The 110,616-nt window shown below is 45.9% G+C and overlaps 2 protein-coding genes across 8 annotated transcripts; one reads left to right on the forward strand and one right to left on the reverse strand.

The window, feature by feature from the left end:
• Nucleotides 1–5,933: 5,933 nt before the first annotated feature.
• On the forward strand, nt 5,934–69,574 carry CA12 (carbonic anhydrase 12). Of its 4 annotated transcripts, none has more exons than XM_010598030.3 (11): nt 5,934–6,150; nt 14,085–14,105; nt 46,333–46,512; nt 48,371–48,513; nt 51,709–51,804; nt 52,661–52,724; nt 53,247–53,404; nt 55,090–55,216; nt 65,942–65,968; nt 66,861–66,948; nt 67,735–69,574. In XM_010598030.3, exons 1-11 carry the CDS (start codon nt 6,066–6,068, stop codon nt 67,805–67,807), a joined length of 1,062 nt encoding a protein of 353 aa, XP_010596332.1. In that variant the 5' UTR covers nt 5,934–6,065; the 3' UTR covers nt 67,808–69,574. The 4 variants fall into 4 exon arrangements, with proteins under 4 accessions (XP_010596332.1, XP_023414084.1, XP_010596333.1 ...); XM_023558316.2 differs by having other exon boundaries at nt 67,732–69,573; XM_010598031.3 differs by lacking the exon at nt 65,942–65,968 and having other exon boundaries at nt 67,732–69,573.
• An 8,221-nt stretch (nt 69,575–77,795) lies between these two features.
• On the reverse strand, nt 77,796–106,269 carry APH1B (aph-1 homolog B, gamma-secretase subunit). 4 transcript variants are annotated; one of them, XM_064267436.1, is made up of 6 exons: nt 106,105–106,269; nt 104,257–104,427; nt 101,226–101,296; nt 100,096–100,218; nt 91,336–91,463; nt 77,796–83,596 (listed from the first exon to the last, which is right to left on the reverse strand). In XM_064267436.1, the coding sequence occupies exons 1-6, from the start codon at nt 106,215–106,217 to the stop codon at nt 83,564–83,566; spliced, it is 639 nt and encodes a 212-aa protein (XP_064123506.1). In that variant the 5' UTR covers nt 106,218–106,269; the 3' UTR covers nt 77,796–83,563. The 4 variants fall into 4 exon arrangements, with proteins under 4 accessions (XP_064123506.1, XP_064123504.1, XP_064123505.1 ...); XM_064267434.1 differs by lacking the exon at nt 77,796–83,596 and adding an exon at nt 83,789–87,244; XM_064267437.1 differs by lacking the exon at nt 77,796–83,596 and adding an exon at nt 87,251–91,058.
• Nucleotides 106,270–110,616: the final 4,347 nt, after the last annotated feature.

A 110,616-nucleotide genomic window follows, 5' to 3' on the forward strand; every position in this document is an offset into this window, starting at 1 on the left:
ATTCCAGCTGGCCAAGAAGCAGAAGAAACATACTACATGTGCCTAGAACCCTATGCCCAATGGCGGCCAATGTCGCCTGAAATGCAAGCAACTGGGGATTGCTTGCCAGTTTGCTTTGCAGACATCTGAAATGAGGGGGCAGTTCATAAATTCCTGCAACTGTAGAGAGTTAGAATGTCTAAGCAAGAGGAAATTACCAGCCTGTCCCAATGGTATGGGGCATCTCTGAGCTCAGCTCCAAAATTCTACTGATCAGGTATTTCCTGTGGTAAAGTGATCCCGAGGCTACTGCTTTAGAAACGTCATTACTTCAGTAGGAAGACTGATCTGTTGTGTCCAAAGTCACATTCTTGGAGAACCAATGTGCAGAATTGGGGTGGGGGAGGAGGAGTAAAGTGTTGTCTGGAAATCTTCACCCATTCTCCCCTGAAGGTTCATGGAAATTGGTGGGGTTGCTCAAACCAGGGCTGAAACTGTGGGGCAAAATTGCCTCTCCCCCTCTAGCTGATGAGACTCTTCTATAGTAGAGAGCTTCCATTTACATAGCGCTTACAATTTTCAAAGGAGCCCTGGTGGCACAGGACTGAAAGCACATGGCTGCTAGCCAAAAGGTCTGCAGTTGAAGCTCTCAGGGAGAAAGATGTGGCAGCCTGCTTCCGTAAAGATTACAGCCTTGGAAACCATATGGGCAGTTCTACTCTGCCCTGTAGGATCACTAAGAGTTGGAATCGATTCAGCAGCAATGAGTTTATTATTGCCACTGTGCTAAGCTCTTTACATGCCTACCTTATTATGTTTATTTCTCCCTACTGTCCTTTGAGGTGAACTTACTCTATGGCCCTCACCTCTTCAGCCAGGAGGAAACTGAGACTCAAAGCAGTGAGTTGACCAAGGTCACACAGGGAACAAGTGGTGGCGCTGAATTCCAACACCCAGGTTCTGTGACCCCCAAGCTCTTTCCTCTATAACTTCGCTTCTCTAACCCCGGGCGGAAGTGGTCAGATTTGCTGTTAAGACTTTCACTTTAGGTTGGCACCTGTGAGCTTGCTGGAACGTGGTCTGAGACTGCACTTTGGTTTAAAACGTAGGGGTGAGAGAGGACAGTGCTTCAGGCTGAGAACAAGAACAGGATCTGGACCAAACTCCTGAGGTTACAGGAGAGTGGATCCAACCAGTGGGTGCGTAAGGAGAGATGGATTGGGGAAACCTTAAGCTACTATAAAGAGTCCAATTACATCTCCCAAGCGACCTTGGTGTCAGCTAGCCTTGGTTTCAGAATAGTTAACCTGGAAAGGGGTAAAACGTATTAAATGGTGTCGGGGCCTGGGTTAGACTTGAGCATTCCTTGAAGGAATCCAGTTTTCACTTTCTTAGATTAAAAGCTGAGGCCAAACCTCCTTCCTTTCTTTTGTTTCAAGTCTACTCCTAGGAATAATATCTTATGTATGTCAAGACCTTTAAATTTTTTCAAAGCACTTGCACATATATAGCCTCACACTCCTGATCTTGTGGAGCTACTTAGGACTTCTTATTCTGATTTATAGATCAGGAAGCCAAGTCTCATATCAGGCAAGAGGCTTGCAAGAGGTCCCAGTAACAGTTACTGGCAGAGCTGTGAGGCCAGCATTCTTTCCTCAGAGTCACGCTGCCCTCCAGCTGATCCTGTCTGAAATGGAGCACAGAGCTAGGGGGGCACACAGGGTTCATGACTCCAAGCCACAGATGCAGAAGGCCAAGAAACCAATGTGAATGGAGCTACAAAACTGACGATATTTTCAAAGACCTGGACATTTGCATGGTACCAATGGGTTCACTCAAGTCTTGGCCTAGAGGTTCATTCAACCACTACCCAATTAAAGGACGCTCCTGGGCCTTTTCTGTCCCCTCCCCCTTCTCTCCTTCCTTCCTTCCTCCCTCCATTCCCTTCCTCTCTGCCTCCTTCTCTCCTTCTCTCTCTCCCATTTGCCCCCTCACCCTCTCTCTCTCTGCCTCTCTGCTTCCCTCCCCACCCCCTTTCCTTGGTCAAAGCAGAGCTCATTAATGTAACAAGGAACTACGTGGCTGGGCTCATATTCTCCTTCTCCTTTGCTGGAGAACTGTGGAATCAAAGCTCTGTGGTCTAAAGTCCCTCGTCTCACCTTTTGGTAGGTGCTCTATGCATTGATCGGAGTGCAGGGTCCTCAGTGCCCTCTGGGGAGAAGGGCAGACCGTGGCCCATGCTCAGCATTATTTGATGACCAGAATTGGCACACTGTGCCTCTGATCAACTAAAAAGCAATCACAGCACCTAGAAAACAGGAGAATCCACATCTCAGAGGGATCCAGAAATAAAACTCCCCCATTGGACAGCAGTGGAAAGTGCCTGCCTGGGCCTTGGTGATGGAGAGCTGTCTGAGTTGAGAATTCATTCTCGGCCACTCAACAGCCTCATGAACTTGGGTAAGACAAATCTGAGACTTCTCCAAGTCTCAGATTCCTCATCTGTAAAACGGTAATCGTTACACTTTCCCCACAAGGTTATTGTAAGGATGAAGTGTCAAGCACAGTGTCAGGCAAACAGAAGGTGCTCAATAAATATTAGCTCTCCTTCCAGCAGTCCTTTCTTTAGCTTCATGGTTCATTCCCACCTGAGTAACACTACTGAAGAGTTAATTCTTAACTTAAAAAAATGAAATTCTATATGCTCAAACCCTCATGTCTGAAAGGCCAACGATTAGCTTACGTCCAGGGCAAATCCCGCCAAATAACCCCAGCTTCGGGAAAGAAGGGCTTGGTATTAGCTGTGCATTCCAAAGGTTTTATGAAATCACAGAATCCAATCTTTTCACAGATCTTTGCTGGGGCCTGATGTCTTCTCTCACTACCCCAGCACCCTGAAGGTGGGTTCCTCCTGTTATACGTCGACCTTCCATTGCACCTATTGCAACTGTAATCACATAGTTATATATGAGATTATTTATGCCCTCTCCAAGAGCTGAGACTATGCCTAGCATAGTGCCTGGCACATAGAAGGTAAATGAAAGAATGAACCAAAAAGGTTCCACTTGCCTTACCTTATTCCAGCTGTAAAACAATTAAGCTAATGGCCCAGGGGCTGGGGTTACCACCCTTACTTTACCGATGAGGAGACTGAAGTTCTGAGAGGCTGCTCCATTGTTGAGGTTATCCAGTAAGTAAACAGTGAGGCAAGTCCTTCAGCCCAGACCTCTTGACACCTATCCCGCACTCTCCTCCACACTCCTCTGCCCTTTGACTCACCAGGCTCGCCCTCATGTCTATTCGGATGTGACATTTTAGAGGGGCACTGCTCCCTGGAGCCTTCTGTCTGGGTGTACCATTTGGTGGCCAGCTGTCACACTTCCAGTGCAGAAGGTCCACATTCCACCCTAACCTATTGAGTCATATGTAATGGACAGGTTGACAACAGTGACATCTGATGATGGCAAAGCAAGTCTTCACATGTTAATTCACAGAAGTCCCAGGAAGCCTCTGGCCAGGAAGGGTTCCCATAGTTGGGAACTTAACCTGGTTAGGTCTGTGCTGTTTGTTGGGGGCCTCTTGACATCCAGCTTAAGCATTGTTTTCTTGAGGTTTGGTCACTCCTTCCCTTTCTGTTTGCTTTTTTTTTTTTTTTACTCTGATCCCTTAAGAATGAAAAAAAAAACACTCAAGCACTTAGGGAAACTGGGTCTCAGTTTATATTCTCAATTCCCTTTTAATTGCCATCCATTCCTTATGAATTAACCAGGTCTCTGATCTAGACACGCAGGAAACATCGCAACCCTCTCCTTTCTCTCCACCAGACCCTGATCACAATCTAACCTTTCTGTTCTATTAAATCCACCCACCTTCCCCACCACCCCCTTCTCTTAACCTCCATATCTCTGGGGGTCCCTGGAGAATACTTAGAGGGGCATGCCCGAGGAGAAACTGAACTCAAGGTTTGGCCAGACTTCATGGGAAAACCCCTGGTATGCGAGTAACAAACTGTGTGAGTGGCCCTGTTTACTTCAACTAGTGGTGAGATTTGGGGCAAGTGATATCACCTCTCTGGGTTCAGCTTCTGCATCTGTGGGCTCACAGTGGATCTTACCCAAGCTCTGTTGTTCTTCTTGCACATTCCATTTCCTAAGCAGACTTCCCCAGATCTTATAAATCAGAGGACCAATGTCCTAAGAGGCTCACTGGTCTGGAGGAGCTCACTCATGGCCCTGGATCAGGAGCTGCCAGCAGAAAAGGCCATCCTGAAGCCTACTGTGGTCAGGACGTGTTTGTAACAAGATTGTCTCTGTAACTACTTCCTTAAGAAAGCTCAAAAGCACTTTATTAGCCCGAACAATAGTTGAGCTGACAGGGGCAGAACAGTGACACGCCTTCCACTGTGGGTGGCATCTGCTTCCTGGTGGCTCTCGGCAATTGGCCAAGTGGCTTCAGCAGCAGGCTGAGGCCAGCCCAAGAGTCCGCTTAGGCTGAGGGGTCAGGTAGATCTGGGAGAGGTGTGGGATGGTCTGGACACTGTGACCCAGAGAAAGAGGGTGTGATGGGCCAGGTCACAAAACCAGCGGTCATGTACCATGGCTGGGGTGGCCAACTGTCAGCCAACCACATGGTCTGAGCAATATTGTAGGGAGCAGGGTTACCAAAGCAAGAAGGACACAACTCAGCACAGTGAACAGTGCAGACACTCAGAGGCTCCAGGGAAACCAGAAGCACAAAGGACATTGGTGGTAGGAATGTCAAGTGGCAGTAACAGCATCAGGAAGATCTGGGGAGTACTGGGGGCAGCAACCCTGGTGAAACAGTGGTTAAGAGCTATGGCTACCAACCAAAAGGTCAGCAGTTTGAATCCACCAGGTGCTCCTGACTAAACACAAAGGGGACCAGAACCCCGTGTATATGACTAGACGTCTATGTGCACATATTAAAGGATAAGATATGAGGGGAAAAGAGGACAGAGGTGAGCAACGGTGACGATAATATGCACTGGAAACAGAACTCAGATCTGATCAAGATGCACAATGTCTAATGCAGTGCCTGCATGTGTTAGCTGTTCAATAAATGAATGTAAATCCCTTCTGCCACCCCAGAGAAGGGATCCCCTCGCCACCACCCCCAGGTTCCTAGTGACCACGGACGTCTATTGTCCACTAGAATTAGCCTTGTCTACTTATCTGTTGTTAAAAACCCATTGCCGGCCGTCAATTCTGACTCTAGAGAGAGACCCTATAGGACAGAGTAGAACTGCTCCATAGGGTTTCCAAGGAGCGGCTGGTGGATTCAAACTGCCCAGCTTTTGGTTAGCAGCTGAGCTCTTAACCACTGCACCACCAGGGTTCCATCTGTTATTAGTTATTTATTAGGTGAAATTCTAGTCGCTAAGTGTTTTTTTTTTTTTAAGTGAAGTTGTGCGCGTGCTCCCCCCCACCCCGCCCAGGGCTATTTATCTATTCTCAACTGATTTCTTTGTGTCTAAATTTCCTAGATAAGAACCTAATCAGGAAGCACCGAACGATCCGAAGGATCCGCAGAAATTCTGGATCTGAATGCAGCCACCGAATCCCTAAGGCGTGCCCAGTCCAGGCAGGCACTGCTCTTGGGCCCTGAAGGAGGCTCTTGTCCAAATGGCATTGCGCTCCAGCGGCTATTGAGTAGCGGCAGCGACGGAAAAAGCCGGGGAAAATCCCTAGAGGCTCCCCTCCGGATAGGGCTGAGGCGAGGGATCTCACCCAAGCCCTTCCGCTGCTCCCCCACGAGAACTGGGGACTGTCCCGCGGAGCGCTGAGACTCTGGCTACAACTCACCTTGGACTGGGGACGAGCCCTCGGGTAGGCAGGGCGTTCTTATCCCCGCAGGATGACATCATTTGTTTGGGGCTGAGCCGCTCCATAAAAGCAGCCAGCGGGGAGCCGGGAGCCCAAAGACAGGACGTGCTCGCCACGCCGCGGGGCTGCGCGCACGCGGTCCCGGTGCGCGCCCCGGCACTCTGAGTGCTGCGCGACCCCGGAGTTACCAGGAGCGGGAGCCGCGGGGCAGCGGGCCCTGGCTGGTGTCTGAGCTCTCCGAAGATGCCCCACTGCAGCCTGCACGCGGCTGCTGTCCTGCTGCTTGTCATCTTAAAGCAACAGCCTTCCAACCCAGCCCCAGTGAACGGTAAAGTTTCTGCCTCTTTCTTTGCTAACAGTCCGGAAGCCCAGCCACTCCTGGCCAGAAAGATTCCCTGCGGGACTCTTTAAAGACTAATTAAAATCATTACTAGGGAGCGGGGAAGAACATGCACAAGGTCAAATACCACGTTTTTAGAGAGGATGCTTCGTCTGCCTCTGGAACGCACGACCTAGTGCTGTTGGAGGAAGCAGACTGTCTTTCTAACGGTGTGTGGTTCTGGTTTGGTGTTAAAATTCGTTGTGTGTTCTCTGAGCACCCCCAGCTCAGGAGCTGGTGGCGGGAAAACCTGGTAACCAGAGAGGAGAAAAGGAACCCGGGTTTACAATCTTCTGCCCCAGCTCCACGTGCATTTGAGAGAGAACTGACTGGCATTCTGCTACCTGTGACCACCAGAAACGGCTTGCAGATCCCCCAGCGCCGAACCCCAGACAGGGATGGGTGCCTTTCTTTGGGGGGTGAGACTTTTTACCATTTTAAAAGTTTTACCTCCAAATCAGAGGAATGATGCGGCCCACCCTTAATCATTGTTTTCCTCCCGAAGGGCTCTACCTCTCTGAACGTGCGCTCGGGCACACACACACCCTTTAGTTCTCAGTGTAATTAGTGCTCTTAACCCCAACGGCTGGAGGCTGAGGGTGCTGAGTTGGGTGGGAGGATGGTGTGGGGTGTGGGTGGACCTGAACTGTGGGCTCAGGGCCAGGCAGGGCAGGGAGTTACAGTGAATGGCCAAGGGTCAGGCTAGTTAATCTTTTGGAACAAGAGAAGGATCCCAACCGTTTGCTTGTCTTTCCAACAGCTGGTCAAGCACATTTTGGGGGGGAGGGTAGATGGTGACTTTTGTGGAAACTTCCTGAGTAATGGTTGGTGGCTCTTGCAGCAGCCAGCAGCAAATTAACCAGTAAGCAAGATATCCCATGAGTGAATGAAATTGTGCACCACAGATTAGTAAATTAAGCCCGTGTGTACATTGCTTATTGTGTAATCCATCCCTGCGCCTTGCCCTTGACAGAGTTTGCCCTAAGTTGCAAGCCCTTTGTGAGGGCTCTGAAGCTCTAGCATTTGTAGATTGATTCCTGGACCCAGGTTGGGTTGAGACATTTATAGAGGGATCAAAAGCAATTGTAATGGCTGAAAATCGATTCTGCCTGGCTGGGCAGTGGTGGTAGGAAATTGGTCCTGGTCAGCTGCCTAAAGGCTCTGTGCCGTCTTTCTGGGAGGTCACCATGCCTGCGTGTGGAAGGGCAGGAGGAGGCAGGCAGCCCGGCTATGATTGGCTTTGAGATTGTTTTAATTAAATTCTAATCCACTGGCTGGCATGATGTGCTTGATATTATCTCCCTCAACTGGCTGAGGACAAACAGAACGTAGTGGGAGAAGAAAGGAGCTACATAAAAGTTGAAATTAATTTTTAAAACTGCAAACTCTGACATGTATTCATTCCCTTCTCCTCTAGACAACCAAACTGGGACCCTAGCATGACTAGAAATCACGTTCTTAGCTCCAGGCTGCCTCAGGACAAAAGAGAGAAGCAGCTGTTCTTTGGCCCCATGCTCCCTCTCACTCTGGAGCAGCCCCCCTCCTTTCTCTCTCCTCTGCCTAGTTTTCCCGCCTTCCCTTCCCTGCCCTCCCCCTCCCTCTCCCTTTTCCTCCTCCCCTGCCCTCAGTGCCCTCCACCTCCCTCCACCTTCTTCCTCCCGTGCCTCCTCTTCTCTCCCACTCCCTCTCTTCCCACCCCCTCCCTCCTCTCCCCTTTCTTTCCTCTTCCCCTCCTCCTTTGCACCCCTTCTCTCCTAATCCTTCAAACTGAGGAATGGGGAAAGCTTCTGGGGTGAATTGGTGGGGGTGGGGGCAGGAAATCCACTTTAACCTACACTGAATAGCCAGCCAGCCTACCCCTAGATTCTAAGAACACACTTTTTATTCTATTATTTCTTATGCCAGTTTCTTGGCTTTTTAACTGCCTCATAGGACAAAGTCAAAGCAAAAATCACTGGTGTACGGTGTCAGAATTAACCCAAGATTGGGTTGAAGCAGGTTAAACTGAGAAGTGGGCTGAAGTGTGGTCAGGCGACTGCCTGAGAAAAATGCCTGAGATGGGGGGGGAGCAGTGCATGAGGTGAGGTCAAGGGTCTTCTGGAATAAACTTTGAAATTCTTAGTTGCTGTGGCGGTTTGAGGCGTTTTAATGAATTCTGCAGAGCCAGCCCTGCCTGTACCTAGTGTGGGGATGATGGGTACTCAGGGAAGGTTCTAGCATCAGGACAGGAAGCAGCCAGGCCCTAAACCCCTGACCTGGATCTTTATAAATTCCACTTCCTCAGTGGACTCCCAGGGCATTCTCCCTCCCCAGTGTGAGCTGGGGCTGCAGGTTCTAACACGAATTGGGGCTTAGCCACCCAAGTCTCCCAGGTAGAGCTAATGACCTTGTATGGGAAGGGAGCAATTTCCCTCCTGTAGCCCCTGGGGAATTGGCCTGGTCGGCCTGGCCTGCCAGTTTAATCCTGTTGAGACTCCTGCCCCTACACTAGAGGCTGGAAACCAAGAGGTGCCATTTCTAAATGAAGCACGCACACCTGAAAGGCTTCCCAAGAGCCATTCTAAGCTGACGTCTTTACCAGATGAGACCTCCTGACTCAGAGCATCCTTACTTCATTTTACAGGGCTGTTTCTCCCCACCCTCCACCTCCTGAGCCCCTCCAGGCCTTTCTATTTATACCTGGAGCACCAGGTCTTAAAGACCTAGCAGCCTTGCTTCGAGAAAGGAGGACAAGAAAGCTTGCTCTGGTTGCTGCTGCTTTTCAAGGACAAATCCCCCAGTTTTGTGTCACCACCTGAGGTCTTACGGTCCCAGATGCTCACTAGGCAACATTTGTCCCTGAGCTTTATAGACTATTATGCTGATGCCTCATCTAGGACATCATGGTTGGTAAAGTAGAGGGTTAATGAAAGAAAGGAAGACGCTCAGTGAATTGGTGTCGATTGACAATGAGGGATTGACACAGTGGCTGCAACAATGGGCTCAAACAACAAGGATTGTGAGGATGGTGCAGGACCAGGCAGTGTTTCGTTCCATTGCACATAGGATCGCCAAGAGTTGGAACTTACTCCACGGCACCTAACAACAACAACATCTAGGATGACGGCTATAATAACGGGGAAAACCTCAGCTTGGAAAGCTTTGGAGAAGATAGCAGCAGAAGGATAGTGAAGCAGTGGATTGGTTTTGGGGTGGACAATTGAAACTTTGGGCCAGGGCAGAATGGCTCAGAAGGCAGAGATGGCTTGCTGGTAGCCTCCAGGATCACAGAGTGGCCTGTGCCTTCCAGGGAAGAAGTGAGGATGAATTGCTGCTACTTGTGAAATTTTACATACTGAGCTCCAAGTGCTCTGCTGGCTAAGTGGCAATTATCCGGTTTCACGTGTCTTGGAAAGCCACGATGATACTTCAGTAGTGAACCCCTCAAACAAAATGCGGACAGGAAATGTCGAGAAAAGAGATTTGACGTCTTGGGTAGCTAGGTTCCAAGGCATGCTTCCTTTGTTCCTTTTCACTATCGTTTGAGGAACAGGGCTGGTAGCGAACTTGGGGGTCACACAAAAGTTGGTTTATTTATGGTTCTAAATATCTTCACCCAGTTGTTATTTCAGAGGAGGTTAACCTTGGGACTGTTAATACCCTTGGAATGTCTAGCAGGTTTCAAGCGATCTGTGGACTTTCTGAAATTAATTATGCATGAAATTTTGTGTGTCTAGACTTATGGGAAGCCCTGGTGGTGTAGTGGTTAAGTGTTACTGCTGCTAACCAAAGGGTCGGCAGTTTGAATCCGCCAGGCACTCCTTGGAAACTCTATGGGGCAGTTCTACTCTCTCCTATAGGGTCGCTATAAGTCGGAATCGACTCGATGGCACTGGGTTTGGTTTGGGTTTGGGTTTATGCTTATGGACATTTTTAATGGGAAAAAGTCCACAGAACCAGCGACATTACTAAGGAGGTGTGGTGGGATGCAGGCTGTCAGAGGGGGTGACACCAGAATGACTGTCCATAAAATTTTTGTGAAGTGTTTCAGTGGAAATTTATTATTTTTTATTAAAAATTCCTGTAGTTAGTTATAACAGCAAAAAATTTCATAAGCCCAGCTCACACATACCAATATACCTACAAGGCTAAAACTGTGTGCTGATTTACTCTTTGAACCTTCTAACCTTCGTCAGAGCTGTCATTATTACCCAATTACAATGATTCTCGGAATCATGTGGTTTTCTCTGCACATGCGACAAGCCCGTGCTGTTGTTTTTGTTGCTGCCAGTATTTTTATGGTCGCTGATTTTGTGAAATTATTTGGTGTTTTAGCTACAAGAGTGTGTTAATTATCATGGGGGGGTGACACCATGAGTCACTACATTGGGTGACACCAAGACTGCTGACTGTACTGCCTAGAACTCATCAGATACTCCAAGGGAGCTGAACCACCCTCCGCCCCCCAGAGATTTAGAAGGAGGTTCGAAGATTCTCTGAGTTCACAGGAAGTAATGGTAAATGTGGAGAGGCTCTGCCCTGACCCTTGGCAGCCACGTGATCTTGGGCAGGTCACTGCACCCCAGTGGACTTCCATTTCCTCACCTATAAAACAAGGTGGTGAGGGTCAGGTGTGTGAAAAAGACCTAAGTCCTCCTCTTCCAGGGTGGGGTGTCAATAAATAATACCTAAGCCTAAAAATCAAGAAGGAGCAATATAAGCATGTTTTATAGCGATACGGAGATAATACCAAAAGAATCATTTAAAAAGGGTCAAAGTGTTTGCCCTTGGGAGTAGGCGAATAAGTAGATAGCGTCAGGGTACTGCTGGGGTATTTTTGTTTGTTTTCATAAAAAGCTTTATAGAATCATCTAACTCTTAAAACCATGCGCAGGTGTAAGTTTGATTAAACATACTAATTAAATTTTAAGATTAAAAACAAAATTAAGCTACTGGTCCCATCCTATCTGGAGCAAAGGAGAATGAAGAAATCCAAAGACACAAGGGAAAGATTAGTCTGAAAGACTCATGGACTGCTAGTACCATAGCCTTCGCCAGCCTGAGCCCAGAAGAACTAGATGGTGCCAGGCTACCACCACCGACTGTTCTATTACAATAGAGGGTCCCAGAAAGAGTGGGAGAAAAATATAGAACGAATTCAAACTCACAAAAAGAAGACCAGGCTTACTGGTCTGACAGAGACTGGAGAAACTCCGAGAGTTTTGCCCCCAGACACCCTTTTAACTCAGAACTGAAGCCACTCCTGAAGTTTACCCTTCAGCCAAAGATTAGACATACCTGTAAAACAAACAATAACATACGTGAAGAACGTGCTCCGAGGTTCAACGGTGTATATGAGACTAAATGGGCGCACCAGCCTAAAAGCAAAGATGAGAACGCAGGAAAGGACAGGAGGACAAATGAAAAAGGGAAACCCTGGGTGGAGAAGGGGAGAGTGTTGATACATCGTGGGGTTGGGAAAACAAATCTGTGTATTAATTATTTAATGAGATACTAATTTGCTCTGTAAACTCTCACATAAAGCACAATAAAACAAAAACAAGATTTTAAAACAAACAAAAACTCTCCCCTGAAGTCAACTTTGAACCAAATAGTAGTTTAGCCCAATTAGGAAAGAATGTCTGCATTAAGCATTATACTCTTTTAAAGAATTACCTGTGTGTGATCAAATTGACCACAGCAACTCGAAAGATAGATGAGAAGCTTAGGGGGGCAGTGAGTTTGTGTTGATGGTGAAATAGTGTGGAAAAGGTTGTCAAGAAAGATGGTGCAACTTGAAGAATGTAACCAACGTCATTTAGAATATGGTGAAGTTATGTTTTGTTGTATATAATTTCACCAAAAAGTAAGTAAAGTTACTTATTACATTAGAAAAATTAAGTAAAAACACAGAGGCAAAGAAATTAAACAGCACAACAACAGCAAAAGGAGGTTGCTGCAGTTGTTGTTGGGGTCCTTCCGACTCATCGTGACCCCATGTGATAAAGTAGAACTGCCCCATAGGGTTTTCTTGGCTGTAATCTTTATGGGGAAACCCTGGTGGCGTAGAGCTTTAAGTGCTACGGCTGCTAACCAAATGGTCGGCAGTTCAAATCCACTAGGCGCTCCTTGGAAACTCTATAGGGCAGTTCTACTCTGTCCTATAGTGTCGCTGTGAATCGGAATTGACTCAACAGCACTGGGTTTGGTTTTTTTTTTTTTGGTTTGTTTTAATCTTTATGGGAGCAGATTGCCAGGTCTTTCTCCTTCGGAGCTGCTATATGGGTTCACACCACCAACCTATCATTTAGCAGTTGAGCGCTTAACTGTTATGCCGCTCAAACCCAAACCAAACCTGTTGCTGTTGATTCCAACTCATAGTGACACTATAGGACTGAGTAGAAGAACTGCCCCATAGGATTTCCAAGGAGCAGCTGTTGGATTTGAACCGCTGGCCTTTTGGTTAGTAGCCGAGCTCTTAACTACTGTGCCACCAGGGCTCCTATTACACACTAAAAAAGCCATTGCTGTCGAGTCGATTCCGACTCATAGTGACCCTATAGGACAGAGTAGAACTGCCCCATACGGTTTCCAAGGAGCGCCACTAGGACCCCTTAAAAATGAGATTAAACCAGCTTGGGTGGGGATGGGGCCAAGGGGAGAGGGAAGCTCAGTCCTCTTTCAGCTTTTAAAAACTACCCTTGGCTTGAGTAGGGAATACCCAGTTGAGATGCGAGCAGATTGTTTCAGTCAGTCAGTTTTACTGCAGACCGATTCTCAAGAGAGAAAGGAGCTACACCTTTGCAAGCCAAGAACCACAGGGCTGTTGGGAGATAGCAGGAGAGAGGGGTTTAGGAGCTGAGTGGGCCCCTCCTTGGCAGTGTGCTTGGCAATACCCAGAAGAATAAGTCTCAATTCAGGGTCCCTTTTGGAGTTAGAAACAGGGGTGGGCAGGCTGCATAAGGAGAGTGCGGCTCTGAAATAACCTTTTAAATATACATTTTTGATGTAGGAACTAAGGACCTTTATGTATGGAGGAGATGGAAGGGGAGGTGACTTCCGTTGTATTCCTGGCAGAGTGTCTCCTACCCTCCTACCTTCCCTGGAATTCTCCCGGAAGAGAAAGGGAACATCCTCAAAGAAACACTTTCCTTTTGAGATTAGTTTTCTCCCTTTTGTGTATGGATGTGAGCTGTTCTTTAGGATACGTTGTCAAGTGGAAAACAGCAAGATGCAGAACAGTTTCCAGCAGGCTAACGTTTGTGTGAAAAGGGGGAAGAATAATATAAATACATATGTGTGTGTAATGGTACTGTGAGAGGGTTCACAATAAACTGATAAAATTAGTTGTCTGTAATGGGAAGCTTGGAGCCCTGGTGGCACAGTGGTTAAGAGCTTGGCTGCTAACCAAAAGGTCGGCAGTTCGAATCCACCAGCTGCTCCTTGGAAACCCTATGGTACAGTCCTACTCTGTCTTATAGGGTCGCTATGAGTAGGAATTGACTCGATGGCAGTAGGTTTGGTTTGGTTTTAATGGGAAGCAGGGAGACAGGGCGGGAGGAGGAGCTGTCACTGTGTACCCTTTGAGAGCTTCAGGGTTTTGAGCCCTGTAAATTTATTACCTATTCAGGCAACAAAGTCTTCTCTAAAATGTCTGGGAGGCTTCTATTCAATAAGACCCCTCCCTAACCCATCAGCCCTGCATGAATGTCACTGTCCTTGAGCTTCCCTCTGAAACACAGCTGCTCCAAGAAGCAGTTACACTGACATAGACTCAGAAAAGGTTTTAATTTCTGGACATCCACCTCCTTTTCAGTCTCACTCATTTCCAAAAGCATCTGTAGTGTTTTCTTTAATTTGTTCAAGTTCAGTTGTACTTACTTGCTTTGTTTTGTTCTTTGCAGGATCCAAGTGGACCTACGCTGGTAAGTAGAGATTTTCGGTACTTTCTGAGATGGCTGTGTTGAAAGAGAGCCACAAACGTCATGCTCTGTGGAGGTTATTTTGGGGAGGGTGGAGAAGAGTGGTTCTTGCATTGTGAAAAGAGTGTAGTCAGGCTTCTTTAAAGAGTGGGTCCTTGCAGGCTGTGGCCTCTTAGGAGCACAGGTTGCACCCAGCACTTTCTCCAAGCAGTAGAGCCTGGTCTGTGCACTTGAACTTGGGAGTCACAGTGTAAAGGCCTCCAGAGCCCTGCAAGAATTTCTAACACATCTGCCAGGTGAAGATGCCCAGGTACCCCCAGGTGCCCTTGAGCAGGAGGGGGCCTCTCTCCCTGCTAGTGCGTTTACCCTGCAATAAACAAAGAATAAAGGGCTTCTTTCTGAATGTTTGGCTCAGACCCCAGATTTTAAGCCGTCACTGTGCCTAGAATTAATTGTTGTTGCCCTGTTTTTGAGGGATTGATGGATTAAGTGGGGATGATCAGTCCTTCTCTTTAATGGAGAGAGAGGAGCATCAAGACTGCCATGGGGTTTCTGAGGGATTGGGTCAAGAATGATGTTAGCTGTCTCTGGTTTGGTGAGGTGGCAAGAAAACAGCTGGAAATCGACTTAGCTGGGGCAAGATAGGAAGTCAGTCTGTGTTTTAGGAAGAGTAAGGAACTCTGGTGGCGCAGCGGTTAATAAATTAGAAATTTGGTCGTTGGTTTGAACAGGAATGGGAGGCCAAGAGCCTGAGGCCCCTGGCAAGGGCTGGAATGTTACTGGTGTCTCTTTAGGGGCAGAGTCATGGAAGATACACAAGGTAGTTTATGATGATGAGCATGACGGTGGAACTAACTAAATTTGTTGCTCTGGAGGCATTTGCGGCAGACAGAGACGCTGCCTTGGGATTCATTGGCGGTGGCATGGTGACGACAGGGCTTCGATCCGGTTCGTTCTGGTTCGAACCCCAGCTGGGAATTTGCATTTCCACCCCAGATATACTGAATCTTGCTTTCCCCATCTGTAAGCTGAGGGAGGGATTGTCTAGATCATTCTTTTTTAACCTATAGCTTGTGGTCACCTATACTGGAATGGTTTCCAAAAATGCACATTTCTGTCCCTTACCCTGGACCTGGGGGAGGGAGGGAGCCTGAAAAACCTGTATTTTTAACTCACTCCCCAAATGATTCTTATGGATACCGTTAGAGATGATTTTCCAGACCTTTCTAGCCCACGAGTCAGAGGTAACTTGCCTTGTCTCTTTTACTGGCCTCCCAGGTACAGGGGAAATACAAATTAAGTCTCTTCAGGACTCCCTGTGTTGTGTATTGAATTGTGTACCCCCAAAATACGTGTTGTAAATCCTAACCTTGTTGCCTGTGGTTATAATCCTGTTTGGGAAAGGGTTGTCTTTGTTATGCTAATGAGGCAGGATTAGTGTAGGGTGTATTTTGAGTCAATCTCTTTTGAGATAGAAAAGAGATTTAACACAACCCGGAAGAGGGGTGCCAAGCCACATGAAGGGCACTCAGGAGCCAAGCCCAAAGAGACAAGGACCTTCCTCCAGAGCCGGCACAGAGAGAAAGCCTTCCCCTAGAGCCGGCACCCTGAGTTCAGACTTACAGCCTCCTGAACTGTGAGAAAACAGATTTCTGTTTGTTAAAGCCACCCATTTGTGGCATTTCTGTCATAGCAGCACTAGATAACTCAGACACCCTGCCTCTCTGTTAACGTCCCCCTGGGAAGAGCGAGATGATGGTTCTAGAGAGGAGAGAGACATTGTGTCAAGAAGGGGTGGGAGGAAATTCCTACTGCCTCATAGCCGTGTCATGGCATTCCCTGAGGGAGGGCTTCTCTGTTGAACCATATCGACCAGCCCAGAAGCACGTCTTCCCGGCCGCTGGCTCTGGCCAGGCCTGTGTCCCTCTGTCCAGCATGGTTAGAGCAGCTTTGCTGAGGAAGCACAGGGCAGAGGCTAGTGACGCCCACCATGCCTGGGGTGAGCACAAATGCGGATTTGGTTTTTCATTAATGAAATGATGTGGAGTCAGCCCTAAGTGACAACGAGAGTGGAAAAGGACAGCTAAGGGGCAAATAGGTCCCAGCAGGCAGCTGGCAGCTGGCACCTGTTCCCAGAGTCTCACATGTAGAGAGAAACCCCAACATAGTGCTGTGGGACAGGGGGGGATGGTTTCCAAATGGTGAGGGCTGCCCTGAATGGGGCAAATTCAATCAAATGCCACGTGCTGGTGTTCCCAGCTGCTGAACGCAGCTTCTTTGCACGTAGACACTGCTGACTCATCCTGCTCCAGGGCCGCCTGCTGTCCGGAGCACATGGTAGGACTTCTAGAAGTACGTGGAAAGGAATCTCTATCCCCCATCCATTCCCCACACTGAGTCACCAGGGGTGGATTATCCAATAGGCAAGGTGCTTACCGGATCATCTGGACTGAACAATTTCACATTTTGTCACCACATCAAAGACTCTGCTTCTAGGTATGGCTGGCATCTGTCTCTCCCAACCCCACAGCACCTTCCTACAGAATCAAAGCCTCTTTTCCAATTTACAGTTCCTGACAGGGGCAGAGAACCCAGTAATCAAGGTAAGCACGGGCTTACTTGTGCTTACTTACTAATCTGTAGTGAACAATTTCACATGAAAAACTTGTGGAATTGTTCACTACAGATTAGGAAGTAAGCACAAGTACACTCGTGCTTACCTTCCTTATTGGGTAATCCACTCCTGGATGGCTCCCTGGAGGAGGAGGACCATCTGAATGCCAAGATGGGGCCAGCCCTGCTCCATGCGGCCCCTCCTGCATGGCTGATGCATGAAGCAGCCGCTGGACGTCTGCTGGGCTTTAGAGCTGCTGTGAGGCTCCATCTCATGAGAGAGAGAGAGAGAGAATGGGGATGATGAAACACAGACTCCCTCACCCCCACCACTGGAAACCAGCCCCAAATCAATCCTGCTGAGCCCTGGCAGCTTTACCTTCTCAGAAATGAAAGGCAGCCGCATGTCAGGTTGTCATGTGAGCAAAGGATAAACTGCAGCCTGCTGAAACAAGTCTATGCTGTTAGAAGTCATAATAGTGGGTGCCCTTGGAGTGGTGGAGGCAACTGGAAAGAACCATGAGAGGGGTGCTGGTCAGGTTTTGTTCCTTGATGTGGGTGCTGTGTTCCGTTTGTGGAAATTCATCAAGCTGGTCACTTATGGTATGTACACTTTTCTGAATGTATATTATATTCAGTTAAAAAGCTTTGAAAATTCCAGCCGTCTGGAGAGTCATCTTACCTAAACAGTTTTTAAGGCAAAAAACAAACAGAAGCCGTGTGTTCAAAACAACAAAGCAACCAAAAAGAGTAACTTACTGGAACTAACAACTCAAGAATACCTCGTGTGAGCGGAAACTGGGCACGGTGTTCCATTCCGGACATCAGATGCAGGCTTGGTGCTCCTCTGGTGTGAGTTCAGAAATAAACCAGCATCACAGTTTGCTAGCGATCTGGGAGAAGTAAGGCAAACCTTCAAAGGACATGGACTGAGGGAGCTATGAAATCGGCACTGAGCCCCAGAGATGAGGTTTGGTCTTAGAGAAGCACAGGGTGAAGGAGCCCCACCTCTCTCCAAGTCCCAACCCTCGGGCATCCATGAGACCACCCCGGGAAAGGTGGTGGCTTGGCCAGGGTGCCAGGCAGCGGCTACAGCTTCTCCTCTGTGCCTGGGCAGCTCTCAGCTCTGGCTGGACTTGGTGTGACCCAGGACCCGGCCACTGCATTCCTCAAGCTGCCCCTTCCTCCACTGTCTTAAAGAATTTCCTCTGAGAATCAGGATGGGATCCTCCATCCTGGCAGACCTCATCCTCAGGCCCCCAGTTCTCCAGGCTCCCACCTCCTCCTACCTTCTATCTTGCACCTGCTGGACTATTACCAAAACAGAAAACCAAACCCACTGCCGTTGATTCGATTCTGACTCATGGCGACAGAGTGGAACTGCCCCGTTGGGTTTCCAAGGCTGTAAATCTTTACAGAAGCAGGCTGCCACATCTTTCTCCCTCAGAGCAGCTGGTGGGTACAAACCGCCGACCTTTCAGTTAGCACCTGAACACTTTAACAACTGCACCACCAGGGTTCCCATTGGAATATTAAGTTGCTATAAACAAACTTTTCCTAGGGCTCCAGACACCCTTCCCAAGCCCTTCCCAAGTACTCAGAACCAGAAATGAAACTCAGGGAAGGCGACTAGGAAGGAGAGCCCTTTACTGCTTTGCCTTAGCGGAGATGAAAGCACCGCATGGTCTCCGGAGCGGAAAGCAGTTGTGGTTAGAGCTGAAACAAAAAGCCACGCCGGCTGCCGGCATCTGTTCCGGCTCATGGCAACCCCACGTGTGCAGAGTACAACTGTGCTCCGTGCTCCGTTGTGTTTTCTTTCTTTTTGGACTCAGAGCCCCTTTACATTCTCTCTCTCTCTCTTTTTTTTTATTGTGCTTTAAGTGAAAGTTTACAGCTCAAGTTTATTTCTCAGTCAAAAATTTATACAATACTGTTTTGTGACATTAGTTGCCATCCCCACAATGTGACAACACACTCCCCCTTTCTACCCTGGGCTCCACAGGGCTTTCAATGACTGATTTTTTGGAAACGGATCACCAGGCCTTTCTTTCGCGGCACCTCTGGGTGGACTTGAACTGCCAACCTTTCAGTTAGCAGCTGAGTGCTTAACCATTTGCACCACCCAGTGACTTCTAATTAGAGCTAAAAGGAGAGCCTAAAACGGCAGGTAGGGAGCACAGGGAATTAAAACGCTGATTTAATTAAGGAGACTGTTGTCTTTACAGCAGATAGAGAGGCATAACCACCTCAAAAAACAGCAGTGACCTCTCCCTCTACTCCCAGCTGCCATCCTGAGGATAAATGAGAAGAGAGCTAGAAAAGGCCAGAACATGTTTGTCATAGCAGGGAACTAACCCCCTGTCCCTGGGCCCCGTGGATTTCACTAGAAGCTAGCAATCCAGTCCACTATTGTTTGTTAAATGTGCTCTGTAAGTCAACCCAAACCCGTTGCCATGGAGTCCATTTCAACTCATAATGATCCTAGAGGACAGGTAGAACTGCCCCACGGGGTTTCCAAGGGTATAATCTTTACTGGCGAGCGCTGGTGGCGCAGTGGTGGCACAGAGGTTATGCACTTGGCTGCTAACTGAAAAGCCAGTGGTTGGAATCCTCCAGCTGCACCGTTGGAGAAAGATGTGGCAGCCTGCTTCCGTAAAGATTTAAAGCCGTGGAAACCCTATGGGGGCAGTTCTCCTGTGTCCTAGAGGGTCATTATGAGTCAAAATCAATTCGTTGACAATGGGTTCGATTTTTTTTTTGGCAATCTTTACGGAAGCAAACTGACATATCTTTCTCCATTGGAGCGACTGGTGGGTTCCAACCACCAACCTTTTGTCTCGCAGCCGAGTGCTTAACCACTGCGCTACTGGGGCTTCTTCTCTGAGTCCAGGACCTCTCTAACTGAAGCTGTGACATCCAGGGTCTGTATGGATATGATGTGGTCTGCCCACTCGCAGTTATTTCTCATCTTTACTGTGCTACAGAGTTGGGATTTACGTGTGTCTTGGAGAATCTTGGCCTGTAGCAGCCCAAACCCCAAAAATCTGTATTTTAATGTTCACAGCTGACCTTACCAGCTGGGTAAAGAGTTTGCCACAAGGTAAGGAAGCTAGCTAGCATTATTTCTAAAGGCAGGTGTGGTGGGCTAGGAAAAAAAACCCGTTGCTATCGAGCCGATTCCAACTCACAGTGACCCTATGGATCATAGGAGAACTGCCCCAAGGAGTAACCAGTGGATTTGAACTGCTGACCTTCTGGTTAGCAGCCAAGCTCCTAGGGTGGGGAGTAAGAGGAAGCATGGGCGTGGGAGGAGGAAGTGGAAAGTGTACAGACTTTGCGATAAGGTAGGCCTCTGTGGGAATATCTTCAAGGCCGCTTTCTGGCTGTGCGGCCTTAGGAAAGTAACTTAGCCTCTCTGAGCCTCAGTTTCCTCAACTACAACATGGGAGTCATAGCATTGACCTCAGTGGTTCTCCAAGGGTGGTCCTGGACCAGAAGCATCAGCATCACCTGGGACTGCGGATGCCCTTCTCAAACCTCCCCAAACACTAAGGATTAATAGTGAAACACACGAAAGGAGACTGGGAAGAAACTCCTTTACCTGTTAGCCTTTCGTAGCAACGAAAATGCTGTGTGACCTTGTCAGAAATTCAGATTCTCAGGCCCCATCCCAGACCTTCTGAATCAGAAACGGGGGGTGGGGCCCAGCAGTCTGTGCTTTCACAAGGCCTCAAGGCTCTGGTGGTGCAATGGTTAAATGCTCAGCTGCTAACTGAAAGGTCGGGGGTTCAAACCCATTCAATGGCTCTGCAGAAGAAAGACCTGGGGATCCGCTTCCATAAGATTAAAACCTGTTGCCATCAAGTCAATTCCAACTCCTAGCAAGCCTATAGGACAGAGTAGAACTGCCCCGTAGGGATTCCAAGGATGTAATCTTTACAGAAGCAGGCTGCCACAGCTTTCTCCCACAGAGAGGCTGCTGGGTTCGAACTGCTGGCCTTTTGGTTAGCAGCTGAGTGCTTAGCCACTGCACCACCTTTCTATTACGATTACAGCCTAGAAAACGTTATGGAGCAGTTCTGCTGTGTCACATGGGGTCTCTATGAGTTGAAATTGACCTAATGGCACCTTTTTTAACAACTGGGTGATCCTGATGCTTACTCAAATTTGAAACCCACTGCTCTGCTTCATAGAGTTGTGGTGAGGATTAAATAAGGCAATGTATTCCTTTCAGGAAGTAGCTACCACTTACTTTTTGTACCTCTGGGTTTCATTGGGAAGCTGCTGTCCCACTGATAATACGTGCTGCCGGCAGGCAGGGAGGGCCCTGTATAACAGCACGAAAGAGAAAAAAAAAACAGGTGTGTGCTGCTAATTACCATTTTTACAGGGTATTGTAGGAGGTTGTGCTGAATCATTGAATTTTTGGCAGGAAAAGCATGACTGGAAAATTTTTATTTGGTACATATAGGTACCACTGGACTCCGAGGGTACGATTTGTGGAATGAGACAGAAAACAAAAACCGTATAACCTACCAAAAATTCAGACACGCTCAATGATTCAGCATGCCCTCTATTACTGAAAACACAGAGTATTCACAAAAAATTAAAAGGAAAAAATACTTGGGTCACAAAAGGGATATGGGAAGAGGCCCACACCGTGCCTGGCCCAGAGATAGCACCCTGTAAGGTTAATTGTCACTTTTCCCCCTTCAACGCAGCTTGATGAATTTATATATGCTTCCCCCCTCATTCTTTTCTGATGGAGAATAAATTAGCTGGTAAGGTAGGAAAATGCCCTGTGGTCTACAGGAGTAAACACACGTGACTGGTATTATTGTTGGAAAAGATCTGCTTCTTCAGGCTTTTCTGGATTGTCTGAATTTTTTCAACGAGGAGGGTATTTCCCCTTTACAAAGAAAGGCTTGGATGAAAAACAGGAGGGCTCCGAGCCCTACGGGCTCCTCAGGCTGGAATGTTCTTTCCAAGCTTTGTCCTCGGGACCAGGGTGAAGTCAGATCTTATCTCCCTGGTACCTTCCTGGCATTTGGGACCAGACACCTGGTTCCAAGGCCATGCCCACCTCAGCACTTGGCTCAGGTCTTCTGGAGAACCTTAGCTTCCACACCCAGCCCCTGAGGGCTGTGCTGCCTTCCTACCTGTGTCTCAGGGCTGAGCCTTAGGAAGCTTGGAGCTGGGCTCTGAGGGCTCTGAGCTACATCAACCTCACTCCATGCATTGACCCTCATCCACCCCAGGCAGAGAGTCAAGCCTTGAACTGCAGAAAGTGAGTGCTGGTGTTGGCGAGGGGTGTGTCCTGCCAGGTGCCCTGTGGCCTTGCTCTGCTCAAACTTGCCCCTTCTGCTTCCTGCTGGTCTCCAGCCCCAGGAATTCAGGTGAGGGCTGGGTACAGCGCCCCTCCAGGAGCCTGTCAAAGCCCTTGGCAGACCATCACAGCATGAGGATAGAGAGAAGCCTGTGGGCTTTCTCTTGATCCAGCTCAAAAGAAAACTTTAAAGCTAAAAGGCCAAATTCAGAGCAGACTTCTGAAGGCCGAGGAGGCAGCTCTAGGCAGGGACTGGAAAGGCAGGTTTTCCATGAGGAAGAGAACAAGTCAGAGAATGTTTCAGCCAGGGTTCCTGTCATGGATTGAATTGTCTCCCCACAAAATGTGTGTCAACTTGCCTAGGCCATGATTCCCAGTATTGTGTGGTTGTCCTCCATTTTGTGATCTGATTATCCTCCATTTTGTGATGTTTTGCAAATCCTCGCCTCTATGCCTGTGGTCATGGTCCCAGTTGGAAATGAACAGTCCATTGTGTTAATGAGGCAGGATTAGGTCATGTTAATAAGAATACAACACTCTTAGTCAGGTCACAGCCTTGATCTGATGTAAGGGGAGTTTTCCTGGTGTATGGCCTTTACCACCTTTTATCTTACAAGAGATAAAAGGAGAGAGAATGGAGCAGAGAGGAGAGGGACTTCACTACCACCAAGAAAGAAGAGCCAGGAGGTTCTTTGGACCTGGAGTCCCTGCCCTGAGAAACTCCTAGACCCAGGGAAAGATTGATAACAAAGACCTTCCACCAGAGCCGACTGAGAGAGAAAGCCTTTCCCTGGAGCTCGCTTCCTGAATTTGGACTTCTAGCCTCCTAAACTGTGAGAAATTAATTTTCTGCTGGTTAAAGCCACCCATTTGTAGTATTTCTGTTATAGCAGCACTAGATAACTAAGACGACTCTGGTTCAAATCTCTGCTGAGAATTTGCATTTCCATCCCCAGATATACTGAATCACAATCCACACTTTAACAAGATCCCCAGGTGATTTTTATGTATGATAAATCTTGAGAACCATTGCTCTACTAGTGGCTCTCAGAGCTGGTCCCTAACCAGCAGCATTAGCATCGCCTGGGAACTTGTTAGAAATGCAAATTCTCAGCAGGGGTTGGAACTGGAAAGAACTGATTCCAAGCCCTGATTTCAGCAGGATCCCACGGTCTCTGCAGAGGAATTTCCCTGGTTGAATACCATCTTCCTCTGCAGTGGCAGCCATGTGATGAAGGCAGCAGGCACCATGGTGGCTCACACCAGAGTCACAGAGACAGACTGTCCCAGAGACCACGTGTGTGTGTGCATGGGTGTGTATGTGTACACACATGTGTGCATGTGTGTGGCCAAGAAAGGGCCAGTGCCTGCTGTGAACAAATATCGTATTCCACTGACTCTAAGGAGCACATTTTCCCACGTTTTAACATCTCTGAATTCAAGATATATCTTATAATCAATGGCACCCTAGAAGCAATGAAATATTGTTGCTGTCCCATAAATACTGACTGAGAAGCACCATGTTAGGTGCTAGGAACACATAGAAAGGAGCTGAAATAATTAATTTCAACAATTAGGTAGTGAAAACAGTGGGAGAAGAAAGGTGTAAAAGCAGTGGTCCATATGTAGCTATCTTGTCCGACACATGCAGATGAATGGTGAAGAATCATACTAGATGTTGAACTATAATGTTTTCCATCTTTCAGTCAATTCACAGTTCTCATAGGCTTTTTGGTGGTATTGGGTCTATGTTAAAAGTATTTGTAAACAGTAATTCAGGCGCTATTTTTTTTTTCTCCAAATTACCGGTAGACAAATTGTTCCAATCATTTTTACGTAATTGTTCCAACTTGTTAACCACAAATGTCACAGTATTGAAAGAGCAACCACCCTTCATTTACTCAGAGTCTCTAGGTGCTATTTTTTTTACTTATAGAAGTATTCCTTTAAGGAGCAAGCTTCCCAGTCGCCTGACAAACATTTGACCTATGCCAAGCAGGAAGGAACAAATCCATGAATCCTGGCTGCCGCCTCCTGTGTTTGTAAAGGCTGACTCAGAACTGCCATAATTCTAAATAAAATGGTTCATTTGGCTTATCTTAATTTTTTTGTTTTGTTTGCTTTAACAGTTTTATTAAGATGTAACTCACATACCGTAAAATTCATCTTCTTAAAGTGTGCAATTCGGTGGTTTTTAGTACATTCAGAGTTGTGCAGACATCACCACCATCTAATTTCAGAATATTTCCACCAACCCAGAAAGAAACCTGGTACCCGTAAGCGGTCACTCTCCCTTCCCCCACCCCCCGAAGAACCTAGGCAGCCACTAATCTACTTTCTGTCTGGCCCCTCCTTGGACCTCTTGGTTGCTCATCTTCTGAGAACTGCTTGAGAAGCAGAGAAAGCAGAAAAGGTGACCGTGAAGGTTGTGAAACAAAGATGTTTGTAGCAAACCTAACGCAGTCATGCATTGACTGTTTCCCCTTTTGGCTTTGGCCACCAGGAAGCCGAGAGGCAAATTGGTGGCTCTAACTTGAGTAATGCCTTGTCTCACGGCCTGCAAATCTAAAGACTCCCCCTTGGTGCCCTTCCGAGCTTACGGATATTTTTCCTGGCCCGGAGCCAAAATGTTATAACAAATTCATTTCTGGGATTTATATCCAGAAGACACCTTGGAGAAGTGGTACCCTACGCTTTCACCACAGATGACCCTTTTATATCCGCCCCCGCCACCATGAATAATGTGGTTTAAAAGATCGATTTTAAGAAAGTAATATATTAATGAAATAGTTAATTTGTTTTTCCACTTATTATTAATCAAAACCAATCAAAGCTTTCCAATTAGCCTGAGATAATTGGTTCACAAATTGTATTTATTTCACAAATATTATATGCCAAATATTGTATTAACCAGCCAGCTGCTGTCGAGTCAATTCTGACTCATGATGACCCCATGTGTGTCAGAGTAGAATTGTACTCTGTGGGGTTTTCAATGGCTGATTTTTCAGAACTAGATTGCCAGCCCTTTCTTCTGAGGCATGTCTGGGTGGACTCGAACCTTCAACCTTTGGTTAGCAGCCGAGTGCATTAACCATGTGCACTAAGCAGGAACTCAAGTATTGTATTAGATACTAAGGAAATGATGTACAAAGCACCGTCCCTACCATTGTGGGACTTAGAATCTGGGGGGAGACATAAGTAAACAAGGCCTTACAATACAGAGAGATGAAGCACAGATGAGAATGTCCTAACCTAGCCTTTTGGGGGAAGGATTAGAGAAGGCTTCCTGGAGGAGGTGATGTTCAAGCTGAGGCCTGAAAGACACATAAGAGCTGACCAGGCAAAGGGGTAGGGGTGAACGGGCATCTGAGGCAAAGGGACAGCAAGTGCAATGGTCAGTTAGAAAGTTGGTGCCTTCTGGGGCTTCCCAAGGACCTTAATAAGGAGGGTGGGGGTCTGCGGAGATGGGCTGGGGCCCCCGTTCGAGGAGTTTGTGAGCCAGCTGAGGAATTAGGACCTCATTCTGGAAGCAGCAGGGAACTGCTGGAGAGTCCTAAGTAGAAAACTGAAGGGTCAAATGAGTATTTTAGATGGATCATCCTGGCTGCAGTGTGGAGAAAGGATTGAGTGTGAAAGACTGGATGAAGGGAGACCAGAGGGATCGAGGGTCGGGGGGCAGAGGGTGAGGGTCTGTACCAGGGGAGGGGCAACAGGGATGCTGACCCACTGGTAGAATTCAGCCAGAGGTGTAGACACCCAGCATTTTAACTGGCCTGGCCTGTGCAGCCTGACTGATGAGTGCCCCATCTCTGATGGGCTTTAACTAGCAAGCACGTGCTATGGAGAATGCCCACTCATAGAGACCCCATGTCTGTCAGAGTAGAACTGTGCCATGTAGGGTTTTCAATGGCTGATTTTTCTGAAGTAGATCACCAGGCCTTTCTTCAGAGGTGCCTCTGGGTAGACTTGAACCTCCAACCTTTTAGTTAGCAGCCAAGCATGTTAACAGTTTGCACCACCCAGGGACTCCTTGTTGGGCTTTACAGAGTATTATAATCTGCATTTAGACTACCATGACTGCCTAGGTAGGTCCCTGGGGTGGGGGGGGCAGGTGGGGGGACACTGATATAGCCAAGCCTCATCTTCTTTTACAAACGAGACCAGGAAAACTCAGAGATGTCAAGTGGCCCTAACAGACCATGGGAAGCCAAGCCAGGAGCAGACTTGGGTCTCCTGATTCCCACCTGAGGCCCTTCCGTGGTCACTGGGCAGGTTCTTATTTTATGCCAGGGGTTGAACACGCTAAACCAGACATGCATCAGTTCATTGTATAAAAGCCTTTGAGGAAATGCAGTGGTTTTTTTTTTTTTAAAGAAAATAATACAGATTTGTTAGAAACAAATGATGCCAAATTATTGGCTTCTTTCCTCTTATCAGGATAAAAGGCTTAGTGGTTAAAAAAAAAACACACAATAGACTTAATACCTGTTGACATAAATAAACATTTGATATGGTTTGTTGCGACACACTCGGTCTGGGGGAACTGTGGATCAAGGACCAATGTGGTTGCTAGGAAGAGAAGTCAACGGTATTCATGGCGTGAGGCTGGGAAAGATAGGGCAGGGGGGCTCTCGAGGGACAATCCTGCATTAATGCCCCCTTCGGACCTGGCAGGTGGGTGAGGGTGGACAGCTAGGGGAGTGCGGTGATTAGAACAGGAAAGAACAGCTTTGGAAAGGAGAGTGGAGGATAAAGGACAAAATAAATGAAGAAACATGCCAGAAAAGTATATCAAAGTGAATGGGACTGGCCTGCAGGAGCAGGAAGAAGTAATCTGGTGAACAAACAGCAGAAGACAAGAGCTCAGGCTGTAAAAGCTGATTGAAGGCGGAGGCTTGATGGGGGTGCCCAGACCTTCTGGTTGTCCAGAAAGGACACACACAGACGAAGACACACATACATATATGTGTGTGATCACACCTGCGTTCATACGTGTATCCACACCCGCACACGTTCATGTCTCCATTTCCTACAAAATCAACTCAAAAGTCTCTCAGCTGGTTTCTGAGTTACACAGATACGGGACTGATTATACTCCACTGCCTGGAGCTGTGCTTAAGTGAAGTTTTTTTTTTTTTTAAGGGCAATATATTTGTAGCAAAACATTTGCCATTTCAACCGTTTTTAAGTGTACACTTCAGCGACATTAATTACATTCACCGTGTTGTGCAATCATTACTGCCCTCCTTTTCCCAGTTTTTTCATCACCCCGAACAGGAACCCAGTAGATGACTGCGCATCTCACCCCACCCCACCCCCAGCCCTCGGTAACCACCAGTAAACTTTGATCTCTGTGTTGTTAGGTGCTGTTGAGTTGCTTCCGACTCATAGCGACCCCACGTACAACCTATTGTAGATCTTCCATGTAAGTGGCATCATACGGTATTTATCATTTTGTGCTTGACCTGTTTCACTCAGCGTAATGCCTGTAAGGTTCGTCCACGGCACAGCGTGTGTCAGAGCTTCATTCCTCTTTACGACTGAATAATTTACATTGTACGTATATAACGCACTTTGTTTATCCATGCATCTGTTGATGGACATGTGGGTCGTCCCCACCTTTCGACTGCAAAGAACACTGGTGTACACATTATCTGTTTGCGTCCCTACTTTCCGTCTTTTGGGTCTAGGTGAACTCTTAAAGAGATTCCTCTTTGCTTCCTGCGGGCAAGTCCCCTAGTCTCCCTGGCTCTCTGTGCCTCAGTTACCTCGTCTATTAAATGCGAGCCGGTAGCCCTGGGTCATGGGTCATTATGCAGATTGAATTAATTAATATATGCTCAGCATGTACAACAGGGGTCTGCAAACCCTGGCCCGTGGGCCAAGTCCTGTTTTGTAGATAAGATTTTATTGGGACACGGCTATACTCATTCTTTTGCATGTTCCACGTGGCTGCTTTCACCCTCTGACAGCAGAGTCGCGTAGTTTCCATAGAGACTGTATGGCCTGCAAAGCCTAAAATATTTACTATCTGGCCGTTTACAGGAAAAGTTTGCCCATGCTGATATGGAACGATGCCCTGCACATAGGAAGTGCTTATTAAATGTTATCTTAAAAAAAAAAAAATCATTGGGCCTTGTGGTTTAACAGAACTTAATTGGAGCTCTGGAATGACAAGGCAATTACAGCCTAAAAGGAAAATCTAAAACAGACGTATTTGTTATCCTCACTCACTGAGGGCATGGATGGTACCCTTTCCTGCCTGCCACCCTCAGACTGGCGTGAGATGGCCCCTCGCATGCAGGCACCAGCCTAACCATATTCTCCCAGCCTGAGGCCAGCCCATCCCCTTCCCTGCCCAGGTTGATTGACAGGAAGAACACCCTATTGCTTTAATAAAACTCTCCTCGGTGTGTTCTTGTCCCTCCTTCCACAAGGCCCCAAAGAGGCAGTCACTGGGCTACTAGTTCAAGGCTCTCAGCTTCAGCACTATTGGTATTTTGGGGCAGATAATTCTTTGTCCTGAGGGGCTGCCCTGTACGTTGCAGGGTGTTTAGCAGCACCCCTGGCCTCTCCCCAGTAGATGCCAGTAGCAACTCCCCCAGTCTGGATAATAAAAAATGTCTCCAAACATTTGTCCCCTGAGAGGCAAAATCATCCCCGGTTGAGAACCACTAACCTAGTCTAAAATAGGAGTCCCTGGGTGGTGCAAATGGTTAACACGTTCCAAAAGAAGTTGGCGATTTGAGCCCACCCAGAGGTGCTTCGGACAAAAGGCCTGGCAATCTACTTCTGAAAAAAATCAGCCGTTGAAAACCCTATGGAGCACAGTTCTACTGTGACATGCTTGGGGTGGCCATGAGTCAGAGGCAACTCAATGGCAACTGGTAAGTCTAAAACAGCATCGTAGGTGGGGGCAATAGCAATCCACCCCAAATACATATTTAGGTTCAAATCTGTATTTAAGAAAAGATTCTTCTTTGCAAGGGCACAGTCCTGCTAAAACAAAAAACCCAAACCTGTTGCTGTTGAGTTGATTCCAACTCATAGCAACCCTACAGAACAAAGTAGAACCACTCCATAGAATTTCTAAGGAGTGGCTGGTGGATTTGAACTGCCGACCTTTTGGTTAGCAGCCGAGTTCTTAACCCCTGTGCCATTGGATCCCTAAACAGAAGACTCAGCATCTCAGTCTGAAGCACCCACGCTTGGGTTGCTACAGCTGGGGCTACGATTCCACAGAGACACTGGGTAGCTACCTGCCTCATGTCTGTCACTACAAAGGTTTATCAGAATGCTCCCTCCGCCAGCACAGAAAAGGAGCGACATTAGAGCAGGAGCTAAAGAGGAGGTACCGCTCTAGCAGACAGACATGAAAAGGCCACAGCGAAACAAATGCTAAGGCCACGTTCAACTTAGATATCCAGGTTTTTCCCTGACCCCCTGTGTAAACACCAAATCACGTTTCTTATCCACAGCCTCAAACTTTTGACAAAGATGAGGCCTGAGCAAGTGGGTGGGGAGAGCAAACGAGGGAGTGAGGAAGAGGAGACAGCTGTCCCAATGGCTGAAATCATCCGTGACATTTCCAATCGTTCTCTGTCAGGGAAGGAGCCCATCACCAGGGCGGTCTCTGGCCCTGGTATTTGCTCTCTCACCGATTTTCTTTTAACGCAGAGAGCATTACAGCATCGCCCTGTGGGGGATCTGCCTTGATTACCATCATCATTTGAAGCTTTTCCTTTTCATTCAGGAACTTGTGACAAATAACAGCCTCGTTGACCCGGTCTCTTGTTTTTGGAAAACCAGGGTGTATTTTCTCTGTCTTCCGTTTATGCCAACTATCCCCCAGCCCTATCCACAGCTTGTTTTCTAAAACCAAACAGGGGAAGCACCAATGTTTTATTTCAGTCAACAGCTATTTTATGTAAGAGAACTAATAGCAATTTAACCCAAGTCAATTATGTAAACAACAATAAAAGACAATCCTGTGAATGGATAAACAAAATGGTATATTCATACAGTAGAATATTTTTTGGCCATAAAAAAAAAATGAAACACTGATTCACGCTACAACATGGATGAACCTTGAAAACATTCTGCTCCCTGAAACTATGGTCCTCGGACGCTCTGCTAACCCAGAACTGAAACCATTCCCGAAGTCCACTTTTCAGACAAAGGTTAGACAGCCCTATAAAACAAAAAATAACACACGTGAGGAACGGTCTGCTTAGTTCAATCAAACATACGAGACCAAATGGGCAGCTCCCATCCAAAAGCAGGACGAGAAGGCAGGAAAGGACAGGAGCTGGATGAAAGGGGAAGTGTGCTGTGCTGTCACATCGTGGAGATTGCAGCCAATGTCACAAAACAATATGTATAGAAATTTTCAGATGAGAAATTAAGTTGAGCTGTAAACTTTCACCTAAAGCACAGGCATGCACACGCGCGCACAGACACGCACACAAAGCACATGTGATAAGGTTACAGGCCATTAGCTAGCTGTCAGAAAAATGATGGAATATGGCAGAGTTTACTTATTTCTTTTTAATGGCTCCAACATTTCACCTCAAAAATTGCTCCCGGAGCTGTATAATTGGGGATAACAATTAAATGACAGTTTCCATTTGTTAGGCAAAAAAGGAAAACATTCTGCTGAGTGAAATAAGCCAGTCACAGAGGACCGCATGTGGTATGATTCCATTTACGTGAAATGTCCAGAAGAGGCAAACCCACAGAGACAGACTACAGATTAGTGGTTGCCTGGGCTGACGGGAGCGGGCACTGAGCGCTTAGCGGCCACGGGGTGTCCTTTTGGGGTGATGAAATTGTTCTGGAACTGTGTAGTGGTGATAGTTACACAACACTGTGAATGTGCTAAAGGTCACACTAACGGTGAGTTTTTATGTTATGTGTATTTTACCACTGGAGAGTAAAAGGCCCTGACTCCAACTGCTGTTGATCTGATGAGGGCTTTATAGAGGTGGTCCTCAACCATGGCTGCTCATTAGCATCTGTTGGGCAGTTTTTAAAACCTCGCTGTAGCTGGATCCCACCCAAGACCAATTAAACTGGAATCTCTGGGGCCAGGACCTGGGGCAAAAAGTTAGAAGCTCTCTGGTGATTCCAGCGTACAGCCGGGGTTGAGAATCACTGCTCCAGAGCAGAGGCTCTCAAACTGTGGCCCCCGGACTGTCAGCATCAGCATGACCTGGGAACTTGTTAGCAATGCAGACTCTGGGGCCCTCCCCAAAGCTACTGGATTAGAAACTCTGGGGGTGGGGCCCAGCAATCAGGTTTCTGATTCTAGCTCAAGTTTGAGAACCACTGCTCTGAGAGTAGGAGCCCTGGTGACACGGTGGTTAAGAGCCATGGCTGCTAACCAAAAGGTCAGCAGTTCAAATCTGCCAGCCATACCTTAGAAACCCTATGAGACAGTTCTACTCTCTTCTGTAGGGTTGGTATGAGTCAGAACTGACTCCACAGCAATCGGTAACACTATATTAAGACAGAAGAAGATGGTGTCTGCAGGTCTGTGTATTCAGAGATGGTTACTGGCCCTTGTCTGAGCCTGGAGCCTCCTAGTTTCATTGTCTTTAGAGAGGACGCAGCAGGATGCCCTGGTAAGGGTGGTGGACTTAGCATTTTAACGTCTACCATTATTCCTTTGGGAGCCCTGTTGGCACAGTGGTAAAGAGCTACGCCTGCCTACCAAAAGGTCGGCAGTTCAAATCTACCAGCCACAGCTTGGAAACTCTGTGGGGCAGCCCTACTCTCTTCTATAGGGTCACTAGGAGTTGGAATTGACTCCATGGCAACGGGTCAGGGACGTGCTCCAGAGAAAAGAGGACCCACCTCTGATTAATTTGTGACATCGACAAAGGAGAAACTTCAAGGTCAATTTGATTCCTTGGCCTCCGTTTGTAAGTGATAAAACCACAAGACCTCATCCATCAATTATTAACCCACAGCCCTTGTAGTCTCCTTTCCTCGTGGGCAGGAGGTTATGTCTCTCCACCTGATGGACAGGAAAATGAGGCAGCATCCAGCGGAGTGTGGCCTTCTGCTTGTGGGAACTCCAGACTACCGACTGGCTGAACCCACTGGTTGTCTAAAGAAGCCATATAGTTTTACTTAACTTCGGAAGTGAACTGCAGGAGCTGTACAGTATTTTTTAATTCCATGGCCAAATAACATCCTGAGGATGTGTTACTTGGAGGTGGATTTAGTTAGTTGGGGACATGAAGGCTGCCTTCCCCTCCGAATGGGATCCAGTGGCTTAGCTGTGTTCTCTGTCGACTCAGAGACCAGGACTACAGATGACCCCAAGAGACCAGGACTACCAGCCCCCTGAAAGGAAGACCTTTCTAACAAGCAGAGGAGTTGAGATAAGCAGATGCTGCACGATTCCTGCTCAGCATTGTCATAGAGTAGGGCCCATCCCTGGATAAGATGAAAGAAATTGAATCTTAGGTTTTTTCTGAGTGGATGCATCACACATAACTGAACTCTACAAGCTTTCTGCTGCAGCTGGGCCTCAGAGCTGGCTGTTCCTGCTACCTGGAACACCATTCCTCAAATTTTGCATACAGTTGGCTCCATCCCATGCTTTAAGTCTCAACTTTAATGGCACCTCCTCCAGGAAGCCTGCATGCACTACCCAGTTCATAACAGGTCCCTCCATTTCTCTCTGTCACAGCCCTTGTTTAGCTCCTTCATTGTACGTGTCCCAGACTGTAATTATTTAATCTGTACATTGGTTTTCTTGCTTGTTTATCTATTATCAGGTTCTTCACTAGAGTGTAAGCTGCACGAGGACAAGGACCAGAGCTGTTGTGTTCCCCAGTGTATCTTCAGCACCTAGGACAGTGCCAGGCACAGTCGCTTGTTTGTTAAATAAATGAATTAACTTCAGAACTAAGTAGCACTCCAAAGACAGTATTTAGCGACTTTATCCTTCGTTCAACATTTAACTGCTCATTTCTTATTGCAAATATAACCTGTTTTATTAAATTTATTCAAATCTGATACACGATCTGTGATCACGTTCACATACATATGCACTCCGGACTAGGTACATTTATATTATGGTCCTATCCCCTTACAGTGTGCCTGCAGATGCAAGCAGTTAAGCTCTTTCTTTCTTTTTTTTTTTTTTCAATTGTGCTTTAAGTGAAAGTTTACAAATCAAGTCAGTCTCTCATACAAAACTTTATATACACCTTGCTAGATACTCCTAGTTGCTCTCCCCCAAGTGAGACAGCACACTTCTCTCCACTCTCTATTTTCGTGTCCATTTCGCCAGCTTCTGACCTGCCCCCCCCACCCGTGCCCTCTCATCTCTTCTCCAGACAGGAGCTGTCCACATAGTCTCATGTGTCTACTTGATCCAAGAAGCTCACTCCTCCAGCATCATTTTTTATCCCATAGTTCAGTCCAATCCCTGTCTGAGGAGTTGGCTTTGGGAATGGTTCCTGTCTTGGGCTAACAGAAGGTCTGGGGACCACAACCTCCGGGGTCCTTCTAGTCTCAGTCAGACCGTTAAGCCTGGTCCTTTTACATGAATCTGGGGTCTGCAACCCACTGCTCTCCTGCTCCCTCAGGGGTTCTCTGTTTTGTTCCCTGTCAGGGCAGTCATTGGTTGTAGCTGGGCACCATCTAGTTCTTCTGGTCTTAGGCCGATGTAGTCTCTGGTTTAGGTGGCCCTTTCTGTCTCTTGGGATCATACTTAACTTGTATCTTAGGTGTTCTTCATTCTCCTTTAAAGCAGTTAAGCTCTTGGCTGCTAACCTAAAGGTAGGCTGCTGGAACCCACCCAGTGGCTCCTCGGAGAAAGGCCTGGCCATATGCTTCCATAAAGATTACAGCCAAGAAAACCCTATGAAGCAGTTTTGCTCTGTAACACATGGGGTCATTGTGAGTCAAGGGCTGACTGGATAGCAGCTAACAGCAACAACTACATCCCTTTGTAAAACAAACTTGGGAGACTGACCAAAAGCATTCATTGTGCTGGTGTTTTAACTATTGGTAGTAAAAAAGGCATGTCAACATCTAGAATGTAAACCTTGCCACTGCAGCTTTATCTGTTGGGGCGAGCTTTGAGCTGACTGCTTTGGAAGCCCATAGCCCATGGCCCATGACCACTTCCCAGGCAGCCATTTGCCCTGAGCATTCACACAGACACTGGGGTCCCCCTCAGAGAGGAGCGTCAAACCTTGGCTACAAGTGAGGATCAGGATCAGGAAGCATGTGGGCAAAGCCTTCCTTCTTCAGTGCAGGACAGCTCTCAGCTCCTCTTGGCTAGGCAAGCAAGCAGGCCCTTCTCTGCCATGCACACCCCCTGAGGACAGACCTCCTCTCAGCCCTGGCTTCTGCCCTGCTTGGACAAGTGTTACAAAGATCTGTAGCTCTGCTGACAAGTGTCTGGAGGCACCCCACTCCACCAGGAAGCTCCCTGCCCAAAGGAGCTCAGCTCTATTGCTCTGAGGGTCAGCATGCCCACTGTAGCTGCCTCGATCCGTGGGCTAGGAAGCCCACCACACCATCAACGTCAGTCTCCTGGTTCTTTTCTGCCACTGGACTGTGCCATGCTTGCTGCCACTTCTCACTGTCTCATGCCTTTTCTGGTGTTACATCTCTCTCTCTGGCTCCTAGGTCTAGGAGGTTCTCAGCACAGGGACCCTGGATCCAAAGGAATTGCTCCACTCCTGGCTCTTCTTGATGGTAGTGAGGTCCTTTTTTTCTGCTTCTGGGATTGGCTCCCTTTAAGCCTCACAGGATGGAAAAACTGACTAACCCCATGAACTTTATTTGTGTTATTAGCCGGCTGTCCAATCCCCTTGGGGGCCATAAGCACCTTGTTTGTGTAGTTCGATCCAATGATTTTCTGGGGGTCACAAGGCTATGCATGGCTAGAAGGGCCATATTAAATAATTCCCTACACCTCAACCACCAAGAAATGTCACTGGGCAGCGCGTAGGTCTGAGGGACTAGTTGTTTTTTGGTCCAGACTCCTTCAGATCCAATCCAAGTCGCAAACAATATTTTCATTAAAATTTTTATTAGTATTGAGCACATAGGAAAAACAGTGAGAAAGAGAAACGAGTGAGAAAGCAATCGAACTACATAAATTCTTGTCTTCTAAGGAGATCTATATGCTTTTATTATTATAATATATGGCATAATGTATATGTGCCAGACTTATAAATATAAGAAATTACTCAGCCCATAAAATTTTTTAGTTACCCCTATGCCATGTGTGCAGATTATAAAATAAATAAAATTATCCTTCATTAACTTGCATAAATTGTTATTTGCCCAAGGCAAGAATGAGTTTGTACACATATATGTACAAAGTAAATACACCTGTTTTGGAGAGAGAGATGAAAGGGGAACCCATAAATAAAAAGAAACTTAAAAAAAAAAAAAAGTTTTTTTTTTTTTAAGAGACATATCAACTAGTCACAGTCCATAGGCCTTATTTAGATCTTGATTCAAACAAACAAACTGTTAAAATAAATGTATGAGACAATCAGGGAAATCTGAACACTGACTGGATACTTGTTAACATTATAGAAATATTATTAAAATTTTTGAGATATGAAAATGATATTGTGGCAATTTTTCAAGAGTTCTTATCTTTAGCAATACATAAACATTTTCTTCAGTCTAACCCAGGGGATGGGGAATGGGTGTGGGTCAGAGTACGGATGAAACAGCCATGACTCAAGTGGTCAGGAAGGGGGGTATACATGAGGCCCCTTTTACTGTACTAAACTTTTGTACATGCTTTGAAATTTTCTGTAATTAAATTGAAAAGCAAGATGCAAAGTATCTTAAGAAAATAGCAAAGTATAAGTTAATTAAAAATATATGTATCACATCACCTTTTTCAGGCTCACTGGCGTACTTTGGCTTGCACAGCCCAGAAGGCGAGAAATTTAGACTGCTCGTCTTCCCACAGCTAATGCTTCTCCCTGCTCACCTCTGTAGTCTTGCTGGGTTCCAGAACTTCTGGCTGAGCCTCTTCACCCTGTGGATCTCATTTCCAGGCAGGTTGCAGTGTTCTGATCTGCCCCTTCTTCAGCCCAGGGTCACCGTCCACCTCTGGGGGTTGGATCCTCTTCCCACTGTCTTCTCAGCTCCAGGATTCCGTAATGATCTCCTCTTTTTCCTGTATCCAGCCCTCCTTCTCTACTGCCCTTTTCCTTCTGGAAAGAAGTCTGCTAAGTCTCCATTGAAAAACAAAAGCCTTCTCATTACCCTCACCTCCCTGTAACTCCACATGGGCACACATTCTCTCATCCCCTTAAGGCTAAGTTTCTGAAATGAGCTTAAGAAACCCTCTAACTCAATTTGTTGAGTGTTTACTAAGTGCCACCACGTGTTCAGACATGGAGGGGGTGAAAATTTCTAGTTTTCATTCCAGTTTTCAAAAATCTTCCTAACGTGTAAACATAGTTCTAGTCTAGAGATAGTGTGGTAATAGTCACAGGTGAGACAGTTAAATGACAATTCAGGTCACAGCCTGAGCAGGCTGGCCAGGAAGTTCAGGGCAGGAAGAGAGTGCTGTGGGCTGGAGTAGCTTTGACAGGACTTGAGCTGGACTTTGAAAGGGGGACAAGATTTGGAAAGGCAAGGAGGAAGGAAGTAGATACGCTAAGCCAAATCTTTAGCAGAAGGACACTTGTGAGGTTTGGTGAGCAGAGCTTGTTCTGAGGATGGGGGAAGCTGGCCTAGCCCTAAAGGTAGACAGGGGTGGTGGTGGAAGGCCCTGGGTGGTACAAACAGTTAACACACTCAGATGCCAACCAAAAGGTTGGAGGTTCGAGTCTACCCAGAAGTACCTTGAAAGAAAGGCCTGGCCATCTACTTCCAAAAAATCAGCCATTGAAAACCCTGTGGAGCACAGTTCTACTCTGACACACATGGGTTCACTGTGAGTCGGAATCTCCTCAACAGTAGCTGGTTTAGGAAGCAGTGTGAGCACCTTGGAAGGCCTTGACAAGCTGAGGCATTTTGGGGCCCTGAGAAGGGCTACAGTCTTTCTGGATTTGTTGGGGAAGTGGGTGTATAATAGAGAAAGGGAGTGTGGGGAGAAGGCGGCACCACAGAAGCAGAGCGTCAGCAGGACTAATCTGAGTACAATAGGAACGTGAGACTGGCAGCGTGACAAGGAGAAGCTGCAGGCCAGTATGCCAGCGGGGAGCCTTTGCGTGTGACTGGGACAGCCTGACCCAGGGTGGCGGTAGTGGTGAGGGAAACTTAAGACTCCATGACTGACAGGCGAAGGACGGATGAGCCAGCTGTGGCTCTGAGATTTTCAGCCTGGGAGGATGTGGGGCCACTTAGCGGAGGGCTATCTAGGGAGCGGCAGATACGGCAGGTGCCTTGGATGCCATGTGTGCCCTGGGCGCCACTTGAGGTGGATGCCAATGAGCGGTTTCTATTGGCCATCACAATTTCCATCACCAGCTGTGAGAGATCAGTCAGCAATTTCACACTAATTGCCCCAAGCGCTATTTCCTGTTGCTAGGACCCTGGCGGTTGGTCTCTGATGAGGCAGTCCACCACCAGATTGAAATCTAGGTCACAAGACATCAACTAATTGCAATATGTCGACCTTATTTGGATCCTGAATATTACAAATAGAGCAGTAAAAAATTACGAGGTAATTGGGGAAATTTGAACTCTGGCTGGATTTGCTAATATTCAAGAATTGTTAGCTTTCTTAGGTGTGCTAATGAGCTTGTAGGAGCCAAGGTGTTGCAATGGTTAAGCCCTCAGCTGCTAACGGAAATGTTGGCGGTTGGAACCCACCCGGCAGCTCCGCAGGAGAAGGACTTGGCTATCTGCTTCTGTAAAAATTACAGCCTAGGAAGTTCTAGGGGGCAGTTCTACTCTGTCACGTGGAGTTGCTATGAGTCAGAATCGACTCGATGGCACCTAACAACAACGACATTGTGGTTTGGTTTGGTTTTAAAAGAGTCTTTATGTTTTAGAAATACAGCCTGAAATATTTACAGAAATATATCTGGATGTGTTTCAAAATCATCCAGGGCAGGGGAGCGTGGGCATGGAATAGAAGAGGCAGAATTGACCAAGAATCAAAGCTGGGTAACAAGGGCCCAGTCCACTCTTCTCTCTACCTTTGTATACGTTTGATATTTTCCATAAGAATATTCTGCACCTCAGATAATGCAAGTCCTGCACCCTGGGCCTCATCACTCCCACTCAGAAACCACGAGAGCATTTTGAGCTGTCCCCCGTTGTTAATGTCTTGTTATATTTCAAAACAGAAATTTCGTCCACTTTTTGCCTGGAGCAGAAAAACTCATGACCTGAAAAGAAATATGCCTTGATTTTTTTTTTTTAAGAAACTGTGGATACACATGATCTTGATCATGATTGTGGGCAGAAATCCAGTCAACTAAAGAGGCAGAGTCAGAACTTCGAAAAGTTGAATTTTCACGGTGGCTGGAAATAAGTGTTTCTTTTAGAAGAGTCAGCTCTGACTGCAGCCTGCTGGCAGTGGAGCACTTGGCTTGAGTGGGAAAACTGAGAGTGAGTTGAGAAAACACAGACCAGCTGCAGCTGCCCGCACAAGGGACAGTGTTGCTGTGGGTACCAAGTGATGTGGGCCCAGGCAGAAGATAGGGCAGCAGAAAGGAGCTGGCCCTCGCCACCCCTGGTATTGACTGTCCTGGTGCCCATGCCAAGAAGCCCTGGTAACGCAGTGGTTAAAGTCCTCAGCTGCTAACCAAAAGGTCTGTGGTTCAAACCCACCAGCTGCTCGGTGGAAGAAAGATGTGGCAATCTGCTTCTGTAAACATTACAGCCTTGGAAACCCTATGGGGTAATTCTGCTCTGTCCTATAGGGTTGATGAGTTGGAATCGACTTGATGGCAGTGGAGATGGGTGGGTGTTCACGCCCATGGCACTTCCATCTCTCATTTACAAACCACAAAGACAAGAGGCTGCTCAGACCATGTCCCCAACTGTGCAAAAGCAGGGCTCTGGCCATCACATCCTGGAGAAGGGTCCTGTGAACTTCTGGGAAGCCACATACCCAGCAGGCCATCTCTCGGGCTACAGGACAGAAACCAGTTTCTTATTCAATGAGTGGTCCCAAGAGAACGAATCCTCACACAGGTAGACTAGAAAGCTGTTGTTCTGTGCTATCAAATCTTCCAACTCATAAAAACCAAAAAACCCGTTGCTGTCGAGTCAATTCTGACTCATAGCAACCCTAAAGGTTTCCAAAAGGAGCTCCTGGTGGATTTGAACTGCCGACCTTTTGGTTAGCAGCCATAGCTCTTAAACACTGTGCCACCAGGGTCTCCCATTCCAACTCATAGTGGCCCTATATGACAGAGTAGAACTGCCCCATAGGGTTTCCTAAGCTGAAATCTTTACAGGAGCAGATCACCATGTCTTTTCTCCCAAGAAGTGGCTAGTGGGTTCAAATCGCCAACATTTTGGTTAGCAGCTGAGTGCTTAACCATTGCTCCACCAGTGGTCCTTAAACTAGAAAGCTGGGGGCTAAATTTTGAAACTTAGCAAGTGATCTCATTTTCCTCCTCTTCGAGGGAAAGGAAGTATGGGAGGAATAGGGAGGAATAAATAAAAAAAAATCAAACCCGTTGCCGTTGAGTCGATTCTGACTCATATGGACCCTATAGGACAGAGGAGAACTGCACCATAGGATTTCCAAGGAGTGCCTGGTAAATTTGAACTGCCAACCTTTTGGTCAGCAGCTGAGATCTTAACCATTACGCCACCAGGAATAGTGTTAATATGGGTGCAGGCTTCCTTGGAGAAGAGCAAGCACGAGATGGGCATGAGGCCCTGTTCGGGAAGCAGGCAAGGGCTGGCTCCGCCCAGGCATTGTGGGAAATGCCAGGATGAGTGAGACAGGCCTCACCCTCAGGGGAGCGTAGGAGGGGGAGACAAGTGCACACAAGAGCTCCAGGATAAATACCGAAACGGAAGGGCATGGAGGTCCTGTGACCCAGGCAAAGTAACCCTGAGTAAACTGAAGCCCTGGTGGGCAGTGCTTAAGAGCTCAGGCTGCTTAACCAAAATGTTGGCAGTCAGAATCCACCAGCCACTCCTTGGAAACCCTATGGGGCAGTTCTGCCCTGTCCTGTAGGGTCAGAATCAATTCGACGGTAATGGGTTAACTTTGGGCAGATCACATAATCTTAATGTGTCTTCTATAAAACAAGGTGATTTTTTTTGATAGTCAAGAAATAGTATTAGGGTGTAAGTTTAATTTACATTTCTCTATTATACATGACGATAATCTTTTTTCTATGTTAAGAGCTGTTTGTAATTTTTTTATTGTAAAATAAATACATACAGCACATTTGCCAATTCAACATTTTTTACACGTACAATTCAGTGACACGAATTCCATTAACCACGTTGTGTCACCATCACTGGTACCTGTTGCCAAGTTTTCCATCACCCTGAACAGATAGCGCTTCCTGATCATGACTCCCCCTGTGAAACGGGGTGATTCTTGCCTGGCTTGCCCCCTAGAGTTGTAAGGACGGAAACTATTAAAATAATAATGATAATGATGATAATTGAAAAAGCAGGAGGAGGCAGAGGAGGGGAAAAGGCTTTGTAGACCCTGCTGCTCAGGGATCCCTGGTGGCCTATGACTGATGCTCAAGGACAAGTGGCCCTGTGGATGGCAGCCAAGACCGGGTGGCAGGCTCTTGATACAGAGAGCGATGGCTGCCCGCTGTCCTGCCAGCCCCAGGAGCAGCAGCACCCTGTACCCTCGTTCTCATAGCTGGCTCCACTGGGCACCTCGTCACATGTCCAGGAACTGCGCTGGCGTGAGTAAACTCTCCAACTCGTTCAAAATTGCCTAGTGTAGAGGGTGAAGGTGCTAAGTCCTAGTCATCTTGATGGAGCTCAGAGCTTGAGAGCCAGAAGGGACCTTCAGAACATAATGTCCAACCCTCCCTGTTGTACAAAGGAAAACAGAGACTCTGGCAGGGAACGTGACCCGTTCGAAGACACACACTTGAAGCAGTGGGGGAGGGAGACGTTTCAGCTGGTTCTCTGCACTGTCCCAGTCCCTTCTAGCTGCTTCTCTTTCCAAGGAGGGTCTGCCAACAGCACCTCTACTCCCTTAGTGCCCTTAGTCTTTCATGTTCCAAAATACCCAATTTGGCCCCTACCAGTTGCCATTGAGTGGATTCTGACTCATGGCGACCCCGTATGTGTCACTGTAGAACTGTGCTCCGTAGGGTTTTCAGTAGCTGATTTTTTCAGCAGTAGATCGCCAGGCCTTTCTTCCAAGGCACCTCTGGGTAGACTCAAACCTAACCATTTGCACCACCCAGGGACTCCAATCTGGCCCAACCTTCCAATAAAGAGTTTTTAGGTTTTTTTTTTTTTTTTAAATAATTTTTCCTCATGACCATTTCCCAAGCTCTCTGTTCTTTTCAGTTTTTAATTCTTTGGGAAATGTTTACCAAGTGTCTATTATGTGTGTGATCTTACTCATGACATGGGGTCACAGAGATGAAAATGAGACATCCCAGTGGCGCAGTGTTTAAGAGATACTGCTGCTAACCAAAAGGTTGGCAGTTCAAATCCACTAGCCGTTCCTTGGAAACCACATGGGACAATTCTGCTCTGTTCTGTAGGGTCATTATGAGTCAGAATCGACTCAACGGCAATGGATTTTTGGTTTTTGGCCTTCCAGGAGCTCTCAGTTATCCCTAACACACCCTCTTGGCGAAATCTTTGGAACCTCAGCTCTGAGGAAAGGAAGCCTTTCGTTTAGCCCTGTCCCCTTAGTCATGTGTGTAAGGGGAAATCGTCTCATCGTTATGAGTCTACTTCCTGAGCTTTTCCATTCATGTCAGCCTGGCAGCTACACCACCCTGGCTGGGGCCCAAGTGCCATCTGTGAGCAGCCTCACTCCGGGAAGTCTTGCTGCCGTGCAGCTGTGCCTCTTTCTGACCCTCAGGATTTACATGATACATCACTCTTGCTTCATCTCTTGTCCTGGGTGTCCCTGGAGAATTCGGTTTTGCCCTCAGCTGACTAACCATCTTAGCCCAGTTAACCCCTGGAGTGCCTACTTGGGCGTGCTTCAACCCTCTTCTCTGCCAGTCGCCACCTTGGTGTGGCTGAGCTGCCGTGAATTCAGAGCCTAAGGCCTTGGAAATGAAAACAGTATAGCTCAGTAGATACTCTGACTGACGTATCCAGTGAAAGGTTGGACTGGAGATTCTGAAATAATTTTCAAGCTCTAACATTTCCAAAAAGGCATGTCCAAAGTTTGACAGTCTGATAAATTATAGGTTTCCAGTGTGACAGGGCCTAGAAGATCTAAGCCGGAGACCTACTCCTCTTAGCATTTTAAATGAACATAGGTACCAAGTGGAGTCCCTGAGTGCTGTACACAGTTAATGCACTCAGTGGCTAACTAAAAGGCTGGCTGCTCAAGTCCACCCAGAGGCACCTTGGAAGAAAGGCCTGGTGATCCACTTCCAAAAAATCAGCCATTGAAAATCCTATGCAGAACTAGATGGTACCCGGTTACCACCAGTGACTGCCCTGACAGGAAACACAACAGAGAATCCCTGATGGAGCAGGAGACAAGTGGGATGCAGACTTCAAATTCTAGTAAAAAGGCCAGACTTAATGATCTGATTGAGACTGGAGGGACCCCAGAGGTCGTGGTCCCCAGACTCTCTGTTAGCTCAAAACTAAAACCATGCCCAAAGCCAACTCTTCAGACAAAGATTAGCCTGGACTATACGACATAAAACGATAGTGGTGAGGAGTGTGCTTCTTAGCTCAAGGAGACACACGAGAATATGTGGGCAACTCTTGACTGGAGGTGAGCTGAGAAGGCAGAGGGTAACAGGAGCTGATTGAATGGACAAAGGAAATACAGTGTAGAGAGAGGAGAGTGCTGTCACATTGTAGGGAGAGCAACTAGGGTCACATAACTATGTGTGTATAAGTTTTTGTATGAGAACATGGCTTACTTGTAAACTTTCACGTAAAGCAGAATAAAAAAACAAAAAAAGAAAGAAAACCCTATGCAGCAGAGTTCTGCCCTAACACACATGGACTGCCATTAGCTGGATGATTCCTACTGGACAGCAGCTGATGGTGACTGTCACACTCTTAGGTGAGTGTCCCTAGTCAGAAGATACAGTGGAGGAGGTGGTCATCCTGAGGGGCCAGATAGACATATTTACACTCTTGTGAAACAGTGCTGTGGTCTGTGAAAGAGTTCTATGGAAGAAGTGATGTTCCTTCCCCTTTGCTCTAGTTAACACCCTTCCTTGTGCCAAAATACTGATGAATGGCCCCACATACCAAAGCTTGGTTGCCAACTCCATGGCACCATGGGCACAGGACACCATCATTCTACCCAGTCGTGACAAGCCAATGACAGGCAGTCACCGGGTTATGAACGGGTTATGTTCCTAAATCTGTCTTTAACTCGAATTTGTAGGTGAAGTTGGAACAAGTACATATAGTTCTTATTTAGGGTCAGTTAGTCAAATGTCTGTCTTAGTATATTGCATATATTTTACCTTTATATAATGTTTTCCTGAGTGTCACAAAGTAGTGTGTGCATTCGTTATTGTGGACCATTGTATGTATTTAACTCAGATTTTTAATATAATGTAGTATATAATATAATGTAATAGGCTTTATGGCAGTCCCTTCTTAAGTACAAATTGTCCATAAGTTGGATGTTCGTAACCCGGGAACTGCCTGTATTTGCTTTTCTGGGGAAACCTCAGCCTGAAAACCCACTGAAGTACTTTGGGAGGTAATCTTTTTAAAATAGCTTTACATACTTCAGGAAACCCTGGTGGCTTAGTGGTTAAGTGCTACGGCTGCTAACCAAGAGGTTGGCGGTTTGAATCCGCCAGGCAGTCCTTGGAAATTCTATTGGGCAGTTCTACTCTGTCCTATAGGGTCGCTATGAGTCGGAATCGACTTGACGGCAGTGGGTTTGGTTTTGGTTTTTAGTTAACATTCTTTAAAGACTTTTCCCTGTGAGAGTAGAAAAGTTTATCTGAATGTGGGGGTTGTTTATTTCCATCTCAGAGGATTTTCTTTGTGTAAAGCCTGTTCCTCCTCACTGATGGTTTGTGGATTATGGTGTAATAATTAGTTTATAGAATTGTTACACTCTTCCCCAGCCTAAACCCTTGCACTTAGCTCTGTGATTCCAGGCCTGTAATTACCTGACGTTTTCTAGCCTCCGCATTAGGTTAGGTTCCATACTTGCTTATATGTAGGTATCAAGAGTCAATGTCCTCTAGGCTATGGGGACCACAATCTCAGGGAACATCTAGCCCAATTAGCATAACACAGTTTACGAAGAAAATGTTCTACATTCTACTTTGGTGAGTAGCATCTGGGGTCTTAAAAGCCTGTGAGTGGCCATCTAAGATACTCCGCTGGTCTCACCCCTTCAGGAGCAAGGGAGAATAAAGAAAACTAAAGACACAAGGGAAAGATTAGTCCAGAGGACTAATGGACTACAACTACCACAGCCTCTACCAGACTGAGTCCAGTACAACTAGATGGTGCCCAGCTACCACCACTGACTGCTCTGACAGGGATCACAATAGGGAGTCCCCGATAGAGCAGAAGAAAAATGTAGAACAAAATTCTAACTCACAAAAAAAGAACAGACTTACTGGCCTGACAGAGACTGGAGAAACCCTGGGAGTATGGCCCCCAGGCACCCTTTTAGATCGGTAATGAAGTCACTCCTGAGGTTCACCCTCATCCAAAGGTTAGACAGGCCCATAAAACAAAACAAGACCAAAGAGGAACACCAGCCCAGAGGCAAAGACTAGAAGGCGGGAGGGGACAGGAAAGCTAGTAATAGGGAACCTGAGGTCAAGAAAGGAGAGTGTTGACATGTCGTGTTGTTAACATGTCGTTAACCAATGTCATAAAACAGTATGTGTACTGTTTAATGAGAATCTAGTTTGTTCTGTAAACCTTCATCTGAAGTACAAAAAAAAAAAAAACAAAAAAACCTCAATGTCCTCTAAATTTTCCTTTCAAGAAGATCACACCTGTAAATCCAGCAGCCTCAAAATCCTACCTAGAGCTGTGGTCCAACCTGGGGCAACCTAGTGGATCCAAGAAATTCTTCACTAGAATGCAAGCTTGAGTGGGTAGGGGCCCTATTGTTGTGTTCACCATGGTGGCCCCAAGGCCCCCAGCAATTCCTAGCTTGGAGTAGGTGATCAATAAATAGGTACCAAATTGCTGAAAGTTAACAAGTCTTCCTGTGAAGAGGTTGTGTGTTTTGTCAAAAAATGAATGATGTACAAAATAAAGCAGAATTTGGGGGGCTCTAGTCTTTGGCATGGGACTGCTCTAGTCCTCTCCCACATCACTTTAAGAGCAGGTGGTCTTGAAGTGGAAACCCTGGGGACATAGTGGTTAAGTGCTATGTCTGCTAACCAAGAGGTTGGCAGTTCAAATCCGCCAGGCGCTTCTTGGAAACTCTGTGGGGCAGTTCTACCTTGTCCTATAGGGTCGCTATGAGTCAGAATTGACTCGACAGCAGTGAGTTTGGTTTTGGTTTTGGTTGGTCTTGAAGGGTTCGCTGGCCTTATTTTGTAGGCTGAGATCTCTGGACTTTGAAGCATTTATCTCTGGAGGAAAGGAGTCATTGTACTGAAAACAGGGGGTGTTTTAGTTCCTTAGTGCTGCTATAACAGAAATACCACAAGGGGTGGCTTTAACAAACAAGTTTATTCTCTCACAGTTTATGAGGCTAGAGGTCTAAATTCAGGGCACCAGCTCCAGGGGAAAGCTTTCTCTCTCTGTTGGCTCTGGGGGAAGGTTCTTGTCATCAATCTTCCCCTAGTCTAGGAACTTCTCAGAGCAGGGACCCGAGGTCCAAAGGATGCGCTCTGCTCCTGGCTTTTCTATCTTGGTTGTAGGAGGTCCCTCTCCTCTCTGCTCGCTTCTCTCTTTTATAATTCAAAAGAGATTGACTCAATATACAACCTAATCCTGTAGATTGTCTCCTGCCTTATTAACATAACAGCCTCTAATCCTGCCTCGTTAACATCATAGAGGTTAGGATTTACAGCACATAGGATAATCAGATCACAAAATGGCGGACAACAACACAATACCGGGAATCATGGCCTAGCCAAGTTGACACACATTTTTGGGGACACAATTCAATCTGTAACAGAGGGTGAGGAAAAAATCCTGTACGGAAAACTGACAATCTTGGGTTTGAATCTCTCCTTCCAGGACCCGATGGAGAGAGGAGCTGGTTCAAGAAATACCCATCCTGTGGGGGCCTGCTGCAGTCCCCCATCGACCTGAACAGCGACATCCTCCAGTATGACGCCAGCCTTGTGCCTCTCGAGTTCCAAGGCTACAACGTATCTGCCAACGAGCAGTTTATCCTGACCAATAATGGCCATTCAGGTGAGTAGAGACCTCAAGGGCTTGAGGGACATGTCTGAGCTTCCCTTGACTTCCTGCCCTGTTCTCTTCCATTTAGCAGGGAAGGGTGCAGGGAGGTCCCTGAAGGATGCCTGGGTGTCTCTCACCAAGGGATGCTGGAGGTCCTGGACCTGGGTGTTTATTTCTAGGGCCAACGTAACAAAATATTATAAACTTGGTGGCTTATAAGAACAGAAATTTATTCTCTCACAGTTCTGGAGGTTGGGAGTCTGAGATCAGGGTGTCAGCAGTGTTGATTTCTTCTGAGGCTTTGAGGGAGAATCTGTTCTCCTAGCTCCTGGTGGCTCCGGGCATTCTTTGGTTTGCAGCTGCAGTGTCACATGGTGTCCTTCCTCTGTCTCCCTGTCTCTGTGTATCTTCTCCTCTTTAATGAGGATACCAGTCATATAGGATTAGGACCCACCCTACTCCAATAAGGAAACCCTGGTAGCATAGTGGTTAAGAACTATGGCTGCTAACCAAAACCGTATGGGGCAGTTTTACTCTGTCCTATACAGTTGCTATGAGTCGGAATTGACTTGACAGCAACGGTTTTGGTTTTTTTTTTCTACTCCAGTAAAGGAGCCCTGGTGGCACAGTGGTTCAGTGCTCAGCTGCTAACTGAAAGGTCGCCAGTTGGAACCCACCAGCTGCTCCACGGGAAAAAGATGTGGCGGTCTGCTTCCATAAAGATCACAGCCTTGGAAACCCTATGGGGCAGTTCTACTCTGTCCTATAGGGTTGATATAAGCTGGAATCAACTCCGTGGCAGTGGGTTTGGTTTTGGTTTTTTTCTACTCCAATATGACCTCATGTTAACCTAACTGATAACATCGTCAAAGATTCTATTTCTAAACAGGGTCACATTCACAGGTTACAGGGGGCTAGGACTTCAGCCTATCTTTTTGAGGGACACAGTTCAATCCATAGCATCTCAGGAGGTTCTACCAGGACAGCACCTCTCAAACAAAGCTCATCTCTTGGGATGGGGGAGGGGATAGGCCTGAGTACCTTGGCCCATTGGCTGTACTGCTGGTGTGAACTCTGGGACATCAGGAATTACTCACGGGGCCACGCAGTTTAGTGGGGAGCACCCAGGCTTTGGAGTCAAACAAACCTGGATTTGAATCCCAGCTTGACTACTTATGAGTCATGAAACTCTGGGGAAAGAACTTTAACCTCACTGAGCTTTCATTTGGAAAATGGGTATACTGATAGCTCTCTGCCTGGGTTGCTGTGAAGACTAGAGAATTTGTATGTCCAGACCTAGCTTGTAGTAGGTGCTTCATAAATGGCAATTATTACTGTTGCTGTTAGGCAATTCTAAAGCATGGAAGGTACCTCATTAAGGTCCTAGCTTTATAGCCAGTGTCTAATACATGAGTTGGTAGCCCTGGGGGCAGCACAGTGCTTAAGAACCAGGCTGCTAACCAAAAGGTCAACAGTTCAAATCCACCAGCTGCTCCTTGGAAACCCTATGGGGCAGTTCTGCTCTGTTCTATAGGGTTGCAATGAGTCAGAATTGACTCGACAGCAATGGGAAAAAAACAGATGGATTATGTAAATTAGCGTCTCACCCACGGGTCTAGTATCAGTGTTTTTGCATCACTTTCCAAGGGGAATTAAGAAGGTGCTGGTACCGCCAGAGTTGCTTTGGGAAAACAGGGACATTCGCAAGGAAAGAGCCCAGGTTTCTGACCTGCAGGCTGCATCTCTGCAGTCTCCACCTCGCTGCATCCACGTGTACCCCTCTGAGCCTGGGCAGGTGTTGCGTACCTGGCTGCTCTCTAGCAGCACTCAGCTGCCTGTGGCTCTAAGGCTGCCTCTCTCCTCCCCACAGTGAAGCTGAGCCTGACCCCAGACATGTACATCCAGGGCCTCCAGTCCCGCTACAGCGCCACGCAGCTGCACCTGCACTGGGGAAACCGGAACAACCCCCACGGCTCAGAGCACACCATCGGCGGGAGGCACTCTGCTGCTGAGGTGAGGGGAGCCAGGCTGGCAGAAGCTGTGGTCACTGGGGATGGGTGGGCTGGGACCCCTTCATGTGGTCTGTGTGCAAATATGATCAGAGCACAAGATGGGGGCTTCCTGCATGCTCTGCACACCCACCCCAGGCCTGTCAGCGGCACAGGAAGCTACAGCCTCTTTGGCCACCCTGCAGGCCATCTGTGGTGTCTTGGTCCCTTCAGCTTTTGAACATGCTGAGCTTGACACTGTGACCTTAGGTGAGTGATGCTACTCAGGAGGCAGTGCTCCCAGGGTGGTCCAATGGGACCCGCATGCTCCTTTTCTATTTGCACTGACTGAGATCTCATCAGCTGGTCTGGCTGACACATCCCACTGCTGAGTCACACTGGGTTAATTGCTCCCCCAAACTTCTCAGTCTTCTTCCTAGGTCATGCTGTTTCCATGTATCTTTCTCATCCCATCTTTCCTTTCCTGGGCCATGGGTTGAGCTTTGGGACATGGGGACCCAGGTCCAGAGCCGCTCTTCTCCCTGGCCACAAATTAAGTGATGACTGGCATTATAATGTGCACAGCATGAAGGTGACCACAGACTTGCAGAGGGATAGCTCGGGATGTCAGCACAGCATCCTGTTGGTCACCCTGAGGTGCTAATCCAAAATGCCAAGAGAACATGGCAGGAGGGGGAGATTGTTCCTGTACCACAGTGTGCAGTTTGCAGAGTGAGCTTGGGGCTATGGTTTTGAACATTGATAGAGCAGTACGAGGAGGTAGAAGTCCTCAGGTAGTGCAAACAGTTAAGTGCTCATCTGCTAACTGAAAGGTTTGAGTCCCAAGGTACCTCAGAAGAAAGGCCTGGTGATCTCCTTCCATAAAATCAGCCATTGAAAAACCCTATGGAGCACAGTCCTAATAGGAAACACATGGGGTCACCATGAGTCAGAGTCGACTCAGTGGCAACTGGTTATTGCTTTTTTTTTTTTTTCTGCAAGGGATAAATGCTACTGCTCAGCCCAGGAAGCCCGCAGTGAATAATAACCTGTCCATTCTCTGTTCCTAACTACTGAACTGCTTGCTACCTCAGCTAATTGTAGGTCTAGTTCCAAGAATGGAGGGGACATAGTTCTGTCCCAGATCAGATGGCACTCCTGGAGGTTCACGCAGTTCAGCTCAGGCCCCTCTCTGAACCTTGCAGGACTGCAATTTCTTTTAGGCAATTGCAATGTGAAGCCTTCACCTTCCCCATGAGAAATAAAGAAGGGGTTACGGTGTAGGCTGGAAGGGTTTGTCATTTTGAAATATTTATAGTTACTGTAATTTCTGCCAGTAAGCCATGTTCCCAGACTCTTGGTCTGGTGAAGATGGACCATAAATGCCAATAAAAGAGAGTCCTATCAGGTGACCCTAAAATGGCAGCTTTCCTATGCAGGGTCCTTGGAAGAGTAATAGTTCTTCTGGATTTAGTTTCTATTACAGTCTTTCTCACTTTGCGGGATTCCAACCCATGTCACAAAACAATGTGTGTATACATTTTGGAATGAGAAACTAATTTGCGCTGTAAACTTTCACCTAAAACATAATAAACAAACAAACAAAAAAGACTCTTTCTGAATGATCCCCTCTGTAGGGAATTCCCTATGCCTGTATTAGCCTTTACTGCCTCACGATCTAATCTGAACACGAGAAGAAAAATGCCAAGACAGACCACAAGCTCAGAGATCAGCCATAGACGGAATCAAGGACCTAGGTGCTTGGGGTTTGAGCCAAATAGAATTCTATTCCAGGCCAAGATGGTGTGGGGCAGTGTGGCAGGATAGGTCCTTTGGAGGGAAAGTCGGTGAAGTGGAAACCCCTAAGAAATCCTTAACAGAGGACCACATTAAAAAAAAAAATGAAATATACCCCCAGAGTATGGCCCCTGGACAGCTCAGTAATGAAGTCACTCCTGAGATTCACCCTTCAGCCAAAGATTAGACAGGCCCATAAAACAAAACGAGACTAAAGGGGCACACCAGCCCAACAGAAGGACTAGAAGGCAGGAGGGGACAGGAAAGCTGGTAATAGGGAACCCAGGGTTGAGAAGGAGAGAGTATTGACATGTCATGGGGTTGGCAACCAATGTCACAAAACAATATGTGTACTAATTGTTTAATGAGAAGCTAGTTTGCTCTGTAAACCTTCATCTGAAGTATAATAATAATTAAAAAAAGGATGAAATAATTTGAGCTGATTTTTAAAAATCAGAAAGGGCCACTTGAAAAGGTCAAAATGGGGAACTTGAAACTGTATTCAATAAAATACACTTGAATTTTATTTACAGCCACATAACATGGAAAAGAGGTGACTGAAGTGAAATGAAAGAAACAGATATAAAGTCTCAGTATTTGTCATAGTCCCAAGAGGCAGAGAATCTACAAAAATGCATTAATTGTCTAGATATATAGCAGGGCTTTGAACTGGTCTTTCTGGTTGACCACCTGCTGAGAATTTGAAATTTCCACCCCCAGATATACTGAATCTGAATCTACATTCTAAAGATCCTGATTCAGTACATCTGAGTGGAAAGGCAAATTCTCAGCAGGGGATTGAACTGGGAAGAACCAGTTTGAAGCTCTGATTTCAACTCATCGCAATCTCATGTGTTGCAAAGTAGAACTGCACTCCACTTGAAAAATCAGAAGGAGGAGAAATATGCCAAAGCTTATTCATGGCCAGTATAAGAACCCCTTCATTCATTGATTGGGTCATTCATTCATTATCTATTGTGCATCCGCTATGTTCCAGGCACCGTATCAGACACTGAGGGTACAATGAGTGAATAAGATAGACACAGTCTGCCCAGGTGGAGTTTACAGCCTAGCAAGGCCCGTGGGGGAAACCCTGGTGGTGTAGTGGTTAAGTGCTACGACAGCTAACCAAAAGGTCAGCAGTTCGAATCCACCAGGCACTCCTTGGAAACTCTATGGGGCAGTTCTACTCTGTCCTATAGGGTTACTATGAGTTGGAATCAACTCAACAGCAACGTGTTTGGTTTGGTTTTTTAAGGCCTGTGGGAAAAGGGGAAAGTAGGGTGTGTGAGAGGAGGCTCAGAGAGGCCTAGTCTAGCCTAGGGGGGCTCTGCCCTTCGGTTTGGAGACTCGAGTCTCCTACACAAGTGAAAGGTTCCCATGAGTCGCTCATCCCTTGATGGAGACTTCTCTCCCTCTGCAGCTGCACGTCGTCCATTATAACTCGGATCTGTATCCCGACGCCAGGACTGCCAGCAACAAATCAGAAGGCCTTGCCGTCCTAGCTATTCTCATTGAGGTAAGAGCTGTTTACAGGGTTTTTAGGTGAAATTTGGAGCAGGAAGGAGATAGGGGTACGGCATTGTGTTCCACGCACACCTGTTGGCTGGGTATATGTGGCCCTGGTAAGCTGCTCCTGTTTGGCCGTGTCTTGCCTCCAGAACAGGGGATCTTCCCCTCTAGGGCTGCTTCTCTCTTGGCCTGGAGGCAGTGCTTTCTGTGGCAGAACAGCAGACAAGGGCATGTCCTTGGTGACACTGGAAGTATGAATCCCGGTCTCAGCTCTCTGGCATAAGGAACGGAATCACCCAGTTGGAGAGCCTGGTAGGGGAAGGTGGTTGTTCAGTGCTGCCCCCACCAGATGCCTGAACCCCTGATACAACTCCCAGTATCCACACTCCGTCCTATGTATGGACCCTGAAATAAATTCTTTCCTTAATCCTGTACCCAGGAAATGGAAATATCTCCTGATTCACTTGCATTTTTTTCCCTAATAAGACAATATGTACTTCCTTTCCCAACACACTTCCTGTCTGACTTAGCTTGCATGAACTCAGAACTCCCTTAAGCTCTGGCTTAGATGAACATGTTAGTCGTGGCCTTCAGGCTCACAGCCACATAATCAGGTGCACAGCTAGTACCCTGGGACTCTGAAGCCTTGGTGCCATCAGCTAAAAAAGGACGTCCTAACTCCCTAATAGCCTAGTGAGCCTTCATAATTGTCCTGGTACAGTGGATTTTCCAGGGGGGACCTCCATACCAGGAGCTATGTACCCGCAGCTAAGCCTGCCACTAGCATTTGCCAATCCACGTTCAGCCTGTGGAATTCTGTGCCAGCCCAACAGTTCAATCCACCTTCCTGGTCTCTGTTGTAGAGGGGCTCCTTCAATCCATCATATGACAAGATCTTCAGTCACCTTCAAGATGTAAAGTACAAAGGTGAGTGGTCCTCGGATGCTTATTCACTCCCTGTTGGAGAAGGGTGTAGTCACCCCTATGTCTGTCAGTGGAGGCTTGTGTATTGCTATGATGCTGAACATGTTTCAGCAGAGCTGCCAGACTAAGATAGACTGGGAAGAAAGACCTGGTGATCTACTTTGGAAAAATCACCCAGTGAAAACCCTATGCATCACAACTGTCCAGTCCACAACTGATCATGGGGATGGTGCAGGTCCAGGCAGTGTTTGGTTCTCTTGTGCATGGGGTCATCGTGAGCTGGGGGCCAACTCCATAGCACTAACAACAACTACATGTGACCTTAGGAAGAACAACTGCAGGGCAGGTGCCTCTGTGTTCACCAGGCGTAGGGCAGCAGGTTGTTGAACAGTGTCGTGACCAGGTCCTTGGGCTGAAAGGTCCAGAACGGGGCTAGTTCAGGTTTTAAGGCTCAGTCATATGCTCAGCTGCCCTCTGCCCTATGGAGTGAGGCTGACACCATTACCCCCCGACGTGTCTCCCCAGGCCAAGAAGTGCCCATTCCAGGTTTCAACGTTGAGGAGCTGCTTCCTGAGAGGCCTGAGGAGTACTACCGCTACAGGGGGTCCCTCACCACACCTCCTTGCCACCCCACTGTGCTCTGGACTGTTTTCCGAAACCCTGTGCAGATTTCTCAGGAACAGGTAACTGCCATGCCTGTCTAAGTCAGAGCCCACTCTGTACCTTGGACCCCACCACTGATCTCCTCACTTAGAGTCTTGTGGCAGCTGTTTAAAATCTCCCCAAATATCGAAAGTGTCCTGGTAAGCTGGAGTTCCCAGGTGGTGAACATGGTTAACGCACTTGGCTGCTAACCGAGAGGTTGAAGGTTTCAGTCCACCTAGAAGTGCCTCAGAAGAAAGGCCTGGCAAACTACTTCCAAAAAATCAGCCGTTGAAAACCCTATGGAGCACAGTTCTACTCTGACACACATGGGGTCTCCATGAATTAGAATCCACTCAACAGCAATAGCTCTTGGGTGCTGCAGCCTGCTTGCGGAAGTCGCAGGCTGAGCTTCAAAAGTGGAGCTATCAAGTCAAGCTAAGAGAATGAATACTTGCGAAAAAAGAGTTGTGAAGTTGTATTTCCTAGTAGAGCCCTTAGTGGTTGGATGGTATTCACTTCCCAGGTGGGAGAGAGCATGGTTTCTTTACACGGGCAAATTAAAGACAGGATTGGGTTAAGTCATTTCACAGATGGGGAGGCTGGGATTCTAGGGATGAGTAAATCAGGGTCCCTGCCCTCAAAAGAAACTCACAGGGTTTAAGGCAAAGCTGGGGGATAAAATCCTTAGCAATCATTTCTAACCTTCTCATTTTATCGAGGGTTAGAGAGTTAAAGAAACTTTGGAATCACTCGCTGGTTAGTGACAAAGCTGAGACCCAAAGCCAGGTCTTCTGAGTACCAGGTCACTGCTCAACCCTCTACCCCACAGTTGAAATCCACAGAGAAGGAAAATGGCTGTAGTTGGAGACAGGGCCAGGGCAGTGCTGCACACAGGCTCATGGTCTCCCGCCTTCCTGCGGCTGCCTGAATCCAGGACAGCCTCAGTGTCTCTCCCTCCTTCTGACTATGCGTTTCTGATGTCAGTAACCCAGATAAATGGCAGGGGTCGGCGGACAGGAATAAAGGCGTGATGAATCAGAGATGAAATGTGCGGGGAAGCAGTAACATCCTAACCCAGAAACTGCCTCGGAAGCAGATTATATAACCTATGTGGGTGTATGAAAATTACGTGGAGCCAGGCATCAGACAAGGAGCCCTGGTGGCACAGTGGTTAAAGCGACCAACTGCTAACTGAAAGGTCGAGGGTTTAAAATCAGCAGCTCCAAGGGCGAAAGACATGGAGTTTGCATCTGAAGAGATTTACAGCCTTGGAAACCCTATGGGGTCTCTATGAGTTAGAATCGACAGTGGGTTTGGTTTGGTTTTTAGGCGTCAGATGACCTGTGAAACTCTTGCCTCCCTCCTTTTATTCCTTTCGATGTGACCGTCAGAACAAGCCTGGAGGCTCCCTCTAATTTAAAGCCTAGTTATGATTCAGGCTCATGAGAGGAGAGGCTGAGGAGCCCCCAACCCCCCAGGTAATCAGGAACCAACAGCATTGGCCTTCCCTGAGCCTTGGGAGGTGGAGGCAGACCCAGCAGTGCCCATACCCCCGGGATGTGCACAGCAGTTCTCTGCCTTTCCCGCTGCTTTCTAACATGCCACCACCGAGCACCACAGGGGCTGGTTCCGGGCTCTTCTTTCAGGTGGGAAGCGTAAGGGCTGGCAGCTCTTTTCCTGTCGTCACTGGGCGTTCAGGGTATGTTTCTGCTCTTTTCCTCAGCTGCTGGCTTTGGAGACAGCTCTGTACTGCACAGGTGTGGATGACCCTTCCCCCAAAGAATTGGTCGACAACTTCCGGCAGGTCCAGAAGTTTGACGAGAGGCTGGTGTACGTCTCCTTCCGACAAGGTGAGGAGATACAGTGTTTTGGGGGGAACATGGTGCCAAGATGTCCATTTTGTATGACTCTGGGGCCTTGCCCTCTGTCTCTGCCATCTGTGCTGCTAGGAGGTTAGTTAAGGGACCATTGTGACATCTTGTGGAAGGGAAAGGTGATCAAGGTCCCTGTGGACTAAGTGATAACATAGCTCTGAGGTAGGACAGCGAAGGTATATTTCTGGTCTTGCCAGCTGAAGACAAGCTGCTTCTGGTGGTCCTTAAAACAGGTATGGAGAAAAAGACATTGGCCAGATCAATGGGTGCACACCAGGTACTAGGAGATGTATTAATTTGCTCAAGCAATGAAACCACATCTGGAACAGCAGCTGCAATTGGAGTCTCTACCTGGTTAAGTTTACCAGAATTCACTGTCATTCTCCACGATCTGTCTGTTTTTTGCACAGGCCAAATATGCAAGTTGAATGAGGATGTGGTGGGAATCACCACCCCTGCATCTTTCAGCCCTTTGTATCACTTGTGGACTAAACTGGACCAGGTGTTCATATTTAGAGAACTCATTAACCCACCTGTCAGAGAATCGAGTCTTCGCTTCTCACCTGGTGCACCTCTCTTGTTGCTCCTTTCTTAGAGTGTGAGATTATAACTATCACCTACTAAGCTTAGTTGAACGTTGTGTTTCAAGGTCCTTGCAAGAAAGCTCTGGAAACTTGACCTTCTGGACTGACTACACATGTGGTCAGAATTACATCCTTCTCTTTCAGATACTGAATTAAGACCTGCCTGAGAATCTGTGGTTTGTGTTCCCTTCTCCTGTTACCATTAGTTAAACTTTTCCTCAGTTTCTCTGCCTGAAAACTGAACCTGTGAACAATGGCCCTTCCTAAAAATTGAGAATGTATATGCTGATGACTACCAGTTTCCTTTCTAGGAAGTGCCTAGAAGCACAGAATTACCTCCTTTGTGATCTATTCTAGATATAGCTTCTTCTTTTCCAATTCTTTTAAATGGAGTATATAGTATTCAAGGGTTAAATTGAAGCACTTCAACTTTTAAATAATATTTAATAATATTAAAAACCTAAAAACTCTGCCTAGTGATATATAGATCAGGTAGAATTCTGCTTGTGGTGCAAGGACTCTATTATCAGCTGTTTTCTGACCTGGTCTACACAAGGCCATGTCAGGGGGAGAAGGGCAATACTCTCCCTATAGTCCATAGAGGGGCCCTGGTGGCGCAGTGGTTAAACATTTGGCAGCGAACCAAAAGGTCAGCAGTTCAAGACTAAACCAAAAGCAAGGAAGTTTCCTGAATACAGTTGAATGCTTCGAAGGCCAGAGTAGCAGGGACAGAGGTCTGGGGACCATGGTTTCAGGGGACACCTACGTCAATTGGCATAACAAAATGTATTAAGAAAACATTCTGCATCCCACTTTGTGCGTGGCATCTGGGGCCTGAAAACGCTAGCAAGTGGCCATCTAAGATGCATCAATTGGCCTCAACCCACCTGGAGCAAAGGAGAATGAAGAACACCAAAGACACAAAGTAAATATGAGCCCAAGAGACAGAGCCACATAAGCCAGAGACTACATCAGCCTGAGACCAGAAGAACTAGACAGTGCCCAGCTACAACCGATGACTGCCCTGACAGGGAACACAACAGAGAATCCCTGATGGAGCAGGAGAACAGTGGGATGTAGACCTCAAATTCTCATAAGAAGACCAGACTTAATTGGTCTGAGACTAGAGGGATCCCAGAGGTCATGGTCCCCAGACTTTCTGTTAGCCCAAGACTGAAACCATTCCCAAAGCCAACTCTTCAGACAGGGATTGAACTGCACTATAAGAAAGAAAATGATACTAGTGAGGAGTGAGCTTCTTGGCTCAAGTAGACACATGTGACTATGTCGGCAGCTTCTGTCTGGAGGAGAGAAGAGAAGGCAGAGGGGGACAGGAATTGGTTGAATGGACATGGGGAATACGGGGTGGAAAGGACGAGTGTGCTGTCTCATTAGAGAGAGCAGCTAGGAGTACATAGCAAGGCGTATATAAATTTTTACACGAGAGACTGACTTGCTTTGTAAACTTTCACTTAAAGTACAATAAAGGTCAGCAGTTCGAATATACCAGCCGCTCCTTGGAAATCCTGTGGGGCAGTTCTACTCTATCCTATAGGGTTGGTATGAATTGGAATCAACTTCACAGCAACGGGTATGGGTTTCTTTTTTATATAGTCAGTAGAAGGAGCCCTGGTGATGCAACAGTTAAGCACTCGGCTACTAACTGAAAGGTTGGCAGTTCAAACCCACCCAGCTTCTCCAGGGGAGAAAGACTTGGCAATCTGCTCCCGTAAAGATTACAGCCTAGAAAACCCTATGGTGCAGTTCTACTTTGTCACGTGGGGTCACTATGAGTCAAAATCAACTCAACAGCACCCAACAACAACATAGTCAGGAGACTCAAGTTCAAGCCCTGGCTTTGTCTTCTTCTGGTTGTGTGATGTGGGCCAATCACATCCCTTCTTTGGCCTTGGTTTCCTCAGCCACAACGAGGGGGTTGGACCAGGTCATCTAATACCCTTTTGGTGCTGCTGTGTTGTGATTCTAAGTGGACACTAACAACTGCCAACCCTGGCTTTACATTGCAGGGACATGGTTTGAGGACAGTTACAGAGGATCGGAAGAAACCGGGCAGGAACTTGAGTCTGACATGCAGAAGGAATCCCCACTTGTACCGATGGGGATAATTAGCCATCTTCTTAGACCTGCTGAGGTCTAAGTTGCTGCTTGTAGCAGAGCGCTTCAGTAGACCCCTTAGTCTGGCTGAGGGAGCTTGGGGGGCCTCTAAGCACTAAGCTGTAAGCTCAAAGACTGACTCCTGGCTTAGGATATCAAGATCAAAGCCCAAATGCAGCTTTGCCACTGCCCCCTCCCCACACACAGCTCCCCAGAGCTGTGACTTCCGAGAGCCCAAGCTGGGCCCCGCTCTCCTTGGCGAGAGGATCCCTGGCAGTCCAAGGCAAATCTGTTCATTTGGAGGCTGATTATAGAAACTTGGCCACACTTCCCAAAGACATAGGCAGCAAAGGGGTTCTTTCCCAAGGAGAAGGCAGCCTCAAAAGAGCAAAGCCCCAAAGGCCATCCTCCCAGGGGTGCTGCATTCAGGTGGGCCCTCCCACACTCAGCTTGGAGTGGCCTCAGGCTGTAACATACCATTTAGGGTTTATGGTGCCAGCCTGCATGTCAGTATGAGCCTTGAGCAGTTTGGACACAATTATTTGGTAGACTCTTCCACTAAGGCATGATTGTAATCAGGGTCTGATTTATTCAGGGTTTTCTCTGGACGTTAACAAGAACTACAGAGTCAGAAAATTCTGCCAGGAGCAAAGTCATGTTCAGAAAATCCTTTTTGAGGGAAAGTATGTGGACTTTGGAAGGAAGATCTAAGGTTTAACCAAATTGGGGCAATTGGGACTGAATCATTTAACCTGAGCCTGCTATGTACCTAGACTGTGATAGGTTCTGAGGGTTAGAGAAGGAGTATAGGACCTGGTTTCTGTTCTCAAGGGGTTAACAGTCTAGCTACAACTTGGCCCAAGGGCAGGGCTTCTCAGCCTCCACAGTATTGACATTTTGAGCAAGATAATTCTTTGTTGTGGGGCTGTCTTATGCATTGTAGAATGTTTAGCAGCATCCCTGGCTTCTACCCACTAGATGCCAGTAACATCCCTCTGGTGGGGGCAACCCAAAATATCTTCACACATTGCCAAATGTCTCCTGATTGAGACTCGCTACCCTAGGAGTTGTACAGTAACTGTCCTAGACCCTGAATTGAGGGTGCTTTGTTGTTGTTGTTGTTTAAACTCTTATCATAGGATTCTAGAAGTGTTATATCACATTTCCTGGTCTTTATTCTGTTATGGGATGACATTTTCAGTCCCATAATAGTTATCCTGAAACAGTAAGGTGGAAGTTACTAACGTAGAACAAACAAACCCAAGGGAATCCTTGTTCCTCATCTTCCTTTAGAATCTAAGTGATTTTCTTTTTAATATAACTGTGTAGATTGAAGGCTAAGAGAAGTGAGATGAGAGAGAATTACCAGGGTCTCTATGAGTCGGAATCGACTCGATGGCACTGGTACTGGGTACAGAGACGAGAAGCCCACGAATCCCTTTATTAGGGGACCAGATGCCTCTGAAGCAGCATCTTTCTTCAGAATGCCTCATTCACTCCCTTTTGTACCAACTTTTTCTTTCTTGTATGTTGTGTTTCTCTTCGCCTTTGGTTAAAATATCCACTCTTCATGAAAAGGTAGAAGTCATGCCAGGCACTTTTTTCAGCTCTTAAAAAGTGCCTCTTCCAAGTGGTGCAAAGGGAAGTCTTGATTTATATTTTGGAAACGAGATTCACTATCCTCAAAGTGGGATTCTGGCAAGGGGGTCATCTGCTGGGACCAGTCCAGACTTCCTTAGGAAGTCAGATGCCCTGTGCGAGGAAAGGAGAAAGAGGGCAGAGGCAGCTGCACAGTCCACAGGGGCCAAGGCTTAGAACTTTGACTTGATCCTCGGTTTCTTTGAGTTGACCTCTTCTTGGCCAATGACGTCAACCAACACTGGGTCTGGTTGGTGATGTGTAATAAGGCAAGCAGGCATCCAACCTGAATGGTCATATTACCGAGCCCTGTTTTCAACATGTCAGGACGATGGAAACTTGAGGGACAGAAGGAAGCCAAACAGTTTCTATAATCATGTCTTTAGTGGGCTTGCTCTGAGCCACTGCACGTCGCCTGGCACAGAGCCCAGAGGCAGCTGAGGCACACATAGACAGGAGTGCTGGACGGTAGAGGAGCAGGGTTCTCACCAATGGCAAATCTGTGGAGTGGCACAATTAAAATCTGCTTGACCCTGAATGACCTGGATAGTTTTATAAAACTTAAACAAAAATCTTCCAAAGGTAAGATGGCTAATTATCTAATCATTTTATACTGGATTGTATGCTTTGTGGTTATTGACCTTGTGTTTCTAAAAGTTCCTATTTATAAATAAAAACTATCAGATGGAAGTGTAGCATCAATTCTTCCAAAGGACTGACCAGAGGAGTTCCCACCGTTTAGTACCTAGGCCTGGACACACGGGACTGAAGAGTGAGAACCAATCGTCAAATGTGCTAAGAACCAACGCCCTAGTTCCTTCATTTAAGCTAATTCAATGAATCGTGTTTCCTGCACATTCCCCAGGTTAGGCATTATGGGGGCAGGAAGCCCCATCCTGGATGGTCATCTTGCTCCCAACGAGCCTTAGCACAGAGCAGAGCAGTGCAGGAAGGACAGCTGGGAAAAGTGGTTGGGCAGAAAGCTGGAACTGCCTTTATGCTTTGGGCCCAGCTGATCTTTCCAGCATCATCTCCTTGCAGCATCCATCCGTGCCTTCTAGGGCCCCTGCCACGCCAAACCACAGGGCCTCCCTTAACATAGCAGGGGCGTTCAAGGCATTTGTACACACGATGCACCTTTGGGATGCCTTTCCACCTCTTCCACCTGGAAAATTCTTTCAAGACCCCACTCTAATCCTCTCCTCTCTGAAGTCTCCCTGATCGCCCTTAAGGTGGCTTCCATCCTTCTTTAGTGCTGCAGAACATCTTGTTCATCCCTCTTGTGGTACTTTTCAGTTTGAAAAAAATGTATATATTACACACACACACACACACACACACACACACTGCAAGCCTCTTAAGGACAGGGATGGTTGACCTTGTCTTCATTGTTGACGCCTGGCATTGTGCCTGGTGCTCATTACAGGCTTGTTGGAAGAATGTAACCCACCCACCTCTCCTGCCTCTCCCCTGCAGGGTCTTGTCTGCAGAATAATTTGAACCTAAGCCTGGCCAGTAGTCAAATTTTAGTTTGCTTAAGTCGTATTTTGCTTTGTTATCAATTTGCCAACAAATCAATCACTCCACCTGTTTAAGAAAAATTAAAGATTAGAACATAGCTGTCAAGCTTTGACGGTCTAGGAGGGAGTTGTCTAGAGAGGCCATCCCGCTTTCAGATTGCTGTTCTGGCCCCAGTCCTAGCCACACGCCACCATTACCTTCAGCACAGACAGGTTTGGTCATCGGAGGGAATTTGGAATACTCGGCACCCAGAGCTGACATTATAACCCATGCCAACTGCACTTAGATTTAGGCCCTCGGAGCAGTAGGCTTTCTGTTCTGGGCCTGCATTCCTGCAATCTGGAAGGCAAAGCCCTCAGTCCCTGTAACAGTTGAATGAAACCAGTTGCCTTATGCAATCTGCTGGTATCTTTCTGGAAGAGTCCTTTGTAGAAATAGTTCTTTGTTGGGTTGCATAGTATTAATAAGGGAAAACTCCCCAGTTAAATACGTCCTCCAAAGGCGAGAATGCTGTGTGGTTGTTGAAGGCATCTCCCTTGCTTTCTTTCCAAAACATCATCCAAAGAGAGAACTAGAATTTCAGTTACTTAGCTCTGCAACTTATTAAGCACGGCAATAGGAGTTTTTACCGCCTTAAGCTGGTTTTTGGGTGGGAAGTTGGATTTTATGTAAACTATCAACCCCCTTGATAAACCTAATCTTTCCTGGCCTCTTTTACAAAACTGGAGACTGCTCGAGACCTATATAAGGCCCCTGGGTGGCTCAAATGATTTGTACTTACCTACTAACTAAAAGGTTGGAATTCAAACCCACCCAGCAACACTATGAAAGAAGGGCCTGGCAATCTGCTTCCATAAAGATTGTTTTTTGGTGCCGTCAAGTCAGTTCCAGCTCACAGCGACCCCATGTACAACAGAACAAAACACTGCCCGGTCCTGTGCCATCCTCACAATCTTTACTGTGTTTGAGCCTACTGTTGCAGCCACTGTGTCAGCCCATCTTGTTGAGGGTCTTCCTCTTTTCTGCTGACCCTCTACCAAGCATGATGTTCCTGGTCTCTCCTGATAACATGTCCAAAATACATGAGATGAAGTCTCTCCATCCTTGCTTCCAAGGAGCACTCTGGTTGTACTTCTTCCAAGACAGATTTGTTTGTTCTTCTGGCAGTCCAGGGTATATTCAATATTCTTTGCCAACACCGTAATTCAAAGGCATCAATTCTTCTTCAGTAAAGAAAACGTTATGGATCAGTTCTACTCTGTAATGCATGGGGTTGCCATGAGTCAAGAGAGAGCTACATATATGTTATGTCTTATCACTATATAACATGCCAGCCACAAAAACAGTCCATACTTGAATGCTTTGAAAGGAAAAGGATGGTGTTCCACATCAAACAGAATCACAAATAGATCTAGAGAATACGAGACCTTCGTTCTAGGAACCACAAGCTGTGCAAGCAAGGTGCTTGTTCATCCTGCTGGACCGGTCTGTGTTTACACTTGAGGCTTCAGGAGACCTCAAAAGCAGTTAACCAGCGTCCCGTGGTCCAGCAAAATGGCAGTGGAAGATGCAGCTCTTGCCGCCTTGGAGCCAGCCCAGAACAGGTAGCAACGCCTTTGAGGCAGGTGGCTCACCCACCTCCTCCAGCTGTCTGTACCTTCCTGAAGGAGGCCTGTGCCAATGGATTCTTCTGTATCTGTGTGATTTCCTTCTCTGTGTCGTATTGTCCGATCTCTGCTCTCCCTGACACGTAACCCGAGCACTGTATGGTGACCAAGAAACTCTCCCACGTCTCTCCTTCTGTTGAGTTGTCAGCCAGTGGCTCTCATGGGCGACCTCTATGAACCAGCGTGTCTCTGTCTCTCCTGCCTGCCTCGTTGTTCTTCAGTGAGAACTGCCTGTCTTATTCCTCATTTGGAAACCGACCATTTCTAATTTGAATCTGAAAATAAGTTTCTCTGGCTGTGCCCTCTCCCTGCATCATCTCTGATGCCTGCTCTTCACTGTCCCAGAAGCTGGGTCCTCATCTGTGAAGCTCTGCTGCCATGCAGGCTTTGGCTTCTCCCTCTGGGCTGTAGTTCCTCAGTGTCCAGCCTTTGCTTCTCCCTGTAGTTAGCAAATGCTTTGGCATCTGCCTCGATGGGCCCAGGCCCTGTGGACTTGGTCTACCTCTGCAGAGAAGCCCCACTTCCTTGATGGTTGGTTGGTGCTGTCTCTGCTGAGAGGGGACAGTCTTCCTGCCCTGAGCTTCATGAGTTTTTAGAATATTAGATGACACCTTTACTGGCAGTCCTCTTCCTTAGTGGCTAACACTTTTTGCTTGCTCAAAGTTGCTTCGTTTGGTTGCACTGAAGCCTTTTCTCAATAGCATCTGTCCCAGTCTCTGGGGCTTTCCTTGTCTCCATGGCTTCTTGGTCTCATTTTATTGTCTCCAGGGAGAGGCAGTTTAGATGCTTACAAGTCATCATTTAGGAGCAAGAAGTCCGGGTGAGAGCAATGGATTAAATAGGTAGTCCCCTGGCTTATGAAGTATTTGAGTTACAGTGAACTTCACTTACAACCATCTTTTTTTTTTTTTTTTTACATCTTATCATTAGTAATATATACTACATATAACACTGCAGCTAGTAATTTGCTGATGTTATTCTCAGATGTTCACTCACAGATGTTCAATGATATGATTTACTGTTCAAAACATTGCCATATCATAGGCTGTGAAAACTAAAAAAAAAAAAAAAGAGGTATTCAACTTACGTCAGAATCGACTTACGATGGAATGGAACCCCATTGTAAATTGGGGACTGCCTGAATGTGATTGTTTTTAGGGCCAATTATAGCTCAAAACACTGCACAGTGAAGCAGAGAGCAGACCCTCTAGATGAGCCACCAGGCTGGGTCCTGCGCCCTTGAGAAATGTCCCTTCTCTGGGGGCCTTGCTTTCCACAGACTTCACTGAGCTCCCTAAGACCACAGCGTGAAGGACCCTTTCTCCATCCACGGATCGGGCTGCTCTGCTCTTTGGGGCTGTCTGGCTCTCAGGATGTTTGAGGTGACTTTGAAAAGGACGACTTTAGAAACCCCGCCAAGTGGTGAGGCCCACTGGTCACAGCCTCATGTGGTGAGAATTGGTTTGGCACCACAATGTCTGGAGCTTCAGGAACAGAGAATAAAAGTATATTTCATCGAAGGGCTTGGAAAAGAAACCATAACTTTTTTTTTTTTAAGATCCTGAGGACGAAGGCCTCTGGATACCTTAAAAAAAATCATAATTATGCTGTGCAGAACCCCAGAGGGAACAGAGTGTGTGCTGTACAAATACTTGATGCTCTCCCCAGGTGGGGACTCATGTCCTCAGCATCTGCCCAAGCCACAGACTGGTCCTTGTGTTTAGCTTATGAGAAGGGGTCTGGACTATGAATCTGACCAGGGAAACCACTCTTTCTGCCACTTGGGAGGCTGGTGGCAGATGAGAGCAGGACGAACAGGCCACCCTGGCCTTTGTGCCCGGCTCTTCATATCTACTGTACTCATCCTCACGACAGCCTGGGGCCACCTGGGCAAGCCAGCCCAGGGCCTCCCATGGCCTAGCCTTGGACCACTGAGGCTTCACAGGCTGAATCTGAAATTGCAGAAGAGGACAGTAGCAAAAGGATGCAGGGCTGATGGCTCTCGGGGGATCAGCCAGACTCTGGTCACAGGACAAGAGAAGGGGGATGATCAAAGCCTCACCCTACAGCCTCAGGCCTGTTCCCAGGGGTGTTGAGTACTCTGAGGATGAAGTCCCTGGTTCTCTGCTGGCATCTCACAGTTGGCCAGTGTTCTCCCAGGGTCTCAGTCACCTCACAGGCTCTATGGGTGGCGGACTTTCCTGCGTTTTGGGCTGGGCGGCCACCATCTGCACAACTCTGGCTTCCAGTGTGATTTAGAAAAAGCACCTCCTCCTGCACATGCTAGAAGTTTCACTGAGACCAGAGGATATGTGTGTTTTAAACAGAGACTCTTTAGACAGAGGGCCTGTTTGGGAGAATGGGGAAGAGGTCTGAGAACCTGGAAGAAGCTTCAAGGCTGGGCTCCTCTGTCTCACTGAAAAAAAAAAAAAGATGAACTCATACATGACTCTCCCCAGGGGAGGTCCCTAGTGGGCCAACTGTGGGCCTTCGCCTTACACAGCCGGCCACTATTTCAGCACCACTGAGGACTCGGCACTGGGGTTTTGGGAGGACTCTTCACTCACCTCCTTCATCCTAATGGAAGCTCACTGGAAGAAGCCATAATCCTCAATTGTCTGGTTCTGTGTAGCAGAGAAGGGAGGCTGGTATGGAGGAGGAATTTCTCGAGTTTGTCCAGGAATCCTGAAGCAAAAATAGAACTGAACCATGAAGACAAGACTGGATACAGGAGGGCTGGGGATGGGGGAGTCTGGTGGCAGGTTCCAGCTGGGCTCCACCAGCCCCACCCAGCCAGAGCCTGGCAGATTCCTTGCTTATGAAGAGGGGCAGATACCAGAAAGGTCAATAGTAACCTACTCAAGTAAACTCTGATTCTTCTCACCTCCTTCTTTGGCCATGTTGTGTTAAAAACTAAAGTCTTGCCCTACCAAAGAGACTGTCGTGATAGAGGAGCACCAGCAGGAGGGAATCAAGGTATGACTCCCTAGGCAGGCAGTTCTCTCTACCCCATCAGGCAATCACCTGAGCCAAGGGTTAACTATCCCTGAAGGTTTGCATAACCCCGGTACCTCCAACCAACCAAAGGTAGAGCTTTGCTCAATGTACTGGTCAAATCCAGCACAGTTTGACTCTGGGTTAATTCCTCTCTTTTCTTTCCTCCTTGGAAATGCAAGACCTTACCTACACAGGACTGAGTATGGGTATGTGGCTGGCCAGCCGGCCGTGCATGCTGCAGCTGGGTGATCGCTGTGATTCTGGGTGTGATCTGGGCCTGTGACCCTTCCAGCCCACCCTCTCTGCTTCTCTGTGCTGTCGCTCCAGCTCCTGACACCCTCCTTGCTATGGGTCTTACTATCAATTTACTCTTTGATTCAAAGATGAACTGCCAATCAAATGCTTTCCTAATGAAAGACCTAATCACACTATAGCATGGGCACATTGAGGGAGCCTATCCAAGACCTTATGTTGGCCATACTGGGAGGCCATTGCCTAAAAATGCACCTGAGCCCAGTGCGGGCCCAGCTGGGGGACCAGCTGTGGACCTTGACGATGGGGTACTGGTTGTTTGGAACTGCTTCAGATTGTGCAATAGAATTTGGGGGCAAAGCTAATAAAGAGGCATCTAATGGGCCTTAAATCCAGCAAGCTATGACAAAGTAAGTTCTCATTCTGTAGCCCAGGGTTCCTCACAGTGTGGTTCATGGACCACCTGCATCAGCATCACCTGGAGGTGTTTGGTTAAAATGCAGACTCCCAGGGCCCCCCCACCAAACAGATTGACTCAAAGTCTCTGAGGGCTGGGCTCAAAAAGTCTACATTTTAAACAAGCTCTTTAGATGATCCTTGTGCAAGTCTGAGGACCCCTGTTGGAGAATTGCCCTAATTTGCAAGTGGCCCCTCTAAGCACTCCAGGCATGTCCTGCTAAGCCAAAGACCAGGATCCCAGAGTCTGAGAACAGAGCTGGGGAAATAGCACCTTTCTGTGGATGATCGGGCACTGCCACTTGATTTTACACCCGTGTGCTGTGGGAGGGGACGATGGGCAAGAGAAGATGGTGATGTAATGTGGTGTGTCCACTGCCTCTTCACCAGGCATCATCCTTTCTGTGGCCCTGGCCAGCGTTCTTGGCATCTGTATTGTCCTGGGAGTGTCCATTTGGCTTTTCAGAAGGAAGAAGAGGTGAGCTTTTTTTGATTTGGAATGGGCGTGGGTGGCTTATATGTCCATGAGGATTTGTCTGCCTGAGAAGGCAGCCTTTAAGCCTACAGAGTGAAGGCCCCTATCTCAACGGGGCCAACATTTACCCTGGCAGTGCTGTTCCCAAAACACCGGTGCCCAGGCCTCCGTTGCACGAGATGCTAGTTGTTCAAGGGTCATTGTGCAAAGACTTGGAAGTATGTGCACAGCCTTGCTGCCACTGCCAATTAGCTGTATGACCTTGACCAAGTCTCTTGATTTGGGTAATGTCCCATTTTCTTAAACACAATTAGTCTGTCGTCTTACTAAGATTTACATCTGGTTTTTCTTTTATGAATCCAAAAAGGAAAATGAGGAAAACCTGATCTCTCACTCAGATTAGCTATTGATGCCCTTTGCCCATGTTTTTATTGTCATGCTTAGTTTTTCCCAAAGCCTAATTAATTATTCCTGGCATGAAAGAAAAAGTCACCAGGAACCCTATTATGGATTCAAAAGTTTCAAGAATGGGATGATGAGACCTTTTTCACAACACAGGTCTGGAATTGTCAGGTGTTAAAAGAGAATAGTTGGGAAATGAATAGGTTCTGTTTTGGTTAGTCCCTTACTGGGGGGCATTCTCTCCCAAGACCAACAGAATTGGGGAAAGGTCCCCAAGAGAGGAATCTGACTTCTAAATCGCATCTTATTCCATCGCTGAGTCAGGCTGCTCCCTGGCTCTCTCTTGCCTCTTTGACTAACAAGACTTCTGTGTTCTTGTCCCAGTAGCAAAAAAGATGACAGCAACAAGGGAGTCATTTACAAACCAGCCATCAAGACGGAGACGGAGGCCCATGCCTGAGGTCCCTGGCATTCCCAGGCACGCCCATGGAAGGACCTTGCTTTGGATGCTACATACTTTGGCTCTATGGACACTTGAAATACCTGAGGGGGCTCTCAACATGCAAGCAGCTCAGACACTCGAGGCCTCTAACTGGGAGCCCCAACACCCTGGTGCCAGGGCCAACCACGGCGTGATCAGGAGGCAGGAACTCTGAGCTATTTGCCACATCTGTGTGGGAATCATTGAGTGGTCTGTATTCTGGGGTCACAGACCAAGCCTCCTGCTGGTGGGCTCTTACTGGCTGGAAAACACATTCATCTGGATGTCCACTCCAGTGTGACTGCCATTGTCCTGGAAATTCTGCTTTTGCTGTGAAAGCCTTCAGAACAGAATGTACACTTTCTGCTTCAGTTTTGCTTTGGAAACTGCTTCTTTCCTTAGGGGAGGGGTTGTCTCCCTCTGATTTCTTCTGCTCTGACAAAACCTTTAGCCTGACCTCACAACAGGGGGAGGAGGAGTGCGGGGCGGGGCTGAACTGCTACAAGGGTCAAGTGGTGAGAGGCAAGAAGACCAGAGCTATACTTTGTAATATACTAGGGACATTTTCAAAGTCCTTTGGGTCAGAAGCACTGACTAGGCCCTACAGAAAGGCTGTTTCAAGTTCCATTTCTTAGTGGGAAGGGAAGGGAGTCAGAGAGAAAGAGAAAATACATGTGGGCTGGGAGACGCTCACTTTGCAACCAGAATTTCTACTGAAGTCATTTACCAGCCACAATTGGGGAAGGTCAGAATATGAAGCCGAAACCCAACCCCTTCTGTCAGTGGGCCAGCTGTGTTTTGTATTCTATAGATTTTATTTTTAAAAAGTAGGCTGTTCCTTGAAAATGTATTGCTGCTTTCACCCCTCTAAAATAGAAGTGAGTTCTGAGATGACCCAAATGGCTTTGGAATCTAGAGGAAATAAGCAGAAGCAGAATGATTGTAGAGCTTTGTCTCTTTTGCCCCAATTCCACTTCCACCCACCTCTGTAGGGAGAGGAGAAGAAGGAGGCACGGGCTGAGGCAGGGCACGGGAAGGTCTGGCTTCTTTGGTCCTTCCTTTGCCTCTCGCTACTGGGGGATCCCAAGTATCTTTGTTCTATTTCTTTAGTATTAGCTGGCAAAAATGGTAAGAACCTACACCTATTTCTTTCACAGCCATTCTAGAATTTCGCTGTATTATTGACGCTATTAATCCCATTTCAAGCTCAGACCCAAATTCCTCTCCCCATCACCTAAACTCTCTGTAGGCTTCCTGACCGGACCTCAGGAGTAACTCCGCTGGGGGAGCTGTGGTCCACAGCAATCCCTGTCCCTGTGCCTCAGACCGGAGGCCACTGTGATGACGGTCCATTCAGCACTTCTGTATTTATTGTAAGAATGATTGTAATGCAGACATATACTGTAAATATGAGAAATTCTAAATAAAATGTTTTTCACATCAGACTGATTTTTTTTATTTTTATAATTTTTATTGTGCTTTAAGTGAAAGTTTACAAATCAAGTCAGTCTCTCACACAATAACTTACATACACCTTGCTACATACTCCCAATTACTCTCCCCCAAAGAGACAGCCTGCTCTCTCCCTCCACTCTCTCGTTTCGTGTCCATTTCGCCAGCTTCTAACCTCCTCTACCCTCTCATCTCCCGTCCAGGCAGGATATGCCAACATAGACTCAAGTGTCCACCTGATCCAAGAAGCTCACTCCTCACCAGCATCCCTCTCCAACCCATTGTCCAGTCCAATCCATGTCTGAAGAGTTGGCTTCGGGAATGGTTCCTGTCCTGGGCCAGCAGAAGGTCTGGGGGCCATGACCACCAGGGTCCTTCCAGTCTCAGTCAGACCATTAAGTCTAGTCTTTTTATGAGAATTTGGGGTCTACATCCTATCCCACTGCTCTCCTGCTCCCTCAGGGGTTCTCTGTTCTCTTCCCTGTCAGGGCAGTCATAGATTATAGCCAGGCACCATCTAGCTCTTCTGGTCTCAAGATGATGTAGTCTCTGGTTCATGTGGCCCTTTCTGTCTCTTGGGCTCCTAATCACCTTGTGTCCTTGGTGTTCTTCATTCTCCTTTGATCCAGGTGGGTTGAGACCAATTGATTCATCTTAGATGGCTGCTTGCTAGCGTTTAAGACCCCAGATGCCACTCTTCAAAGTGGAATGCAGAATGTTCTTAACAGATTTTATTATGCCGATTGACTTAGATGTCCCCTGAAACCATGTTCCCCAAACCCCTGCCCCTGCTACACTGGCCTTCGAAGCATTCAGTTTATTCAGGAAACTTCTTTGCTTTTTGTTTAGTCCAGTTGTGCTGACCTCCCCTGTACTGTGTGTTGTCTTTCCCTTCACCTAAAGTAGTTCTTATCTACTATCTAATTAGTGAATACTCCTCTCCCACCCTCCCTCCCTCCCCCCTCTTGTAACCACAAAAGAATGTTTTCTTCTCAGTTTAAACTATTTCTCAAGTTCTTATAATAGTGGTCTTATACAGTATTTGTCCTTTTGCAACTGACTGATTTCACTCAGCATAATGCCTTCCAGGTTCCTCCATGTTATGAAATGTTTCACAGATTCCTGTTCTTTATCGATGCATAATATTCCATTCTGTGAATATACCATAATCTATTTATCCATTCATCTGTTGATGGGCACCTTGGTTGCTTCCATCTTTTTGCTATTGTAAACAGTGCTGCAATAAACACGGGTGTACATGTATCTGTTCGTGTAAAGGCTCTTACTTCTCTAGGATATATTCTGAAGAGTGGGATTGCTGGATCCTACGGTAGTTCTATTTCTAGCTTTTTAAGGAAGCCCCAAATTGATTTCCAAAGTGGTTGTGCCATTTTACATTCCCAACAGCAGTGTATAAGTGTTCCAATCTATCCACAGCCTCTCCAACATTTATTATTTTGTGTTTTTTGGATTCATGCCAGCCTTGTTGGAGTTAGATGAAATCTCATTGTAGTTTTGATCTGCATTTCTCTAATGGCTAATGATCGTGAACATTTCCTCATGTATCTGTTAGCTACCTGAATGTCTTCTTTAGTGAAGCGTCCAGACTGATTTTTGGGAGGTAAAGTTAAAGCCTTTATTGGCAAAGCACTCACTCTGAAGTGACCTGTCTATGGTGTTAGGTCACTAATCACAATGAATGAAGAGTTCGCCAACAGCTAATGTCATTCACGCCAAGGTCTCAGAACCTGCCTTCAAAGGAAAATACATTGATGTACTTAAGATGCCTGGGTGCCACTGGACTAAACCAAAAACTAATAAGTTTCCTAAACACAACCAAACACTTGGAGGGACAGTGCAGCAGGGGTGGAAGTCTGGGGACCATGGTTTCAGGGGACATATAGGTCAACTGGCATAATAAAGTTTATTAAGAAAATGTTCTGCATCCCACTTTGGCAAGTGACTTCTGGGGTCTCAAAAGCTAGATGCATCAATTGGTCCCAACCCACCTGGAGCAAAGGAGAATGAAGACCACCAAAGACACAAAGAAAATACGAGCCCAGGAGACAAAAGGGGCCACATAAACCAGAGACTCCATCAGCCTGAGATCAGAACTGGATGGTGCCCAGCAACTACCAGTGACTGCCCTGACAGGGAACATAACAGAGTCCCTGATGGAGAGGGAGAAAAGTGGGATGCGAACTCAAATTCTAGTAAAAAGATCAAACTTAATGGTCTGAGACTAGAGGAACCCCAGAAGACATGGCCTCTGGATTCTCTGTTAACCCAGAACTAAAACCATCCCCAAAGCCAACTCCAGACAAAGAATAGACTGAACTAGAAGACCTTAAATAATACTTGTGAAGAGTGTGCTTCTTAGCTGAAGTAGACACATGAGACTAAATGGGCAGCTCCTGTCCAGAGGCGAGGTGAGAAGGCAGAAAGGGACAGGAGTTGGTTGAATGGACATGGGGAATCCGGATGGAAAGGAGGAGTGTGCTGTCACATTATAGGGAGAACAACTAGGGTCACATAACAGTATGTGTATAAATTCTTGTATGAGAAACTAACTTGAGCTGTAAATTTTCACTTAAAGCACAGTAAAAAAAAAAAAAAAAAATTTAACAGAAAAAAAATGTTCTGCTGCCAACCAAAATGTTGGTAGTTTGAATCCACCAGCCACTCCTTGGAAACCCTATAAGGGCAATATAATAGAGGCTAGTGGCCCTTGCTTGGTATTTGCCTCAATAGAAATAAATTTAAATAATCTTTGAATTAAAAAAAAAAAAAAACAAAGATGCCTGGGTGGCACAAACAGTTGTGTTCAGCTGCTATAACATAAAGGCTGGCAGTTCGAACCTACCCAGCAGTGCCAAGGAAGAAAGACCTGATGATCTGCTTCTATTAAGATTATAGCCAGGAAAGCCTTATGGAGCCAGGCTCTACTCTGTAATACATGGGGTCACCATGAGTCAGAACTGACTTGATGGCAAAGGGTTTGGGTTTGTTTTAACTTAATCACTTTACTGAGGATGAAGGACTATGATGTGTGCAACCAGGCATCTCACACCTTGTCACCTAATGGGGCTAGAAAGTCTACAGCAAGCAGGGAAAGGCTGAGGCAGGAGGCAGATCTGGGCTGCGCCTTAAAGGATACGTCAGATTTGGACAGATGTTGGGTAGAGAGGGAGAGAGTCCTCACCAAAGCGACATGGGCATAGAGAACAGCTCTTAAGTCTCTTTTTACTCCTGGAAGTGCCCAGCATTGCACCCAGGAGGTGGACAGTATTTGTGGCCTGACCACCTTATTTTGGATCCTTCTGGCAAACATGCCCGCACCCTCCATGTAATGTTCTGTCTCAACCTGGATTTCACATTTCGCTTTGCTAAATGAGGGGCAGCCCTGTAAAAGCTCCGAATAGGTACCATCACTGTTTGTGTGAGTTACCTGGAGAAGCTTCCAATGCTCATTTTAGTTGCCCCAGGACTGAGATACATGAGCTGTTCAAGGGTAATTGTGCTCCAGTAGGTGACACAGCAGCTGGCCCAGCTTTGGGAAAGAAGTGGCAAGACACAACCCTCCAGATTCTGATGGTCTCTCTGGTCGGCACACAAGGGTTCTTCATTTCTCCCTCTTTGGCAACCTCCCAGGTCTCAGAACAATTTGCAGCAATGAGGACACGTGGGCGGTGAGGTGCAGGGATGGGGACAGATGGGCAGTGAGGCGCAGAGATGACGATATGTGAGGCGCAGAGTTCCCACGGAGCACTTATGCCTTGCATTTGCTCCCATCCTACTGGTTGGGGGTGGGGAGGACATTTCTTGGAACCAGCAAGGAGGAAGAGCCATCATCTCCCCTCCCTCTCCACAGCCTTTCTGGCAATTCCCCAAACCCAAGATTCACCTGGGTTGACGAACGGGGAAGTGTGGTGACGAGAGCCTTGGGTTGGCAGAGGAAACTCAAGTTCTCCTTTAGTTTGGCCATTGCCTTCCCACCTTGTTGTGTTTCTGGGTGCTGTCAAGTCAGTTTTGACTTATAGTGACCCCATGTGACAGAGCAGAACTGCCCCATAGGGTTTTCTTGACTGTACTCTTTACAGAAGTAGATTGCTAGATCTTTTACCTGCAGAGCTGCTGGGTGGGTTTGAACCACCAACTTTCAGTTAGCAGCCAAGTGCTTACCCATCGAGCCACCAGGGCTCTGCCCTCTCATCTAAATCCAGCTCAATGAACAATCTAGAGCAGCCCAGTCCAATTTAATGAAATACAATGGAAGTCACATCTGTAATTTTAAATTCTCTAGTAACCAAGAAAGGAAACCCTGGTGGCGTAGTGGTTAAGTGCTGCTACTGCTAACCAAAAGGCGCTCCTTAGAAACTCTATGGGGCAGTTGTACTGTGTCCTGTAGGGTTGCTGTGAGTCGGAATCAACTCAACAGAAATGGATTTAATAACCCCATAACCAAACCTATTGCTGTCGAGTTGATTCTGACTCACAGCAACTCTATAGGACAGAGTAGAACTGCCCCATACAGTTTCCAAGAAGCAGCTGATAGATTAGAACCGCCAACTTTTCGGTTAGCGGCCAAGCTCTTAACCACTGTACCACCAGGGCTCCAAAGTCTCTAGTAGCTACACAAAACAAAGTAAAAGAAGTCAGTGACACTAATTTTAATAACATATTTCACATAACCCAAGGGATCCAAAATACCTTAATTTTGACATATGAATCAATATTTTAAAATTCTACATTTTAATTTTTTACAGGAAGTCTTTGAAATCTGGTGTGTATTTTATACTTAAAATATACCTCAGTTCAGATGCTTGATGCTCACCAGAAAGTCTTGATCTATATTTAAAAAAAAAAATTAGGTTTCATTAAATATACAGTTGAAAATACAGATTCACATACCCAAGTCGCTGCAAACATACTTAAAAATCTTCCTATCACTGAATCAAGTATTAAAATTACATTTATTAAAACAAAGACACTAAATAGAGTTTCTCAGGCTCACCAGCCACATTCCAAGCAACCAGGAGCCATATGGGGCCAGTGGCTACTGTAGTGGACGGCACAGATATGAAATGCTAGTCATCTCCTTGCGATGCCCTTTGAGGGGGTTAAACCTAGAAGACTTTCACCCAAAAAGAAACCCTGGAACAAAGCTTTGGGGGATGGGGGATGGGGGATGGGGGTGGGGGATGGGGGATGGGGGATGGGGGATGGAGGATAGGCCAGGTCAGGGAGAGGGATATGGAGAGAAGGAGGGCAGAGGCAAGTCAGGCCGAGGTGGGCAGAGCGGACTTAGGCCTACTTACTTCTTTACTCCTATGACGACTTCTCCCCGCCTGGTGTCCCAGACACGCCCGGCCACACCCTTGGGTCCATGTACTCAGTAGTGACTTGGTCAAGGGTGACCTGACCCTTAGCAGGAGCTCGGCTGCAGGCCTGTGGGTGCCTGGATAACTGCAGAAGGACCCTCCTGCAGGACCCCTGACAGGTGCTCACAGCTCCCCACCTTCCCCCCCAAAGGCATAGCTAAAGTACAGCAGGTACTGCACATGTCCTGGGTGCCACTTGACGTGGGGAGATGCCACTGAGCAGTTTCTATTAACCTCATACGGCCCAATGTCTTTCCTGAAGCATGGTGGCAGAGGTGTAGCAAGGGGGGGCTGGGGGGACACCTGCCCCTGGGTACAAGTCCAAAGGGGGCGCCAGATGAGGTGCATAATGACGTTCCTCCAGGCGCCTCAGATATGAGAGGCACCTGACCAGGGACGGATTATCCAATAGGCAAGGTACTCCATGGACTTACTGTGTTTATTTACTAACCTCTGAGGCCCTGGTGGCACAGTGGTTAAGAGCTCAGGTGGCTTTCACATATCTGATGTGGTGAAAACCAGGTGAAATTGTGCACTACAGATTAGTAAGTAAGCACAATTAAGCCTGTGCATACCTTGCTTCCTGGCTAAGCCACCCCTGCACCTGACAGCAGGACGGGGTCGGGGGTCGGGGGAGGCTATCTGCTCACGCACTGCTGCCATCAATATCTATTCATCTTGAAATTGGGGCGGGGGATGCAAGTTAGAGATTGCCCCTGGGTGCTCATTACCCCTGCCCCCCCCCCCCCCGCCACACACACACACTATGCCCCTGCAGGGGTGCGATTTCAGGGCTTGCCATAGGTCTATTTTCCATAGATACACCTCTGTATCCCCACACACCGCCTGATCTCTTCGGAGCCCTAATGTTCCTGCAGGTGGCAAGGCGTTTCTACCCTTCCACGGCCTGCCAACCCTAAGGGGCAAGGTTCTGGCAAACTCTTCAATGTCTCAAACCGTGTCCACCCCCCCCCCCCAAAAAAAAAAAACCATTGCTGTCAGTGGATTCCAACTCACAGCGACCCTACAGGACAGAGTAGAACTGCCCCATAGGGTTCCCAAGGCTGTAATCTTTATGGAAGCAGATGGCTACATCTTTCTCCTTCAGAGTGGCTGGTGGGTTCGAACCTCGGGCCAGATCACTTAAATGGTTAGCTCTGTCTATCAAGATGCCAGAACTCTTGAGACCAGCTTACAAGAACAAAGGTGACCTCTGCAGCTGCCTGCCAGGAACAGGAGGTGCCACTTGCGCAGTCTTCATGGGGCAGGGCCACCTGGGCGCTGCCATCCACACCTGAACCCTCCAGATTCAAGAGCCACAGGGTGTGAGGCCCAGACCGTACCTCAGAGGAGGGTCCCCATGCTCCACCCGGGGCCCTTTTATTATAGAATGATTGGGCAGAGATAAGGGCAGTACTCTGTTGTACCAAATTATTCACCATAAAAAAATGATTGCAACCAGGTTGGCTTCGTGTTATGACTGCAGGTCAACCAGGAATTCAGTAATGCCTCTCACTTGTATGCGCTTCACTGTTTCAGTGCACCTTCACGCCATATGGCAACAGCCCAGGGAGAGAGGGAGTGTTGCCCCTACCTTGTAAATGGGAGGTGAGTGCTCTGAGCCAAGTCCACAGCTCTGGGATCATTAGTGACAGTGCTAGGCCCACTCTACAGCTCCAGTGACAAGCACTTCCCTGTAACAGAATTTGCCATACTGATCCCAATCATCGATCTGCATGCTCAGAAAACCCCATGGGCTAAAGGCACTAAAGACATCCGTGCCAGCGATTTCTGGACAGTCAGGCTGACCTCCTGCCTCCAATCTGTGTGCAGCTTCTTCCGCTCAGGAAAAGTCAGACCAAGGACGGCCAGCTGCAAGTCAGCTCAGCTCCTGGGATGTCACCCTCACTTCTTCATTCAGCAAACCAAATTCCCAGGGACACATTCATTGAGCTTTCTCTTTTCCCAAGGCTGAACTGGAGAGAGAGAATAAATGCACGCACACACATACCATATAATTCCACTTATTTAAAATTCTAGAAAATGCAGACTAACCTACAGTGACAGAAAGCAGACCAGTGGTTGTTCAGAGATGAGGCGAGGGCACAGGTGGGGGGCTGGGGAGTTTCCAGTGGGCAGGAGGAAATCGTTGGGGTGATATATATGTTCATTTTCTTCATTGTGGTGACAATTTCTCCATATATGTCAAAACTGTTCAAATTTCACATTTTAAATATGTGCCGTTTATCTTACATCAACTATGCCTCAATAAAGCTGTGAGAAAAAACACACATGCACAGCCAAGTGACACCTTTCCCATCCTGGAACGTCCATTCAGAGCTTGTTGCCTGTCCATCTAGAGGGAGAAGTCTGGCCGGGGCTGGCATAACACTTCCCTTGGGCTGGCCCTTCGGGTGGAGGCCCAGAAGGGAGCGTGATCTCTATTCAAGTGCCCAGCTATGGCCTCTCAGTGTTGTAAGTCAAAGACATCACTTCTGCTTGAGTTCACTCATTTCAAACATTAACTTTTAATTACCTGCAATGAAAACAACAAACAAAGGGCCTGTGGGTTCAAGGTCAGTCTGAGCCCTCTAAAGTAACTCAGTGTCACTGATGATGGTCAACCAGCCTCCCCTGGAAGAAGCAAAGGCTTTTCTAGCGAGGGAACATAGCCAGAGAATTCATCTGTGAAACGAGTTTCCCAAGCCACCTAGAGACCTGACAACAGATCTCATGTGCTTTAGTTTCTCTCCTTTCCCAACCACCTGACACATAACCATTTGAAAAGTCTTCCTGAATAAGGTGAATCCCTTTGGTGGAATACTAGCTGGCCATTAACAAGCACTGCACCACAGCTGATCACCCTCTCAGCCACTGAAAGAAATCTGGATGGGTTTCCCTGCTATCATTCAAAGTAATTTTCAACTGTCTGTCTCATACCTCTTCACTCAAAAGCAAAGATTTAATAAGCAACTGCTGCACCCTAAGTACAGGTAAGCGCTGGAGATTCACCCAGGACTTAGATAGGGTCCCTACATTCAAGGAGCTCATAGTCCCAAGGCGTGTGTGGGGGTGGGTGGGGGTGGGGAGGGGACACAGACAGAAACCGCTAAATTTATAGAAGGGTATGGAGCCCTGGTGGTGCAGTAGTTATGTACTCAGCTACTAACTGAAAGGTCATCGGTTCAATCCCACTAGCTGCTCCATGGGAGAAAGATGTGGCAATCTGCTTCCGTAAAGATTTACAGCCTTGTAAACCCTGTGGGCAAGTTTTACTCTGTCCTATAGCGTCACTATGAGTCAGAATCAATTCCACAGCAATGTGTTTGGTTTTATGGAGTTGCCAGGAGTCAGAATCGTTTGATGGCAACTAATAACAACATGCACAGAATGCTATGGGTCTATCAACAGAAGAACAGCTAAACAAATTGTTGTATATTCATAAAATGAAGTATTATTGAGCAATAAAAAGTTGGAAATTATTAATATATACAAAAACACAAATGAACCTCATAAAATTATTGTGTGAAAGAAGCTAAATACCACAGAGTACATTTTATATTATTCCATTGGCATGAAGTTCAAGAACAAGCAAGGATAAATGTATGGAAATAGAAATCAGAACCAGTGGTAGCCCTTGTGGAGGCGAGGGGTGAGGTGGGTTGTAGGGCAGAAAGGAGCAAGAGGGAACCTTCTAGGGGAATGGAAATGTTCTCTATCTTGATTTGGGCGGTGGTTATAGGTGTGTACACATTTGCTAAAACTCATCCAGCTCTACACTTAGAATCTGTGCATTTTATTGTGTGTAAATTATTCTTTTTTTAAAAGTTCTAAAGGATCACAGTGGAGGAAGCCACTTGCTGTTCTGAGTCTAATCAGGAAGGACTTCAGAAAGGAAGTGACGTTTGAGCAGGACCTTGAAGGGGAAGGTAAGTACAGGCCGCCTCAGAGAAGGTTGGGCAAGGGAGGATGGGGAACAGTGGGAGGCAGGAAAAAGTGGTTGGGATCAGATTGTGAAAGACCTTGAATGAGACACAATGCCTTCTATCAAGGACACTGAGAAATCATAGAAGTGCTTTGATTATGATTTTGTCTGATTACATATATATGCTCTTTTTGAAAAATTCAAATAATTATGTATAAAGCAGAGCCAAAACAAAACAAAACAAAAAAAACGCAAACCTGATGCCACCGAGTCCATTCCGACTCATAGAGAACTGCCCCATAGTGTTTCCAAGGAGCGGCTGGTGGATTCCTACTGCTGACCTTTTGGTTAGCAGCCAAATGCTTAAATCACTGCACTATCAGAGATCCATAAAGCAGAAAGTCCCCCATAATCCTATCTTCCAAAATAGCCATTGTTAACAATTTAGTGTTTATCTTCCCAGGCTTTATATATGTGGGTGTGTATTTTTATAGTCACCTTTCAACTTTGTATAAAATGGAGTAATAGGACACATTGTGTGCTCTGTGTGGGCTAAGATCATGCCTGTCTTCATTGTTATACTCTCAGAATCCAGCACACTGCGCATATTTTGACGTAAGAAATATTTGTCTAATGAAAGAATGGTCTATACCTTGCTTGCATTTTCTAACATATTCTGGGTGTCGTCCTTCTTTTTTAATGGCTGTGCAGAGTTCTGCTCTTCGATGGTATCTTAATTTCAATCCTTCATTATATACATTTATGGCAAATTCTTTACTATTTACGAGACAATACAGATCCTTGTGTACTTGGATCTGTACAGGATAAATTCCTAGAAAAGGAACCACTAGTTCCAAACATGCACATCTTCAAATGTTATAAATACTAATAAGTTTTCCTAATTATATCCCAAAAGGGCTGTATTAATTTGCATTCCTACAACATGCTGTTTCTACCATATGTTCAACAACCCGTGATGTTATCAATCTTTTTCATCTTGGACAATCTGATAGCCTAAAATTTACTTACTTGTTTGGCATTTATTAGTGACTTAACATTCTGCCTATGTTTATTGGCCATTTGAATTTTTTCTGTGGATTATGTTTTGTCCTTTTATCATTTTTTTGCTGCATTGTTAATTTTTTTTCAATTACTGAAGCTTCTTATACATTATATGTGATAACCCTTTGTTATACATGTCAAGAATATTTGTTGAGCATGCCTCTTACTATGCAGTTTTTAACTTTGTGTAGTCAAATTTGCCCATTTTTCCCCTTTGTGGTTTATAGCCTCGGTGTAATGCTGAAAGACTCTCTCCACCTTAAGACTATAAAACTATTCTAATATTTTTCTAGCTCTTTTATGGTTTTTTTTTTTCATTTGAATCTTCGATACATGTAGATTTTGTTTTATACACTCGACGGCACTGGGTTGGGTTTTAGTGAAGGTAAGGACCTACTTTTATTCTTTTTTGCAAAATAGAATCAAATAATCAAACAGGCCCATTTACTGAATGGCTGATTCTTTCCTCACTGATCTAAAATGTCAATTTTATTATACGCTAAATTCCCACACATACATGGCTGGTTGCGGAACTCTCTATCCAATTCCATTATTGTAGATCTATGATATATTTTGGTATCTGGTAGGGTAGACAAACATTTTAGATATGTTTTATTCTCTGAGAGTAGCATTGTCAGCGACCCAATATGGTTCAGATAAATTAACCAAGAGGAAGCAAATTCATTCATCATGTAAAAACTTCAACTATTGTTATACAGAATATTCTTTCATAGTGTGTACAGGCATTTAATATGGAGAACTGCCATTTCACTCACATTTCATTCGGTTATAAGAGAACAAACAGTTTTAAGTATGATGATTCTATATTAATTGCTTATAAACACACTTTTGATAAATGTATACGATTTTCTAAATTTTTTTCTTTTTCCCTATGTTTGTTTCTGGCTACATTTACTGAAATGCAATTTTATATCTGTTGAATCTAATAATAACAATTTGGGGTTTGCATTTTGAATGTCTATGCTTTAACACATTTTTGTCATTCATTTTTGGAAATTAACAAAAACAAAAAAAAAAGGTTCTTTACCGCAGATAGTTTGGGAAGCAAACTAGATCTAGAAAATTACCCAATTTCAGTTTTCCATTGTTTGTTGCTGGTATAAACAGGACTCATCTTTGCATTCTGACTTTGCATCCTGTGATCTTGACAAACTTGCTTACTAGTTCTAATAGACTTTTTGTAGCTTCCTCAGGATTTTCTACACAATCATATAGCCTGCAAATCAAGAGTTTTATCTCTTCCTTCCCGACCTGGTGACATTCTTTTTCTGGCCTTTTTGTGCCGGCTAGGATGGTAAGTCTGTGGTAATGGTGTGGAATTGCTAGTTTAATACTCTCTCTCACTCCTGATATTTGTAATTGGTGCCTTCCTTCTTCCTTATTAATCTGGCCAGAGCGTTAGCAATTTTATTGATTTTTCTCAAAGAGCCAGCTTTTTGTTTCATTGATTTCATCATTCTTCTGCCCCCTTTTTTTTTTTTTAATTTATGCCCTTCCCTTTATTATTCCTTTCTCCTGCTTGCTCTAGGTTTATTTTGTTCTTTTTCTAGCTTTTTAAGTGGCAGAACTTAGTTTCTCCAATCACTGACTTTCATCCTTTTTACTTACCTAATATGAGCATTTAATGCTGAAACTTCCTCTCTTCCCTCCCTTCTCAGGGATTTTGCTTCTGCAGTCATCCCCCACCTCCTGCATCTTCAGTTTTTCCCTTTCTACAGAATCATTCCCATCTTCACACAAGCACGATGCTATGGTACCTACTGGGAGAAACAAAGTCATGCCCCCTCTCTGGCTCCCACTTGCCCCTCAGGCTACCACCCCATTCCTCTACAATATGGTTATCTCTATTCTATGTACTGTCTCTACTTCCTTATTCCCTTCTCCCACTGCTTTCAGGTGTTCACCCTCAACTCTGCATTGAAATTGCTTTCATCAAGGTCACCAACAAGTTCCCTCTCACCATATGCAATGAACAATGTTCAGTCCTCATCTTGTTTATCAGCACCATTGGGCAGCTTTCTTCCCTGGCTGCCAGGCTACCACACTCCCCTTATTTCCTTTTTCTTCCTGGCTACTCCTTCTCCCCTTTCCAACCTCTCAACTGATGTTCCCTAGGGGCCAGTCCTCTGCCTCTTCTTCTTGACTTACACCCACTACCCAGGTGCCCTTCATCCACTCCTAAGATTTTAGCATCATTTTATGTATTCAAGCTATTCTAGCCCATATAATTTCCAAGTGCATTTTGTAATTGCCTTAAAATAATATTTATGTGTTTTAACCTGTGAAGTTAGATTATATTTCCATGAGGACAAAGATCCCCACTGTGTTGTTCTTTTCCATCCATTCTAAGTGTCTCGGCAGAGAGCCCTGTGCGTGATAAGCCCAGAATGCATGCTGCAAACCCCATTTCTGACTTTGCTCGAGCACTGAAAATTATATGGCTCTACTACTAGGCAGAAGTGGGACTCGCAGTAATCCACAGGTATGTGATAAGTACCACCTACAAATCATTCAGTCTTAAAGCCAGAACTTGCTCAGGGCTCATGATCTATTAAGGTCACCTTATCAAAAAACGAAACTGGTTGCTGTCAAGTCCCTTCCTACTTATAGCAACCCTACAGGACAGAGAAGAACTGTCCCATAGGGTTTTCAAAGCTGTAATCTTCACAGAAGCAGACTGCCACATCTTTCTCCCATGGAGCCGCTGGCAGGTTCAAACCGCTGACCTTTCAGTTACTAGGTAAGTGCTTAAGTACTGCGCCACCAGGGCTCCTATGGTCACCTTAAAATGTGTCAAATTCCCAGTCTTTCTGTGGAGTCTGAGGCCACAGGCCACATGAGTAGTTCCTTCTATTCAGCATTTTCCACGAGGTGAAGGTAAAATACGCACTTCCTTCCAGGGGAGAAGTCCCGTGTGTCGAGGCCAGTCACAGAGAAATCCCTGTTCCAACTGAACACCAAAAACAAAAAACCAAACCAAGCCCATTGCCACTGAGTGGAGTCCGACTCATAGCAACCCTAGAGGGCACAATACAGCTGCCCCACAGGGTTTCCAGAGAGAGGCTGGTGGATTCGAACTGCCAACCTTTCGCTTTGCAGCCACAGCTCTTAACCACTAGACCTCCAGGGCTTCTCTAAATACCAAACAAATAACAACGACCAAACAAACAGCAGCTGAATTAGAGCCACAATTTCAATGTGGATGGCCCAGTGGAATTGCTGCACACAGATCTGGGCTGTTACCCAAGGAATGTGCGCCTCTCCCCTGGCGTACAGGGTCTGAGCAGAGAGCCCTTGGTCCTTAGGGATATGTCGTCCAATAATACAGTCAAAATAAACCTGTAACAGCCTCATTTCAAACCAGAGTGAACAGGCAGCATATGTTTTTGTTGTTGTTGTTGAGAATACACACAGCAGAACATACACCAATTCAACGTTTCTACATGTACCATTCAGTGGCACTGATATATTCTTCGAGGTGTGGGACCATTCTCACCCTCCTTTTCTGAGTTGTTCCTCCCCCATTAACAGAAACTCACTGCCCTCTAGGGTTCCTATGGAATCTTTCCAGTTGCCCTTAGCAATCTGACCCCATGTAGTTAAGAGGGCAGCATACGGTTTTCAGTTTCAGGTTATAACGATTCCCTACGTATCCCGTCTGATGGTTGAGACCAAGCTCAGGTCCTCTGCTTCACTGTCTTCGCACAGGGGAGGAGACGCAAAGAACTCTATAGGCCAGTCAGTGTCACTGAGTGGAAACGAAATCACACACTCCTCAACAGACTGCCAGCCGGCCACTATTAGATGACGTTTTATAAATCCACTATTTTATAATTACTTCAGGGATTTTGCAAAGTGGGATGACCAGATCTCTTCCACTTGGTTTAAAACACTTCAAGGAACTTCTCTGCACAAACCGTCTTGTCTCTGAACAAACAGAAATGAAACACACCTCATGAATTTTAAGTCAGGTATCAAAGGCTTTCTCTTTGAAAAAGGACTCAGAACTGATCAGTGATAACAGACAGAATGTACAGCCAAGTTTTCTAAGACAAAAACTGCAGAAGTAACAGATACTGAGGGATGCAGACTCCAAAGAGGAAACATGGGAACGAGTGGTGCCAATCAATCATTTTATTGTTCACTGAGAAACAGAGGTCTGCAGAGATTCTGCTGTGTTACGTATGGAACGCAAGGTTTGACAGTGGAAGTAAGCATGACATAAGAGTAAAACTACATAAGTGTTACATATTTTACAAAGAGATAGATAGTACCCACCTCTCTTAGCATTAAATTTTAATAGAATGAAGCATTACTTTTTAAATTATTATAAAATAATTATTATATAATCACTAAATGAGAAATGTATATAATTACTAAATGAGAAACGTAAACACTGCAGTCATAAACAAAATATTTGAAGCAAACCATTTTAAAATTGTTTTGTTTTGGCATCTACCTGTCTACCTGGAGTGAGGGATGGTGGGGCCCAGGAAAAACATGGCTAACACAAGCCAGCTCTCTCACGGGGATTCTTCCCAGAGAGGCCGGCTGCTGATGCCCGAGCCAGGCTGCTGCCCTTGCTGGTCAGCTAACGGAGCGTCCCCGTGAGCCCTCGCTGACTGCACATCCCCCATCTGCGGCCAGGTGGACACCAGGGGAAAGAGCCCTAGGTCGGAGGAAGCTTGTGTCGCCACTGCACATACTGCTTCAACTCTATGGAAGAGAACACCCAGCACTTTAGGTGTGAATCTGCCATTCACGCAAGCATTACAACGTGCTTGAGAATGAAAATATTCACATCGGGAACACAAGCCATCTTCTATGCCATCGGCAGGTACCATCATGTATTCCTTTCCGCCGTCACTTTCATCAAGATGCTCAAGACTGCTATGACTGTGCTACCCGTCAGAAGGCCAGGGCAGAGTAAAACAACTTCTCCAGTTAGGACTATTCATTCGAATGAATTAAGAATAAATACAGAAGAAGAAACAAACATAGCTTCTATTAGAGAGCAGCGAAATTCATCTCTATCATTCACACACCAATGCGTGCCAGCGCTGTGACAATACAATTTCAAGGTCAACTGTAAGGACAGCCACAACTTCCCTCCAAACAGAGAAAATCCTGCCTGGAGGACGGCAGACGACATCCCCACCATCTTCACCTCACCAAACACTTACAGGGCTCAGAAATCTCATTATAGATAACAAAGGCCAAAAAAAATACACACACAGTAACAGAGGAAGACACACCCTCTGTCTGGGCTTCCCTGGCATGAGGCAAAGCAAGACCCTCGGAAACACGAGTCCTGAGCTGACAGTGCTCACATTCCAAGAGGGACTGGCGTTACAAAGCTCCTCTGCTCATGGGCAACCATGGAGTAGCAAATGAGTTCCTGAACTAAGACAACAGTCTCAGTGTCAAAGTTCCTTCTCACCTGAGAAGTTTTTATAAATGAGCTTTTGCAATAGCCCAGCTTCTTAATATTAAGCTATTAATGTGCAGAAGACATCCTCAGAGCTTAAATACGTAATATTCTCAGATGTTCTATACTTTCCAAATCAACAAAAATTTTTATCTATCTGTTTAAGACATTTGTCAGTGAGTAGTAATTCTACTCATCAAAGAGTACCATGGTCTGATAAGAATTAATTCCAGTCCAGTGAGTATCTTATTCTCCTCCCCTTAACTCTGCATAGTAAATTCCACTCTTCGGTCTCTATGTCCTCGACTCTTCTAGTCCAAGGAGAATGCTCTGTCAAGCTGGGAAATTACAAAAGCCAATGGAAGCGCTGGCATTAATGCTGAAGTAAACTTTAGGGAATGGCTATAATTGCTTACAGTTTACAACCTTGCTAGAAGCCCTTCTCCTGTGGAATTGCTAGATCAAGATATTCTAGTAAGAAACACCGGGGAGAGGCGGGAATGTTGTTCACTGATAAAAGTCTAGTTCACACATAAGGAAGTTCTGGTCCCTGGAATGGCATGTGGCCAGCCCAAAAATGTTGGCCACGTTTCTGTTTTGAACTTGCTCGTCAATCTCCCCCACCAAAGTATCACCCAATTCATCTGTCGTTGTCACTGCTGAGCCCTCTCATTGCTGCTCCTACGTCTTTTGGATGCTCTACTGTGCATGTGGGACTTGCTGAAGGATCGTTTTAATGTGTTGGTATTTTTCCTTTCACACTACCAGCTCCCCCAAAGCCATCCACTGAGAACAATTTCTAGCTGGTATAGGCACAACTCACTGCCATTTCTTTACAAAGGAAATCAAAAGGGTTGTTTAGAAGCTGAATGAACACCTTGGGTCTTCGTATAATAAGAATGCTGTATTTGCTACCAAACCCCACAGAATTTACTAGATCTAAGGACTACATGGGTTATATAAAAGCATAAATTTGGCAATTTAAGATATATTTTCAATTTTATACTACTCCATTTTGGGGAAAAATGTTATTGAGTATAGCATCACAGAAGCAAAATAAAAGTTTCAACATCACCCTGATGGCTTTACTCCAGGTTTGGGTTAACCATCCTCCAACTCCAGGGAAGTCTGTCCTGAGCACATCACTTAGCTCCTAGCACATCATGAGGTAAACACTGGACTCCACCTCCATTAACCCAGCGACAAGCACGCCAATGTTACGCACTACAGCTGATGGCCTTTGGGCAGAGCCATGAAAAACCTTAAATGGAGCAAAGACTGCACGAAATAAGTTTGATCCTGTATCGCCTTCCCAGGGAATCAGAAAGCAATTTTTTTAAAGAAACTGAACCTACGCTCAAAACCAATGTAATGCCTCAAAAAGAACAATCTAGAATGGGAAACACTTCCAGAAATATAGCTTATTAATCAGTATCTCACTTTGGCTAAGTCATCGTAGGACAGACGGCATATTTAGAAGCACAGCCCACCATGTTCTCACACCACAGGGTGCAGGTGACACAGGTGAAGGCAGATCACAGAGATGATAGCCCTTTAGCCTTCTGTGACTTCAGAATATGAAAAGACAGAGGCTAACCAGAATTTGACATTCAGGTATTTGCTCGCCCAGCCCAAGTTAAGAGGCAGCTGAGCTCCTGATTCTTACTTCCATACGGCATTCTCTGTAGTTCCACTCACGGGCCCTGGTGGTTCAAAAACACCAAATGCCCACGCCAGGTCAATCTGGAAGGTGTGGCCTTCTTTACGCTCCCAGGCAGTTCTAATGTGCAGTGGGATGCACGCCAGTGATGGATCCTTTCGGGACAGCTGTGGCATGAAAGCCACATGAGTGGGGCTCATATCTAGATAGTTTCTTTTTTTTCTAAGTTCCACCAGGAAACGAGACTTTTAGAAAAAGGCACAGTTGTGCTTCCTCCCAAGAAGCAGCCTGCTGCTTGGGAGGTGCTGCCCCCCAGAGGTTATCTGGAACGCTGGCTGAAAAGAAGGAAGTCCTTGTCTTGGCAGAGCAGGCAGAGCTTCAGGGTTCGGCAGGAGCCTCCAGCAACGAAGAATGCCCAGATACCCATGAGCACCATGATTGTGTATGATAACACCAGGTTTATCCCATACTGAGGACTTAGGAAAGTCTGCAAAGGAAAAAGAAATCAGCTTGGGTAATAACGGCAAACTTATGAAACGTGTACAGTAACCCAGATGAAGGATAACATGGAATGCTTTCAACAGCTGGGTCTCTTTCATTGAACATACAATGTCTGTCGCTGTTGAGGAGCCAAATCCAAAAAGCCCATTGCCGTTATCGATTCCAACTCATAACGACTCTATAGGACAGAGTAGTCCTGCCCTATAGGGTTTCCAAGGCTGTAATCTTCCCAGAAGCAGACTGCCACATCTTTCTTCCAAGGAGCAACTGGCGGGTTCAAATTGCCAACCTTCTGGTTAGCAGCCGAGTGCTTAGCCACCGCACCACCAGGGCTCCTTTGTTGAGGAGCACTGAGACCACAAAAGACACACAGAACTAATGAATTAACCTAGTCAACAAACACTGCCCTCTAGGTCCTGTGCTTTGCTGTGTTCAAATGGGAACGCTAAAAGACAGTCAGAAGCCAGAACCCACTGGAAAACCCAATAGAAGATATATGTTCTATAATCTGGGCCCCGATTTAAGCTCATTTCTGTTAATTAAACTGGCTTTTAGAATTTGCAAGAAAATAAGTCAAGCCCAAATTACTTTAGGTAATGGGATGCCCTTTGTATTGAAGAGGACATGAGGGAATCGCATCTCTTTTTCAGCTTCCAAACTGCTGTGGGTCCCAGAAGTTTATTCACTGAAGAAAACTGGTGAGTGCCACAATGTAGCAGGTGCCACACTAGGTCCCGGGAACACGAAAGTGAGGCCCAAAGTCTCTACCCTAATTGAGCTTATATGCTAGTAAGGGAGGCAGCTAATGAATAAGTCAAATAATTACAAATTGTGATGATTGCTAGGACAGAATAATTATAAGTGTGGTGATGCTAGGATGGGTAGGAACGCAGTGATCTACTTAGTTCGTCAACAAGGCCCTGAAGAAGTGATATTTGAGACCTCCAGGAGGGGCTGAATGAGCCATGCAAAGATGGAGCAGGACATTTCAAAGCAAGGGAAGCACATGGACAAAGGAGAGCAAAGAGCTTGGGGCAACTGAGTCCTGAGGTCAATGTTAGTGATGTGCACAAATGGGGCGGGCAGTGCATGGGACGAGGTCAGAGAGGAAGGCCTGGACCAATAACGTTGTGGGTCACAGTAAGGAGTGTGGATTTTATCCTCTGAGCAAAGGCAGAACCACAGAAGGGCTTTAGGTAGGGGAGCTGAATGACCTGATTTCAATTTTTAAAGTAGGTTAAAGAGGTCTATGGTGAAAGCAAGGAGACTGATGAGGAAGACATCGTACTGGATGCGGAGCACACAGGAGGGTGGTGGCACTGGTGGAGGAGGAGAGACTGGATGAGGCATCTGTGGACATGACAGGCACTGGGCACTCTCTGTCCTCATCACAGTAACTCTACACCTTAAATCACCAAATTCTAATTTACTTTATAGAATAGTAAGTGCTTTTGTATTTTTCTTGTTTGTTTCTTTTAAAAATATTTTTTCTCTTTTAAACAAAACGTTTCATACATGATTGTTAAAGAAAATCAGAATAGATGAATGAGCAAAATAGATAAAATTTTAAACTATTAAAATACAGATAGGTCAGTATTTATTAAACAGAACACAAAAAGTGCACATCATAAAGAAAAAAAAGATAAATTAGACTACATTAAACTTAAAAACTTTTATTCATCAAAGATAACATTAAGAAAATGCAAAGGCAGACCACAAAGTAGGAAAAGTTATTTGCAGTACATACATCTGACAAAGGATTCTTTTAAATAATACATAAAGAACCCTCAAAAATTAAAAAAGAAAAAGACCATCCAATGGAATGATGGGCAAAAGATTTGAACAGGCACTTCACAGAAGAATTATCCAGGAAGCCAATAAACATAATGAAATCCTTAACCTCGTTAATCATCGGGGCAACACAAATTAAAACTACAACATGACACCACGGTATATCCAGCAGGATGGCTAATGTTAAAGGGAATGCCATATCAAGTACTGGACAGGAGGTGGAGAAACTAATTCATGAGTTACTGTTGGGAGTAGAAATCAATACAATCACTCCGGAAAACTGAGTGGTATGAACAGTTGAACACATGTATACCCCACACCCCAGCAACCCTGCTCCAAGGCATACATACAAAAAAAATGTGTACTTATGTTCACCAAGACACATACACTAAAACGTTCATATTGGTACCAGGCATGGTAGTTAAAAACTGGAAACACCATCAATGGCTCTCTGCTATAGAATGGATAAATTCTGGTATAGTCATACAATAGGATACTTACTGCAACGTACGGCTGTTGTTGTTGTTATGTGCCATCAAGTCAGATATGACTCATAGTGACCCTATGTACAACAAATGAAACAGAGCCTGGTCCTGCGCCATCCTCACAATTGTTGCTATGTTTGAGTCTATTGTTGCAGCCACTGTGTCAATCCATCTTATTGAAGGTCTTCCTCTTTTTCACTGACCCTCTACTTTGCCAAGCATAATGTCCATCTCCAGGGACTGGTCCCTCCTGATAACATGTCCAACGTACATGAGATGAAATCTCCCCATCCTGGCTTCTAAGGAGCATTCTGGCTGTACTCCTTACAAGGCAGATTTATTTGTTCTTCTGGCAGGCCATGGTATTTTCAATATTCTTCTCCAACACCTTAATTCAAAGGCATCAATTCTTCAGCCTTCCTCATTCACTGTCTGCCTTTCACATGTATATGAAGCAAGTGAAAATACCATGCAAGACTTGGGTCAGGTACTCCTTAGTCCTGACATCTTTCCTTTTTAACACTTTAAAGAGGTCTTTTGCAGTAGATTTGCCCAATGTAATACTTAATCTGATTTCCTGACTGCTGCTTCAATGGGCATTGACTGTGGATCTAAGTAAAACGAAATTCATGACGAGGTCAATATTTTCTTCAATATCATGATGTTGCGTATTGGCCCAATTGTGAGGATTTTTGTCTTCTTTGTGTTGAGGTGTAATCCAAACTGAAGGCTGTGTTTCAAGTCCTCTTGACTTTCAGCAAGCAAGGTTGTGTCATCTGCATATCACAGGCTGTTAATGAGTCTTCCTCAAATCCTGATGCTACAATCTTCTTCATATGGTCCAGCTTCTGGTTTTACTTGCTCAGCATATAGGCTCAATAAGTATGTTGAAACACTACAACTTTGATGCACACCTTTTCTGATTTTAAACTACCCAGTACCCCCTTGTTCTGTTCAAAGGACTGCCTCTTCGTCTATGTACAGGCTCTGCAGGAGCACAATTAAGTGCTCTGGAATTACCATGCTTTGCAGTGTTACCCATAATTTGTTATGATCCACACAGTCGAATGCCTTTGCATAGTCAATAAAACACAGGTAAAAATCTTTCTGGTATTCTCTGCTTTCAGCCAAGATCCACCTGACACCAGCAATGGTATCCCTTGTTCCACACCTCTCCTGGCTTGAGCTTCTGGCAGTTCCCTGTCAATATACTGCAACCACTTTTGAATGATCTTCAGCAAAGTTTAGCTTGCATGTGATATTAATGATAGTGTTTGATAACTTCCTCATTCTGTTGGATCACCTTTCTTTAGAATGGGTACAAATATGGATCACTTCCACTCAGCTGGTCAGGTAGCTGTCTTCCAAATTTCTTGGCATAGACAAGTGAGGGCTCCCAGCGTTGCATGTGTTTGTTGAAACATCTTGATTGGTATTCCGTCAATTCCAAGAGTCTTACTTTCCCCGGTGCCTTGGGTGCAGCTTGGACTTCTGCCTTCAGGACCACAGGTTCTCAGTCATGCCCTGAAAGGGGAGTGACTAGATGCGGTACAAGGAGGCCCCCGCGGCTCACAATGTTTTAGCTCTCATCTGCATGCCACAGTTAGGTATGTATGTGTTCATGCTGTGAAAACTCATCAAGATGTACACTTTGGATTTGTGTGCTTTTCTGCATATATGTTATTTTTAATTAAAAAAATTACTTAAACAGCCATTCTCTGAAATCTGCCATTCAGAGATAACATTCAGATATGAGGTACTGAGTTGTGAAAACCAGCCTGAGCACAGAGGCGGTACTTACCAGGGCTGACACAAGCAGATGGGTCAGAACGACTACAAGAAGGGCGCACCACCTTTTCTTCTCACAGCCATCAAAAAACACAATGCCCCAGAAGATGTGCAGCAGAATGATAACCAGCGTCATGAAAGCTGAAAGACAGCCAACCGTTAGCACCCAGTCACAGAGACAACAGACACCACAGCTCATGGACCCCGTCTGTAACAAACACATAGGCCCTCAGGGTCCATCACGCCGCCAGGAGAGATTAAACACATCTGACATACTGGGGTTGGACATACACAGGACCTAGGCACACATCAGCTCCAATGGTAACTCGAAGCAACATTTCTGCTGAACGAGGGGTCCCCTCTGCATAGCTTCTAGTCTAGAATGCGAAACAGAAAGGCAACTTGAATCTGGTTTTAAAGCCACTCCCCTGAGGAATGTCATAAACCCATTCTGATAGCTAACTAGCTCCCAACGACCCCCCTGTTAGCCTAATTAAGAGGCTTTTCTCAATTAAAAGGAGTGTCTTCAGTTTAAAACCAGTCCCCTCACTAAAGTGAAGTTTCTCCTTGGATTTTAAAAGAAAAAAGACCAACGGAAGTATAATATTAAAAATTACAATTTTTAAAGAGAGAAATTGATAGCAGGTATCTTGTTTTGATTTTGGGGTTTTCTTATCCACAAAGCCAAATATTCACTTTAAAGAAATCCTTGACTGAAATTAATCTTCCAGAGGCCTTTCTTTTACCCAAAGTTGCAAATCCTTTTTTTCTTGTTTGAAGCCAGACTTACTAAATTTGAATTTCAACGAGATATGCCTGGGTGGAGGGCCAGAGACCATCTGTTGTTGTGAAGTGCCACTGAGTCACTTCCTACTCACAGCAACCCTATGTAAAACAGAACAAAACACTGCCCAGTCCTGCGCCACCCTCACAATCTTTACTATGTTTGAGCCCATTGTTGCAGCCACTGTGTCAATCCATCTTGTTGATGGTCTTCCTCTTTTTCGATGACCCTCTACTCTACCAAGCAGATGCCCTTCTCCAAGGACTGGTCCCTCCTGATAACATGTCCAAAGTATGTAAGAAGTAGTCTCACCATCCTCCCTTGTAAGAAGTAATCTGGCTGTACTTCTTCCAAAACAGATTTGTTCATTATTCTGGCAGTTCATGGCATACTCAATATTCCTCACCAACACCATAATTCAAACGCATTAACTCTTCTTCCGCCTTCTGTATTCATTATCCAGCTTTTGCATGCTTATGAAGCAACTGAAAACACCATGGCTTGGGTCAGGCACACCTTAGCCCTCAAAGGGACATCTTTGTTTTTTTAACACTTTGAAGAGGTCTTTTGCAGTAGATTTGCCCAATGCAATACATAGTTTGATTTGTTGACTGCTGCTTCCGTGGACATTGATGGTAGATCCAAGTAAAATGAAAACATTTTCTGTTTATCATGACGTTTTTTATTGGTCCAATTGTGTGGATTTTTGTTTTCTTTATGTTGAGGTGTAATCCATACTGAAGGTTGCAGTCTATCAAGGTTGTGTCATCTGTAAATCGTAGGTTGTTAGTTTTCCTCCAATCCTGATGCTGCATTCTTCAGATAATCTAGCTTCTTGGATTATTTGCTCAGCATTTAGATTGAGTAAGTATGGTAAAAGGATACAACATTGATGCATACCTTTCCTGATTTCTAATTCCAGGTCTTTGCACATTTCATTATAATATTTTGTCTTCTCAAGCTGCCCCTGGAAATCTTCTGTTTAGCTCTTTTACTTTATCATTTCTTCCATTCACTTTAGCTACTCCAAGTTCAAGAGACCATCTAGCAACCTAATGTTCAAAGGTCTCAGTATAAGAAGGAGGGCAGGGTTCAATCAAACACGGTAAGATTAGCCAATGGTTGATCTTCTATATTTCTCTCTCTTTTTCTCTTTATAAGCCTCATTGTACCCAGCCTCTTTGAGCCGTTTGCTTTTTCTGGAATCAAAATGGTTTCCCTATAGGCATGTTGGAGCCCTGGTAGCATAGTGGTTAAGAGCTCGGCTGCTAACCAAAAGGTCAGCAGTTCAAGCCCATCAACCACTACTTGGAAACCGTATGGGTCTGTTCTATTCTGTCCTATAGGGTTGCTATGAGTTGGAATCAACTTGACGGCAAAGGGTTTTTGGCATATGTAATTAGAATAAGTACTCAAAATAAGCCTTATGTTCAAATTTTGTTGAATTCTGATTATTTTTAACAATAATGTATAAAATTCTTCTTAAGCAACCGGCACTGAATTTGCTGAGCACACACAGGTTTTTCTGTGAAATACTGCCTGTGGGTGTGTATCCTGGCCCCAAGGCCCATTAAAGTGGGCAAGTTCCATATTTCTGCAAGTTTTAATATGAAACCAAGAAAAGGATTTCCCTTTTTGACCACATAATAAGCTACCATTGGCACCCACCAGACTGGCAAGAATTTAAGTCTGACAATCTTCTTTTGTACTGCTAGTAGGAAGGCAATCTAGCTTTACCTCGGAGAGTTGAAAGTCTGAAGTCTCTATTTCACTCCAGCAATGCCACAGCTAGAGCTACACCGAGGCAGTTAGTACTCAATCAATAGATCATTATCGGCTGGGAACTCGTTAGAAACCCAAATTATCAGGATCCTCCCCAAACTTCCTGAATCAGAAACGATGGGGGTGGGCCCAGCAATCAGTGTTTAAATAAGCCCTCAGGTGTTGTGATGCACTCAAATTTGAGAACCCCTGCTCTAGAGAAACTCTTACACATGTGCACAAGGAAGTTGCTGAAAGAATATTTACACAGGCATTGTGTGTAGTAACAAAAAACTGGAAACCGCCCAAATGTCTATCAACACCAGAATGGGTAAGTTACAGTGTATTTACACAATGGAATTCTATGTGACATACAATATAAATAATCTCAAGAATATAAGGCTGAGCAGGGGGAAAAAAAGTCAAAAAACGCATATGCTAAACTGAAAAATTTAACTGAAAAACTTAAAATGAGCTTGTGCCTAGAGAAATGGTAGCAATGGCAGTTACAAATACATATAAGATAACGTAAGTATTTGGAGTTATTGTTTTTAAACACTGTATAATAAAATTGTTTAATAATAATTGTATATTATAAAAAAAAAAGTATATTATAAAAGTATATAATTCAACATTTATGCTCCAAAGAATGACATTATAACATGTAAGAAACTCTCGCACACAGTAACAGCTGTTCTTTCATTCTATAGGGACACATTCACAGTATGGTCTGTCAGCCACCCTAACTTGGTTTAAGACTTGAAAGGATTTTATTCTCTTTGAATTTCCCCTTGAATTTGAAGAAAATACAAATTCAATCCCAAACTGCCAGCACAACTTTTACTTTCTTTCAAATGAATCATTTAAGCTTAACTTCTCAGGAGAACAGTGTTTCACTAAAGAGAATTAGCACCATCTTTTTTTTTTTAGTGAAAGACGCCAACCACTTGTCTGTCAGCGTGTCGCACTGTGGTGGCTTCCGTGTTGCTGTGATGCTGGAAGCTATGCCACTGGTATTTCAAATACCAGCAGGGTCACCTGTGGTGGACAGATTTCAGCGGAACTTCCAGACTAGGAAGAAGGACCTGGTGATCTACTTCTGAAAAACTGGCCAGTGAAAACTTTATGAATAACAGCAGAACACTGTCTGATATAGTGCTGGAAAAAGATGAGCCGCTCAGGTTGGAAGGCACTCAAAATATGACTGGGGAAGAGCTGTCTCCTCAAAGTAGCATTGACCTTCATGATATGAAGTAAAGCTTGTGGGACCTGCATCTGCTAATGTGGCCATGACTCAAAACGAGAACAAATAGCTGCAAGCTCCCATTAGTAATTGGAACGTGAAATGTATGAAGTATAATCTAGGAAAATTGGAAGCTGTCAAAAATGAAATGGAATGCTTGAAGATCAATATACTAGGCATTACTGAGCTGAAATGGACTGGTATTAGGTATCTTGCAGCAGATGATAATATGGTCTACTATGCCCGGAATGACAAATTGAAGAGGAACGTCGTTGCATTCATTGTCATAAAGACCTACCCTGATGTACAACGCTGTCAGTGATAGGATATAGTCATATGCCTACAAGGAAGACCAGTTAATATGATTATTACTCAAATTTATGTACCAATTGGTAAGGCCAAAGATGAAGAAACTGAAGATTTTTACCAACTTCTGCAGCCTGAATTGATCAAATATGCAATCAAGAAAAAAAAAAATTTTTTTTTTTTTTTAATCAAGAGGCGCTGATAATTACTGGTGATTGGAATGCAAAAGCTGGAGATAAAGAAGGATAAGTAGTTAGAAAATACGGCCTTAGTGACAGAAACGATGCCAGAAATCCCGTAAGAACTGAAGAAAAAATTCAAGCCTCAAGTTGCAATACTGAAGGATTCAAGAGTAAAATACTGAACAACACAGGAAGCATCAAGGGAAGATGGAAGGAATACACAGAGTCACTGTACCAAAAAAAACTGGTCCAAGTTCAACCATTTCAGGAGGCAGCGTACAATGAAGAACCGATGGTACTGAGGGAAGAAGTCCCAGCTGCACTGAAAGCACTGGCGAAAAACAAGGCTCCAGGAATTGACGGAATGCCAACTGAGATGTTTCAACAAATGGACGCAACGATGAAAGTGCTCATTCATCTATGCCAAGAAATTTGGAGACAGTCTTCTGGCCAATGAACTGGAAGAGATCCATATAGGTGCCCATTCCAAAAAAAGGTGATCCAGCAGAATGCAGAAATTATCAAACAATATCATTAACATCACACGCAAGTAAAATTTTGCTGAAGATAATTCAAATATAGTTGAGTTGGTAATTCAAAAACCATCCACAGGTAAGTGCCAGAAATTTATGCCAGATTCAGAGGAGGATACAGAATGAAGGATATGATAGATTCCGACTCCTGGTGACCCCACGGGTGTCAGAGTAGAACTGTGCTCTGTAGGGTTCTCAAGGGTTGATTTTTCAGAAGTAGATCACCAGGCCTTTCTTACAAGGCACCTCTTGGTGGGCTTGAACCTCCAACCTTTCAGTTAGCATCAGTTAGCAGATAAGCATGTTAACCATTTGCACCACCCTGGGACCACAATTTCTACGAGAAGAATGATATTTGAGGACCAAAAAAAAAAAAGACCCTGCTTTTGTAGCCGTGTAACAGAAGAATCTAAGAACATATAAAAACTGTGGCAATAACACTGCTTTATTAATTTATTAAAATAATAAATTGTAATAGACTGCAATAGACTTTAAAAAAAAAACCAAAAACCAAACCCACTGCTGTCGAGTCGATTCCGACTCATAGCAACCCTATAGACTTTAGCTACTAATATTAATACTTGTTTTTAAAACCTAACACTTCTTTTATAATCATTAAAAAAAAATCTGCCAGAAATATTCTAACCATGAATGTTGAAAAGGAAGACAATTTGCTACACTGGAGGCACTAAGTATGACCCATCAACACACTTTCTCCTCCTCCAACTTGTAGCCAGATTATACAGAGCCTTGACTTTAACCTGTAGACCCTGGAAAGCCATTAAACATGTCCCAACAGGGAAGAGGAGTCTAGTAGCTGCATACAGGATGGATTCACGTGGAAAGTGTGTCAAGGAGAGAAGGCGGGCCAGTTGGGGGCTGATGGTGGTAATCTAGAGAGATGACAAGGCCTGAACTGAAACGGAAATAAAGAGTCTGCTGAGAATGGAGAAGATGTGTCCTGTTGGGCTTGGTGACCTCTGCAGCACGTAGGATGCCACTGGATCACCGGAGCAACTACTATCTACACAATTTCATTTAATATTGGTCCTATTTCCTTACAGCCTTTCTAACATTATCTTAAACCCTTACTGAAAGTCTGATTCACTATTCGTTTACTCATTTGTCTTATTTCCCCTACTAGAGGGTAACATCCTTGAGGAAAGAAATTACTTTAGCATAAATGTAAAATAAAAGGTGACTTAATTAAAGAATGCATGCAGGGGGTCACTTATTTCACTGACATCAATCTTGTGGTGATAACGAGAAATACAGTGGGCTTCTTCCTATTTTTTAAGACGTGTCTTATGGAGGAGCCCTGGTGGCGCACTGGAAGAGCTCGGCGGCTAACCAAAAGGTCAGCAGTTCGAATCCACCAGCTGCTCCTTGGAAACCCTATAGGGCAGTTCTACTCTGTCCTGTAGGGTACCTGTGAGTCCAAATTAACTTGATGGCAACAGGTTTTAAGATTTTAGGAAGTCTTATGGTAATTATGTATATTATGGACTGAATTGTGGCCACCAAAAATATTGTAAATCCTAACCCCTTGGAATAGACTCAAGGACAATGGGTTGGGTTATACCTGTGTTATAATCCCATTTGGGAATGGGTTTTCTTTGTCATGTTTATGAAGCAATACTAGTGTAGGGTGTGTTTTGAGTCAATCTCTCTTGAGGCATAAAAGCTGCAGATTAAACAAGCAGAGCTGGGGCAAGATAGATACCAAGGTATATGAAAATCACCAGGGAATAAAGACCGCCGGAGCCAACAGAGACAGCCTTCCCTAGAGCTGGCACCCTGAATTTGGACTTTTAGAGCCAGTGCCCTGAGTTCAGAATTCTAGTCTCCTAAACAATGAGAAAGTAAATTTGACGAACCTACCACTTTTGGTATCTCTGGTTTGGCAGCACTAGATAATTAAGACAATTACCAACTCTCAAATCTGTGATCACTGCATCAAGACATTAATTTTTATCTGGTGGATGAAAAAGCAGTTTGAAATGAGTTGGTCCTTTTATACTGCATCTTTGGTAAAAAAGATCAATTTATCTATTATCATTTTTTCCTTATTCTCAATTTCAAGATTACATTACACTGTGTATCCCGAAAAGGGGCCAGGATGACAAATTAAAGGCTGGAGATTATACTGAAGATCCATACACCGGCTCCTCGCTCATCAACTATCTGGTTACCTGACATTTCCCATGTGTAGGAACAGTGAAAAATCTGCTATCCGACTACTTGGCTTATTAACGACTTATGTCTGACGTAACGAATGCCAAGGTGTGAGGCGAGGGTAACACTGGCTGCAATGACGTAACCAGAGTTGGTGTCACCTGCCCCCAGGGACCTCCTCCTGTACCAGCCCCAGCCTTTGTGGGTAAAGCACCCTGGGCTCCTGGGACTCACCTCCTAATGGTGGCACAGGTGCCCAGCCCCTGGCAGCTTGTGGCAGCTCTCAGCTCTGGGTGGCACAGATCGACCTGTCTGGGAACGGGGCAGCTGCACAGGAACGACCCCTGGCCTCCAGCTCAGTGCTCCCATGCAGTCCCGCCCCAGACCTGCACCCGCTGTGCTCAGGTTCCTCCAGCATGGCTAACTCACCTGGCTCCGTAGAGCCGTGCTCTGGTACTGGCTCAAGTGCAGAAACTAGCTCTCCCAACCCGGTGTGCCAGAGAGGGGCAGGGAGTAGAAGGAAGGAGGGAGACGCAGTGGGGGAGGAGCTGGGAGCACGGGGAGAAGAATAGGGGAACAGGGTCAAAAAGGAGGATGGGGCTGGAATGGACTTGATGCGGCAGGTGCATCACCCACCAGCCCTGAGGCATGCAGAGGAGTGAGAGGGGACACCCTGCATCCCCAAGTCCCTGGGCTCAGCCAGACTCCTGCCTTTGCCTGCCAAGAGTGCACTACGGAGAAGGTGAACAGAAGTTAAAAAACAATTTATGTAATGATGCAGTCATTCACCATTTTGTGATCTGATGTGGTCATCCTCCATCTTCATGTAATGCTCATCTTCGCAAAATGACCTGGTCTTTGGAACCCTACCATGTCTATGAGTGAGGACTGGGTGTACGTATTACTGAATACTGAAAAAGCACACAGCCTATAAAAATTCACTGCTAATGGGATCACAATAGAGGGTCCCAGACAGAGCAGAGCAAAATGTAGAACAAAATTCTAACGCAAAAAGAAAGACCAGACTTGCTGGACCTACAGAGACTGAAGAAACCCTGACAGTATGGTCCCTGGATACCCTTTCAGCTCAGAAATGAGGCTACTCCTGAGGTTCACCCTTCAGCCAAAGATTAAACAGACCCATAAGACAATATGAGACTAAAGGGGCACACCAGCCCCGAGGCAAGGACTAGAAGGCAGGAGGGGACACGAAAGCTGGTAAGAGGGAACTCAAGGTTGAGAAGGGAGAGTGCTGACATGTTGTGGGGTTGTTAAGCAATGTCATAAAACAATATGTGTATTATTTAATATGAAACTAGTTTGTTTTGTAAGCCTTCACCTAAAGTACAAAAAGAAAAAAAATTCACTGCTAACATTTCACCTATATAGGCAACACCGTTAGTATAGTAAAACCAGAATAAATTTTATGTAAGCTAAATTCCACTCTAAAATTCTAAAGTACTTTAATCAAAATTTTTATTTTCCTAGGTCCTTCACTTTGTAGTGCCAGACAGTACTCTGCGTTTAGAGACATAACACAACTCTGAACTCCTAAGCCAGTGAATTCCCCTACAGTTGGTAACTTAGACATGTCCCAGCTCCTGCCCTGCCTTGATGCCCTGCTGAGGTGAAGCTGTCGCCTCCTTTGCATGTTAACTGTTCTCCTCATGAAATGAGAATGGACCCTGAACTGCTTCAGAGAAAAGACTGCAGATTGAATAGCTAAAACTTGTAAGTTGTTATCCAGACAGACCAGAAACCTGAAGACTCACAGCTACCCAGCACCTACCTGAATGAATGAAGAACTGGGGGGAATCTCCATGGATCCCCACCGTGCCTGGCCCCAGGGAGTCGGACAGGGTATTCACAAAGGAAAATACTCCACTCATGATTCCAAAGCCCAGGCCAGAAACTGAAGAGAAAGAAAACACACCGTTCAACCCTTTTCACACTACGATTTCTCTTCAAATCAAATTTCCAAGGACAGGGGAATACCATTTGGTTGAAGGGAAAAGGGCAAACATTAGAAAGATGGCTCTGAAAAGGTGGCACCTGGCTGGCTGATGGAGAGAGGAGGTGGGGAAAGCAAAGGAAATGCGTGATGGAACCTAGCAGAGAAATAAAAAAGGAGAGAAAAGGGAGTTCTGGAAAGGCAGAAGAAACAGGTGATGGAGAAAAGACACGGGGCTGAAGCTCCAGCTTTGGCTTATGACAGAGTGTGCAGTTAGTCTGATGGCTTAGCGTGGGAACTGAGCTGGATGTGTGGCTATGTACTTTGAGGAGTGATCCCTGGGCCAAACTGAGTGACTCCACCTAGGGCCCAGTCTTTAAACATAATTCTGAAAAAAAAATATGCAGACGCGTTACCTGCGTTAATATTGAGTTCTCCTAGTACAGTTGGAGTCACAGTAAACACCCAGAGAAGTCAGCAGATACATCACTTAGAAACTGCTAGTTAACTACAGTGTTGTTGCTGTTGGGTGCCGTTGAGTCAATTCTGACTCACAGCAATCACACGTGACAGAGTAGAACTGCCTCACAGGGTTTTCTTGGCTGTAATCTCTATGGAAGCAGATTGCCAGGACTTTCTCCCACAGAGCTACTGGATGGGTGCAAACCATCAACCTTTTGGTTAGCAGACAAGCGCTTAACCATTTGCACCACCAGGGCTCCTTAACTGGAATGTATACAGGTTAAAAACCTAGCTTTCAAACCTGGTTGCTTGTTAATAAACATATAGATAAGCATTCACCTGAAATTGCTTTTCTATATATAAGGGCCTTGGAAATTGGAAAGTTGGAAAAATAAACAATGTGTACCAATAGGCCAAGGCAGAAAAAAATATTATTTGAAATCCACAAAGGTACAAAAGATAAAAATGGCTGATTTTTTTTAAGGGCTCATCCAGTCCTAACTTACCATAAGCCAGCAATCGCATAGAGGGTGTTGTCTCTTCTGGGTTTATGGCTTTCAAACCCTCGTTGGCTTTTCTAAAATAAAATCACACATGTAATTTTTTTTTAAAAAAGAAAAGAGGTAGAGAGGACATCAGCCAGAAATTTAAGTGACTCTTTTTTTCTGGAGAAGTAACCAACATGAATGCCCAATTTTCCTAAATAAACAGATGTTTACTTACCCGTCACAATTAAAGGCTAATTACAGCTTATAAGACATATATAAAAGTAATAATTTCCATCAACAAATGCATCAATGTAATAGAATCAATAAATTTTGGAGGATTTCTAGTTTATATAAATTGCTCAGTAATGACCAAGATTTTTGGTATTTGGTATAGCAAAGTGCTACTATCACAAATATATTACTGACAAATTCAGAAGTTTAATAAACTTCCTCATTCTGTGTCGTAAGTTTGTGGGAGGAAACGTCTGTGACACTAACAATTCTCAGTGTTAACATCTGAAGCCCTGTTGGCGCAGCAGTTAAGAGCTCAGCTGCTAATTAAAATGTTGGCAGTTCGAATCCACCAGGTGCTCCTTGGAAACCCTGTGGGGCAGTTCTACTCTGTTCTATAGGGTTAGAAAGTAAGAAAGTAAAAAACATGATCAGTTTCCATGTTCCTGACGGTTAGAACACAGGACTGATGATGTGTAAGTGGCAGTGTTTGTAATTCTGACCATTTCGCTGAAATGGAAAATTCTTCGTTTGCATTTATTATTGTGTTTCCAAGAACGAGAACAAAAAAATTCAACTTCTTTAAATATAAACTTTGAAAAACTACCGTTTTTCTTACTTGTTCTGATTTTTAGGAAGTATTAAATCCACAGGGTTACTAAACCCATGTTCTAAATTGCAGCATTCTATATTAGAAATATTGTTTTTTTTCAAAATTAGAACCATCACATATGAAAATTCAAGGCCAACATGTCTCAATGGTGTAGCTGACAGGAAAACCCAATTCAATTAGAGTACAGTGCCCAGTTAAGGGTGGGAAGGGCCAGGGCTCTCTGAACTAGTTAGACCACTGTCTTAGTCACCTAGTGCTGCTATAACAGAAATACCACAAGTGAATGGCTTTAACAAACAGAAATTTACTCTCACGGTCTAGGAGGGTAAAGGTCTGAATTCAAGGTGCTAGCTCCAGGGGAAGGCTTTTTCTGTCAGTTCTTGGGGGAAAGTCCTTGGCATCAATCCTCCTCTGGTCTAGGAGCTTCTCAGTGCAGGGACCCCAGGTTCAAAGGACGTGCTCTGCTCCAAGTGTTTCTCTCTTGGTGGTGTGAGGTCCCCCTCCTCACTGCTCGATTCTCTCTTTTATATCTCAAAAGAGACCGACTCAAGATACAACCTAGTCCTATAGATTGAGTCCTGCCTCGTTAACATAACTGTCTATAATCTTACCTCATTGACATCAGAGAAGTTAGTATTTACAACACATAGGATAATCACAACAGATCACAAAATGGTGGACAACCACACAATACTGAGAATCATAGCCTAGCCAAGTTGACACCCATTTCGGGGGGAAATAGTTCAATCCACAACCACCGCCTGCAGAGTACTGTGTCAGTTCCTGAGCACAGGCAAACATCAGGCACTGACCAAAAGGGGCATGTCTAGGGGAGCAGAGACTGAGAGATTTGATGCACATCTTCTGGGGTTCTGGTAAAGAAATGAGGAATATTTAGCATTGAAAGGGATATGAAAACAACCATGTGGCAAAAATTTCATGGACCTGTGTGGCTTGTGCGGGGGCGGGGGGGGCGCAGAGGCAGGAGTAGGCAGATTTTGAGCATCATAACAACATTCCTCAGTTAAAATTGCAGGACGGTAACTGCTGCATACCAGAAACGTTCGGCCACAGCCTGGTGTCCACCTGTTAGGGATGTTGCATTCTTTCAGAAATTTAAACGTTATCTTTCATACGTGCTGCTCTTTAATAATTTCCAGGAACTAATGGGAATTTCATTTTTAAACCTTTTCTAAGATATGAATTTTGCTTCTAAGCAATGTGTCCCTAGCTTTCAATGTGAAAGTTAAATTGCCTCATTATTAAAAAGGAATCCAATCATCTGCTGTGAAAAGTAAAAAACACAGAGGGCCTAGCATTTTGGCAAGAACGAATGATCAGAAGCTGATCATGAGCGATGCTGTTGAGGTTCTGTCTTGGTTACATCTGTGAAATCCCAGACAGCCTTAATTACCTCGTTTGCAGAAAAGATAGAAGATGGTGGGTCAGTCAGCTACTAACTAACTATTACTACGTAATCAAGCCAGCCTCGTGACTGCCTGAGAGAAAATACTGTCCAAGTTCAAGTGGCGTCTCCAAGCAGTGGTTTCATGTGAGGTTCTCATGCTCCACAGATGATCTACTTTTTGGCCCAAAAAGGGAGCTTATACCAAGGCTTCTTGTTTTTAAACATTTTTCTATTATAGATTTGAAACCATATGAAATATTATAAAATGAACCCCTATATTGCCCTAATTCAGTCAAAATAATGATAGGTGTAATCTCCATAATAATTTTTTGTCTTAGGTGGTAGCAAAGAGAAGTAGATATAAATTCTAACAACCTTGAGTACCGGAACTGTTTCTGTTGTTTAATGACTAATTCCCTAATTTATATTTTCTCCACAGCTTTTATTGCTTCTAACATATAATGTATTTTTTTTGTTAATTCATTTGTGGTCTATTTCTTCCCCCTAGAATATAAGCTCCATGGGGGCGGGGATTCTGTCTCTTAGTCACTGATGTATCCCCAGTACCTACGATAGTGCCTGGCAATGAGCAGATACTCAAGAAATGTGAATGAATGAGGGAAGGAATGTCCACAGGTTAATAGTCAATATTTTCAGGCTGAAAATGTATCAATACCTTGCCTTCGAATTATGCAAGGAAGCATGGGCCCTCAACTACCACACTAATGTCTTGAACTACTAAACTGTAATTCAAATCTATCTGGGGGGAAAAACGGCAAAGCAGATGTTCAACTTACTTTAATAGCCTGTAATATGCAAACCGGAAGGCTTCTTGGATAAGGACTGAGACCAGCACCCCGAAGATGAGCAGGTATTTCTGTACTGGTCCATCTTTGTGGCCAGTAATGGTCCCCGCGATGAACCAAACAAGGGAGGAAAGCAGCAGAGACACCAACCAGAAGAAAGCTCTGATAATAAGGGGGGGGGGGGAAGTTACAAGTAAACATTAAGTACAGTATTAATAATGGTTTAAAAAGAGAAAAATCTTGCTTAAAAGAACAGATTTCCTGACTCTTTAAGAACCGCCCTCCCCCCCAAAAAAACCCAAACCCATTGCTGTCTAGTCAACTCCGACTCATAGTGACCCTATACAGCAGAACTGCCCCATAGGATTTCCAAAGAGAGGCTGGTGGATTTGAACTGCTGACCTTTCGGTTAGCAGCTGAGCTCTTAACCACTAATGCCACCAGGGCTGGAGAGGGGTGGGGGGAGTGATGCTCTAGGTTAGTGGCTCCTACTCCCCATGTGGTCTGAGAGGAACATGGGATTCTAGTACTCTTCTTCAGTGACCATGCTATTTGCAAGTACATCAGCAGACTCGATCTGCCAAAGACTGTCAGACTGGAAAACGATTTGCTACTTTTCCTCATCAACGCTCCGCCCATCAAGGATGTGCCAAAACAATAAAATACACCACCAGCGGCTACTGCAATTTTTATATCATTAAGCTACCAAAAATTATTGATTTAATGGTCAGATACCTGCAAATGTAATAGTGTCCTTTCCAGGAAAGTGTCTAACCAAACCAAAACCACTGCCCTCCGGTCGATTCCCGCTGATTGGCTGGTGGGTTCGAACCCCCAACCTTTCACATTTAGCTGCCAAGCGCTAACCACTGGACCACCAGGGCTCCTGAAAAATGTCTACACATCTATTAATAGAATGACTGGTATAAAATCCAGAAGGTGAAAACCTGGGCTCTGCTCCAGATCAGTTATCCAGGCTTGGTTTTTATAACAACCCATGTTGACTCTAAAGATCACAACGAGCTTTACAAACCTTTTCTCAAACCTATTATTTCATAAACTGACACAGCCAATGCAGCACTTGCAGATGAGAAAAGGTGGGACTCCCTGGCCTAGCTTGGAAGCCAGACTCAAAGTCGGGGAGGGAGGGAGGGAGGGAGGTCGGCGTGTGCCCCTGGAAGAGCTGCCAGACAAGTGAAAACTGGGATTCCGGCCACATTCGCACCAGAGCACGGTATTTACTAAACTCCGGGAAAGATGCACGGTCACGTGTTTCGGTGTTTTCACAGGTCTCTACCCTTTGGCAGCACACCTGAATCACCTGGGAACCTAAAACACACGGGAAGCCGGATTCACGGCCCCAGCGTCCTGAGTCAGTTCACCTGGGGTAGGCGTTGGGCATCCGTGTTTGAAGGGACCGGGTCCCAGGTGATTCTAACGGGCAGGGTGGGAGACTAAGGCCCTAGCTAGATTCTGTGGCCTTAGCCTTGTTGCGATTACAGATACCTTTGTGAATCTGAGAGAAATTAGGGACTTTCTCTCCAGAAAAATGAAAAACGCACGTAAGAATGAATTCATCCACAATTTTAGGGGCTTCACGACCCATTAAAGCCCACCCATGGACCCCGGGCAAAAGGACCCCGCAGTACGCGCTCCTTCAGCGCCGCAGCCCCTCCGAGGAGGCCAAGGGGCCCGGCAAGCGGGGCCTCCGCTTCCCCCGACCCCCTTCCCTCCCAAGCCCCACAGGGCCGAGCGGTCTGGTGCGGACGCCGGGGGTCGCAGGGGTGCCCAGCGGGGACAGGGTCTCGGCGTCCGGGCTTGCCGGCGCAGCCGCCTCACCCGGCGATGAGAAAGATGATGCGCAGCGGCTCGGTGGCGATGGTGAAGATGTAGAGGGCGAATGCAGGCCCGAAGGCAATGAACGCGCAGCCGAAAAACACGGCCGCCGTCATGGCGACCGCGGAAGCGGACCCGGGCTCCCCGTTAGGGACGCCAGATGCGCGGGCGCAGCCAGAGCCGGGCGCGGGGCGGAGACGGGCGCTGGAGGGGGCGGGACAAATGAGCGGGGCGGGGACATGAGCGGGGCGGGGCGGAGACGGGCGCTGGAGGGGGCGGGACAAATGAGCGGGGCGGGGACATGAGCGGGGCGGGGCGGAGACGGGCGCTGGAGGGGGCGGGGCAAATGAGCCGGGCGGGGACATGAGCGGGGCGGGGCGGAGACGGGAGCTGGAGGGGGCGGGGCAAATGAGCGGGGCGGGGCGGAGACGGGCGCTGGAGGGGGCGGGGCAAATGAGCGGGGCGGGGCGGAGACGGGCGAGGGGCGCGCAGGGGGCGGAGCAGTGAAGGGGCGGTGCAAAATTCTGGGCGGGGTGGGGCGGGGACGGTCCCTGGGATGGGGTGGGGATAGGAGCAGGTCTGGACCCAGACGGGCGCGGTCAGAGTGCGAACGGGTGCGGGTCGGGGCGGTGCAGGAGCCGGGCGGTGCTGGGGGAGGAGCGGTGCAGGGGGCGGTGCGGTGCCGGGGGCGGTGCCGGGGGTGGGGCGGGTCGGGGCGGTGCAGGGGGCGGTGTGTGGTGCCGGGGGCGGTCCGGTGCCGGGGGCGGTGACAGGCGTGGGGCGGTGCCGGGGGCGGTGCGGTGCAGGGAGCCGCTGCCTCACCGCGCGACCTTCAGTGGAAACGTCCCCCGGTGCAGGTCCTGATGCAGAGGCAGACCCCTGCCGACTTCAGGGCCCAAGCCCCAACCTCTTCCACATTCGTCGGGTCACAGAAGCCGTATGCCCTGAAAACTGGGGAAGATTCCGGGTCAACCAAAATACCGATTTAACGCAGGACTGCGGCAGGATTCCATTTTTAATAAAGGATTCTTTTTAAACCACATTTTCATTTGCATGGTTCCAAAAACTCCACGCTCCATTATCCCGGGCTGGGATAACGGTGTCCCGGGAGATAACTCACTGATGGTAAAAGGACGAAATGGTGGAAGAAGCTGTCCTTCTAAAGATTGTTTTGGTAAAGTGGTTTTATTTTTTCTAAATCTTTGAAGAAGTTTTTCAGACATTCTCTGGCCATCCTGTGACAGTAGTAACAGAAGCCTGTTTACTTCTTACGAGCCCCCTCCATCAATATATAAACTCCGGGAGGGTCAGAGGCTTTGTTTCGCTCTTTGCTGTATTCTCCGCACCTAGACTAGCTTACTAAAAAAAAAATATCTGTTAAATGAAATAACTTAAAAAGTATTTACAAACATCTGCTACTTTGTATTAATTCAACAAGATTTGAGGGTTTTAAAAAGTAAAGTCAGAAGGTTGAGTTTCCTGGTCATTCGCATCTAAGATAGATTTTTCTGCATGTTGAAAAGCAAACCAAACCCGTTGCCGTGGAGCCGATTCTGACTCATAGCGATATAGGACAGAGTAGAACTGCCCTGTAGAGTTTCCATGCAGCAGCAGCTGGTGGATTCAGACTGCCAACTTTTTGGTTAGCAGCTGAGCTCCTAACCATCGTGTCACCATGACCTCAAAAGGGGCACAGTAACACTACTTACCTCACGACGTTATTTTGAGGATTGAGCCAGGCACAGGTAAGTGCTATGTGTTAGCCACCCCTACTCTTTAATACCCATGATGAATGAAGCTCTCGGAGGGTCAACATGGAAAAGACAAACACCAGTAGACAAATTGGAGACCTGACTGAAGATATTTTGCTACCCATTTCTGAACATGGGCCTTCAAATAATACAACTACAGTTTTTATTTGTATGGCAAAATGTCATCTTTGACCTCCTAAAACACATAATTTTCCATTTATTCCACAGAATAAACAAGGCTTTAATATAACCAGGGCCTGCCATTTTGAATTGTCTGTTGTCTGGTACCTGTCAAAACTCAGGTTGAGACAACAGTTCAGGGTGATGCAGTCTGGTCCACTATTAGAGGGATTCTCTTGGTCTGATCCTGAAACAAAGTTATCAAATGCAACCCCACTACTTTCACTTCATGCAGAAATGGCTTCAGAGAAGCATAATGTACTCTATAACTAAAAAAAAAAAAAACCGAAACCCCTTGCTGTCAAGTCAGTTCTAACTCATAGTGACCCTACAGGGCAGAGAACTGCCCCACAGCGTTTCCGAGAAGAGGTTGGTGGATTCCAACTGCTGACCTTTTAGTTTGCAGCAGAGCTCTTAACCATTGTACCACCAGGGCTCCAGTGTACTTATGTTAAAAAAAGAAAATTTCTGTCAAGTTGATCCTGACTCACATTTTATACAAGAAATGGCCATTTACATTTGTATGCATATTTTATAAAACTGCTCCATTCCCACTGTTCACTAGCCATTATAGACCCATACTTTACTCTCGAGTTCAGGATGAGAAAAAAGTTTGATTTCTCCTGACAAATTTGTACACTCAGTTTGAGAGCTAATTGATCATACCCCGGCTTTACCTTGACTCCCAGGAAGCAAGGAGCGGAACTGAATACTCAACTACAGCAACCGTTCTTCCGTGGCTTTCCCTCTCCCCCCAGTGACAATTATTGCCATGACTTCAGAATATGACTTATTCTCTTACCAATATTTTAATGATTTGATTATCTGTGTGTCTTGGTTAAAGCTCCCTCAAATACTTTTTGGAAGTAGGCAAGGTAATAAAAAAATTAAATAATACATGTAACAATGTTTTCAACCCACCCTCAACATGCGGAGCTGCAAGTTGGGGGGCCTCTGCATTCATGTATCTTGACCATATTTCAGTTCGGTCTTAGTCCCCAAGTCCAGTCCACGGAGGAAATCGGAAGGCAATGTAAAATGTGGTGCATCTGTCCGCCTAGTTGTGAAGATATCTTCAAGTGATGTCTGTTGGAAGAGTCAAGCAACCAGACCAAACTGGGGAAATCACTGGTAAGACAGTCATCATCAGCATTCAATTGTTTCAAGCTTTCTGTGAATACTAATGCCACGTTACATTTGTAAGATGCATTGTTGTTCTACAAAGCACTTTTACACTTATTCCAACAATCCTGTTTATAAGTGAGTAATCTGAGGCTGAGTAGCAATGCTATTTTTATAAGCTATTAATTTCTCCCAATGAATGAAAAACATACAGTAGTAAGCAACGTTGAGAGTTAAATCCCTGAAAGGTGATGGGGGAAGAGGTAGGCAACACTATGAATATGGCTATAGACAATGAGAATTCCTCCAAACTTGGCAAAGGGAAGGGGCAAGAAGTAATACCTGGTTTGAGCCATTTATCAAGTGAGGCTTTTACATTACTAATAACTCACAATATACTAAAGAATGCATTTGAGCTTTATTTTGTTTTCTGGCTGTTCTAATGGATTTATATTTATTCAACCAATTATTCATCCATTTAAAATATATATTGAATGCCTGCTAGGTATGAGACACAACCCAGGCAAAGAAACAGATGTACTCCTGTCTCCAGGAAGCTCACAGTCTAGTGGGGACGCCAGACAGGCAAGTATAGATGTCATGAAAAGTATACGAGAAGGGCACACAATCCAAACTTGTTAAGTTTACTAAAGAAGGTAGCACCCAGTCATTCTTCAGGCCTCAGCTTAGGCGTTAACAAAGCTGGGAAATGGGAAAGAGATGGAACGACAAGCGCAAAGGCCTCAAAGAGAAGGAAAGTATGCCAGTCCTCGGTGGGGTATAGGTTGGGGAGAGAGAGGAGCCTAAGGTCGTTTTAGATGAATACTTTTCTCTGTGAGGCAGGAGATCAAAGACGTGTCTTCCAAGAATGGGAGGAAGGAGGTAGGAAAGCTTGAGAAGAATCCCAAAGGTTTGAGATGGTTGTGGGGATAAAGAGAAAAGGCTAGGCTAGGAGCCAGGGACAAGCACAGTGGGAGAACATCAGTAAGGAGGCCAGGTACAGTCAAATTGTGTTACTTGCTAAAATATCTCAAGTCAACTGTGGTTAGGGGAAACCTTGGTGGCATAGTGGTTAAGTGTTACGGCTGCTAACCAAAAGGTTGACAGGTTGAATCCACCCGGTGTTCCTTGGAAAACCCTATGGGGCAGTTCTACACTGTCCTATAGGGTCGCTATGAGTCGGAATCAACTTGATGGCAATGGGTTTTTTTTGGTTTATCATGGTTAGGGGGCCCTGGTGGCACAGTAGTTAAGCGTTTGGCTGCTTACCAAAAGGTCAGCAGTTCAAATTCACCAGCTGCTCCTTGAAAACCCTATGGGACAGTTCTATTCTGTCCTGTACGCTTGCAATGAGACAGAACTGACTCGACAGCAACTTCTTTTTTTTTAAATCATGGTTAGAGTTACACACCCAGCAAATTGGAAGAAAACGATCTAAAATGTGTAATCCATTTCAGTGAGT

This window comes from Loxodonta africana, chromosome 13 (genome assembly GCF_030014295.1).
Source record: "Loxodonta africana isolate mLoxAfr1 chromosome 13, mLoxAfr1.hap2, whole genome shotgun sequence".
Classification (NCBI taxonomy): Eukaryota; Metazoa; Chordata; class Mammalia; order Proboscidea; family Elephantidae; genus Loxodonta; species Loxodonta africana.

Bases quoted from the DNA above. Each gene is read 5' to 3' on its own strand.
- APH1B (XM_064267434.1), bottom strand. From the start codon at position 106,217: ATGACGGCGGCCGTGTTTTTCGGCTGCGCGTTCATTGCCTTCGGGCCT. The intron at 104,428-106,104 runs GTGAGGCGGCTG...CCTTATTATCAG, and splicing joins ATCATCTTTCTCATCGCCGG to AGCTTTCTTCTGGTTGGTGT. The intron at 87,245-91,335 runs GTAAGTACCGCC...TTTCCTTTGCAG, and splicing joins ATCTGCTTGTGTCAGCCCTG to ACTTTCCTAAGTCCTCAGTA.
- CA12 (XM_023558316.2), top strand. From the start codon at position 6,066: ATGCCCCACTGCAGCCTGCACGCGGCTGCTGTCCTGCTGCTTGTCATC. The intron at 52,725-53,246 runs GTGAGTGGTCCT...GTGTCTCCCCAG, and splicing joins TCAAGATGTAAAGTACAAAG to GCCAAGAAGTGCCCATTCCA. The intron at 55,217-65,941 runs GTGAGGAGATAC...TGGAAATGCAAG, and splicing joins GTACGTCTCCTTCCGACAAG to ACCTTACCTACACAGGACTG.